Genomic DNA, 144,179 nt, shown 5'->3' on the forward strand with positions numbered 1-144,179 from the left:
ATTAAACTGTATGGGCAAGAGGAAGAAATCTAATTGAATGCTCTTTCAAGGAGCCAACAGTCACAGTGGGCCGAATTGTATCTTTTTGGTGCTGTACAATTTTATAACGGCAAACTACTATAAGGCAAGTTGCTTATTTCTTAATATAAAAACCACTTGTTTGTCCAACTGGCTAAAAAAAAAATAGTTGAGTTATCACACACATCATTGTAGTGTGCATTGACTAGATCCTCTCCTGTGGTTAGGGCAGATTTGCTGCAGTGACAGTTTGCAATACTTTGATGGCATTACAATACTTGAGCCACACTGCTCTTCAAGCTGTTCTGCTTACTAATGACCATCTCTGCTCACTGGGGAGCTGGATTGTGGCGATCCAAGCAGAACAACAAAACCCCACAAATCAATCACTTGCAGGAATGGTAGGCTTTAATCAACGCATGTGATTAATTTGCTCCTTCACCATGGAATAATGAAGCTGGATGTTTAGTAATATATCAAAGTACTGGGAATGAGGAGGCCAAGAGCAATGGCAAGAACCTTTTATCACCTGGTGATCTGCTAACATTTAAATATTTCACCACTCAAAGGAGGCCAGAATCCTGGGGAGTCCTACATCAACTATATATATCTTCAATTATAATACTGGCATTCTTGTAAGGCAGTGACATGTATTTGCTTTAATCAGTTAAATAAAGGCGAAGCTGAAGTGAACCAGTCCACAATTTATTTACTGGTATTAATGGATATTCATGGGGCACATTCAAATTCCCTCTCACGCATTGCATTGCTGAATGAAGGGAACCAATTCTGCTGTGCTCAAGGATAACTTACCACCTACAGCAGCCTTTTGATTTCTCTTGTTGGACAGGGAATGGAGACAAATTCTTCAATGTGTCTCATTGGGCTGGGACTGGCAGTGATGAAGGCAAGTAAGCCTTGGGCCATGGGTAGCTTGGTAGGTGATGTGACACTTGAGCACCATCCTGACCACTCACAGACTGTGCACAACAGGTAAAAGGTTCAGTACTCATGCTATATGGAAGTGCAGGTCCAGTGGTCTCTGATCTATGAGCTACAGACTGTGTAGCCACTGCAGAGGAGCTGGTGATGGTCAGCAAAAAAACATTACTTCCATTCATATGATGCTTTATCAAATATTTTACAATTTGCCTATGCAACAGCCATTTTGTGCATCACAAAATCCCACAAGCAGCAATGATTAATTAATTTCTAGGTGTTAGTTGGGAGGCTAATATTGGCCAGGATGCCAGCAAAATTCTTCATACTGTTTCCATCTTTAACTCATTGCCAAAATGTTTAAATATGGGGTAAAGACAAGGTCAAAACTGGGATGGGGGAACCTACTGCTATTAATTCCACTCTAGCTATTAAAACAAATGTATTAGGAACATAGAAAACCTACAGCACAATACAGGACCTTCAGCCCACAAAGCTGTGCCGAACATGCACTTACTTAGAAATTATCTAGGGTTACCCATAACCCTCTGTTTTCCTAAGCTCCATGTACCTGTCCAGGAGTCTCTTAAAAGACCCTTTCATATCCACCTTCACAACCATTGCCGGCAGCCCATCCCACACACTCACCACTCTCTGCGTAATAAAAAAAACTCACCCCTGACATCTCCTCTGTACCTGTTCCAAGCACCTTAAACTGTGTCCGCTTGTGTTAGCCATTTCAGCCCTGGCAAAAAGCCTCTGACTACCCACACGATCAATGCCCCTCGTTATCTTATACACCTCTATCAGGTCACCTCTCATCTTTCATCGCTCCGAGGAGAAAAGGCCGAGTACACTCAACATATTCTCATCAGGCATGCTCCCCAATCCAGCCAACATTCTTGTAAATCTCCTCTGCACCCTTTCTATAGTTTCCACATCCTTCCTGTAGTGAGGTGACCAGAACTGATCACAGTACTCCAAGTGGGGACTGACCAGGGTCTGATATAGCTGCAACATTACCTCTCGGCTCTTAAACTCAGTCCCACGATTGATGAAGGTCAATGCACCGTATGCTTTCTTAACAACAGAGTCAACCTATTCACTCTGATTCCTTTTCAACCTGTTACTTATTTTGCATATTACAATGGAAGCTCTAATATACAAAATAAAGTCTGACAAAATTTACCTTGGTGGGAACCATTTGGGTGAGATGTTTAAATAGTTTGACGTGTAAGATGGACTTGCACTGATTTAGCTCTTTATCAATTTTTCACCTGTCCTGTCCTTATATAACAGTCAATAAAATGTTATATTTTATTGACTCTTATATAAGCAACAGAGGCAGCCATTTTGCACACAGCAAGATCCCACAAAAAGCAACAAAATGATTCGCTAATTCTGCTGGTGTAATTTTTGCAAGAGATATCACTGGGGAAATTGCTTTTTCTTTGAAGAGCTCCAAAGCAAACTTTGTCATGTATTTGCACATCATCTTAGTTTAAAATCTTAGCTGAACAATAGCAGCTCTGACATCTCACCACTCCCTCAGTACTGCACTCGTGTGGGCAGCTTAGTGCTGGATTGCAATTTGTTTCCTCACATTTCTAACTTAAGGGTGAGTGCTGTCAATTGACCCAAACTAACAGTTGGGAAGAAGAGAGCACTCTCGATGGAGAAGGTAGCAATGTTGATGTAGATCGATGGGCATTCAATCCATTTGCCTTACATCTCAAATGGATATAGAGAATGTGTAAATCATGGATGTCTTCTGTACTTCTTCCATTTACACCCCTGCTGTATACAAACTATACTTTGCAGAGGTCTTGTGTAGTTCTTGGCCTATTATATTTTTAATTGTACTGTATAGCAATATGAAATTGGCATTAACATCACTGTGGGACTCTATATACCAAATGTCCCTGAGTGAGATTAGCTGACTTGAACCCTGCGGATCTGAGTGACTAAGTACTGCACCTTCCAATTGACCAATTGACTGAGTGGGGCATCCCTTCGTTTCCCTTCACAGCAGAGCCGTGTATCAGATACTGTGGTTAGCAGCACAGGGACACTCCAGGTGACTGTCCTGTTCACTGCCTACACCTCCGACTTCAGATATAACTCAGTCCTGCCACCTGCAGAAGTTTTTGGATGATTCAGCAGTTGTGGGCTGTATCAGCCAGAGTCAAGAGACTGAGTACAGAAGAGAGGTGGACAATTTTGTTGAGTGGTGTGGGCTGAATCACCTGTAGCTCAATATCACTGAGTCAAAGGAGTTGGCGGTGGACTTCAGGAAGGTGAAAACACCCCTGCATTCCCATCTCCATCAAGTGAACAGATGGGCAAGTCACCTGAAACTACAAAAACCTGGGAACTCACCTGGACAATAAACTGGACTGGACTAAAAGTACTGTGTCTCTGTACAAGAAGGGACAGAGCTGACTGTACTTCCTGAGGAGGCTCTGGTCATTCAACGTCTACAGTACTGTGCTGCAGATGTTCCATGACTCAGTGGTGGCCAGCATTCTACTCCACGGGGCCAGTCGGGCAGAGCAGCTGACACCAAGAAGATCAATAAGCCCGTCAGGAAGGCCGGTTCTGTTCTGGGGTGGAACTGGATTCCCCGGTGGTTGTGTCTGAGAGGAGGATGCTGCAGCGGCTATGGAGCATTATGGACAATCCCTCTCACCCCCTCCATGACATACTGGACAAACAGAGGAGCACCTTTAGAAAGAGACTGATTCTACCGAGATGCACCACTGAACCCCACAGGAGATCCTGTCTCCCTGGGGCTATAAGACTCTGCAACTCCTCCTCCTTAACTATATAAGTATATGGTTTCACTGCACGTCTGTATTGTGTTTTATTACTTTTAAATTCACATTTTGTAGTTTAAAGTATATATTTCTGATTGAGCAGCCCTGCAACACTAATTTCCTTCAGAATAAATTAAGTTTTGTCTTATTTTCAGTCAGTGTTGATATTCAGCACTCCCGAGCTAACAAAATAAGGAAAACTCAAGGAGAGGAAAAATCACTCTACTCATTCCTTAGGTAATTTGACACAGGTTAATGCACTTTGTACAGTGGATTATTCCAAACATACAGTATATTACTACTTTATTAAACTCCTTTCCCAGTCTAGAATTGTTTTAGCTCAGTCTTCTGTGTTTTAAATGGTCCTACTAGTTTGACTGTGTCCACCTTTTGTGTTACGTATAATAACTTATGTCACGATTACTTATTAACATTATTTTCTGCAGAATGTACAGGTTAATTTTCTTTAATCTTTCCTTATGGCTCATTCTCATTACATTCAGGGTCATTCCTGTTGACCATCTCTGCACTCTCTCCAATACACAGATATTCTCTGAGTGCGTGCTGACCAACACTGCAGTCAAAGCACACCTACCAGGTGCATGGAAAGCTTCTCTCTCGACCACGTTCTGGCTATGTAACCTAGTATTCCAATTGCTTTTTAAAATTGTTTTCCATATTTTCACACCATGTAAAGCTTTATGTATTTCTATTATCAACTAAGACCACCACACTTCCTCAGGAGCAGAAATTAGCCAGTGCTCACGCCAGGTATCATTATGGATAATCAATCTGACCAAGGTGCCCACATGCGCCAGTCCTATTAGACTGTGTTTGACCTCTATAAACCTCTCCTGTACCTGTCTTCATCCAAGTGTCTTTTAAACATTGTACCTGTCATTTTATTGAATACTGGAAAATGACCAACTTAGGGTGAACTAGTAGGTACTTGATGTTATAAAGTTGTGCCCATCAGGAACTCAATTGGGACTGCAATCTCAGTTCATTTGAGAGGAGAATCACACTCATCTCTTCAATCCAGATTCGATTGGTCCATTGTTCAGTCGTGACAGGATAATGTTTCAATTCTCTTCACCATCCAATCCATATTCAATATAGAGGAAAACAGTCTGAGAATTTTTACTGTTTCATCCATTCTTTTTCAGCTCTGATTTGTTTTAGCGTGAACACCAAAAATCAACCTCTTGCTTAGTCCCTACTGAGACTGAAGTTATTTGCTGCCACTATATTCCCTGACATCTTTGGAAGCCAATGTGATGAGATCAACACCAGAGGTGAATATCAACCACTGTGCTAGAGCAATACTGTACTGTGGTGAACGTTTTAAAAAGATCCAACCAGGAATCAATTCACTATTGCAGGTGGGAGGTGGGAAATACAGAAGATCTGTGGGGCAACCTCAAACTAATGCTGTTACACCATAGATCATTTTATCAGAAAAACTTGTTGGGATATCCTAGGTGAAAAAGTTATATATTTGTTCAAAGGAGTTACCTAGGTTGAGACTGTCTAAATGCATTTTGCTTTGAATCTAGGAGAAAGTTTAAATTCATCCCTGGTCTGACCAGGCACCACCAGCTCGTGTATGCGGTATTGCACTGGATTAAAGCTGACACTTAACAGGCTAACAGACATTGCACTTTTTCAGTACATCATCATCTCCTGAACCATGAAATAAAGAAGCTAAACTGAACAAGTAATAATACAAAAGATATATGATTTGAGAACAAGGCAATTGGTGAAGAACAAAGCAGGAATTTGAGTTTGCAAGATGGATAGAGAATCTTGTACAAAGAGTCTACGTTTTCTGCTGGAAAGGTTTCTAGGGGTTATGCATGATGTGTGCACAGTACATACCAGTCTTTACTCAGCATGCATGGAGAACTTGTTCCCTCTCAGTTCAATTACAAAGGCCCTATTTACATGAAGGTCTCAATTATTGGTCAAATAACTTTGACTCTTTGAATACATATTGAAAGAGTTTGCAAGGAGGAACACTTAAAATTCCATCTTATTTCATTCCAATGCTAAAAATAAGTAGTCCACTTTGTTAAAAGATGTTTGGTTTTTGATGTTTGAAATTCAGGTAAAGACCGACAGATGTCATTTGAGGTGTCAAATAATGATGTTCCTGCCCTCGTATATTTTTTACTCGATTTATTGTGAGCAACCTTGCACTCACAAGACGTAAGCTAAACAGTAGACAAAGTTTCTCAAGAATAAGTATCTTAATGAAGAATTCAATTGATGATATATGTAAATAGCAGAAACAGGAGCAAAATCAACTTTGCAAACATTAGTTAAGTTGAGCGCTCTTATCACCTTTGTATCTATAGCTCCAGGCAGTAACATTGCAGACTATTGAGTTAAGGCATAAAGGTAACAAGGATGACATATGTGTAATTGTTGCATTATGAGCAATGCCACACTGTCAGGAAACAGCTGTACGAGGAAGTCCAAGCAGAAAGAAGGAATACTAATGGATCATGTCATATCTTGCACTGACAGCGGGAGTTTTGGTATCATTTGTGGTTGCTAAATTCTACCTTCAGCCAGGTTTATGACTAGATTTCACTTGCTTCATTTTACAAATATTTCCATACAATGTACATGAAATTTCTGGTGTGCTTGGATTTAAAAAGTGCACAGAATTACTTGGGGCAAGCATGTTAAGTGATTGTATGGCATCACTGCTAGCCAGAACATACACCAGTAATTTTTTTCTTTCTGTTGGAACTTTTTCTTCCTTTATCTGTTCACTGATAAAGATTTTGATGACATCAAGGGGGAAATCAAATCAACTTAATGATGAACAGGAGCTGCCTTCTGCAATGAGACTTAACAACAACACCAAGAACTGAGTTGATGTGATGAACTGGAGAGGGGTTTTGCTATTACGAGAGATAAGTGTAAAACCAGTACTAGCAACGTGGCAGAAATGAATCCCCAATTTAACTACTGAGGACAAGTAGTTTCACTCTGGCAACTAGAAGACCCTTTTCTCTAAGTTGTATGTTAAGCGATGTTAACAAAGACAGGGATTTCTTAAATTTGACCTTGGTTGTCACTGAAAGCATAGTTAGACCTAAAAAAGTACAACATCTAGATCAGGCAAGGAAGGAAGAAAGGTGTATTCATATAGCGCCTTATCACAATCAGCTTCTTTGAAGTGCAGTGACTTGTTATGTAGGCAAATGCAGCAGCCATTTTGCGCACAGCAGGATTCCATAAAGAGCAATGAGATGATTGAGCGACGAATTGTTTTTGGTGATAGCTGGCTGAGGAAGGAAATAATGTCACAGTATTCACCTGAAATACTGGAAGAGATAGAAGGGGCTTTGAGTTTTTTTTAAGTATATTGCTGCCCACATTCTTAGTGGGCTAATCAACTGGTGATGCCTCAGGTTGATGAACAGCTATGCTCATTTCAATTGTGACATAAATGTGACATCATCCAGTGGAACATGATGCATAGAAGGCAGAAGCAACATTTAAGGTGCAGGATCAGGATATGAGATTTGAGTATACTTGAGGTATTTTACAAGTAACTACTTGTAAAAATGTATTAAGCACACTGCTTGATTATAAATTTGATTGGCAAGTGATAAATACACCATTGGCACATTAAAGTCAGATCGTTACATGCTAATTAATTGATATTCAATCATTATTTAACTCTCTAGATTTTTAACTACGTTGTTTTTAGCGCATTGTCTGCTTTTCTCAGTAATGTGGCTTACTTCTCTCACAGTCAATGGTCACAACTTGTTTAATGGTTCAAATGATAAACTGCTAGATAAAGTGCTAAACTTAATTTAAAAATCTACTGACTGTGAAGTTTAAAACAAAATTATAAAATAATTATTCATTTATCTATTGAAAATTTAGGGGTTGGTGGGTTGGGTTGCTAATTCTGTGCTCCATTCAACCTTCTGATTGATACTACACACATTCCTCCCTGGTTGGTCTGCAATAGGACACAAAGGCACCTTTGCTCAGTCTGGGTAGATGATGAAACCGGAAAAGGTGCTATACTTGTTGCTATTGCCACCATGAACTTTCCCTCCGTCAAGCTTCACGTAGACTTCATCTCCAACATCCAGATGCAAGATGACACTGTTGCTGGCGTAGTCATAGTTCTGATCAGCATCCTGGGCAATGGCGCTAGCTCGTACCTGGACCAAGACACAACATAACACATATCAATGACATTGAGCAACTCTCAGGTATTCTTCTTCCCGAGCTGTCCTTCAGCTCAGAAGACAACCAGATGACCCACATAACCAATGGTCAGGGTTTTGCCCATTGCATTCTGGAGACAGACATTTGAGACCTGCAAGGGAAATGAGTATGAACTCACCCCTTGACTTTTCCCTCATTCCCTTTGAAGAAGCACCTTCTTTAAATGCAATCTATTTAGTCAGCCAGTGCTTCAAAGAGCAAATCAGTCCAGATTTTTCTTCAGTCAGGCAGTCCTGGGAAATTGATTAATGAAATCTGACTGAGACTTTACCTAATTAGAGTAGAAATGGAGAAAGCTTTCCTGAGGAAAAGCCCAGGTTTTCTGCTTTCTCTCTTGGAAGATAATGAGACAGAAGAGCAGCAATGAAACAATTTGCATCCATTTGTCCCTGTGTCATTTCTTCACCCATTCACATGCAAAACACATGAAAACAAATCATGAACTAGACTCGTTCCCAATTGTGTTACTCATTTCTCTTGCTGAGGCATAGATTACAAATGGAGCACCAAATTCAGAATGAAACAAAGTGAAGCAGAATCCAAAGAGCTTTTATAAGTATATTAAGAGCAAAAGGATTGTAAGGGATAAAATTGGTCCTCTTGAAGATCAGTGTGGTCGGCTTTGTGCGGAACCAAAGGAAATGGGGGAGATCTTAAATAGGTTTTTTGCGTCTGTATTTACTAAGGAAGCTGGCATGAAATCTATGGAATTAAGGGAATCAAGTAGTGAGACCATGGAAACTGTACAGATTGAAAAGGAGGAGGTACTTGCTGTCTTGAGGAAAATTAAAGTGGATAAATCCCCGGGACCTGACAGAGTGTTCCCTCGGACCTTGAAGGAGACTAGTGTTGAAATTGCGGGGGCCCTGGCAGAAATATTTAAAATGTCACTGTCTACGGGTGAAGTGCCGGAGGATTGGAGAGTGGCTCATGTTGTTCCGTTGTTTAAAAAAGGATCAATAAGTAATCCGGGAAATTGTAGGCCGGTGAGTTTAACGTCAGTAGTAGGTAAGTTATTGGAGGGAGTACTAAGAGACAGAATCTACAAGCATTTGGATAGACAGGGGCTTATTAGGGAGGGTCAACATGGCTTTGTGCGCGGTAGGTCATGTTTGACCAATCTGTTGGAGTTTTTCGAGGAGGTTACCAGGAAAGTGGATGAAGGGAAGGCAGTGGATATTGTCTACATGGACTTCAGTAAGGCCTTTGACAAGGTCCCGCATGGGAGGTTAGTTAGGAAAATTCAGTCGCTAGGTATACATGGAGAAGTGGTAAATTGGATTAGACATTGGCTCGATGGAAGAAGCCAGCGAGTGGTGGTAGAGAATTGCTTCTCCGAGTGGAGGCCTGTGACTAGTGGTGTGCCACAGGGATCAGTGCCAGGTCCATTGTTATTTGTCATCTATATCAATGATCTGGATGATAATGTGGTAAATTGGATCAGCAAATTTGCTGATGATACAAAGATTGGAGGTGTAGTAGACAGTGAGGAAGGTTTTCAGAGCCTGCAGAGGGACTTGGACCAGCTGAAAAAATGGGCTGAAAAATGGCAGATGGAGTTTAATACTGACAAGTGTGAGGTATTGCACGTTGGAAGGACAAACCAACATAGAACATACAGGGTTAATGGTAAGGCACTGAGGAGTGCAGTGGAACAGAGGGATCTGGGAATACAGATACAAAATTCCCTAAAAGTGTCGTCACAGGTAGATAGGGTCGTAAAGAGAGCTTTTGATACATTGGCCTTTATTAATCAAAGTATTGAGTATAAGAGCTGGAATGTTATGATGAGGTTGTATAAGGCATTGGTGAGGCCGAATCTGGAGTATTGTGTTCAGTTTTGGTCACCAAATTACAGGAAGGATATAAATAAGGTTGAAAGAGTGCAGAGAAGGTTTACAAGGATGTTGCCGGGACTTGAGAAACTCGGTTACAGAGAAAGGTTGAATAGGTTAGGACTTTATTCCCTGGAGCGTAGAAGAATGAGGGGAGACTTGATAGAGGTATATAAAATTATGATGGGTATAGATAGAGTGAATGCAAGCAGGCTTTTTCCACTGAGGCAAGGGGAGAAAAAAACCAGAGGACATGGGTTAAGGGGGAGGGGGGAAAAGTTTAAAGGGAACATTAGGGGGGGCTTCTTCACACAGAGACTGGTGGGAGTATGGAATGAGCTGCCAGACGAGGTGGTAAATGCGGGTTCTTTTTTAACATTTAAGAATAAATTGGACAGATACATGGATGGGAGGTGTATGGAGGGATATGGTCCGTGTGCAGGTCAGTGGGACTAGGCAGAAAATGGTTCGGCACATCCAAGAAGGGCCAAAGGGCCTGTTTCTGTGCTGTAGTTTCTATGGTTTCTATGGTATGGTATGGACTAGGGCGTGCAACCAATTAACAGTCTGGGGCTGATGTTAATTCACAGTGGGCACTGAAATATGCTTAAGAGTAAGTTTTGGGCCAAAGCAGCATAAGGAAGAAATGTTCAACGTAAAACCAACCCTGACCAAAATATTACACCATGAGCCTATATGGTTGAGCCGGTATGGGATGAAGTTACATTTCATTGAGGCCTGTCTTTAGAAACTAATTTCTAAGAATTAGCCCATAATAAAATGCCCCTCTTCCACCAAATTCTTAAACCAACCATTCTTCACATTAAAATAGTCACGGAACTTTAAAATTCTTTGAGGATTTAGTGCAAATCTTATGGAATTTATAGAGGATCTAAGAAGGCTTCATAAGGCAGTCTTCACGAGCCAGTAAGACACATACAGGATCACACCAGCAAAACCACTAATCCTCAGATGGTCACACTGCTTCCTGCAGAACAGACCGAGCTACAATGAATCTGAGCATATCCGCATTAAATCTTTTAATATTTTAATTTAAAATAGAACTAATTTACTGTTTTGATAATTGTGAGAAAGGCATTTCTTCTGCACGAAGCAAATAGATGGCATTTTAACCAATGTTGTACTTTGCAGCTTTCTGTTACATGGTTCTCATGTCAAATCCCACAGCAACACTTACAATTCCTCCGTCTCCACCGCATCTGCTCTCAGGATGAGGCTTTTCATTCCAGGAGGAGGGAGATGTCCTCCTTTTTTAAAGAAAGGGGCTTCCCTTCCTCCACCAGCAAATCTGCTCTCAAACGCATCTCCCCCATTTCACGTACATCTGCTCTCACTCCATCCTCCCGCCACCCCACTAGGAATAGGGTTCCCCTGGTTTTCACCTACCACCCCACCAGTCTCCGGGTCCAACATATTATTCTCCGTAACTTCCGCCACCTCCAACGGGATCCCCCCACTAAGCATATCTTTCCCTCCCTCGCCTCTGCTTTCCGCAGGGATCGCTCCCTACGCGACTCCCTTGTTCATTTGTCCCCCCATCCCTCCCCACTGATCTCCCTCCTGGCACTTATCCGTGTAAGTGGAACAAGTGCTACACATGCCCTTACACTTCCTCCCTTACCACCATTCAGGGTCCCAGACAGTCCCTCCAGGTGAGGCGACACTTCACCTGTGAGTCGGCTGGGGTGATATACTGTGTCCAGTGCTCCCGATGTGGCCTTCTATATATTGGCGAGACCCGACGCAGACTGGGAAACCGCTTTGCTGAACACCTACATTCTGTCCGCCAGAGAAAGCAGGATCTCCCAGTGGCCACACATTTTAATTCCACATCCCATTCCCATTCTGATATGTCTATCCACGGCCTCCTCTACTGTAAAGATGAAGCCACACTCAGGTTGGAGGAACAACACCTTATATTCCGTCTGGGTAGCCTCCAACCTGATGGCATGAACATTGACTTCTCTAACTTCCACTAATGCCCCACCTCCCCCTCGTACCCCATCTGTTATTTATTTTTATACACACATTCTTTCTCTCATTCTCCTTTTTCTCCCTCTGTCCCTCTGATTATACCCCTTGCCCATCCTCTGGGTTTTCCCCCCGTCTTGTCTTTCTCCCTGGGCCTCCTGTCCCATGATCCTCTCATATCCCCTTTGCAAATCACCTGTCCAGCTCTTGGCTCCATCCCTCCTCCTCCTATCTTCTCCTATCATTTTGGATCTCCCCCTCCCCCTCCAACTTTCAAATCTCTTACTAACTCTTCCTTCAGTTAGTCCTGACGAAGGGTCTTGGCCTGAAACATCGACTGTAGGATTAATGGGATTGCTTTGCGAGCTGGCATAGACTCAATGGGCCGAATTACTTCCTTCCATGTCGTAGGTGAATATGAGAAAAAGAAATGAGGACCTCATTTTCACCCCATCCTTTAAGACCAGGTTCTCTAGACTAGGTTTCAGTTTAATGGTGATAAAGGGAAAATGTAAGGGACGAGGTGTCATGGTAGCCTAGTGATTAGCACGGCCCTATTACAGCTCAGGATGTCGGAGGTCAGAGTTCAATTCCAACACTGTCTGTAAGAAGTTTGGACGTCCTTCCTGTCAGTGCGTGCGTTTCCTCCGGATGCTCCAGTTTCCTCTCACTGTCCAAAGGTGTACTGGCTAGTAGGTTCATTGGTCATTGTAAATTATCGTGTGATTAGGCCAGGGTTGCTGGGTGGTGCAGCTCATTGGAACAGAGGGTCTGTTATGCGCTGTATGTCTAAGTAAATAAATAGAGTCAAATTGTATATAGGTTTGTCACTCTACTTTATGGGAGGTATCTATTCTGTAAGTAGCTGTACACTTCTCTACTTTCATTTATAAAAACTCTTTCCTGCAGTCTAGTATTGCTGCTCATTGCATGACAGGAGCATTCTGCACCACCAGGGACCACACTTCTGAATATGATGTGTCTCCGAGTCGACCCTTGACAGATCCACGGGCATTAACTGTCATTAACAATTGCTGTTTGCTCTCCTTTGCATTCCAAATACATGATAATCCTGCATCTTAAAAGAGGCTTTACTCTATTCCTCAGAGGCATATATGACAAAAACTATCCTCTGAGCTGCTTTGCTTGCTCTTGTTAAGGTGAAAGATGACTGGAAGGTGCGGTGATTTTCTTTTTCTGCATCCTAAAGTTTATCCTGAGTAACTTAACCGCACACCATGAGTCAGAGTACAGATCTTTGCATCCTCACTGGCCACAGGTGAAGAACCAGAAAATTGGAAAGTGGCAAATATTATTCCTTTGTTCAGAAAGGTAATTAGATAGTCCTGGGAATTATAGACCAGTGAGTCTTATGTGAGTGGTGGACAAACTACTGGAGAGGATTCTTAGAAACAGGATTTATGAGCATTTGGAGAAGCATAGTCTGATTAGGGATAGTCAACATGGCTTTGTGAGGGGTAGGTCGTGCCTCATGAGCCTGATAATTTTTTTGAGGAAGTGAATAAACAAATTGATGAATGTATAGCAGTGGATGTGGTGTATCTGGATTTCAGTAAGGTATTTGATAAGGTTCCCTATGGTAGGGTCATTCAGAAAGTCAGGGGCATGGGATCCGGGGAAACCCAGCTGTGTGGATTCAGAATTGGCTTGCCCATAGAAAGCAGAGGGTGGTTGTAGACGGAGTGTATTCTGCCTGGGGGTCGGTGACCAGTGATATTCTGCAGGGATCTGTTCTGTCACCCCAGCTTTTTGTGACTTTTATAAATGACTTGGATGATGAACTGTAAAGGTGGGTTAGTAAGTTTGCAGATGACAAAGATAGGTGGTTTTGCTGATAGTGTAGAAGATTGTCATAGGTTGCAAAAGGACATTGATAGGATTCAGAGCTGGGCTGAGAAATGGCAGATGGAGTTCAATCCAGAAAAGTATGAAGTGATGCAGTTTGGAAGGTCGAATTTGAAGTAGAGTGCAGGGTTAATGGAAGGATTCTTAGCAGAGCAGAGGAACAGAGAGACTCCGCTCTGCTAAGAATCCATCCATTGATCCCTCAAAGCTGCTGCTCAGGTTGACAGGGTAGTTATGAAGGCATACAGTGTTTTTGCCTTCATTAGCTGACGATTGCGTTCAACAGCCGCAAGGTGATGTTGCAGGTCTATAAAACTCTGATTAGACCACACTTGGAGTATTGTGTTCGCCTCGTTATAGTAAGGATGTGGAAGCTTTAGAGAGAGCGCAGAGAAGTTTTACCAGGATTTTGCCTAGATTAGAGACTATTTCTGATGATGAAAGACCGAGTGAGCTAGGGCTTTTCTCTTTGGAGTGAAGGAGGATGAGCCGTGATTTGATAGAGGTGTATAACGGGGGTCCCCAACCTTTTTCGCACCGCGGACCGGTTTAATATTGACAATATACTTGCGGACCGGCCAACCGAGGGGAGGTAGGGTTGCCAACAGACTAGGGTAGCAGTCAAATACGGGACACTTGTGTTTACCCCGAGAAAGACTACCATGACCATGAAGCCTTGCGCGGGCACCTGTGTGCACATGTGTTTGCGTGTACGTGCCGATTTTTTTCTACAAATCGTTTTTGGCGATTCTGTTAAGTGAAACTACACTGTACATACATTATTTCTACTTTATATAGGCTGTGTATTTATCATATCATTCCTGCTTTTACTATATGTTAGAGTTATTTTAGGTTTTATGTGTTATTTGGTATGATTTGGTAGGTTATTTTTTGGATCTGGGAAGGCTCAAAAATTTTTCCCATATAAATTAATGGTAATTGCTTCTTTGCTTTACGCCATTTCGGCACAAAAGGTTTCATAGGAACGCTCTACCTTAGCGGGGGAAATACGGGACAAGGGCAGTCCCGTATGGGACAAACCAATTTAGCCCAACATACGGGATGTCTTGGCTAATACAGGACAGTTGGCAACCCTGGGGGGGGGGTGGCGGGGGTGTTAATCACGAACGGAATATAGGTGATAAGTCAACTATACGTCACTTATAATAAGTGGCTAATACGTTCAATTTTGTTTCTAAAAGGGTTTATCTAACGAATTTAATATTAAACACACAGCGCATATTTTCCCCGTATGAACATATAAAATCATTGCAACACACCAATATCGCTGAATCAGTGGGAGCCCTGGGATTGTTTCCCTGCAACAAGACGGTCCTATCGAGGGGTGATGGGAGACAGCGATACTCGAACGGGGTTCCTTATGTCCAGTCTATTCCGCAAATTAGTTTTCGTTGCATTCATTGCAGAGATATGTTGGAAATGGAAGCAACGTTTTTAGTGCTTTCGTGGCTATCTCAGGATATTCAGCCTTGACTTTGATCCAGAATGCCGGCAGAGATGTTATGTCAAACATACTTTTCAGCCTGTCATCATTTGCAAGCTCGAGGAGTTGATCTTCTTCTCACGCTGAGATGGATGACACACGGGTAATGACCTCGCATACGTAATGGCTCAACAGTGGCCGTGACAGGGAATGAGGAAAGGTGCAGCTGACTCATATCGCCAAATCATATCGTTTCTTCGCGGCCCAGTAGCACATGTTTTGCGGCCTGGTACCAGTCCGTGGCCCGGTGGTTGGGGGCCACTGGTGTATACAATGATAAGGGACATAGATAGAGCGGATAGCCAGAGACTTCTTCCCAGGGTGGAAAATGCTAATATGAGAGGGCATAACTCTAAGGTGATCGGAGGAAAGTATAGGGGGAATGTCAGAGGTAGGTTTTATAACACAGAGTGGTGGGTGTGTGGACATTTAAGAGACTTAGATAGGCATGTGGATGAAAGAAAAATGGAAGGAGGGAAGTATAAGATCGATCTTGGAGTAGGTTAAAAGGTCAGTATAGCATCGTTGGCTGAAGTGCCTGTACTGTGCTGTACTGCTCTATGTTCTATGTACTTATCTGACTCCACCTTAGATACATCTAATGATTGGGCTTTTCACAATCTGTGTTGAAAATGAGCCTTTCATATTCACATATTTTCCCCTAATTTTGTAACTTTTTCAGGGAATCTGAGTGGGTGTTAGTGTTGCATAGCGTGAACTCTGGTCTCTGGGCAATCACATAATGCAGACTGGGTACACACAATGCAAGTTGTACTGAAAGTTTAGCAGTGTGGTTGATGGACTCTGATCACTGGAAAATGTTAATGGTATAGAAATGTTTTATAGTTTTATGCAGCTGATGAACTTTTGGATTGAAATGAGATAATAACCCTTTCCAGGTCATCTAATGTCTAAATTCTACCAGGCTCTTCTTGGAGTGAGTTAAACTGTGGCCTGTGACTTGTGCAGTGGGATGTATGTGATAATATCATTACTTATGCAATGTTCCTTTGGAAGTATTTCAGTGAAACTTGCATTAAATTGTCTTAGAAGTGGTAATCACTGACAATTTCCCAATGTTTAGATCTCCCTAGTGCGATGTTGGATTGAGGCCACATCAGTTAAGTCCCTTATCTTGTATTCTGTCCAGGAAGCCTACATGCTGATTCTTCAGCCCAGCACTAATCTCACTGTGACACCCTCCCCAAGTTATGCCCAGTTCTCTCCACCCTTCAGGCCCTCTGATCCTCCCATCAACACAGCAGTTCCCCGAATGGAACTCTATCTCCATTCCTCCTGACCCCAGCCCCTGCCTCCAGTCATTCACCTCATTGCTATTGCCAGATCCCAGTCACGTCCATCCTGGGCACTCCTCCTGATCCTCGGCCAAGATCTTTCTCCATCTGACCAAGGTACAGACCAATCCTGCATTCCTCTTGCACACCCTCACCTTCTTTGTGTCCTGATGCCATTTTCTTGCAACTGCTAGTGTTTCCCCCTTTATTAGACATTCGTCTAATTTATAAACTGCGAATGATGGAAGAGTCACGTGACCTACCACACATTCTGTTCGATATGAAAATAATAATCTTGTAACTTTCCTCTCAATGCTTTTAATATCAATTCCATGGATTAAGCAGGATGGGTGGCTCCTCAAATGAAGCAAGTCTGCTGCGTGTTCATAAATTCTTGGTGTACGGCTCCTTGTTTCTTGTGTGATGTCTTACAAGAAGTACGCGGCTGTGGGAAAGTTAGGAGGAGTAGCCTTTGCTTTCGAGTACACCTTTACCACATGCTATGAAAGAGTACGTACATTACGCCTTGCTTGATAGCAGTGTTGGAACAGAACTGGAATTGCCATCCATTAAACAAACAAACTGTAATTCCTCCCCTACATTTATCTGCCTTCAAGATGTTTCCTAAAAGCATTCTGTTTGATCAAGCTTCGATCTCCGGTTCTGGCATGTGGCATGGGATGTTTCACTGTGTTACTGGGCCTGCATAATGCAAGTCATTGTTTGTTGCAAGTGAAAACAGATCAAAACTGTAACGACAGCACCCCTCCACTGATACTTCCTGTACTGACAAAAACAGGGTTGAATTCTCCTGCACTCCAATGAGACATATGCAGATACAGATTGTGATTTCTCAGAAGATTGATGAATAAAATCAGGTTATGTCAATAAATATTTACAGTTCAATTTTAAAGCTTCTGTCCCCTTGGATCAATGCAAACACTTCAAACAGCTTCCCCGATGGCTTAGCTTCTTATATTTTTTTATAGGCATCCGTAAATCTCGTGAGGACGTGGATTTGCGCCTTGGAAGGTCTCCAGGGCACAAGCCTGGGCAAGGTTGTATGCAAGTCTTCCCTCTCCATGCCACCGATGTTGTCCAAGGGAAGGGCATTAGGACCCATCAAGCTTGGCACCGGTGTTGTCACAGAGCAATGTGTGGTTAAGTGCCTTGCTCAAGGACACAACATGCTGCCTTAGCCAAGGCTCAAACTAGTGACCTTCAGATCACTAGACTGACACCTTAACCACTTGGCCATGCGCCAACACAAGCTTGTGCTACATTTGCTGCCCAAAGGGATCTTTCATTGGGGAATTTATGCCAGCTTCTTGCTTCAGATTCCCACCCAGTGAAATATTTCAGTCTTTCGGTCTTTCTTTCAGTGTTCACGTTTGCCAGTGACGCAGATCTAAGTGGCAGTATGGACTGAGGCAGATGCAGAGAGGCTTCAGGCAGATACACACAATCTAAGTCAATAGGTTATGACATGGGGCAGATAATTTGGAAGAAAGGAGGTTCCTTAAGGTTATCTTAGCCAGGGAGGTAGTAGGGATAAGCTCCTACTATCTATTAAATGCTCCCAATGGTGTGCATCTCAAATAGCCTCTGACAACTACGTCCAGCTCTTATGGGTTAGCTACTAAACACAGCAGAATCATTCCTGCCGACAGGAGAAGGAGCAAAGGTGGGTTACTAATGCCTTAAAATGAGTCACTCCATGTAGATTGGGCTCATCAGCCATGGCTGGCAGCTCATCTAGAAAGGAAAATTCTGCTGTTATTAGTGAAATCGTGATGAGGCCATGTTACAACACTGTTCCCATGAGCCACTGGTCTCCCACAACCATTTTCCAGATGCACTAGGAAGTGCTTGGGAATAGTTTGGACCTGTGAACGATGAACTATGAGGAACATGTTAATAGACAGAGTTCACACTAATAAAGGTCTGGATTTCAACAGCGTCGTTCATAACCTGGCAAATCACTCTAAAGCAAGGAAGAGCTTTTGAAATGTGTTGGAGCATACAAACACCACAGGCTACGTGTGCTTCTGACATGTAACAGTGACCGCAAAATCTTCTTTAATGATTTTGGTTGAGGGGTAGCCAGGAAACTGTGGAGAACTCCCGTTTCGTTCATTGAAGTGGTGTTGTGAGATCATTTATACTCACCTGAGAGAGTAGACAGGGCACAAGTTTGGCATCTCATTCAAAAGAAAATGCAGCACTCCCTCAGTCCTGCACTAGAGCATCAGGCCTTTGAAACCAGGACCTCCACAGCAAGAGGTGACAGTACAAAAGCCACTGAGGTACAGCAAGTGCTAAAGTAAAAAGATACCCTCATATGTTCACTCTGTAAGTTTATTTTAGTAAAATGGTTAAAAGGGGAATGCCTAAAGAAGATTGTCTGAATCGACTTCTTACAACTGAACAGGAAAAATCCAATCTGGCTCAGACCAAATAGAACAGCCTCATATTGTTCAAATATTGACTGATGCTGAGGTAGCTCTGGTGAAAGATTGATCAGAGAACTTGAAGAACAATCAATATGGTCATATGGTCATCTAATGCCAAGAATTAAAGAACAGACATGTAGAGCAATGTTTGGACCCGTTGTTTTTAATCTCTGCATGTGGTTTAAAATAGAAACAATGCTTCAACCTATAAATGGATGCCTGTCCCTTTGATGCAATATTTTAATATAAAACCTCAAACTATAAACAGTCAGGATATGTGGGTGTAAATTGTTAGCTATGATTTATGTTTATTACCATATTCCTGACATCCCACAAGTGAATTTATTCAGATTGGTACACAAATAAAAAGCAGAAAACAAGAAAAAAAGCATCAAATCTGAACCAAGAGTGGAAAATGCAGCAAATATGTGGCAAGTTACTAGCATTTGAAACAGGAACATTTTTGCATTTCCTCTCACAGGTAGATCAGAGAATCCCCTTGAAAGCACTGACAAGAAAAACCGAAAGAACAGCAAGAAAACAGAGAGTCGTGCTTAATGTGCTTACCCTTCTCTCAAATGGATCTGCTCTGCTGTGCCTTTTGTTTTTTTAGAGTGAGCTTCCACACAACCTCAGAACATCACAAAATGTTTTCCAGCCAAAGCAACTGGCTTTTAAGTTTATTCACTGCGGTAAGGAAATCAGCAGCCGAGGGGATTCATTTTGTTTGTTACATGAAATTTCACGATTCATAAAGGCTAGGCAAAATGCATTCTGGGTATTTTGGTAAAACGTATTCCTACACGGAGAGCAGCATGCAATTCAATAAAACAAAAGCTAGATTTGCAAATTGAAGACACACTCCCTAAAGAGTCAATGGTGTCATTTGTAAATCGAAAATCTGCCGGCGTGTGAGTGTAAGTAGTACATGAGCTATATGGTTTGATATTCGAGACATTGTTGTACCAGTGCTGAGGGCCCTCAGTAAAGGATGGTCTCTCCTTATTACTTACCATGGTAAGCAGCAATATTGCACAGCTGACAGGCACGCTCTGACATTGGGTTGGGTCTTGCGTGAGTCTGTAATTAAGTCTGGGGTTAGTACAGAACAAGGTTCTCTAGGCAGAGAATGGTAAGCCATGGATATGGCAGGTATATAGACAAGCTTGAAAAATACAAATAGTCTCAGACATTGCCGCAGGGCAAGAAAATATCCTGGAGGACATGGGACTGGGGGCAAAGAATGTACCACTCGCAGAAAGAGGATGGAGATATTGTTGCTGACATAAGAGATACTGCTAAGTTTGCTAGTTCTCATACAAGGATTCATGCAAGGTCAGGGTCATTCTAAGAACACTGGACATTTTAATTAGTGCCTTCAGAGATGTGAAAGTTACAAGTTTGCCATTACAACCAGGAACCAGAGGAAAGGACTGGTGAATATGTGGTCAGCCTCAAGACACCATCAAGTGGGTGCAATTTTCAGATCCTTTCAGATTGGCTGCTGCAGGATTATTTTGTGTGCAGGCTGGTGAATGAGAGTATTTGAACACAACTACTTGATGAGAGGAAGCACACCCAGCATGGAGAGAACACAGGAGAACATAGAACAATTTCACTGAGGGCACAGTGCTGAGATGCAGGCAGGAAATAATCCATAGAAATGGCCATGGTGATATGGACATCCTCACACCCAAATCACATTGATTCTCCGGTGGGTTCAGTGGGAAGCCAGCAGACCACGGAGGGCTAAAGATAGGAAGACTGCACGTCATGTGTGCCAAAAGAGGAAGCACTGTGCCCAGCATTGCAGGTGTGCCCCCACTAACACTCTGTACAATTGGAACCAAACTTTCCTATTTATAAGCTCCAGCCCCTTTGCATTAAAGACCAACATGCCATTTGCTGCCTTAACTATTTGGACCTGCTTGCTAATTTTTTTGTGGTTCTTGCACTGGAAAACTTAGACCCCTTTGAATTTCATTTATTTGCTGTCTCTCTCCATTTAGATAATAACCTGCCTTTTGGCTCCTCTTACAAAGTGCATGACCTCGCACTTTACCACATTAAACTCCGTTTGCCATGTTTTCACCCAGTCATTCAATCTATTTGTACCCCATTGCAGAACCACAACGTTCTTGCCACAATGTGCTCTTCCACATATTATCGGCAAACTTGGAAACCCCGCGTTTTCCACTTTCTTTGGGTCATTAATGTAAATGGTAAACAATGGAGAAGCAAAAACCAATGTAGGATACTCCAATCTGGCCTGAAAAGGAACCATTTATTTGAACCTGTTTTTTCTGCGACAGCTAGTTTTCAATCCATTCCGCTTATACCTGGGCTATTAATTGAGGCATTAGCCTCTTCTGTGGCACCTTACCAAATGCCTCTGGAAATCTAAATATACTATATCTACAGGATCCCCCAGCATATCCTCAAAAATGTAAGCAAATTTATCAACCTGATATACCTTTCATAAAGCCACAATGATCGGGTGTAATTATATTGAGCTTTCTGAAGTGATTAGTTATTTCCTCTTTGCTTATTGACTATCGGCTGTGGGAGGGTGAGCAGAAAGCAACTACCTCTCTTCTAACAAAGTTCCCTTCCTCAAAACTCTATTGGTCAAGATTAGGAGGGATCACTTTACGCTTGGTAATTTATGAAATCAGGCAGTAATTAGACAGCACTGGCTATAGCAGTGCCTTTGAAAATACTCCTGATCCAACTTTCTTGTTGATCATTGATATCAGCCTATCTGTTCCATTCTTAATTGGTTACTAATTCACTGGTTCAGGTAGCCAATTTTCCAAGCAACCTTGCCGCACCAGTAGAAGATTCAACAAGACAGTTATACTAATCCTCTTGGGTATCATTGCCATGCTTCACATAACACAATAGAGCCTTTTAAGGATTAAATTATATTGTCCATTTGGCTAAGACAATTCACAAGTGAACAGCAAAGCTCATTCAGTCCACCATACTCTTTGAAAGAATTACTAACAAGTTCCAATCACATATGTTAATTACTTACCCTGGATCCTATCAGAACTCCTTTGCTCTGAACTAATTTTCATTCTGAAAAGGTTAGACCAGATCAGTGTCTCAAGCTGGGTGGCAAGAGAAAGTGGTTCAATTCCTTGGACCATCACTGAAGATTCCATTTCCTGTTCCACACAATCTTTGTAGGAGCCATGTATCTATTTTTCTGCCTGTATTGTATTTTATGTTGTGCATTAATATGGGTTACGGTAATTTGTCACGTGGGTCAGGGCCTGGTAGAAGCAAATGTCACGTATACTCTCTTTGTCCTAATTAGTTTAGTTTAGTTGAGAGGGAGTGAGCCGGGGTGGGGGGGGGATATTTTTTTGTTGACTGCTAATTACGCTCTGAATGCTAATTACTCTTATTCCACTATATTGATAATTTTAGTTTTGTTAGCTTTTATCACTATAAGATTGTTCGTCTTTGCTGGTTTTGTAATAAAGATTCGAATATACTTTGTTTGACTTGGAACTCAGTTCCTTGGAAGCGTGTCATACAGTGTCAATTCCCGTAATTCCCGGCGATTTTGGTTCATTTTCAAGGAACCATTAGAATCTTGTTTATGGAAAGTATAATGAGATTTAGCAGTTTAAGCTGGGAGCAGCAGAGACAGACCCTGTATGATGAGTATTATGTGAATTAGGTTCCCTGGCTGTTTTCCACTGAATGTATTAACCTGCAAAATAATCTCAAACAAATAAACTTATTAAATTAAAGCATACTGTAGTGGTACTTGCTCTCATTGTAGATAAATGACACACAGCAACATTACCATATGCTCCACTTCCCTATATTCCTGCTGTTACAGAGATGGTATTCAACGAATCAATTATAAACTCTTTTATTGAATGCAAATAGAAATGAGTTGATGGATTTACTGAATATACTTACAGCAAACAAAATCAGTAGCATATATCTTAATAATTAGTTCAAAGGGAAAGTTGAATTAGTTTATAAAGGTTCCAACTCCCACAAGCCAAAAGTAACCTGGAACGGTCACCATTCCTTTACCAACACTGGGTCAAAATCTTGGATTTCCCTTTGTGGGACTGCTACCACCACAAGGACAGCAGTGGTTCGAGAAAAGGTAGTAGACAAGCACCATCCCAAGCATGATTAAGGATGGCAATAACTTCTGGCTTTGCTAGCAGCTCCCTTTTTCCTTAAATGTACAAAAAACTAGCTGCAGAGGTGTTATTGGATTGGGTTTTAAAATTCAACATTTGGGGATGCGCTTTCTGTATAATTCAACAAAAAATATATTTTTAAATACTGATATGGAAAACAATTATTTCTTTCAAGTAATTATTTGAGAACAGCAAACAGACTGTATTCTATACTTGCATCAAGGCTTGAAACAAAAGTACTAATGTTCTTAAACTTGTCTCAGGTATATTGTATTGATAGTTCCACTGAATATTTGGAAATAGTGTGGGTTGGAGTACACATGTTTAGGAACTAATCAGCTCTTCCTGCCACTGAAACAATTGTTTATTTTGGGCGGGGGGTGCTGATTTGGATCAGCCAATGTTCCTACTGTCCAAACTAAGTTGTAGAGTCAGAGAACAGTACAGAACAGAAACAGGCTCTTTGGCCCATCTTCTCCGTGCAAAACCGTTAATCTGCCTAGTCACATCGACCTGCACTGGGACCATAGCCCTCCATACCCCTCCCATTCATGTACCTATCCAAACTTCTCTTAAACATTGAAATCAAACTCGCATCCACCATTCCACACTGAGTGAAGAAGTTTCCCCCTCATGTTCCCCTTAAACCTTTCACCTTTCACCCTTAACCTATGACCTCTGATTGTAGTCTCACCTAACCTCAGTGGAAAAAGCGTGCTTGCATTTACCCTATCTATACCCCTCATAACTTTGCATACCTCTATCAAATCTCCCCTCCATCTTCGAAGTCCTAACCTATTCAACTTTTCCCTGTAATTCAGGTCCTCAGGTCCTGGCATCATCCTTGTGAATTTTCTTTGTACTCTTTCAATCTCATTGACATCTTTCCTGTAGGTAGGTGACCAAAATTGCACACAATACTCCAAATTAGGCCTCACCAATGCCTTGTACAACTTCAATGTAACATCCAAATTACTGTACTCAGTAATTTGACTTATGAAGGGCAAAGTGGCAAAACCTTTCTTTATGACCCTATCTACCTGTGACACCACTTTCAATGATTTATGAACCTGTATTCCTAGATCCCTCTGTCCTACCGCACTCCTCAATGTCCTACTGCTCACAGTGTAAGACCTTCTTTGGTTTGTCCTCCCAGAGTGCAACACCTTGCACTTGTCTGCATTAATTTCCATCTGTCACTTTTCAGTTCATTTTTTCCAGCTGGTTCTGATAGTTCTGATAACCCTCCTTGCTATCCACTACATCCTCAATCTTGGTGTCATCTGCAAATTTGCTGATCCAGTTAACCACATTATCATCCAGATCATTGATGTAGATGACAAACAACAAAGGACCCAGGACTGATCCCTGTGGCACTCCACTAGTCACAGGCCTCCAGTCAGAGAGGCAACCATCTACTACCACTTTGGCTTCTCCCACAAAAGTCAATGTCAAATCCAATTTACTACCTCATCTTGAATGCTGAGCAACTGAAACTTCTTGACCAACCACCCATGCGGGACCTTGTCAAAGGTCTTGCTAAAGTCCATGTAGACAACATCCACTGCCTTGTCTTCATCAACCTTCTTGGTAACTTCCCTGAAAAAATCTATAAGATTGGGTAGACTACCTTCCACACACAAAACCATGTTGACTATCCCTAATCAATCCCTGTCTATCCAACTACCTATATATCTGGTCCATTGGAATATCTTCCAATAACTTTCCCACTACTGATGTCAGGCTCACTGGCCTATAATCTCCCGGCTTATTATTAGAGCCTTTCTTGAACAACAGAACAATATTAGCCATCCTCACTTGTAGCAAAAAATGTTTAAAATATCTTTACTGTGGCTCCTGCAGTTTCTGCACTTGCCTTCCACATGGTCTGAGGGGATACCTTGTCAGACCCGGGGGTCTTATCCTGTAGACTTAAGACAGAAAGCACCTCCTCTGTAATCTGCATATGTAACTGGACTGAAATCTCTGCAACTCGACCAAAATCTTGTCTGCAGCAGGACAGGACTGCACTAATAGTTATAGAATCGCGGAGGCAGGCAACACAGGCCTACCAGGAATGTAGGATCACATAAAATTATATGTAAAATACATTTAAGGATATAAGAACTTAAGAAATAGAAGCAGGCGAAAGCCTTCAGCTCCTTGTGCCTACCCTGCCATTCAATAGAATCATGGCCGATCATCTTCCTCTAGACCCCTTGTTAATTTAATATCCAAAAATCGATTGATATCTTGCTTTGAATATACTTAGTGTCTGAGCCTTTATGGCCTCCTTGGATAGAGAGTTTCAAAGACTTACAAGATGAAAAAAACATGGATGGCTGACCCCTTACCTTCAGACTGTGATCCCTGGTTCGAGACACAGGAAATATCCCTGCAGCTACCCTGTCAGGCTCCGTAATAATTTGGCATGTTTCAATGATAGCACATATTGTGCATCTATATTTATATATATACCTATAAGACTAATCTGCTTAATCTCTCCTTGTAGGACAATTCCCCATTCCAGGATTCAACCTGGTGAATCTTTGTTGCAATCCCTCTGTTGCAAGCATACCCTACCTTAGAAAGGAGCGTCAGACCTGGACATAGTATTCCAGATGCAACCTCACCAAGTTCCTTATAATTGGAGCAATATGCCTTTACTCTTGTACTCAAACCCACTTTTAATAAAAGCTATACGGTTTAGTTCTACTATTTCTTTCTGTGCTTGTATATTAACTGTCAGTGGAGGCATAGGAAAGACTGCAGATGCTGGAAATTGGGATTGACGCACACAAAATGCTGAAAGGAATTTAGCAGGTCAGGCACCATGGGCCTCCTGATGATGGGTCTTGGCCCAAAACTTCAACTGTTCATTATGCTCTCCTGTTGGTGTTGTTAATTGTCAGTGATTTGCATACCCAGGTCCCCCCAGCCTCTCATTATTTAAATAACACTTTGCTTTTCAACTTCCTTGTACAAAAGTGGACGACCTCACATTTTTTTCACATTAGGTTCCATGTCCTTGCCCATTCAATTAGGCTGTCAATATCCCATTGAGTCTCTGCTTCTTTTTTACAACTTAGCTTTGTATCATCAGAAAACTTGGAAATATTATCTTTGATCCATTCATCAAAATCATTGATATATTCTGTGAATATCTGTGGCCCAGCACTAAGTCCTGTGACGCCACACTTATCACAAATTCCCATCTCGAAAATGGCCTAACTCTTCCTGCTCTGCAAAAATCAAAATACACAGATAGTGAAAATGTAAGATAAACACAATGTAGGAGACACTCAGCAGGTCAGGTAACCCATGGGTAGAGAACCACAGTTAGTGATTCAGGCTGAAGTCCCTTCCAATAAATGATAAACTCTGTTAAGTCTGTTTCTCTTCTAACAGATGCTGCCCGTCTTGCTGCGTATTTCCAGCGTTTTCTGCTTTTATTTCTACTGTTTTCTGTCTGTTAAGGAATGCTTAGTCCAGTATCTCAATCCAAATACCATGTTAATGAATGTCTCATGTGGTACCCTAATGAAGGCCTTCTGAAACTCCAAATATCCCACATCCACAGGTCTTGCCTTATCTATTTTGCCAGTTATAACATTTAAACACTCTTAACAGATCTGTCAGGTATTACTTTCCTTTCATAACAGTGGCCAATGCTATTTTTATTCTCTATGTACCCTTTTACCATCTCCTTACTCTCAGTAGACACTTTAATAGGTAGCTCCTGTACCTGATAAAGTGGCCACTGAGTGTGTGTCTATGGTCTTCTGCTGCTGTAGCCTGTCCACTTCAAGGTTCAATGTGCTCAGAGATGCTCTCCTGCACATCGCTGTTATAACACGAGTTATTGTCACCTTCCTGGCAACTTGAACCAGTCTGGCATTTTCCACTGACCTCTCTCAGTAACAAGATATTTATTTAGGGATTCAGTGTGGAACAGGCACTACCGGCCCAACAAGCTACCTATTTAACTCTAGCCTGATCACAGGAGAATTTACAATGCAATGAACCTACTATCCAGTATGTCTTTAGAGAATGTGGGAGGAAACTGGATTACCTCGAGGAAACCCATGCATTCACAGGAAAGATGTATGAATTTCTAACAGACGGCATTTTCTGTAAACTCTAGAGAGTGTTGTGCGTGAAAATCCCAGGAGATCAAACCGCACCATCTGGCAACAATCATTCCATAGTCAAAGTCACTTGGATCACATTTCTTCCCTACTCTGAGGTTTGGTCTGAACAACAACTGAACCTCTTGACCATTATTTAAAGTCTGTCGTGAGCCTTGTGGCCCATCAGGCCGGTGCTTATGCCGGTTTCCGTGGCGAGAAGCGACTGAGAGTACTGCTTCATGTTAAATGCTGGTTAACCTCCAGCATTTTTGCCGGTACCCATTCTCATCTGGGTAGACTGGAGCATTGTGTGGTTAGGGACACACCTGCTGCCTCGGCCGAGGCTCGAACCCTCGACCTTCAGATCGCTAGTCCAACGCCCTAACCACTTGGCCACGCGCCACATACTCTTGACCATGTCTGCATGCTTTTATACATTGAGTTGCTGCCACATGATTGGCTAATTTGATTTAATGAGCAGGTGTACATAATGAAGTGGCGACTGAGTGTATATCACATCAAGAGGTCTTTAGTTACCCATCTAAGTAATGTTTTGATCTACAGAGATTAGATTATAGATATTACAACTAATTAGAAAGAAACAAGTGATGAGTGCTGAGATCAGACTCTGAAATACCATAGTGATGTATTTTTCGAGTCACTTACAGATGAGTGATACCTGGCTGCAATTTACACATGAACTGAGTAGGAGTGAGAACTCAGATTTTCTAAATTTAATCCAATCTCCAAAGTTAACTCAGTGCCACAAAAATATATATATTTTTTCAAATGCCGTTCCAATCACTTGCAACAAAGATTTCCATCAGAACAATCCTGGTAAACAGAAAGACACAGTTGATGTTCAAAGTTCAAAGTAAATTTATTATTAAAATACATATATGCCACCATATACAACCCTGAGATTCATTTTCCTGTGGGCATACTCAATAAATCCATAATAGAAAAATAACCATAATAAAATCACTGAAAGACCACACCAACTTGGGTCTTCAACCAATTTGCTGAAGACACAAACTGTGCAAATAGAAAATGAAAGAAATAATAAGTATTGAGAAAATTAGATGAAGGTTTTTTGAAAGTAAGTCAATAGGTTGTGTGAATATTTCAATGATGGGGCAAGTGAAGTTGAAGTTTGGTTCAAAACCCTGATGACTGAGGGGTAGTAACTGTTCCTGAACCTGGTGGTGTGAGTCCTGAGGCTCCTGTGCCACCTTCGTGATGGCAACAACAAGAAGAGAGCATGGCCTGGGTGGTGGGGGTCCCTGATAATGGAGGCAGCTTTCCTGTGACAGCGCTCTGTGTAGATGTGCTCAGTGGTGGAGAGGTCTTTACCAGTGATGGACTGGGCCGTATCCAGTACTTTCCGTAGGATTTTCCATTCAAAGGAATTGGTGTTTTCATACCAGGCTGTGATGCAGCCCGTCAATATACTCTCTACTACACGTCTATAGAAGTTTGTCAATGTTTTAGATGTCATGTCGAATCTTCACAAACTCCTAAGGAAGCAGAGGTGCTGCCGTGCTTTCTTCACAATTACACTTGTGTGCTGGGCCCCGGACAGGTCCTCCGAAATAATATCACCGAGGAGCTTAAAGTTGTTGATTCTCCACCTCCGATCCTCCGATGAGGAGCGGCTCATGGACTCTGGTTTCCTCCTCCTGAAGTCAATAATCAGCTACTTGGTCTTGCTGACATTGAGTAAGAGGTTGTTGGTGTGGCACCACTCAGCCAGATTTTCAATCTCCCTCCTCTATGCTGATTCATCATCATCTTTGATTTGACCAATGACAGTGGTGTTGTCAGCAAACAAATATGTCATTGGAGCTGTGCTTATCCTCACAGCCATAAGTATAAAGCGAGTAGAGCAGGGGGCTAAGCACACAGCCTTGTGGTGCACCTCTGCCGATGGAGATCATGGAGGAGATGTTGTTGCCAATCCGAACTGACTGGTGTCTGCAGGTGAGGAAATCGAGAATCCAATTACACAAGGAGGTATTGATGCTGAGGTCCTGAAGCTATTGTTTAGTTCTGGGTTGATGATGGTATTGAATGCCAAGCTGTAGTCGATAAAGAGCATCCTGATGTATGCATCTTTGCTGTCCAGATGCTCCAGGGTTGAGTGAAGAGCTACCGAGATGGTATCTGCTGTGGACCTGTTGCTCCAGTAGGCAAATTGGAGTGGATCCAAGTCACCTCTCAGGCAATTTGCTGAGGGCCAAATCAGAGATATTCAAGTCTGGTGACCAAGAAAGTTACAAGAGGTCCAGGTACGATCGCCTTCTCGAGTGAACTTGAGTTAAGTTATTCCCTCTCGTTCAAGAGCCTGATGGTTGAGGTGTAATAACCGTTCCTGAACCTGGTGGTGTGGGTCCTGAGGCTCCTAAACCTTCTGCCTGATGGCAGCAGCGAGAAGAGAACATGGCTTGAATTGTGATAGATTATCATGGATGCTGTTTTCCTGTGATAGCGCTGCTGTGTTTTCTTCATAATGGCACTTATGTGCTGGGCAGATCCTCTGAAATTATAACACCAAGTTGCTGACCCTCTCCACTTCTCATCTTCCGATGAGGAGCGGCTCATGGACTTCTGGTTTCCTCCTCCTGAAGTCATTAATCATCTCCTTGGTCTTGCTGACATTGTGTGAGAGGTTGTTGTTATGGCACCACTCAGCTAGATTTTTAATCTCCCAACTATATGCTGATTCATCTCCACCTTTGATTCGGCTAATGATAATGGCGTCATTAGCAAACTTAAATATGGTGTTGGAGCTGTGCTTAACCTCACAGTTATAAGTAAAAAGCAAGTAGAGCAGGGGACTAAGCACACAGCCTTGTGGTACATCTATGAGGAAATTGAGGATCCAATTGCACAAGAAGGTATTGAGACCAAGTTCTTGAAGCTTACTGATTAGTTTTGAGGGGATGATGGTATTGAAAGCCAAGCTGTAGTCAATGAAGAGTATCCTGATGTATGCATCTTTGCTGTCCAGATGTCCCAGGGTTGAGTGAAGAGCCACTGAGATGGTATCTGCTGTGGACCTGTTGCCCCAGTAGGCAAATTGGAGTGGATCCAAGTCACCTCTCAGGCAATTTGCTGAGGGCCAAATCAGAGATATTCAAGTCAGGTGACCAAGAAAGTTACAAGAGGTCCAGGTATAATCTCTGGAAAGTTGTTATGTTTCATCACCAACCTCTCAAAACACTTCATCACTATGGTTGTAGGTGCTACTGGACGATAGTCATTGAGGCAGGTCACCATGATCTTCTTAGGCACCAGTGTGATTGAAGTCTGCTTGAAGCAGGTGGATACCACACACTGCCGAAGCGAGAGGTTAAAGATCTCAGTGAACACTCCAGCCAGTTGATCAGCACAGGTTATTAATGCTTGGCCAAGAATCCTGTCTGGGCGAGAAGCTGCCTGTGGGTTCACCCTCCTGAAGGCTGCTCACATTGCCGCAGACCCTAAAATCATAGGACAATCAGGGGCTCTGGGAGTTTCTGATGGTTCCTCCATGCTTTCACAGTCAAAGCAAGTATAGAAGGCATTGAGCTCATCTGGAAGTGAAGCCCTGTTGTCGCCTATGTCACTTGATTTTACTTTATAAAAAATGATTCCATTCAAACCCTGCTACAACTGTCGAGCATCCTTCATTGCTTCAAGTTTAGTCCAGAATTGCCACTTCACCCGTGAGGTGGCTTTCTAGAGATCGTACCTGGACCTCTTGTAACTTTCTTGGTCAGAAGACTTGAATGCCTCTGATCTGGCCCTAAGCAGATTGCAGATCTTATGGTTCATCTTGGGCTTCTGGTTGGGGAAGACTCTGAATGCTTTTGTGGGGACAAACTTGTCTAGAACTGTTTTAATACATTCAGTGACAACTGTGGTGTATTTATTCAGATCCACAGATGAGTCCTTGAACATGGCCCAGTCCACCAATTGGAAGCAATCTCGTAGCCACTCCTCTGCCTCCCGTGACCATCTCTTTGTTGTCCCAATCTCTGGAATTTTGCCCTTTAGCCTCCGGCTGTATGCAGGTAGGAGAAGGCCAGCCAGGTGATCAGATTTACTGAAATACAGTCTGGGCATTCCTTATATATAGCAGTGGTCTAGTGTGTTGGAACCTTTGGTGCTACAGGTTATATGCTGATGGTAACTGGGCAGAGATTTCTTCAAACAAACTTGATTGAAATCCCTGACTATGATTTGAAATATGTCGGTGTGGGGACCGTAGCATGTAGTATCTCAAGTGCTTGATTATAGTCGGCCACTGGTGGTTTGTAAACTGTGGTCAGGATTATGGAGGAGAACTCCCTAAGTAAATAGAGTGGATGGCATGTGGATTTCACTGAAAATTTTAGGTGAGAGATAAGAACCCTACTTGCAATTCCCATGGACAAAATTAACAGCTTAACTAATTGGAGGCATGGTGCGTTAATGAAGTTTGTCTCCAGTATAAATCAAAATCAGTGGAAGCTATTAATTTTCATCTAATTTTGTAAGGTTTAAACAGATCTTTTGTTCCATTAAATGGCCCTTAGCCTTTAAAATAGATTATGTGACACAGATAATGTATGATCATATTAACCTTCTGGGGTTGAAAAGTCTGTAGCCTAGAAATTAGATCTATTTGCATCTGCTTTTTTTAGAAATCAGGGTTTTACCACACGAGAACATGCCAGCAATCATTCCAGGCACAATTAGAGAAATTGGCCCAGGCACTTCCACGTGTAATTCCCCATGTCAGTTGGACCCTAATTAGATTACAAGCCATGATGCACATGTAAATAGGAGCTTTTAGGTGTAACCCATGATCCTTGTTGAATGCTCACAAAAAAAACTTTGCTTTGAGGTTGATAATTATACCGTGCTGTTGATGTTTTGAACACAGCAGCTACCAGCCTTAGGTTTCAGTGTTCAGGAGAATGGAATTTGCACCAATGGTTGTACTTTCATTGGTTGCAGCCTCTTTGTGCAACTCACATTGGATCTGAGGCTTCAGTCTCTGCTCCCATCCACCTGTGCTTTGTAGTGTGTTGATGCCACTCAGGGTATGGAACTTGACCAGGGTAGGGGATCACATGGGGCTCCACACACCAGGAGGTTGCCATGTTCTCCCCCACCCATCATTTTCCATCATCTCCATTGGCAGCCTTTTACGCCTCAAGGTCCTTCATTGTCTGGCACATTGACCAGTGACCGACAATGTCAATGGCGTACCACCAGCAGGCCTTGTAAACAGCTTCCAATGGGAACTCTGCTGGTCCTATTTTAGCATGTGTGCAAACCACAATGGGCTGCGTTAACACTTGTTCACCTAATTTCAGGAATTTCTGATCAGGCAATACTTCTATATGTAGTATATCACAGTGGCCACTTTATTAGGTACGACTGTGCACCTGCTCGTTAAATCAAATATCTAATCAGCCAATCATGTGGCAGCAACTCAATGCATAAAAGCATGTAGACATGGTCAAGAGGTCAGTTGTTCCAGCCAACTATCAGAATGGGGGAAGAAACGTGATCTAAGTGACTTTGACTATGGAATGATTGTTGATGCCAAACTGGTGGTTTGTGCATGTTAGAAACTGCCGATCTCCTGGGATTTTTACACACAACTGTTTCCAGAGTTTACAGGGAATGGTGCAAAAAAAACAAAAAAAAAACCCAGTGAGCAACAGTTCTGTGGGTGAAAATGCCTTGTTAATGAGAAAGGTCAGAATAGAATGGCCTGACTGGTTCAAGCTGACAGGAAGATGACAGTAACTCAAATAACCACGTGTTACAACAGCGGTGTGCAGAAGAGCATCTCTGAACGCACAACACATTGAACCTTGAGGTGGATGGGCTACAGCAGCAGAAGACCATGAACATACACTCAGTGGCCACTTTATTAGGTACAGGAGGAACCTAATACAGTGGCCATTGAGTGTATGTTTAGTGTACCAAAAGAGTGTGAATACAATTTCTCAGCAGTTATTTCTTCCCACAACATCAATACACTAATTTTGCTTAAGTATCTATTGGTGGTTATTATAAATTAAAGTCAGTCTCTGATTTGTAGATATCTAAAAAAGTGAGTTTTGGGTAAGCTATTTTTAGCTGACAACTGCTCAAATGAAAAAAGATTTCCTCCAACAAACAGATCTCAAAAACATTTAATATACCCAACCTGTCCCATTCTTTAAAAACTAAGTCAGTCATGGAGGGTTTTAAAAAAATTAGAATAAGTGGGACTTGAAAGGGAAAATCTCAATAAATCAAAATGTTTTCTAGATTGTACCCAGATCCTCAGAGTATGTTTAACTATCAAATTATCAGTCAGTTTACTTACAAATAAAGGAAGTGAGGATTCAAGAAGAGAAATAATAGAAAATGTATTAACAGAGTTAGCTTCTAAAGAAACCCATACCGGACTGTCCACACGATTTATATAATACAGCCAAAACATAAGATATCGTATATTAACTGCCCAGTAATATGGGGTGTATGGGGTATCAGGGAGGGTAGCACCTCTGGTGGGGGAACATATCGCATCCTTTTCAAGGCGGTTAGTCCACCTTTGGTCCCCACCTGGCACTCAGCTCTCACCTGTGGCTCTCCGTAACTGTTTGCATGCAACAGCGGCCACACCCCGGGCAACGGCTTCGACAAGCCGGCTAAATCAGGTGAGGGTAGCCGACGGGTCTCAAACCCTCGGTGAGATAGGGAATTGTCTATCCCAGCATGTGAAGACAGACTCCGGCGGATTGAGCGGATGAGACCAGCGGTAGGTCCAACGGTCAAGAAGGTGGTCTCTGCAAGCGTCGTGGAACGTGTAGAGCAGGACAAGACACAGAAGACGTCCTGGTCACCCACTGCGCCTAGTCCCATCTCCAGCTGTCTCGACTCTGTCTTGCCACTGGATCCAGATGGGAATTGGGAAGAGAGAGTGAGGCTGACGCTGCGCAACTCTCCCTCACTTAAATCCAAGTCACGCACTAGTCTCGACACCATCATTATGGTGTCGAGGTCCTCATCGACGTACGATGGACGAACAACAACAACAACAATAAAACCTAAAGTTAGGTAAGGCTAAACCTCCAGACTCTTTAGAATTTTGAAGATGAACTTTATTTAAACAAGGACGTTTATTTTCCGTATATAGGAGGATAAAATAGATTCAAGAGAGTCAAAAAAGGATTTAGGAATAAAAACGGGTAAAGCCTGAAAAAGATATATAAATTTAGGTAGAGTATTCATCTTAATAGAATTAATTCGTCCAATCAACGATATTGAAAGAGGTGACCAATTTAATGATCTCAATTATGCACATTTCCTATAAGCTCAGATAAGAACTTACTAGACGTAATTTTTAGTTTGACAACTTTTCATAATGGTTCAATATCTGATATTTATGGTATGTTACTGGAGACGAGGAATGTTCCTTTAGACAAAATTAAGAATCTCTGGGAACAAGATTTACAGACATCAATATCTGAGGAAACTTGGAATGAAATTTTTAAACTGGTTAATACTTCATCACTATATGCTCGCTATGCCCTCATACAATTTAAGGTGGTACATAGAAAGATAAAGATAAGCTTTCACATTTTTATTCAGATATATCTCCCTACTGTGACAGATGTAATAATGGAGAAACTTCATTAATTCATATGTTTTGGACTTGGCCGAGTCTTGAAAAATATTGGAAGGAAGTTTTTCAAACTTTTTCTTTACTTTTCAAAGTCAATTTTAAGCCTGACGGCCCTATTTAGTGTTGTTGCAGGACAAGACGTCAAGCTGAAGACATCTGAATAACATATTTTGGCCTTTAGCTCTCTTATAGATAGGAAGGCACTTTTGTTTAAATGGAAAAATGTTTCTCCTCCTACTCATGCTCAATGGTTTTGCGACGTTATGTCATGCTTAGATTTAGAGAAGATTCATTGTTCAATTTCTGAATCTCGTCAAGACTTTCAGACATTGTGGGGACCTTTTCTGAATTATTTTCAAAACTTTCAAAACCTTCAATTCGTTGTTTAAATTCAGATGTTGGCTATTATTAATTTTTATTATTTGAGAAGGTATCTTACCTTTTTTCTCCTCCTTAATAAACAGCTTCGGTCTTGGTAGGGGTTAGACTCTTTTTTTTTGCAATAAATTAGTATATCTCAATATAACTAATGATTAACTTACATGAATACAGGGTAATGAGATTGTTATTATGAATAGATATAATGTAATTGGTAGTTTTTAAAAATCTTTTTTGACCTTTTATATATACTTTCTTGTACTCTGCATTCTTCTATGTAGAAACTAATAAAAGTATTGGAAAAGAGTAAATTAAAGTCAGACAAGATCCAAAGAACATTCTTTACTTTTGAGAATTCACCTAATAAAAAATGAGACTTGCACCTTAATGCTGATATTGAACATTACAGTACTTATATTTCCCTGTTAAAAATCAATATATTAACATGATTAGTTCTGCTTTGGGTTCAATATGCTGACATACCTGTTCGTCTGACCTTTAACCCTACTTTCAAGCTCAGTCCAAAAGTCATAGAGCTCAGAAACAAAGTGCACAATCATTTCATACTCTGGTAGTACTGTATTCGGAGATGTTTCAGGGATAAGTGATGAAACCAAGGTTATTTTATTATTTATTATCCTAAACAATAAAATGATTTGCAGGAGCTGTGGATTACAGAAATGCTGCATATCAATGACCAACGAATTTATCTACAAAATATTAATTGTAATATTACGCACTGTTACATGAACTTAAAACACTCATCCAATTTAGGGGCTCAGATGATGTCCAGTTTGTTCTCAACAAAACTGATTTTTTTTATTTCACTGATGGCTTACCATGGAAATATTTGAAATGCATTAATGACTCAGGCCATGGAGAATATCTCTTTTTAAATGACTACAAAATTATTCAGACTTGATGCATTTCAGAACTGAATCCCAATGTGATTGCAGTGTGCAATAGAATGAACCCTGACCACAGGTTCCACAGATCATATGTGCAGCAACTTAGAACATTTACAATACAATACATATTGCAAACAGCAAAATTCATTCTCCATAATGATACTAAGCACAAATAAAATCATTTCCAAGCTTTGTAGTCAAATTTCATTGTGGGAGTTCAAGACTATCCTCAAAATGAGGAAAGTAATATCACAAACATGCCACTACATTAGAAAGGGAGTCTTACACTGGAAATAGGCATTGATGATTCTAACAATCTGTTGCAGCCAATCAGCCCAACTCAGTTCTTCAGCGATCGGTAGGTAAATGACATGTGTTGATATTTTATATAATTTATATAAAGGGTAAAAAAAAATGTAAATTTTAATGATGCCTGTTTGCACCAAGGCCAGCATCTCCAGTACTGAGACAGCATAAATCAATAATCAACAAGATCTCAGCTCCCACTGTCAATCAGTGAAAGTGACAGTATCTCATTACCATTGATTTATTAGTCAATTTCAAGCCAATTTCCTAAAGTCAAAATGAACCATCCTGTTGTCGTTAGGTTCTGGCATTACATCAGAGATGAGGAGGCAAGTGCGTGGGGCTGGAAGGGGCAGTGGAAGTGATGGATGCTGGTAGACAGTGGGAAGAGAGGCAATAAAGCAGCCTAGGTATAGAAATGTTAAAAGCTTGCATGTTTCTTCATAGTGATACAAATACCAAATTTCTGTTAAGACCATAAGATATAGGAGCAGAATTAGGCCTATGCCTATGTATTTTGAACAGGCAGCCTTCTGATCTGGAGTCAGATGCGCTAGAAAGGAAAACATAAGAAATACTTCTTTTATTCCCATTTTCTCTATTGTGCACGCTGCGTGCATAGTTCCATGGACAACCGCACCTTTCGCAAGTAGCTACTTGTCACATGCGTGATTTAAACGTGCATCCCAGTGGACCCTTTGCCAAAGGAGTACATCACAATCAAACCCAGATGTAATCCTCACCATTGTGTATTTTCTAAGGAAAATAGAAGAAAGTCTAACTGGTTTACATTCTCAGTTACAGTGGGATACTCTCGGCAATGTTAAAGCCCTGTCCAAGATTAACTACTTCACTTTAGATCAGGGTCACAGGCCTGTGAAACCTTGTACCAAACCATACCATACATCCATTCATATTTCTAAGGGGGACTGACACTTGTTTGTGATTCTCTCAATATATTAATGTTGTGAGATTAAATTTAATCCCCAAAAGGCTGAAGACCTGTAATGCAATTTCATTGAAAGATACTAGTTCTTCAAAAGCCACTGAGTGATGAAAACAGGGTAACTGCAATTTCAGTTACTGCAGCAATATAATACTCTAGGGCATGAGTAAGTATTACTCTTAAAAAGAGTGAGGCAGTGATGAATGGCATTCATCATGTAAAGGCAGGCATTCCCTCTCTCCTTATCAAACTGTCTCAGCAGATGTCCTTCTGCGAGGTCTCCAAAGCACAGAGCATGCCTGTGTCTTCCCGACAGATGGAAACCTTGCAAGTTGTATGCAGTGTGTGTAATTGCTTATGAATTAAGGGAACACAATTAATGCAGAAGGGCATCAAGGTATTTACATGTTAAAGGTAACGACATTCTGATAAATTGTCAAATACACTCTAATATTACCACCGGATAGTGCCTTTGTAAAATATATCTTCACTCTATAAATTTCCTTTTTTTTCAGTTATTTCAATGACATTGATAATAAAATTTTTTAAAAAAACAGCTTTTCAATAATGAACAGAATACTTAGAGCAAATGTTATTTGACGGTATAATTTTACATCAACTTGTCCAAGTATTAAAGTTGAAAACAGTTGCGCTCACTTGCAAAAAAAAAATTCTATTGTGGTCTACTTTGCACATCTTAAGTTGAAAATTTCCAAAAGAATTCTGAACAGATCCAGAATGGAAAAAAAATGGTAGCACTGTGGATTAAACATTTTTCTCAGCTTTTTATTTCTAGGGAGAATTTATCTTGCTCAAAGTCAGGACCGGTATGGGTTAGATGCAGTTCAGAGATCTCTCTATGCTGCCCCAAACTGGCATAATCCTGAAGCTCAGAGGAGTGTCCCTTACTAAATCAAGGTGACATTTTCATTTCCAACACCAGCCAGGCTAATAGGCATCCTAAGTGAGATTGTCCTATTAGTGCCAATTAGGTTTGAATGATGGGCAGTTCTCAACTTTTGTCTACTAGGAACTGGTCTCAGCCTGCCCAGATTCCCCTCACTTGGAATTCTCTAGCAGCCATCAGCAGGATAAGACTTTCACCCTATCAGTCTGAATAGGGCTGTGTCCCAGGAATGAAGGGGAGCATTATTATCTATGGCATTTCCTAGTTCTCACTTTTTGAACTTTGACAGCTATAATAGGCTACTCATTTTATGCAATTTCTCTTCTCTGTTGAAACTCTGAATGTTAAGTAATCTATCAAAGATCACTGTAAAGCAGATAACAATACAGAAAGGACACAAGAGATTCCATAGATGCTGGAAATACAGAGTAACACACACAAAATGCTGGAGGAACTCAGCAGGTCAGGCAGCATCTATGGAGAGGAATAAAGAGTCAATATTTCAGGCCAAAAACCTTCATCTGTGTCTATGTGATATCATAAGACCATAAGACATAGGAACAGAATTAGGATTTGGCTCATCGAGTCTGCTCCGCCATTCCAGCATGGCTGCTTTATTATCCCTCTCAACCCCATTCTCCTGCCCTTCCCCCGTAACCTTGATGTCCTGATTAATATCAACCTATGTCTATCATGTCCTATTACATCCTATCAACCTATGCCTTAAATATACCCAATGACTTGGCTTGCACAACTGTCTGTGGCAAAGAATTCCACACATCCACCACCCTCTGGCTAAAGAAATTTTCCCTCATCTCTGTTTTAAATGGAAGTCCCTCAATTCTAAGGTTGTGGCCTCTGATCTTGGACTCCCTCACTATAGGAAACATCCTCTCCACTCTATCCAGACCTTTCAATATGGTATAGGTTCCAATGAGATCCCCCATCATTCTTCTAAACTCCAGGTACAGAGAGGACATTGTTATACACAGGTTGCTTCATACAGAACACCTTCATTAGTGAATCTGCTGGACATAAAATCAATTCCTATTATTTTGAAATGTTCCACTAGTGGATTTTCTGTAATTTCTTCAGTGGTACCTAAAGTAAAACATCTTTTATGGAAGAATATGGACCTTAAGGTGAGGAGTGTCAACGACTATAGGTAGAACACTTTCTTAATCTTAGTACTGCTGCCATGGTTTACAGTACCAGTGACCTGGGTTCAATTCCAGCCACATCTGTAAGGAGTTTTTGCATTCTCCCCATAGATTGCGCAGGTTTCCTCCGGGTGCTCCAGTTTCCTCCCACAGTCCTACTGGTTAGTAGGTTAATTGGTTATTGGAAATTGTCCCGTGATTAGGCTTGAGTTAAATCAGGGGTTGCTGGGCCTGCGGCTCGAAGGGCCGGAGGACCCATTCCATGCTGTATCTCAATCAATCAATCAATCAATCAATAAATAGACAAAGAAACAATTAAGAGTAGTTGTGTAAAAGGCCAGGACAAAGTCGTCACATGTCTCTACAGTGCAATGTTTTGGCACCAATATGACTATGCTAAGTGGATAAGGAGAGAACCAGCTGAACAAAACTGAGCAGCTACCTGATGTTAAGCAAATGCACAACATCGACACAGTCACGCCCCTGTTCTCCATGCCTTCCTACGAGACCAAACCTGGTTTGCCTGGTTTAATAGAGTATAGAGCTGCAGCTCAAGATTAGGAGAAGATATGAGCTGTGAATCTATTAGCTAGGAGGATCTGCACTCTAAACACCATCACCACAAGTACCAGATCACAGCAGAACTCTGTAGCCTCATTAAATCCAGTAAGAAATGATGATAGAAAACTACAAGGCAGAGGATGGCCCATGAACATCCGTACCCCAAACCAGTGAAGCATGCAGAACAGAATGAAAGGAAAAGGGTGAATTACCAGCAAGTAATTTACAGCAATGGTATCAGATGGGCAATATTTGGAAGTTCAAAAGTTTAAAGTTCAAGGTAAATTTATTATCGAAGTACATACATGTCACCATATACAACACTGAGATTCATTTTCTTACAGGCGTACTCAATAAATACAATAACCATAGTAGAATCATAAGACCATAAGATATAGGAGCAGATTTAGGTCTTTCACGGCTGATCCATTTCCCTCTCAACCCCATTTTCCTGCCCTGCCTTAAACACACCCCATGATTTGGCCTCCACAGTCGTCTGTGGCAATGAGTTTCACAGATTCTCCACCCTCTGGCTAAAGAAATTCCTCCTCATCTCTGTTCTAGATGGACAACCCTCTATTCTGAGACTGTGCCCTCTGGTCCTACACTCCCCCACTATAGGAAACATCCTCTCCACATCCACTCTATCTAGCCTTTTCAATATTTGACGGGTTTCCATAAAATTACTCCCTCATTCTTCTAAATTCCAGCAAGTACAGGCCCAGAGCCATCAAATGCTCCTCACATGATAAGCCTTTCAATCCTGGAATAATTTTTATGAACCTCTTTTGAATATTCTTCAATATCAGCACATCCTTTCTAAGATAAGGGGCTCAAAACTGCTCACAATACTCCGAGTGATGCCTAATCAGTGCCTTATAAAGCCTCAGCATTACATTCTTGTTTTTATATTCCAGTCCTTTTGAAATTAATGCTAACATTACATTTGCCTTCCCTACCATCCACTCAATCTGCAAGTTAACATTTAGGGAACCTTGCACGAGAACTCCAAAGTCCCTTTGCACCTCCAATTTTAGAATTTTCTCCTTGCTTAGAAAAAAGTCTGCACTTTAAATTCTCCTACCAAAGTGTATAACGATACACTCCCCAACATTGTATTCCATCTGCCATTCCTTTGCCCATTCTGCCAATCTAAGTCCTTCTGTGCCTCCCTGCTTCCTCAACGCTACCTGCCCCTCCACCTGTCTTCATATCATCTGCAAAATTTGCCACAAAGTCATCAATTCCATCATCCAAATCATTGACATACAGCATAAAAAGAAGCGGTCCCAGTCCTGATTCCTGCGGAACATCACTAGTCACTGGCAGCCAGCCAGAGATGGCCCCTTTCATTCCCACTCTTTGCCTCCCGTCAATTAGCCAATGCTCTATCCACGCTAGAATCTTTCCTGTAATACCATGGGCTTCTATCTTGCTAAGCGGCCTCGTGTGGCACCTTGTCAAAGGTTTTCTGAAAATTCAAGTATACAATATCCACCGATTCTCCTTTGTCTATCCTGCTTGTTAGTTCCTCAAAGAATTCCAACAGATTTGTCAGGCAAGATTTTCCCTTAAGGAAACCATGCTGACTTTGGCCTATTTTATCATGTTCCTCTAAGTACCCCAAAACATCACCCTTAACAATCAACTCCAACATCTTCTAAACCACTGAGGTCAGGCTAACTGGTCTTTCATTTCCTTTCTTCTATCTCCCTCCCTTCTTGAAGAGTGGAGTGACATTTGAAACTTTCTAGTCCTACAGAACAATGCCAGACTACACCATCAAGGTGGACAACCCTGCAGCAAACTGTGTAAGTACAAGAAAGAAAAAAAAACTATAAAAATACTAATAAAATAATAAATAAATAAGCAATAAATATTGGGAATATGAGATGAGGAGTCCTTGAAAGTGAGTCCAAAGGATGTGGGAATAGTTCACTGATGGGGGAAGTGAAGTTGAGTGAAGTTAACTCCTCTGGTTCAGGAGCCTGATGGTTGAGGGGTAATAACCGTTCCTGAACCTGGTGGTGTGAGTCTTGAGGTTCCTGTGTTTTCTTCCTGATGACAACAACAAGAAGACAGCATGACCTGGGTGGCGGGGGTCCCTGATAATGGAGGTAGCTGTCCTGTGACAACGCTCTGTGTAGATGTGCTCAATGGTGCTGAGGGCTTTACCCATGATGGACAGGACCGTATTAACTTAGTAGAATTTTCTGTTCAAGGGCATTGGTGTTTCCATACCAGGCTGTGATGCAGCCAGTCAATATACTCTCCACCACACAACTATAGAAGTCTGTCAAAGTTTTAGATGTCACGCAGAATCTTTGCAAACTACTCAGGAAGTAGAGCCACTGCCGTGCTTTCTTCATAATTGCACTTACATGCTGGGCTCAGGACCGGGTCTCTGAAATAATAGCACTGAGGAGTTTAAAGTTCCTGACGCTCTCCACCTTTGAATCTCCAATAAGGACTGGCTCACGGACCTCTGATTTCCTCCTCCTGAAGTCAATAATCAGCTCCTTGGTCTTGTTGACAATGAGTGAGAGGTTATAGTAGTGGGACCACTCAGCCAGATTTTTAATCTCCCTGCTGTATGCTGATTTGTCACCACCTACAATTCGGCCTGCGACTTAAATATGGTATTGGAACTGTGCTTAGCTGCACAGTCATAAGTGTAAAGTGAGTAGAGCTGGGCTAAGCACACAGCCTTGTGGTGCACCTGTACTGATGGAGACTGTGGAGGAGATGTTGTTGTCAATCTAGGGTGACTGAGGTCTGCAAGTGAGGAAATTGAGAATCTAATTGCTCAATAAGGTATTGATGTCAAGGGTTTGAAGCTTATTGATTAGTTTTGAGTGAATGATAGTGTTCAATGTTGAGCTGCAGTTGATAAAGAGCATCCTGATGTTTGCACCTTTGCTGTCCCGATGCTCCAGGGTTGAATGAAGAGCCAGTTAAATGGCATCTGCTGTGGATCTGTTGTGACAGTAGGCAAATTGGAGCAGATCCAAGTCGCTTCTCAGGCAGGAGTTGATGTGTTTCATCACCAACCTCTCAAAACACTTCATCATTGTGGTTGTAAGTGCTACTGGACAATAGTCATTGAGATGGGCTACCACATTCTTCTTAGGCACTGGTCTAACTGAAGCCTACTTAAAGCAGGTGGGTACCTCAGACTGTCAAAGCGAGAAGTTAAAGATCTCAGTGAACACTCCAGCCTGTTAATCAACACAGGTCTTTAGTACTCGGCCTGATACTCCATCTGGGCTCAATGCTTTCCGTGGGTTCACTCTACTGAAGGATGCTCTCACATCAGCTTCAGAACTGAAATAACAGATCATCTGGAAGCAAAGCTCTGTTGTTAGCTATGTCACTTGATTTCACTTTGTAGGAGGTGGTCGCATTCAAGCCCTGCCACAGCTACCGAGCATCCTTCAGTGATTCAAGTTTAGTCCGGAATTGCCTCTCCTGATTGTGGAAGGCCTGCCTTAGAGTGCCCCACTCCTGCCTCGCTTCCAGCCATTGCAATGAACCTTTGTCCACTTAAAGGTGCCATTCCTGTTTGCTAGAGAGTTAAGTCTGCCAAGCATTTCTGGAGATCATGAAATATGTAGTTCATTAAGTTGATTTAAAAGTATGTTGCTTTAGTCATAGTCATAGTCATACTTTATTGATCCCGAGGGAAATTGTTTTTTGTTACAGTTGCACCATAAATAATTAATTAGTAATAAAACCATAATAATTAAATAGTAATATGTAAATTATGCCAGGAAATAAGTCCAGAACCAGCCTATTGGCTCAGGGTGTCTGACCCTCCAAGGGAGGAGTTGTAAAGTTTGATGGCAACAGGCAGGAATGACTTCCTCTGATGCTCGGTGTTGCATCTCGGTGGAATTTAAGGGAAATTACGTGCTGCAGATTTCAGTGAGAGTAATTTGAAAGAGGTATATTTAGAGGTATTGTACGTAGCCTGCAGAATGTCGCCATGGTTCACTGGTGCCATCTTGGAACCTCAAGTTGCTGAGTGAGGTGGATATAGAAAAGGCATTGGCCCTTGACAATATCAGTCCTGATACTGAGATTCTGAGGCATGAGGTTGCCACAGGGCCATATTCACAGGATCCAGGTACTTAAAAAGCATTGCAAGTACTTGTAGCTTACGACTTGAAGTACTTCCCTGATAAGCAAGAATTGCCATAAAATGGGCACCCAGCTCACCTAAGCTCCCTGTCTGAATTCATTAATTTTGCCAAGATGATGCATGTCCATAATATATTGATGATGAAACAATGATGAAACAATATACAGGGAGGAGGTCAAACACCTAGAGAGCTGGTGCAGGGATAACAACTTGATGCTTAATGTCACCAAAACCAAGGAGATGATCGTCGATTTCAGACGGTCTCTGTCTGAGCACACACCCCTCAGCATCAGCGGCTCCACAGTGGAGAGAGTGGAAAACATCAAGTTCCTTGGGGTGCAGATCTCGGACAATCTCAGCTGGTCCAGGAACACCACTGGGATTGTGAAAAGGGCCCAGCAGAGATTGCACTTTCTGAGGAAGCTTAAACAAGCATCACTCCCCACTAATATCTTAACTACATTCTACAGAGGCGTGGTGGAGAGTGTGCTGACCTTTTGCATCACAACCTGGTACTCCAGCTGCAGTGCTGGCGACAAAAAAGCCTTGCAGAGGGTGGTTAGGGGAGCAGAGAAGGTTACTGGGGTCTCCCTATCTTCTGTCCAAGACCTCTTTCAGAGTCGATGCCTCCAGAAGACACGGTACATCATTAAAGACCCCTCACACCCTCTCCATGAACTGTTTGTTCTTCTGCCATCAGGCAAACGTTACAGGAGCATCAAAACTAAAACCACAAGGCTACTAAACAGCTTCCTCCCACAGGCAGTCAGACTGCTAAATAGCTGCTCCACCTGACTCTGCTTTGGACACTTTTATCTTGCACTGGACACTTATAACTGATTTTAACTGACATGTGGCTGTTTTGTTTTACTATTTATTGTTATGTTTATTATTTAGTGTTGCATTTGTTATGTTGTGATTGCACTGCTCCTGAGAAACGCTGTCTCATTCTGCCCTGCAGAGCTGATGTACGGTTAGAATGACAATAAAGTTTTTTGAATCTTAAATCTTGAATATTGTGAATTCTTCCTATATCAGAAGGCAGATCAAGAAGTTCAACTGAGAGGCTACTGCTTGTCAGGAGTTTGCATGTTCTCCCTGTGTCTGTTTCCTCCGGGAGCTCTGGTTTCCTCCCACAGTCCAAAGGCATACCGATTGGTAGGCTAATTGGGCATTGCAAATTGTCCCGCAGTTAGGCTAGGACTAAATCAGGGGTTGCTGGGCAGCGTTGCCCAAGCAAAAATAAAAATAAATAAATAATCTTGCGATAACATTAATAAATATCCACTGTGGATAAATAAGGATAGGTGGTTAGACTATGCCAGCAACATCATAAATCTTGAATGAATGAATAAATAAACACCATGGAACAGGAGACAGCAATAATGCTGATAGAATTGTGTGTTATTTCTCCCAATAATGAAATCCTTAACAATAAGCCTGTATTGCAACACAACTTCTAGATAGAGCTGCAATGATTAAAGCCTGATATCTAATTGGTCAGATTGGTCAGACTGCACTTGGAGTTTTTGGCCACTTATCTTGCAAAAGTTGTGCTGACATTGATGAAGGTCCAGAGGAAGTTCACAAGAATGATTTTGGGAAAGAAAGGGTTAATATATGAGGAGCATTTGATGGCTCTGGGCTTGTAGTTGCTGGATTTTAGAAGAATGAAGGGGGATTTCATTGAAACTTATCAAATATTGAAAGGTGTAGGTAGAGTGGATATGGAGAGGATGATTCCTCTAGTGAGAAAGTCCAGGACCAAAGGGCACAGCCTCAGAATAGGGGGACGCTCCTTTAGAACAGGGATGAGGAGGAATTTCTTTATCCAGAGGGTGCTGAATCTGTTGAATTCGTCGCCACAGACTGCTGTGGAGGCCAAGTCATTGGGTATATTTAAAGTGGAGATTGATAGGTACTTGATTAGTCAGGGAATCAAAGGTTACGGTGAGAAGGCAGGAGAATGAGGTTGCGAGGAATATAATCAGCTATGACGGAATGGCATAACAGACTCGATGGGCCAAATGGCCTAATTCTGCTCCAATGTCTTATGGTCTTATGGTCGAACTTACACATTCAAACACACCAGTGAAGTGTGCTCATTTATGGATGTACTTAAATCAAAATTTAAGCATATGTCCTTGTAATAACTCCACACTTCTAATTAGTATTAGAACAACATTGCAGGTCACATTAACACTGTGGCATCCACATAAGGATTGAAAACTTCAATTGCAAGCTTCACAGTACAGTTGTGAAGACCTCCCTGTGTAATATTGTGCTGAAACTGTCTGCCAGATTCAGCATAGTGTTACCAATTAATATATTTGAATTTCTCACAGTTTTGGTAAATATAACCTTAGGAGGATATACACCAATATAAGCAACACTCTTCCATTTACAGGGAAGTGCTGCTACTGAGTGAATGCATTCAGCAAGTATGGGAGAGTACTGAGAGGGTGCTCCCAAGGAGATCAAGGTGACCTGGTGAAGAACAGTGCTTATAAAAGGCATGTTCATTGTGTACCTGGGCCTCAGAGACCCTCCAAGACAACAGCCAGGTGCTGCCCTCAGTAAGTTGCCAGGTAGGTCTCTGCAGGGACATGAGTGTAGGTACTAAATACATGCACTCTATAAAACCCTTAAATGGATTTGTCAACTCTGGGTGGAGGAAATGCAGATGAAGTCTCCTTTTGTGAGTATGAAGATTGGGTGACTAATGCTGAAAACTGAGATGTGATAAGCCAGCAGTCTGGAATGGTCCTTGGCCTGGGATATTGAGTGTGCCCACATCCATGACCTCCACTGGCAAAGCATTCAAGGTACACATCTGATGTTATATCTGAGGTCACGGGATGTCACTGATTTCAATGAGGACAACAATTGCAGTTTCACTATTGGTCCTTTAAATAGTACAGTTTCAATATAGCTGTTCTCTGGGTAAATAAGAACTGTCATATTTCAGCCCAGTGAAATTGAAAAATGAATTTTGTATCATTTGGGAGAGTTTTACACTGCCGAAAAACTGTGAGGGATATCAAAAATCCAAACAATAAAAGAGGAGACAATTTTCCTGGGACACTAAGGGATAGTGCAACTTTGCTCTACTCTAGGTTAACGATATGTTTTAAAGCACCATTTTTCTGGAGTTATGCAAACCAATTTCTAGTATGGAGTACCTTATCAATACTTGCCCAAAGATCAAAACTTCAGGCAATTGCCCTCTATCAGAAATTTCTGCATTATTTTTGGATATAGTGAATAGAATCCAAATTCAAATTCATTCAGATTTTATATGTTTCAATCAAATCAACAGGGTTCAATTTCTTTCAGTTTAATTAGGAATTGGAAATCACAGAAGCAATTAACTGGAGTGAAACTTGGCAGAAATCCACACTGCAAAACATTAACACATGTTGATGTAACTTGCATTAAAACCATAAAGCACAGCCTTATTTATAACTGTTAAACTGATTTAATTTGCTGTTTAAAGATCACAAATATTTTCCAAGGAAAGACTAAATATTTATCCCATGAAGTTTAGATATATCAGAGTAAATTACCCAATTATTTTGCCTTATTTCCATTTAAATCAGTATATAAAGTTTAAATTTATCATAATAAACTTCCATTAGTAGCAACTTGCACTTGGAGAACTACACTACATTTTGTGTTGGTGACAGCTGGTCAGATACCAGTCTCTGGTAAGGCTGATGCTGAGCAACTGACAGGTTGCATCATGGCCTAGCACGGCAATTCCCACACAGGAATGCAAGAGGCCGCAGAGAGTAGTCTGGTCCATCATGGGTACAGCCCTCCCCACCATTGAAAACATCTATATGAGGCACTGCCTGAAGAAGGAGGCATCTATTATCGAGGATCCTCACCATGCTCGCCCCTCACTGCTACTGTCAGGCAGGAGGTACACAAACCTGAAGCCCTATCCCACCAGTTCAGGAGGAGTTACTTTCCAACATCCATCAAGCTCTTGTACAGAACTGCACAACCTTAACCTCACCTCTGCAACAGAACACTATGGACCACCTCTTGCACTACCACGGTCTTGTTTCTAACTGTGGTTTTATGAACTACTATCTTGTTTTGCATAATCTTTTTCATCACTGTCTTGAACAATGTGTGTTGCCTGAAACTACATGCCTGTAATGCTGACACAAGTGAGTTTTTCATTGTAGCTGTACCTCACCTTCCTTGTGCATGTGACGATAAACTCCACTTGACTTAACTGTACCTGCAGTGTTACATATCACTGTCAGTCAAAAATCTGGAGTTGGTTTCCAGTTCGACTAAAAGTACCATTGCCTTGAGGGGCTGCAGTTATACACATCTTTGTCTTCTTTAACACAATAGTATTGCTGGAAGTTTAGAGGAGTGCTGTGCAACTTCTGGATTACAGCAACAGCTAGGGAGTTTAAAAAATACAATGCTGTTAAACTGTGGAATGGGCCAGCAGGTGGAGGACACTGTGGATTGCACAGTTAAAGTTAGGTCCCATGGAAGAATAGGAAAGCAAACTCTGAAGGAACAGGGGCGTAAGAGACACAAGGAGGGCAGAGTGGAACCAAGAACAAACTTGAGATAGTTAACGGGGATACCTTGGAGATAGTCCACATCACAGCAAAGGACATACTGGATGTTTTAAAGCACATGAAGGTAGATAAATCTCCAGGGGCTGATCAGATATATTCAAGAACACTGTGAGGAACTAGAGAGGAACTTTGCCGGAGACCCAGCTAAGATGTATGTATCATTATTAGTGGCGGGTGTAGTGCTGGAAGACTGGAGGGTGGCTAATGTTGTATCTTTATTTAAGGATTGCAACGAAAAATCTGGGGACTATAGACCAGTAACTCTAGCATTGCGGTAAATAAACTAAAGATGGAATTCTGGTGGGTAAGGTACACATGCATTTGGAAAAACGGGTTGATTAGGGATTGCCAGCATGGCTTTGTGCGTGGGAAATCATGTCTCACAAATTTGATTGAATTTTACAAAAAAAGTAACCAAGAAGGTCAATGAGGGCAGGGTAGTAGACACGGTCTATATGGACTCTCATATGGCCTTTGACAAGGTTCTACATGGGAGACGGTTATTGGAAGTTAGGTTGCATAGGATCCAGGGGAAGATGGCTAATCAGATGCACAATTGGCTTGATGATAGGAAGCAGAGGGTGCTGATGGAAGGTTGTTTGTGGGTCTGGAGCCCATGACTAGCGGTGTTCCCCAGGGCTCAGTTCTGGGCCCTTTACTATTTGCCGTCAATATCAATGGTTTGAATGAGAATGTACAAGCATTGTTAGCAAGTTTGCAGATGTCACTAAAATAGGTCGTGTCATTGACAGTGAGAAGGCTACCAGGATATACAGAGGGATCTTAACCAGCTGGATAAGTGGGTTGAGGTATGGCAAAAGGAGTTTGAATATGTGTGAGGTATTGCATTTTGGGAAGGCAGATTAGGGTGCAGCATTCACATTCAACCCTGGGGAGTGTTGTAGAATAGAGGGACCTTGGAGTGCAGGGACATAGTTCCCTGAAAGTGGAGTCAGAGGTAGACAGGGTGGTGAAGGGGGCTTTTGGCATGCTGGCCTTCATTAGTCTGGGCTCTGAGTATAGAAGTTGGGACATTATGTTGCAGTTGGTCAAGATGATGGTGAGGCCATATTTGGAATATTATGTTCAGTTTGGGTCACCCTGCCATAGGACATTAAGCTGGAAAGAGTGCAGAGGATATTTACAAGGATGTTGCTGAACTTGAGGGTCTGAGTTATGGAGCGAGGTTGGAAATTTTTTCACTGGAATGTAGAAGACTGAGAGGTGATCTTATTGAGGTATATAAGATCAAGAAGAGTGTAGATAGGGCCAATGTGCACTGTCTTATTCCCAGAGTTAGGATATTAAGAACTAGACGGCACAGATTTCAGGCAAGAAAGAAGAGAGTTAATAGTGATCTGAGGGGTAACCTTTTTTCCCAGAGGGTGGTCAGTGTATGGAATGAGCTGCTACAAGAGGTAGCTGAGGCAGGTACGTTAATAAAGGCATCTGTTAGTCTTGCGAGACCACGGATCTGCGCCTGGAAAGTCTTCACTCTCCAGGGCGCAGGCCTGGGCAAGGTTGTATGTGTCACAAAGGCGGGGGCTTTGGGAGCAAGGGTGGACCCAAATGCAAGACACATCTTGTGAGGTTACTTGGATTGAGTTTATTGTTTGATACCAGGAGAGCAAGGCAGGAGCAGGAGTAGCAAACTGGACAAGGACTCAGGACTACGACTAGACTGGGACTAGGGTCTGGGCTTGGACTCAGAATTGGCTCCCAGAACTAGAGGAGACATGAAGAGGCTAGGGTATGGACTCCGAGCCAGAGACTGGGCAAGGACCCAGTAACTGGGTCTTGCCTCGGGCTCGGACCCCAGAACCAGGCATGGACATGACATGGGCGAGGGAGAGGAGGAACATGGAAAACAGAGCCTCGGTCTCGGGGAGCAGGTACATGGAACCATGGACACATACACAGAACACAGTCGGGACCCCTCCTTGGGTACAGGACATAGGGCCGGGACTCACACACAGAACAGAGAGCCGGGACCCCTCCTTGGGTACAGGACATAGGGCCGGGACTCATGACCGCCCACGGGGCAACGGCAAGACGGCCTGACTTACCCCATGGAGGCGAGGACAAGACGAGACAAGACATTACTCTCCGCGGGGCAACGGCAAGACGGCCGGACTTACCCCATGGAGGCAAGGACAGGTCAAGACCAACACAAAAGCACATCAGACAATACCTATCTAGCTCCGGTGACAGAACTGGACTGAAGGGCAGGCGAGGGCTGCAGATGAGGGCTAGAGGCGAGAGGGGCAGAGAAGGGATTCAGACAGGGGGGGTAGAACAGGAATCACAGACCACCAGGGCCAGGACTTGACTCAGAACTGGGAAGCCGCCAGGGACAGGACTTGACTTGGTGCTTGAATGCTGCCAGGACCAGGACTTGACTTGGTGCTTGAATGCTGCCAGGGCCAGAACATGGTACTTGGAACCTCTGGGTAGTGGTGAGCTCTCGACTCGACCCAGGAACAGTAGACAGCGGTTCTTGATTCCCTCCGGCGGGTTAACTGATGGACCCACCGTGATGAGGAAACTTTGCAGGCTCGCTTCGGCGAGGTAACTGGACAGGGTTGCTCCGATGAGGAAAGGCGAATTACCGGCACTCGCTTCAGGCAGAGACAAGGCTTGCTCCAGCCAGATGACATTGGCACGCCACGACTTTGTAGACGCTCCTGCGCCGAACGGCTGAAAGCCGGAGACTATAAATTACCGGTTCAGCCGAGTGTTAATTGCCTCTAATCACCAAAGTCGAGGACATGGGAAAACAGGGAATCAACAGTCCAGATCGTAACATAAACAAGGTAAACTTAAAGGGACCCTGATCCAGACCATGACAGTATGGAAGACCAGCAGTTGCCCATGCTGCAAGTCTCCCCTCTCCATGACACCAATGTTGTCCAAGGGAAGGGCATTAGGACTTGGCACCAGTGTCATCACAGAGCAATGTGTGATTAAGTGCCTTGCTCAAGGACACAACACATTGCCTCAGCTGGGGCTTGAACTCACAACCTTCAGGTCGCTAGTCCAATGCCTTAACCACTTGGCCACGTGCCCACTGGTACATTAATCCATTTAAAATATACATGGATAGGAAAGGTTTAGAGGGATAGGGCCAAATGTAGGCAAATGAGGCGAGCATAGATGGATACCTTGGTTGGCTTGGAGCATTTGGGCCAAAGGGCCTGTTTCTATGGTGTATGATCCAATGACTTTATAAACCACTTGCATAATTGAAACCAACTGTTTTATTTCTGGGTAGTAGCTAGACACTAAAAGGATATATCAGCTCCTTTCACTATTGAATGAGGTCAAACAAGACCAATCTATAGAAGATTTTAAATCTTTGTTGCTGGTTTCCACTCTTCCTTGAGTTTCATATGGTCCATCTCTGACACCCCTCTTCACTTCCTTGATTTCTCTGATTTCAACTCTTTGGGACATGGCAGTGACTGGTGTCCAACACAAGAGCACTGGGCCTTCAGCTGCCTTGATTGCTTTTTTTTTTCACCTGTTTCTCTAAAATTCCATTCTTTTTGCCCAGTATCACCAACATAGTCACAATGCTTCCAACACATCTTCTGCTCTCAACTGAGGATTCCTCTCTATCACAGTTATCACTGTGTCCATCCATTTCCTTTACTTCTGCTAACACCCTTTCCCTTCCCTCCCACAACCAGGTTGTGGATCCCCCTTGCGCTCGCTATCCATCCCACAAGCCTGCCTATTCCTCACATCATTTTCTACCACTACAGGCTCTTTCTAGCATCATGCCCTATCAAACATATCTTCCTTTCTCTCCACATTCCGAAGGTTCACTCCTCAGTTACTACCAACAACCACTTTCTTTCCCATAGTCACTTCCATGATAAACCTGCCCCTTTATCTCCTCCCTTATCACTATCAAAGACCCCAAATACAGTTTCTAGGTAAACAGTCATTTATTTCCATTCTGCTACTCATATTTACAGTTCTAGACTTATTTTTCTCTTTACTTACCATCACCTTTTGCCCTTTAACTCCATCCTGTCTTCAATTTTATCAGCAACTTTCTCTTGCATTCTTTCTTCCCGCCCCCTAATTTTCCAGTTTGCATCTTAAAATTTGTCTTAGCTCTAACTTTTCCCAGTCCTGATGAAGGTTCAACAACTTGAAATTGTTTTTTTCTTCGTAGATGCTACCTGATCTGCTGAGTATTTCCAGCATTTATTTATTTTATTCCTCAATAAAGTGTTTCAATAGCATCTTGAGCTTATTATTTGTATTGCAGAACCTAATTGTCAGTGGATAGGATTCCATCGGACCTATTAAATTTAGATATTTGCTCTAATGCTTACATCTACTGACTGCTGGTACATTGAATCCAACACAGTTCTAGCTCTGAAAAAGGTTGTTGACACAGTTACTGCTGGGAACTCACCACATAGCAAGACAACCATCAGCTGATGCCTTCCCATTCTGCCTCCTAATAAATACAGTTTTGTGTCATCACCTGAGCAACAGCAACCAGGCTTTCATCCCTCAAACTGAGGTTCACTTATTAAAATAGCAAACCCTCAAGGCAAAAAAAAAAGGTTCCTTTATTTTCCTTTGGCTACAGGTCAATTGATTATACCTGTCCAGACTGAATGCAACAAATCCCAACTATACAACAGAATAGATCAGGAGCTAATTGAGAAGACAGCATGTTTATGTGTAGAAAGGTCACCCTTCAATGCACAAGTAAATTTCTCCTCTTTGTCAGCTCCCTTGTCTACAGGCTAAATGTGAAGTTAGCCTCTCTTACATTCACCCAAGACAAGCACATCAATCAATTCATAAATAAAAGACAATTGCATTTTATTGTATAGAGGATGTCACAGACACCGATGAGGTATGATAAATTGCCACACAAGTGAGCCTGATGGGATAATTTGCAACTAACAAAGTCACAAATTAGTTATACTTGATGTCTTGAGGTGATATTCATCATCCCCTACCAGCTGCCTGTGATTTGTTTTAATTATTCAGTATGCTTCAAAATATAATTTTTAAAGAGTTTTTTTTCACTACAAAATAACACAGCTGCGGAGGTGTGATAAATATCCCCCAGGTCAGATCTTGCATCTGGAATTGGTAACTTTTGTTATGATTGTGTCAAGAGTAAAGGGCAGGGAGACAGGAAAGCTCATTTCTTGGAGGAGCAGGTGTAATCCACTTGAATATCTTCAATATTGTGCTGCAATATTGGCAGACGTGGCAACATTATGCTGCTGCAAATTTGCACAGCGCTGTTGTTTTACTCAAGTAGAGTTATACAATGAAGAGGATCTCATTCAGTCCATTGTGCTGGACAAGCTATGCTATAGTTTGACTTCAATAAGTAACAGTTTAATTTTATAAATATCTCTGACTCAACTAAAGCCCCATTTGCAATAGATTTCAAAGCACACACCTGAATTGCAAATTGTAATCTAAGATCCAACAAGGATGAACAGCTTATTCACTCATGAAATTAAAGGAAAGAGCAAGAATGACTTGCCACATAGATGTTAAAAATGGAGCTGCCTCTACACTTGCCAGTGTTCCTCATGTTATTTTATGCTTCACAGCTGCTTGTTACTGACAATCATTGGAGAGCTTTCCTTTAACATCATGGATAGGGGAATCAAATTTTCGTCGATTAATGCATGGCACAATCCATATTGAACATATTGTTTAATTTATATTTTTCTTGTGAATGTTGTGTCTCTAATGCTGCTTCCAGTGTTTTCATTGCAACTATGCATTCATGTTCTTGTGGAGATGACAATAATCATGACTCAACTCCATCCATTAAACTGTTGCACTGCAAACCAAAGAAAGGCTCAATAGAGTTTCTCCCCATCCCTCTATGAATTGATTCAAAATACAAAATGCCCAATCAAATTATATTACACATTTCCATCCAGTTGACTTTCTTGGCATGACATTACAGTGGTCATATCAGCTCAGGAACAGTGAAATTCACAAACAGTTCAATTATCCCCATTTGCACTAATGCTCAATTCCAATGCTAAACATATATCCATTCATCATTCGTTAGGAGATATTAACCAAGACAGCATCATCTGATGTGGCAATCCATCTGTAGTTTCAGTGATCTGCAGTTGTTACTTATTTGATGGAATTCTTTTAGCCAAATACTGAATCCCATCAGTTTATTGAGCAATAGCAGACTAGATTGTATATACTTTTGGCTTAACTATATTTAATTGAGTGGATACAGTCATTTGGTATATTGAATATTTTAAAATGGATTTCTTTTGAAAGTTTAATTAACAGAATTGCAAAAACTTAGTCTCTTAAAAATGGCAAAAAATTGTTGGTATATTGGTCTCATGCCTTTCGTCCAGAATGTAAATGTTTTCCTAATTGAGAGTCAAGCAATAGTTTAAGTTCATAATAAAACAGAAAATGTAGGGAATACTAAGTGTCAGTTAGCATCTGTGGGGAGAGAAATAAAGCTAATATTTCAGGATGATCACCTGTCATCAACAATCATGAAAACTCATCAACATTTTATTTTCTTTTAGATTTCCAGACTCTGTAGTATTCTGCTGTTGGGTAACATTGTAAACAATGCTGATTTCCTTTTCTTGCATGTACATAATATCCTTAAATGACCAATATCTCTAGATTGGGAACTAATTCAGAGCTGCCGTGTTTGTAGATAAAAACAGCAGTTGCAATTGAATCTGCAGTCAGTTAGCATGGGTCTCTTTCTCCTGTCTGGTGGGTTCAACTCCAGCCAAGACAGATGGGTTGCAATGATTGTCTCTATAAGGAGCCTACATAGAAGGTAGTTGGATGGTCATAACCTTGTTCCTTGTGGACATGGCTGCACAGTGCACACAGTGCACTAATTGCCTTCAAATTGACAATTTTACTTGGAGAGGTCATAAAGAGAGCTGTGGAGGGAAGTGGAAACATTACATAGCCTACTCTTCTCAGATTGAGGTTAATGTGTGCGGCTGAGCAGGGGACAGAGAGCTTTACTCTGTATCTAACCATACAGAGTATCTAGTATGCTGAATACTGGTAGCCTAAAGCAGAAAATAGTCCCATTTTCAATCAGTGATGACTTTGATATACAGTAATAAATGCAGCAAAAAGGTTGGGGGGGAAAAAGAATCTTTAACTTGCCTTGATTTATATAGTAGCGATGTCAGTTTTATGGGCAAGAACAAAACTAATCAAGTGGAACAAAGCAAAACAGGACCGAGGAGTAGATGAGGGCTAGAGACACATTGTGCACTCTGAATTCATGATTCAAGGAAAGGAAAGAGGATTGCTTGAGAGATTAAAGTTCATTTGCTGACCTTGAAAAGATGCTGCGAGCCCGGCAGTCGTAAGAAGGAACAAACATGAAGGGGAAAGTGTTTTTGGGGCATTTTGATCGTGCATTTTAAGAAATTTTTTTAAAAGTTACAATAGTTCAAAGTACAATGTTTCCAGTAAAATAGAAGCTATTCCATGAGAGAGTAAAAGTAAGAGAAGGAAAGAGACAAACCAGGGCTCCCATTACTATCCAAGTCTATGAGAAATGAATCAAGAATGGAAGACGTTGTACTATTAAATAATGCAATTAAGGAAAAATAATAGTCAATTTTATTTCTATACTCGCTAATCATAGAACAGGGCATGCTCTCCTGACTGTTCCATTACTACAGACTGTTGAAACCTTTGCATAAGTGAATTAAATAACTAGCTTATGTATATAACAGGATTTGATTCAGAGGCTATGGTCAATATAGAAAATAATAGGACTAAAATTCAGGGCATTTGATTTCATTCAGATAGTGATGTTTTAATTTTCTGTTTGTAGGCTGTTTCACCAAAATGTCACATTTAGTTGCATTTAAGATATTTTGAATGAGTTAAAATATCCAGAGGTTTACAGGGTGACTTAAACCAAAACACCAAATTGCTTTATATGTATGTGTTTTGGATAATATCACTGGCAAAGATGTCCTGTAGTTCCCTTTGCTTCTGGGTGAATTGTCTAAAGCACATAGTGGCTGCAATCTAAGTTCAGAAAAGGTAAATTAACTGTTCAAAGTGCCCTAAGGACCCCCCTCTCCAACTCAACCTCCAAGGGCCCACTTATTCCTGGTGATCCCAGTCAATCTTCATTTGTTAAATGCTAGCAGGTCCACCTTAGGATGAGTTGGGTGTTCACAGCCTCCAATTTTATACAGTACCAATTAGCAGAAAGTTTTAATGACACAAAGAGCATCTATTCTATATGATAAGACTGCTGAATGGATCCTGACCTGGATCTGGGCCGTACCCTCCAAATATCCGGATCTGCCTCTCAGTTTTTTTGCACTACCTTACTTTCCCTTTTCTATTTTCTATTTATAATTTATAATTTAAATTTTTAATATTTACTATTGATTTGTACTCCAGGGAGCACGAAGAGCAGAATCAAATATTGCTGTGATGATTGACGTTCTAGCATCAATTGTTTGGCAACAATAAAGTGTAAAGTATAAAATATTCAATATTTAGTAAACATGCAATTTTTCTGTGTTTTTAGGATGTAATTAGTTTTTGGCAGTATGTAGGTGGGAAAGTACATGGATATCTGCTTAAAACATACACACCAAGCTTTTTTTTATATATAGATCATCAGGATCTGAAGATTTGCATTCTTACCAACCCCTCCATTTGCAACACTGGGCAACCCTATAGTGCGGTTTGAAAGGTTTTAAGGTGGGCCATGTCTGGTCAGTTTACTTGAAAGTGTTAGAAGAATCCAAAATATTTTAAAATAAATTAGCACAGAAGGAATAAATATATGTGACCAGAAAACGGATTTCACCTCTTTCACTACTGGGTATGGAATTAATGCCCAATTGTACCCCTTGCAATTATTCAGCAAAAATACCTCAGGAACCTTCCTACCAAAATTTGTGCATAAAATCATGCACTGAAGTGGGATCTGTGTAACATGCATGAGGAGCTGCTTGAGAAGATATGCTGATCACAAAGCATCAGATCTTTTCGGTGCCCTCCCCATGGCAGACACATATCAGCTGCATAAATGAAAATGGGTGAGGGGACTGATGGGCAGATGGAGGTGGGTGAGTAGGGTGAGAGGCAGGTGGCAACAGCTGGGGGGGGGCAAATGGAGACAGAAGCCAGAAGGTGAAGAGGTATTAAGAATTACAGGTAGAGCCAAGACCATGGCCAAATTGGCAATGGTCTTATGGAATGTCGGAGCAGGCTCAATGGGCCAGATGGTCTGCTTCTGCTCCTATAACGTTCTTGTGTATGCCTGCTGTGGAGATGAGAGAAAAGGTGGGGGAACAGAAGATATGCTGATCGCCCCATATCTATGGGTACCTGAAAAATCTTCTATGCTATGAGTGGTCCCATACCAATGTAAGGTGTGGGATGAGCCGGGGCAGAGATCAACGTGTGTAATTCTGACGTCAATTAAATAAAGAGGCTGAGAACAAAGGACCGTGAGTGATGCAGTTTCCATTCCTCTGAGCTCTGAAAATTAGAGCTGGTGGATGGTGTGGACAAGACATGCCACAGTGTAGACCTTTTATCTGCCGTCTCACTGCTGATATCAGCCTAACGTGATCCCAGTTTTGTCTGTGAGTGTCCAACGATTTTCACACCATATGCCAGGTGATATTAAATCTGGATTTTGATTCTGATGGTCAGAGGTTTCACCCAACAGTTCCAGTTTATGTTAGCAATGGAGGAAAAGCGCAATGCGTAACTTGTGGTGTTATTTGGTGGTGATCAATGATAGATGCTGGGAAAATGTTAGCAGTGCCCGGGCAAATGACCACAATGTCACCTAGAGATGATTGACAGTGCAACCTGACCCAGGTAAAATCACTTTTGTGCTTGATTTTCATATGAAAAATGAATGCTAATGGATCAAATTTCTGGGATGTGAATTTGAAGCAACCCCCCCCACCTGGTGCACATGTTAATTTCCTAAAGCTGACTAGTGGCATGAATAGATCTTGGCTCATTATCTGAGATTTAAACAGGACAAATGGTATTCCCAGTCTATAAAATACGTACTGGTTAGGCAGGAGGTAAAGCTGAGCTGTGTGAGCTCTGATGGACGGATTGGAAGGTTTTACGACTTGATATGACCCGCTTGTTTGAACGCCCCAGGGGATCATCGGACATTGTCTAAAGTGATTGACGCCTAAACTAAAAACATCAAATATCCTGAAGATAACTGGGTCCAGCTCACCAAGTGGGAATTCTGCATGGTATCAGCAGTTCATGACATGGCCCAGCCCAGGCACACACTCCAGTACTGCAGAAGTATATCGCAGGCTGGCTCTCATTCTGTGCCAAGCTTTTCTTTTAAGTTTGTAGATCCATGTGATTTGCACATCTGGCAGCAAAACATGAAAGTAAAACCCAGCTAGTGCTAAAACCTCAGAAGGCTGCTTTAATTGGAATGGACGTGAGTTCTTTCAAGATTTCTCAAATCCAAAACATTTGCTTATATGCAATAATTGCAAAGGAAAAGGAAGGTGTCTCGTTCTCCACACAGGTCTGATGTACCACTTTAATGGAATTGTACTGAAAGTATTTGTTTCTGCACAACAATTATTTAGAATGCACAGCACACACAATATATCAATCTTCATGCACATGTTAAAAATAGTATTTGCACTATATAGGGGCATAATAAAGGAAGCTCTGGTAAATCATTACAAATCGCTGTTCAGATCCCAACTCACGTTTTGTGCCAAGTTTCAGGCACCACATTTCAGGAAGCACACCTGGGCCTTGCGGAAGGTCCATGGAAGACGCGGCACAGAGATACCAGGCATGAGGGAACTATATGGAGAGACTGGAGAAGCTGGGGTTATTCTCAACACAGCAAAGACGGCTAAGGAGGTGTCTTAATACCGAGGTAGAGGTGGCCGATAGAGAGAAACGGTTGTGACTGACAGGAAGACCCGTAACCAAAGGATTCGAGTTGAAGAGAATTTGCAAAAAAAAAAGCCAAAGGAAAACCAGATTTTGTTTTTGGAAAAAACTACTCGGCCATTTCTGATCTGGAGTACGTTGCTCGAGAACAACTTCATGAGGGGATTGAATGTGAAGGGGAAACATTACAGCCGAAGGGAGAGCAGCGAGTGAGATTAATTGGCAGCTCTTTCGGCGATCAGGGACAGGCACAATGGGCCGAATAGCCTCCCACGCCGCATCGTTCTCTGGACTTTTCATCCTCTTGAAGCCGCTGTCTCAACGCTCGAGCTCGGATTCTTTTCTACAGCCCAACAATGCTTCACACTTTGGAGAGGGGCGGTATCTGGGACCTTTAAATTCCAACTCACTGCTTCTAGCCGAAGAGACCGACAGAGCGTATAAATCCCCTCCACCCCACCCACCAACCTTCCCAATCGTCCTTCACTCTACCCCTAACTCAACATACCTGCAGACTTTCCCCGTAGTGAACAAAATTCACCAGAAATTGGCCGGCCAGAGACTTTCTCAGCCCTGTTGGCTCACGAATGCTTCTCGCTGAAGTTAGGCGGGTGCAACTGGCAGGTCAAACTTTACAAACTTTTGTATTGGGAGCACAACACTTACCTGGCCATTCTTGCACAGGTCAGCCCACATACTGGTACCGTCCCCTCCTCTCATCAGTACATGATAGGTAAAGAAGTAGATCCCGGGCACTGTGCAGGTGAACTTGCCCGTAGAAGCCTCGTAGTGGTTTCCAACGTTAGTCACCACGTCGTCAAATTTAAGAATTTCGTAGCCCTCGTGCGGTTTCTTGAGGCCGGCGTAAAAGGCGATCTTCGGGCTGTGGAAAGCTGCGCTGAATGTGCCTGCCCCAGATCCCGGTGGCCCGGGTGGACCCGGTTTGCCCAGATCTCCCCACTCTCCAGGTGGACCTCTTGGACCTGGGGGTCCGGGCTCTCCGGGAGGTCCCCTGGGTCCAGGTTTACCTCGGCGTCCCTGGTCGCCCTTGCTCCCGTGGATGAAGGGTGGCGGGGACATCACGGCCAGATCCTGGATGGCTTCTGCCGCCGTGGAGCTCGGCTTTGGGCTGTAAGGGTCACAGACCATTCTGCAGCTGCCTAGCATCTCGTAGTGGGCTGAAGCCTTGGAGCTTTGGACCAGCAAGGGGATGGCGATGAGCAGAATTAAGACCATGGCCACCCCAATGGCCGCTCCAATCACTCGCTTCCTTCGGCTGATTCTGGACGCAGCCAGCGTCAAAAAATCGTTTTCACTTTTGGAAGTAATGGTGAACGATTTACCAGAGGCCACCCCAACGGAGAAATCTATCTAGCTAGTTCAGAGAGGCAGAAGATGTTTCTGGGGGAAATCAGGATTTGCTAGAGAAAGTTTTGCTCTAAGGCTCGTTCTCCCCTGCCAGATCCAATGTCCATCAGTGAGGAAGGCAGCGCGAAGTGTCTGCTCCGACAGGCTGCTACAGAAGGTCTGACGAGGGAAAGGGGGATTTTGTGGACAATCTGAGCGACCCCTGCCTTCAGATCGCGTGAAATCACATCTTCCTGACGCCAACAGCCCTCGGCTGGGATTGCGAATCTTCGCAGAATTACGGACAGGTCTTCCAAACTACTTTAAAAAAATATTAGCACATATAAAACTCTTCGGATATTTCGGTTGGTGACAATAATGCAAGACACTTAGAAGTGATGTAACCGTATGGAGTTTGCATTCCAATAATCTCAGCAATAACTTATTTAAAACATATGATTTTTTAGGGACTATTAATTTTCACCGGCTGCAAAAATGAAGCACGGATCATAACAAGTTAATAGCAAGATAGAACTGCGGAACTTACCCCATGCAGATCTGTCTTAAATTCTCTTTCTCTCTCTCTCTCTCTCTCTCTCTCACACACACACACACACACACGCACGAACTTTGCAAGATATAAATAATCGGTTTAATTCTCCCTCGCCTCCGACGAGATTCTTCAGAAAACGCAGCTTTCGATATCAGCGCAATGCTTGAATTCATTCTGGCAAAGCGCTGTGTCCCGCCGCATTACTTTATTTGAATTTTAACAACCGCCGTTGATTACAGACACATCCCAGAGCTTGCAGGATTCTTTGATGATCGAATTTCCAAGACGAGACTCAGCGAAAAAAAAACCTAAAAATCTCATTTGGGACAAAAATCTCATTTGGGACGATGGTTGACAACGAAGCTAAATTCCCCTCCTCTCTATCATCCCGTGGCTTTTTAAAATGAAACATCGCAGACTGTCTTTTATTAGAACAAAAGTATAATCCTGATTTAGACTCGCAGGGGGACCTGTCAATTTACACGTTTAATTCGGTTTCAGGCACCAGTTGCAATGGTATGAATGAAAGAGGCTGCAACTTCTAATGCGGGAATAAACATCCCCTCCACCCCAAACAACCTCCCATTTTGAACGTAGAACTGAAAGAAACGTTCAACAAAATTAATTGAATGAATGATGTCTGAATGCCGGTATTGACTATGTTTTGTTCTGAATTTGCATATAAACGAACGAGCCCTTCATTCTTACATTTTCCTAAACGGACGCATATGGTCGTTTTCACCCCACCTGTTTAATATTTATCTGCTTCTGCAGATAAATATTATGGAACATATGTTTCATAAAACAAACAATTTCACCGCGGTTATTCCATGCTGTGATATCACTAAACAGACCTCTGGGACCGTGGTGAGATATAATTTCATAGTGTTCCAGTGTTAGTTGAGAGCTATATGCGGGGTTTCTGCTAAAAAAATGTTCTCTCCAAGCCCAGACTGTCATGTCTTGAGCTGTAGAAGATGTACCATGTTTATCAATTTTCCTCTTAACTTGATAAACACGTACAGGAGACCCACAGACCGCAATCAATATAATTTCTAACCATAATTTATCACTGCTATCCAAACTGCAACCGGTTTAACCATTCGAAAATATTCTCTCCATAAAAAAGTTTTATTTGCTAAATAAATATATTTGAAACGGCCAAGTTAACTGTAATTCACTTCCAATTGACCCTCAGTTAGACTATATGTTTTTTTGCTTATTATTGGGGGGGGGTGATGGAAGCAATAATAGTGGGCTTAATTAGAGGATAGATTTGAAAGTGTAAGCGCAGCGGTCAAGTGGTGCGATTGTTTAACAGTATGAAGAGACATGCAGGGCCAGTTAATTGGATATATTTGACCCCTGTTGTTTTTAAAGGACCATAGTGTCGAACTATCTGGGATCAGGATTTTGCAGAATGCAGGGAACGAGAAGACGAATGCTAAATCTGGCCACAGTGCCGCCAGGGGGGCTGTATAGGAGGGCTCCTTGTGTTGGGGTCGGCGGGCGGTAAGAAGTATCAGTTGCTTAACCAGTCAAAAACCAATGATAGACGCCAGAGTACCGGAACCGGATCTTTAATAACACTCTCGGAATACTCAAGAATATCAGAATCAGAATCAGGTTTATTATCACTAACATAATGTCGTGGCATTTGTTGTTTGTGGCAGTTTAGTGTAAGACATAAACATGTACTCTGTTACAATGAATAAATAAACAAATTGTGCAAAGGAGGAACAGCGAGGTAGTGATCATGGGCTCATTAACCGTTCAGAAATCTGATGGCAAGGGGAAGAAGCTGTTTCTAAAACATTGAGTATTGGTCTTCAGGCTCCTGTGCCTCCTCGCTGATATTACCTGCAACCTTTGTGTTAAATCGGAATAATGCCACACGCTATTAGATCGAAAATGCATTGAAGGTTTAAGGGGTTAGGGATTGGAACCCGCCATTTGATTAAAACATGGGTACGAGGTTATCATCTGGGTGTATGATTCTAGGTGGCAGACACGAGATGAGTCGGTGCAGAGTATGGTTCAGGGTGTGTATATCGACAGGGGCCATGGTTACAGGATGGTCCGCTGAGGACCTCATTTGAGCTTCGATTAAAAAAAAACTTCCAATTGCATTTGAACAGGGCTGGAGATTGCTCCTCCCATGGAATCGATCACTACAAAAGTCTTAAAATGATAATATATACTGTCAAATGTTATTGACCGGTGTCCAGACCTCATTCCCAACGAATTGCGATCTAGTGTTAGGGTCGGCCTGTCCGCTGCTGTTTCCGGCTCGGATTTATACTTAATTGCATTTTCTGATTCGGGTAACTTGTACTATTTGTGTGGATAACACATTATTGTGTTTTTTTTTTGTTCCGGGGGCTTCAAGTGGACAGATTCCAGGGATAGGGTAGTTTTTTTTGTGTCGGAGGGGTGTTGTGGTAAAAATATTATAGTTGGAAAGTTAATATTTATTTCTTCCGCCCTGTGTTGGTTGGTCAGACCGCAACCAGATCCTGGGTTAACTCGCTTATATTGTTTATTTTCATTGCGCCACTCTCCCTCATAAAGGTCAAGCAGATTTACTTTATACTTTTTTAAAAGTCAAAACGAAAAGGCGCAAACATTCTAAAAGTATCCCTGCAGCTCGTTACCTTATCCAGGACAGACATACAGAAAGGTGCCGAGAAAAGGCCAGCAATATCATGGAGGATCCCACCTACCTTGCTCATAGACTGCTTGTCCCACTTCCGTCACGGAGGAAGCTATGCAGCTTCCACGCCAGACTCAAAAACAGTTACTTTCCCCAGGTAGTAAGGCCGAACAACACCTCTACCCACTAACCCTACCTACTGCACAACACCTCTCCCATTACTTTATCACTTCCTGTCAGAGTCACCTTATGTCCAGACGCTCCTGAGCCGAGCGTCACTTTATGGAGATACACTCAATCTATGTATATACTTGTGTTTTATTATTGTGTTCTTTATTTTATTGTGTTTTTTTTTTGGTGCTGCATTGGGTCCGGAGTAACAATTATTTCGTTCTTCTTTACACTCACGTACTGGAAATGTCATTAAGCTATCTTGAATCTTGGTTCTTAAATCTTGAATCTCTCTCCTCCAGCCGCTTAAATCACTGCATATAAAGCACGGCTGAAACGATGATGTGATGCTATATAAATGCAAAATTCAGTTTATTTTAAAGACAAAGCCTCCCAGTGACAAGGTCCTATACCTGCTTCCATTAGCAAAATATTCACCATCAAGCTGATTAACAAGGACTTGGCTAATGTGGTTTGAATTGCGGAATCATGCAATTTTCTCCAACAGAGGGCTGTCTGGTGGAAGGGACAGACCTCAGTTATATTGCTGGTATCGGAACGAGGAGATTTATATTATTTTTGAAGCAGCATGAATTAAGTTATGCCTGCTCATACTGCTCCTTAATTGGCTAAACACGATGTCTGGGCCCCTGTTTAGCCAATTAAAGAGCAGGATGAAGGGGCAAAAGTGCTTAAACAGAGTCATAAAGTCATAGAAAAGTACAGCACAGAAATAGGCTCTATGGACCATTTAGTCTGTGCTGAACCATTTAAACTGCCCACTCCCATCAACATGAACCTGGACCATAGCCCTCCATACCTCTCCCATCCATATACCTATCCAAACTTCCCTGAAACGTTGAAATCGAGCTCGCATACATCACTTGTGCTGGAAGCTCATTCCACACTTGCCCCACCCTCTGACTGAAGATGTTTCCCCACATGTTCCCCTCTACATCCCAAGAAATAAAGTCCTAACCTATTCAGTCTTTCCTTATAACTTAGGTCCTCCGGTCCCGGCAACAAACATCCTTGTAAATTTTCTTTGTACTCTTCAAACCTTATTTACATTTTTCCTGTAGGTAGGTGACCAAAACTGCACACAATACTCCAAATTAGACTTCACCAATGGTCTTATACAACTTCAACATAACATCCCATCTCCTGTACTCAATACCTTGATTTATGAAGCCAACAGGCTAGAAGCTTTCTCTATGACCCTGTCTACATGTGATGGCACTTTCAATGAATTATGGACCTGTATTTTCAGATCCCTTTATTCTACTGCACTTCTCAGTGCCCTACCGTCCACTGTGTAAGATCTATCCTGGTTGGTCCTACCAAAGTGCAACACCTCACTCTTGTCTGCATTAAGTTCCATTTGCCATTTTTCAGTCCATTTTTCCAGCTGGTCCAGATCCTGCTGCAAGCTGATAGTCTCTCTCACTGTCCACTACACCCCCAAACTTGCTGTCATCTGCAAATCTGCTGATCCAGTTAAAGCTATTATCACACAGATAATTGATATAGATGACAAACAACAATGGACCCAGCACTGACCCCTGTGGCACAGACCTCCAGTCAGAGAGGCAACCTTCTCCCACAAAGCCAATCTCTAATCCAATTTACTACCTCATCTTCAATGCCAAAAGACTGAGCCTTCTTGACCAACCTCCCATGTGGGACCTTGTCAAATGTCTTGCTGAAGTCCATGTGGACAACCTCCACTGCCTTGCCCTCATCAACTTTCCTGGTGACTTTCTCAAAAAATTCCATGAGATTGGTTAGACACAACTTATCATGCAAGAAGCCATGCTGACTATCCCTAATCAGACCATTTCTATCCAAATTCTCATATATCCGGTCCCTTAGAATACCTTCCAGTAACTTTCCGGCGAATGATGGCAGGCTCATTGGCCTATAATTTCCTGGTTTATTTTTAGAGCCTTTCTTAAGTAGTGGAACAACATTGTCTATCCTCCAGTTCTCCAGTACCTCACTTTTCACTAAGAGCCCCTGCGATTTCTACACTTGCCTCCCACAGGGTCCAAGGGGACATCTTGTCAATCCCTGGGGATTTATCCACCCTGATTTGCTTCAAGACAGCAAACATTCCCTCCCTTGTAATCTGTATATTGCTTCTATAGACTGTGTCTGTCTCCCAAGTAAATACAGATGCAAAAAATCCATTTAAGATCTTCCCATCTCTTTTGCTTTTGGAATCCTTTTTCTCTCTTGTAATCCTTTGGCTCTTAACATATCTGTAGAATCCCTTGTCTGCTAGGGCAACCTCATGCCTTCTTTTAGCCCTCCTGATTTCTTTCTAAAGTGTTCTCTTGCATTTCTTATATTCAATAAGTACCTCATTTGTTCCTACCTGCCTATACCTGCTATACACCTTTCTTTCTTTCTTAACCAGGGCCTCACTATCTCTTGAAAACCAAGTTTCCCAAAACCTGTTATCTTTACCTTTTATTCTGACAGGCACATGCAAGCTCAAAATTTCACCTTTGAAGGCCTCCCACTTACCAAGTACACCTTTGCCAGGAAACAGCCTTTCCCAATACACACTTGCCAGATCATTTCTGATACCATCAAAGTTGGCCTTTCTCCAGTTTGGAACTCACGGGCCAGACCCATCTTTTCCATATTTGCTTTGAAACTAATGGCTTCAGGAATGTTTACATACATGTATTCTGTGTTAGCCTCTGCTTAGTGGCAATGTTTCTTAAGTTAATGAGCGATCGCTCAGCTATAATTCAAAGCCTATCTGAAATCTTTGCCACAGTTTTACGGCAGCTGATGCACTTGCCATGGTCACCATGTGGTCCTGCATTGTTTTAATAAACTAATATTGGGCAGGGTGCACTGGACATCAGGTGCCGACATGATGCCTCTCCAAGATGCAAGATCTGCAGTGTAACTGCATCGCAAGGGGTAGAGAGGAGATAACCATTGGCATGCACGGATCCCTCCACCAGGGAAAGAGATTAAATAACTGTATCAAATGATGCATTCCCTAATCTATCTGTCTCTACCACCACCCCTGGCAGGGCACTCCACGCACCCACCACTCTCTGCGTAAAAACTTGCCTCTGACATCACCCTTATACTTTCCTCCAGTCACTTTAAGGCTATGCCCCTTAGATTAGCTATTTCTACCCTGGGAAAAAGTCTCTGGATATCCACTCTATCTATGTCTCTTATCATCTTATACACCTCTATCAAATCACAGCTCATCCTCTTTCACTGCAAAGAGAAAAGCCCTAGCTCACTCAACCTATCCTCATAAGATATGCTTTCTAATCCAGACGTCATAATGGAAATCTCCTCTGCACCTTCTCTACAGCCTCACATCCTTCCTATATTGAGGCAACCAGAACTGACCACAGTTGGGAGTTTTCACTTTATTTATTCCATCAAAATGATCCTTAATATAAAATGTTTGTTGATGTAGTTCCTAACGTGTGGGGCCCTGAACAGGACACACTACTGGAACTAAGGCCTAATCAAGGATGGACGCTTAAGCAAGCTTCCTTACACTTGTGCTCTATGCCGATAACTAAAACTCATAATTCAATATTGCTTTCCTTAAAACAGTTCTACCAACCTGTCATGCAACCTTTAAAGAGCCGTGACTATGAATGCCCAGGTTTCTCTGTCCAGTCCCTCTCAAACTGCATTGTTTGGTTGATGCTCCTCTTCCTCATTTTCCGAGCTAAAATGCTTCAGTTCACATGTCCCTGCATCACATTTCATCTGCTCATTTCACCGGTCTGCCCTGCACCCCCCTCCTCATTCTCCACACTTCCAAGTTTTATGATCATTGATGAACTATAAAATCATTACTTTATACACAAGTCTAGATCATTAATACACATCAAAAAGAACAACAATCAGAGGCACAAAAGCCATATCCTAACCAGCACCAAAGCTATGCCTTGTAATTCACATGATTATGAAACTATTTTTCTCTGTAGATTCCAATAAAAAAAAGCTTGATTGATTTTCTTTTGGTAAGACCTATAGAATATGGATACTATTATGCAACCAAGCTTCATAAGGTCAGATACACTATATGGCAATAGCTGGAGATTGTTAAGCCCTGAGTGTATAGTATTACTTATTGTTTATATTGTGCTGCAGAATACCCAGAAGTGAAGAGAGCACTTTTGCAGACAACACATGGTACACCAGAGAGTTGCTCATACCTCTCTGACAAATAAAACACATGTCCTTCATATGAATGTTTCTGTTGAGAAAATCCCAGTTAAGACATCCCGGGTAGCAGTGATAGTTCTTGTCTTCCCAGGTTGAAGTTATTTGCCAAACATTAGCCAGCAGTGAACAATGGGTTCAAACTGGTCCATTGAGCCCTGCAGGGCTGATCATATTATCGATAATTAATTTGGAGTCATGATAGTTACAGTACTGTGTGAAAGTCTTACGCACATACATTATATATAGCTAGGGTGCCTCAGACTTTTGCACAGTACTGTAGTAATTTTATGCATTGCACTGTGCTGCAGCTGCAAAAAAAAGCAAAATTCATGACATATGTGAGTGATGATGAACCTGATTCTGATATGGGTCTCTGTTGTGGACTGACAGATTGGGAAGTGGGCAGGGAGAGAGGAACCATGGTTGGGAAAAGGGGGAGGGAGAGAGAAGCACCAAAGAGACGTTCTGTAATGATCAGTGAACCAATTGTTTGGAATCAGATGACCTTGTCTGGTGTCTCAGCATTGGGCGTGTCTGCACCTGGCCCTGGCACTCCTTCTCTGTCACCTGTCCCACACCCCTCCCGCGGCACTCCATCCTCGCCATTCACAACATCCTTTGCTCCCACCGGATTTACAAACTCACTCTCTGCTCCATGTTGACAAGTACAGTACTGTGCAAAAGTCTTACATACCCTAGCCAGATATATGTGCCTAAGAACTTTGCACAGTGCTGTATACTGCATGTTTTGTTTCAAAATGTTGGCTTCATACTTGCGGATGTGGAATGAAACAACCTAATACACGTGCCTGAAAACTGTGCTTGGTTTAATGTGTTCATGTAAAACAAGTTTTTTAAAAAATGTACATCAGATAAATATATCTTTGACCATGTATTTTCCTTCAACTAAGGATCCTCTTGAACAGGATGGTCATTAAGTGGTGTAGACAAAGCAATGTAAAGTCAAAATCACAATGTCAATTCGATATTCAAAAAGCTAACAAGGGATCAAAGATCATGAAATAATAATATAACATTACTGTCTCCAGAATTATCAACAAAGATCAAATGAATGAGAGTCAGTTAGATTGTTCTGTTTCATTGTTTACATGTTTTAAATACTTGCAACTAATGACTATTAAATCCATTTCTACAATTGAAACCAAAGAAAGAATGGACTGATTTTTGCTTGAGATATTTCCCAAGCAAATTGCCCTCTGGATATTGCAGCAATCCAGATCAACTTTATTGCATGTGTTTGCATGAAGGAAATTATTAAGGTAACTGACCATTCATGCACAAGAGAAATTCTGCAGATGCTGGAAATCCAAAGCAACAAACACAAAATGCTGGAGGAACTCAGCAGGCCACACAGCATCTATGGAAATGAATAAACAGTTGATGTTTCAGACCGAGACCCTTCTTCAGGTTTGGAAAGGAAGGAGGAAGACAACAGAATAAAAAGGTGGGAGGTGGGAGGTGGGAGGGGGTGTGCAGAAAGAGGCTAGTCGGAAGGTGCTCGGTGAAGCCAAGTGGGTGGGAAAGGTAAAGAGCTGGAGGAGCCTCCATCCCCTCCTCCCCGACACATTTTTATTCTGGCATCTTCTCCATTCTTTTCCAGTCCTGAAGAAGGGTCTCGGGCTGAAACATCGACTGTTTATTCTTCTCCATAGATGCTGCCTGATCTGCTGATTCCTCCAACATTTTATGTCTGTTGCAACTGACGATTCATTCAGCTCTGGATTATGTTATTCCAAGGTAGAATTGCTCACCTGTTTCAAACTAACCCCTTTCTTCAAGAGGAAAGCTGCATGTAAAAGGGATACTCCTGGTTAAGCCCAATTATGGACATATCCTAGATTATTTTATAAAGAAATAATCAATCAATAATGTTTCCAAAATCTATTCCACAGCAGCTGGTCTCCTAGCCAGAGGTACAACCTGGCCAGAGTCCAGATGAAGGATCTCAACCCAAAATGAAATTTGTCTATTTCCCTCCACAGATGCTGTCTGACCCACGAGTTCCTCCAGCAGTTTGTACTTTTTTTTGCAATCTATCATGTTTTGGAGACAAGGTTACAGAAATTTGATGTTTCTTTGTTTTGATTCTGCTCCCAGCTGCTCCAGACTGGTCTAAGCAATGTTATCTGTCAGACAGATTATGTAATTAAATTACATCCTTCCTCATCACATTCTTCACTAATCAAACAACACTATGTAATTAACAGTCAGATGTGTTAAGCAAGAGATGCTCATCTCACGATGCTCTCAAAGGCAATTCTCTCAGATCCCCGTCAAGCTTTGCTTATATTCTCGATGGTTTTGCATTACAACGAATAAGAGTTCAAGAAAAACAACAATTCAGCACAAAAACCAAAGGATTTAATTATCTTGATTGTTACTGTACTTTCCTGAGTTGCTTGCCTTGCTTAGATTTCAGTCTTTTTAATCCCCTCTCTGGTAATTTACCTGCTCTCTGCTCCGCACTTACTGGGTGGAAATGCCAAGAGGATCCACTTCCCAGAAGATTTTGAACAGTTTCACACAGAAGAATGAGAGCACATTGAATTCGAGTTGTTCTTTTCAGGTTGTTGGGAGACTGGTTAGCTGATTATTGACCACAGAAGGAGGAAACTGGAGGTCCATGAGCCAGTCCTCATTGGAGAATTAGAGGTGGAGACGATCAGCAACTTTATATTCTTCTGTTTTATTATTTCAGAGGATCTGTCGTGGGTCCAGCACATAAGTACAATTATAAACAATTACAAAGAAAGCATAGCAGCACCTCTACTTCATTAGGAGTTTGCAAAGGTTTGGCATGACATCTAAAACTTTGGCAAACTTCTATAGATGTGTGGTGGAGAGTCTTTTGACTGGCTGTATCAGCAATGCCCTTGAACAGAAAAACCTACAAGAAGTAGTGGATACAACCCAGTCCATCACAGGTAAAGCCCTCCCCACCATTGAGCACATCTACATGAAACGCTGTTACAGGAAAGCAGCAGCTATCTTCAGGGACCCCCACCACCCAGGACATGCTCTCTTTTTGCTGCTGCCATCAGGAAGGAGGTACAGGAGCCTCAGGACTCACACCGCCAGATTCAGGAACAGTTATTACCCCTCAACCATCAGGTTCTTGAACCAAAGGGGATGACTTCACTTAATTTTACTTGCACTTTTCATCTCACATTCTTGATATTTATTATTTGTTTATTTATTATTATTATTTTTCTTTTTTTGTATTTGCGCAGTTTGTTGTCTTCTGTATACCGGTTGAATGCCCAAGTTGGTGCGGTCTTTCATTGATTCTGTTATTGATTTACTGTGTATGCCCACAAGAAAATGAATCTCATGGTTGTATATGGCGACATGTATGTACTTTGATAATAAATTTAATTTGAACTATGAACTTTAAGAGAGAATGGTAAAAATGGTACTCCAATTGGTGGTATATCCCCTAGGAATCTTCTTTAATATCAGTTTTATAACTTTTTAATATCTTTTTAATAGCTATTAATTGCTTGGCTTAAACAATAGAAACCTGGATAAGAAATTTAAAGGTTACATGAACAATGGTTGGTACAGTACAGTGCAGATGGGAAAAAGAATATAGGCAGTAAGTAAGTGAGTAAACTGGAGTTGAATATAGATGATGTGATTACCCAAATAATATTAATATTAGAACTGGGCCTTGCAGGAAGTGTTATTTTATACAATGTGTCTGAAAAATATGGAGCATTCTCACCAAGATGGAGGTACAGTATGAGACCATTGGAGGTGTTTTTATGTTAGGATTAAAAAACATAACTATACCTTGTAGTGACAAATTCCACATTTTAAAAACTCTGGTAAGATGGATTGTGGTACCAATTTATTTGAATGATTGAATAGCTCCAGGGTCTAAGTGCCTACTGATGTTCCTGTGCTACAATAAGAAATAGCTGGAACATCATCAGTGAAATTCTATACACTGGGTACTTTTTACAGTGTTTACGGTATGTACAACATATTGAAAAATATGATGAGATAGCCCCTTTAAACATCGTAACAAGGAAAAATCTGGTGACATGAAACCGTGACATACTGATAGAGGAAATAATCCTCTGTAGAATTCTGTAAGCAGATTGCAAAGTTCTTAGAATGAAATGACTGTAACAGCTCAGTTTCAATGACTATGGAAGTAATCACTGATTAGTACATTATAAATCACATCCCTTGTCATATGTTGTGATGTGACATGGCATACTAATGGGTAAAATAAGTTACATTATATATCCTTGTTTCCTTAAAATTTTCTCAGTATCTTTTATTTCAGATAAATATACAAGTGCAGACAAAGGTAACATTGATTTGAAGTCATTTGTACTCCATATGGAGGATGCTGAAATGTTTGTTATGCCTGAAATATCGATAGCTTCAAGAGGTAAACATTGAGGTGTCTGTTCAGAAGATGAATGACCAGCTGGCAGTGTCATCACTGTGAAGGGTAGGATGGAACTTTTGATACAAAGTAGCAGCAAGTTGTCCACGTTCAAAGTCAGGAGGATGTCCACCGGAAACTCTCTTTTAAAAGTATTTAGCTTGAGAAAGTGAGAGGGGCATTTCTGCCATTAAGTTCAATAAGATCAGAAGTCATCAAGTGGCCATCCTATTGTGAATATAACAGAAATAATGGATACTGAGCAGTTTTTTTTTAATCAGACCAAAGCCCTTGCAAGAAGATTGTCAATAATAACAACAGATAGGGTCAGCTGAGGCAAAGAAACTATTGGCTACTGGCCATCAGGCAGTGACGAGGTACCCCATGCAACCACCCCTAATGCACTGAACAAATAGTTTGGCTCCAGTGTTTGATGGGACACCCTCCAGTGACATTGTGATTGCAACATGAGTTGTCACTGAGGCTGACCCTCTGGATGTTTCTGCCACTAAAATCTGCGCTGGCAGCTCGACTTTAAGAAACGAAGGTGTGATCTTGAGGTGTTGCAACAAATTACACACAATTTACAGCAGAGAAAGGCTCTTTGGCACAATATGTCTACTATTATAACTATGTGCCCCAAAGCCCTACACTCACCCTCATCATCAAACCCTATTATCAAATCCTTCTATTCTCTTCAACTTTCACCTGAAGTGCATCAATGCCCTCACTATCCCTTGCAGTGACAAATTCCACATTTTAACAACTCTCGGTAAATGTTTTCCTTGAATTCCTTCCTGGATTTATTAGTAACCGCGTTATATTTATGGCCCTTCTTTTGGTTTTGCATATAAATGGAAACATCTTCTCCACGTCTCCTCTATGAAACCCTTTCATAATTGTAAAGACCTCGATTAGGTCACTCCAGCCTTCCTTTTCTTGCAGTTAGCTGATTACTTTCTGACAGGTATAACCTCTCAATTCAGGTACAGTACTAGTAAATCTTTGTACCTTTCCCACTGCCTCTATATTCTATATATCACATGAAGACTGGAACTATAACCTCGCTTGTGATGTGTTGCACAAGGCCATCAATGGTATACTCCCCCCCCATATTAATAACATTCCCCTTTTAAAACCAAACTGAATGCCTGACTGGTACAACAAAATTGCGCTGCCTTTTCTAATTGAGGTCTTAAAGATTAAAGGTTAGCTTTATTTGTCACAGGTACATTGAAGCATGCAGCGAAATGCATTGTTTTGCACCAAATCAAATCAGTTAGGGTTGTACAGGGCAGCCCACAAGTGTTGCCATGCTTTCAAGCCTACACCTCGCTCACCCTAAGTGTACGTGTTTGGCATGCAGGGAGAACGTACAAACTCCTTACAAACAGTGGCGGGAATCGAACCCCGATCTTACAGCCAGTGCTGTAAAGTGCTGCACTATCAACTATGCTTCCTGGCATATGAGATGTTGCCGCCAATTTTTAGTTTACTATGTTCAGGGTGTAGTGTGCTGTCTGTTAATTTTACTAGCTTTAACAGATATTTAAAAGGGTTGCCAATGGCATTAAAGACACCAAGCAACATGGTAAAAATAACGATTAAACATTTTTCTTTAATCAACATATTTAATTCAAAAGTTGCCGACTGAGCCTAAAAGGATGTGGGCTTTGGCTGTCAGTTAAAGTAAAGATAACCCTTTAGACCATGACCAATGGTAATTTTCTCATCTTCCCTAAGTGTGCAGCTGCTCAGCATGAACAGCTTCAGTGCATTAGACAGCGTAATTATACTGGCCTAGCAGTGATAAAAGCAATCTGGAGTAGCAATTGAAAGCATTGTAACAGGGCAGTTTTACTTCTGTTCCACCACTTAATTAGGTTTAATTGGATCTTAATAACCTGGGCAATAAACAATTACGATGGTTGTTATGCCAATGAGAAATTGCACAGTGATGGGAATTCCCCCACCAGCCAATTTGCTCTCTCAAATCTTTTAGCCTGCTCATCATAGATAGGAAAACCTGAGAGTGAGTTATACCCTCTGAAAACCTTTACACATGCTTGATGTTACCTCCGCAGTGGATGAAAGAAGGAAGGAGGTGACAATGGGGAATAATAATTGACCCACACCTTTCGATGTGAAGAAGGTGATTTCATCATACATTTATTGTTTTCCTTCTTAGTAAGTGACTTTTGTCACTTGTTAAATGTGATCTAATCTGCAAACTTCACTTTATTTAAACAATCAAATCAATTATTAAACGTTCATTAGAATTCATTCACAAGTCAAATATTTTAGCAAACTCTGAATTTCAATGGGGAAATAAGTAGGTATATATATTTTTTTTGGAGCCAGGAGGGATACTCTTTTAAATGATGAGCATGGTTTGGACTTGAAGGACTTCTCTGTGCAAGAAGATATTAATGTTTCTGTTAAAAGGACAATATGACACTTTGCTTTGCTGGTTGAGTTTTGTCCATACATTAGGATTATAGTAGGAATGACATGGTTTAATTCAAGTGTTTCTAAGGAACCAACTAGCATAATGATTACGCAGGACATTGGATGCATTTGCACCATTAAGGCTACTGTCACAGATATCTTCAGAGTTGGACCTTACTTGAATATTAATTGACAGCCAAAGTGAGGTCTAGGCATTAGACAGCCACTGAGTACTTCATAGTTCTCCTTCTCTTACTGTAGGTAACGGATAGTTACACTGAGCAAGTAATGGGACTGTGGATATATAAAATAATTACCTAGCATTATCTCAAGAGAATTTTTACTTCCTGGAGGATCCAAAATGGGAAGATCTAAAATGATTGAATTTGCTATATTACTTCTTCTTCTGACTGTTTGAACATAATTTTTTTTGGTACCCTGCCTCGAGTGATCCTACAGAGTGCTGAGTTGTTACTGAACTCTTTGTCTTCGAGTCCCAAAAACCCCTCCTTACTAAAAAAAAGTTATCTGCCTGGGTTGTATGCTGCTGTGCTAGGAATTTGCCACAGACTATTGCCCTCCCCACTGCTGTCCTCTGCTGTGCTGGAAATTTGGCGCAGGTCCCTACTCTATGTTGATGCTCACCCTGCAACGAGCTGTCTACAGCTTGGTGTGGAGAAGCTGTGTCTGTGAACAGGGTGACTAATGCGGACACTCGGCACCATGTAGATAAAGTAAGTGCTGCCCCTGCTCTGGGTGCTGACAGACCGCCTGGATCTTACAGTCTCCCTCATCACCTCCTGTTGGAAGTGATTGAAGCTGCTGATGCCCCCTCTCAGTTGGGGATGTTACCACACAGACATCTCCGGCTGGGCCGCAGATGTGCAGGAAAACAGCAGTTTCCAGAGTGCAGTCCTGAGCCCCGAAGGGTTCAAAATGCATTTATTATCAGAGTATGTTTAAGTATACAATCTTCAGATTTGTCTGCTTTCAGACAGCCACAAAGCAAGAAACCCGAAAGAACTCAATTTTAAAAATAAAGGCCAACTCCCAATGCTCAGAGAAAAGAACAAAAAACATGCAAACAATAAAAGCAAGCAACAGCATTCTGAACCACATTGAGTCTGTAGAGCTGAATCCCCAGAGCAGCCAGAGTAGGCCCAAAGCCTCGGTCTCAGTTCATCATATAGCAGGGCAAATCGCCACGAAGCATGTAGCAGCTGGAGCAGTCTCACAGCCTCAGTGCCACAGAGAGAGGAGTGAACATCGCGGGAGAGTAAGTGGAATCAGCCCAGCCCCCACCTCTGGTCCTGACACCCTGCCTTTCCTGTCTATCTGGGCCAGCGTTTAAATTGTCCAAACACCAGTTCTGCCCTGCACTAGGACCCAGGCCCCAGTGCAGCGATAGGCTCTGGGCCTAGACCTCACCACCCAGCCTGAAGCCATTCTCGACCTCTCCAAATCGGCTCAGTGCTCAGAGCGACCTCACCTCGCACCCGCCCAGCCCAAAGCTGTCTCGAACATGTTACGCTCTGAATGTGCAATGCACCAGCATGGGTCATCCCTTTGCCTTTGCTCACCTCTTCATTGGTGACATGTCATTACCGAGTGACTGCATCACTTTCCCCCAGCTTCTACAGGGTGCCTCTCCACACCAGGCTGTGGGTGATTCACTGCTGAATTTGTACCAGGTTCCTGGCACAGCAGTGCTGTCAGTAATACTTCCCTCTCTCATGATATATATATATATTTATAGTGTCCGAAGTCCAAACACAAGGGATAAGCTTTGTGCTTCCTTTCTGTTCTGCACCCAGTACTTCATTTCTACCTTGAACGTCATGACCCAAACAAGATAGAACGTTGAGAAATGATTCAAGCTAAACATGGTGCAAGTTCAGTCAAGGCTTCTCTTCTGCTCTGCTGATGACTCTCAACATTCTGCTGGATTTGTTAATGTTGCTCTGCATCGGATCGAACTGTTAAATCTACTAAGACTCAACTAAGATTTCTTTCAACTGCGTGCAACTGTATTCAATAAGTAAATAGGCTACACAGGAAATAGTTTAATATAGCCTATATTAAATTTCAGCTGTCATGAAATTTGGAGATTAAGGGATTGTTATATATTCATTACAAGGCAATGATATTACTGCAATCATCAAAAAAAGGAAGGAGATTGAATTGATTTGATGGCGCCTACTCTTGGTCTACAATATGCATGATCACATTACGTTCACGTGTATCTTTTATTCAACAGCATCAGTTACAATTGCAAAGAGCAAGCATTTGGATTGTGTGTCATTATCCTGAAAGGAAAGCCCATTTGTCAAATGAGAAATGCTTCCATTAAAAATGTTGCTGAAGACAGGAGACCAGTGAATCCCTTGTATCTGGGATTTATCGTACAAGAGACGATAGGTTTTCATCTAATTCTTTGTCTTTTGCTTTTCAGTTGTGCAGCATTCAACGGAAACTCCCAGTGGCATACAAATCACTGCATTCGACTGGCCATCTATCTGCCACCCAACTCCTATCTATACATCCATCTGTTGCAAAATGTTTCATTGTTTATTTCTCTGTCTCATTTTATCCAACTACTTCTCTTTCCCAACTATATACAGATCTGTTTCACTGTCCTTCAATTGAGACTTAGCTGTCTATCTATCTAGCTATTTAATTTAGTTATCTGTCTGTATCTCAGGTTTACTATTTTTCACATGAATCTATCAAAAGATAGTGCAATTCTCTATTGTCAGACCATTGAATTGTACTTTTACATCTATCAGTTTATGTATCAGGTTTTGAGCTTTTCATTCTTGGATTGTAGCTTTTATGTATTAGTTTCAACAAATCCATAAACACAGGGGTTGTAAACACATTTGTTAGTTCATTGAAACTAATGCAGACAGAACTGTCAACCTCTTTTACACACACACACACACACACAACTTTGTGGTTCTTTGCTCGTTTAACCTAAATTCAAATCCTTCCAGGACGTATAGCAGCAGAAAGTTGTTTGGACAATTATCTCAATCTGAATTCCAGAGCTGACACTGAGTAATGGCTAGTGCCAGGGGAGGCGATATTCACCTCGTAAATATAAATTTTATTCACAGCTTGTTCACAATTTATCTTCAGCTAGAGCCTGCTTGCTCCTTTCAGATTCATGTGTGCATGTGTTATGTCTGTGCTTGTCTCCTGGGCATAGGAATGATGGATGGATAAGTGGTTTAGGAGCGAAAGGAAAAAGAAGAAAAGGTGGTCTCCCTACAACCCCAAGGTCGCTGTTAAAGAGACAGGAGAACCTTTTTCTTGTCCTTGTTCACAGGTAATGAGGACTACACCTCCAAAACAGCTTGCTTTGAGTGAAAACATTCAATCTTCAATTTTCTGTGGGCAGATGAATTCTCAGCAGTTTCTGAATGACATGATTTGTCTGCATTTTTAATGTAAGTGTTTACCCATCGAAAATAAACAGGTTCATGTCTCTGTGGAAATGATGGGCAAAGAAATTTGAGATAACATGCCAGGCAATAGGTAATTGTGAGGCAAAAATGATCAAAGTTCTCGAAAGTCTCTCTAACATAGGCTTTTAGTTCAGTTGAAACTTTGCAGATTGTTAGAAATAAATACGAGCAACAGGAAGGCCTTTATTAAGCATGGTCTTCTGGAAGGCAATATAGTACAACTAACCACCATATTATAGATTTTTATAATAAGGATTTGACCATATATTATCTTGATGTTCTGGTGCACACTTTTGGTGGGAGTCAAAGCGATATAGCATAGAATTGTTGTCTCTATTTCCATCTCTCGTGACCAGATTCTGATCTCTACAATTCCATGGAGATCAAAGGAGGTAATCAGGAAGCCCTGCCATTGGAGACCATAAGCCCATAAGATCATAAGACACAGGAGCAGAATTATACCATTCAACCCAGTGAGTCTGCTCCACCGTTACTCAGTTATTATTCCTCTCAACCTCATTCTCCTGCCTTCTCCCCATAACCTTTGACACCCATAGTAATCAAGAACGTATCAACCTCCACTTTAAATATACCCCATGACTTGGCCTCCACAGCCATCTGTGGTAATGAGTTCTACAGATTCTCCACCACCTAGTTAAAAAGATTACTCCTCATCTCCTTTCTAAATGGACCTCCTTCTATTCTGAGGCCATGCCCTCTGGTCCTAGACTCACCCACTATTGGAAACATCCTCTTCACATCCACTCTAACTTGCCTTTCAATATTTGGTCATTTTCAATGACAGCCTCCTTCATTCTTCTAAACTCCAGTGAGTGCAGGCCCAGAGCCATCAAACGCTCCGCATATTGGGCGCCATGGTAGTGTAGTGGTAAGAGTGACGCTATTACAGCTTGTGGCATCGGAGTTCAGAACTCTGGGGTGTAGTCCATCTGGTCCAGGTGACTTATCTACTTTCAGACCTTTCAGCTTCCCAAAGCACCTTCTCCTTGGTAATAGCAACTACACTCACTTCTGCCTCCTGACACTCTTGAATTTCCGTCATGCTGCTGGTGACCACAGTGAAGACTGATGCAAAATACTTATTCAGTTTGTCCACCATTTCTTTCTTCCCCATTACTACTTCTTCAGCATCATTTTCCGGTTGTCTGTTGTCCACCTTTGCCTCCATTTTACTCTTTATATATCTGAGAAAACGTTTAGTATCCTCTTGTATATTGTTGGCTAGCTTACCTTTATATTTCATCTTTTCTCCCCTTATTGTGTTTTTAGTTGCCTTCTGTTGGTTTTTAAAAGCTTCCCATTCTTCTAGCTTCCCATTAATTTTTGCTATATAATATGCCCTCTCTTTTGCTTTCATGCTGTCTGTGACTTCCCTTGTCACCCGTGGTTGTCTCATCCTCCGTTCAGAATGCTGCTTCTTCTTTGGGATGACCTGATCCTGCTTCTTCTGAATTGCTCCCAGAAACTCCAGCCACTGCTGTTCTGCTATCATCCCTGACAGTGTACCCTTCCAATCAACATTGACCAGCTCTTCTCTTATGCCCCTGTAATTAACTTTACTCAACTGTAATATTGATACATCCAAATTTACCTTCTTCCTCTCAAACTGCAGGACAAGGGGTCCATCATCCCCATTGTGTTAATAGTACTGAGTACTGAGATCATCAGATACACAGCAGAATTAGTCCAGGAAGGAAAGAGTTGAAAGAAAATGCAATCAATCCTTCCCTGAAACCAATGCTATTAGGGTAGGAGAAGTTTCAAAACTGGCTGGATACACATATTGTTCCATTAACCAAGGATTATCGGAGGCTTATTGTTGACAGTGGATCTACCTGTTTGTCTCAGGCTCAAATTTTCTTTTTAATATGTAAATCAGGTGCATTGTGCCATTCTGTTGATGGGAGAGGTCAAAGAGATTAGGGAAAGGAAAGCTTGAAATGATTACTAAGGCCCGCAGAGAAACTGCAGGTTTGCTCTGCATCTAAATTCACCACTCAGCTCTCACCCTTTGCCACCTTCCTCCCACCTGTGCCCACCTTTTCTCTACACTTTGATCACATTCCAAAACCCACTGTCCATCTTCCCCACATCCTGTGCCTCCATTTCCGAATTCACTGTGCCCACCTCCTCCCCACAGTCTACCCATCTTCCCCATCCCCATCTCCTCACTCCCTTTTCTCCATCTTCCAACCCTTACACTTTCCCTGATCTCCTGTCCATCTCACAACCCTCTCCCATCAGCCCTTCCTCGCCCTACCACTCCACCATCCCTCTCCATCCTCTCTCTCTCAGCCCATTGACCAACCCTTTGGCCACTCTCTCCCCAGACCTGATCAGATCCTTCACATTTTCCCACTGCTCCTCAGTCCTACCCTCCTTTTGGCCTTGCCCACCACCATCAACTAGATCTCATGACTGCCCTCCATGAACTACTTAATCTCCTCTTGCCCTGCTAGGATCTTTTACAACCTACCAGCCAATATCTCAAGGCCCTAAATCCATGAAGCCTGATGGCTGGCATGTAGCCACTAGTGAAAATTGGGTGTGCTGGGTGGTGGGCCTGTGGGTTGTTCTGGTCATGGCTGCCCTCAAATGAACTAACTCGAAGAAAAGATCCTTACTTCTCTATATTAAACCAGACTCATTTAATTGCAGTTGAGTGAGTGACACCAGATCCCAGGAGCAGATCAGATTGAAATCATTCCAAAGCCACTGTCCACTCAGATGCACATTTTGAATTCTTTCAGATTGCTGTGAAGCTGTCAGAACAATGCTTCATCTTCATTACCACACTGCAATCAGTGTCTCACACAGTTGCCGTCCATGATAAAAGGGGCCTCCAAAATGGCGACAATCCAATCTGATGCTCATTGCTCTGTCCCAACACAGATTTCCAACACAGTTTGGTTTTAAAAGTGAATCTAAGGTCTGTTCTTTCTTATGACAAATGGTAGTAATGGCTGTAAGAGTTCGGGCAAACTAAAAAGGATGCTCTTTATCGATTACAGCTCACCAATTAATATCATCATTCCCTCAAAACTAATCAATAAGCTCCAAGACCTAGGCCCCAATACTTCCTTGTGCAATTGAATGATGGATTTCCTCACTTGTAGACCCCAGTCAGTCTGGATTGGCAAAAACACCTCCTCCACAATCTCCTTCAGACAGGTGCGCTACAGGGTCATGTGCTTAGTCCCCTGCTCTACTCGCTTTATACCTGTGACTGTGTGGCTCCAACACCATACTCAAGTTTGCTGTGGGCTGTAACAAAGGTGGTGATGAATCAGCGTACAGGAGGCAGACTGAAAATTTGGCTGAGTGGTGTCATAATAACAACCTCTCTCTCAATTTCAGCAAGACCAAGGAACTGATTGCAGACTTCAGGAGAGGGAAACCAGAGTTACGTGAGGTACCAGCAATCATTGGAGGATCAGAGGTGGGGAGGGTCAGCAAGTTAAATTCTTGGGTGTTGCTATTTCAGAGGGCCTGTCCTGGACCCAGCATGCAAGTGCAATTGCAAAGAAAGCACGGTAACACCTCTACTTCCTTCTGCAGAGATTCAGCATGACATCTAAAACTTTGACAAACTTCTGTTGATGTGCAGTGGAGAGTGTATTGACTGGCTGCATCACAGCAAGCTTTTGGATGGAAAATCCTACCAAAGGTAGTGGATTTGGCTCAGTATATTATGGGTTAAGCCCTCCCAGCCATTGAGCACATCTACATTAAATGCTGTCGTAGGAAAGCAGCATCCATCATCAGAGATCCTCACCACCCAGCCCATGCTCTTTTCTTGCTGTTGCCATCAGGTAGAAGGTACAGGAGCCTCAGGACTCGCACCACCAGGTTCAAGAACGGTTACTACCCCTCAATCATCAGGCTCTTGAACAAAAGGGGATAACTACACTCACTTGCCCATCCATTAAGATGTTCCCAAACCAATGATCTCACTTTAAGGACTCTATGTAATTATCTCATGTTCTTGTTATTTATTGCTACTTATTTATATTTGCATTTGCACAGTTTGCTGTCTTCTGTACTCTGGTTGATCCTGCTATACTTACTATTCTCTGGATTTGCTGAGTATGACCGCAGGGAAGTGAATTTCAGGGTTGAATGTGGTGACATGTACAGTATGTAGTCTGATAATAAAACTTACTTTGAACTTTGAAATTAGCAGTAATAGTGTGGAAAAGAAACTCATGGTGTATAAGAGATGGTTTTCCAGATCAGTGTGTTGAGGAACCAAGTGCGAACATCTAGGTTTCAAATTACAAAGCAGACCACAAAGGTCTCTAGATTACTACCTGAACAAATTGATTTAGAGGAAGTAAACTCATAGAATTGAAGTTAAAGACTGGTGTGATAGAAAAGCGTTTCAATTCAAGGGGCACTGGCACTAGTACTGGGATAAGGAGGAGCTTTTCTGTTCTGTTGGGATGGCCTTCACTTCTATTATGGCCAGCCTCCAAAAAAAACGGAATAAATAAGTTTTTAAAGTCAATCGTGTTGGTTGGGTTCTAGTGAGGAGCAACTTAAAATGTTTAAGACAAAGAACAATGAGATGGTGCCAACATTCTCTTGTAACTCCTATTTCCAGTTGCTCCTGTATTCTGCATATTATACTTAGGTCCCTTTTTGTTTCTCTCTACACCTTTATCTGGCTCCCTCGATTTGCACTTACTGTAACTATTATTGAGCACAAACACGAGGAATTCTGCAGATGCTGGAAATTCAAGCAACACACATCAATGTTGCTGGTGAACACAGCAGGCCAGGCAGCATCTCTAGGAAGAGGTACAGTCGACGTTTCAGGCCGAGACCCTTCGTCAGGGCTAACTGAAAGAAGAGATAATAAGAGATTTGAAAGTGGGAGGGGGAGGGGGAGATCCAAAATGATAGGAGAAGACAGGAGGGGGAGGGATGGAGCCAAGAGCTGGACAGGTGATTGGCAAAGGGGATACGAGAGGATCATGGGACAGGAGGTCCGGGGAGAAAGACAAGGGGGGGGGAACCCAGAGGATGGGCAAGGGGTACAGTGAGAGGGACAGAGGGAGAAAAAGGAGAGTGAGAGAAAGAATGTGTGTATAAAAATAAATAACGGATGGGGTACAAGGGGGAGGTGGGGCATTAGCGGAAGTTAGAGAAGTCAATGTTCATGCCATCAGGTTGGAGGCTACCCAGACGGAATATAAGGTGTTGTTCCTCCAACCTGAGTGTGCCTGATGGCATGAACATTGACTTCTCTAACTTCCGCTAATTCCCCACCTCCCCCTCGTACCCCATCCGTTATTTATTTTTATACACACATTCTTTTTCTCTCTCTCCTTTTTCTCCCTCTGTCCCTCTGACTATACCCCTTGCCCATCCTCTGGGTTTCCCCCCTCCCCTTTTTCCTTCTCCCTGGGCCTCCTGTCCCATGATCCTCTCATATCCCTTTTGCCTATCACCTGTCCAGCTCTTGGCTCTATCCCTCCCCCTCCTGTCTTCTCCTATCATTTTGGATCTCCCCCTCCCCCTCCCACTTTCAAATCCCTTACTCACTCTTCCTTCAGTTAGTCCTGACGAAGGGTCTTGGCCTGAAACGTCGACTGCACCTCTTCCTATAGATGCTGCCTGGCCTGCTGCGTTCACCAGCAACTTTGATGTGTGTTGCTATTATTGAGCACTCTCACTTTGAAGGCACCAAAAACGTTTCGGTCTCCTGTGAAGTTTAACTCAGACAACCCCTTGTTCTCTCCATCTCATCCCATTTCTGCATCTTTAAACTCTCTTATTTTCTCTCTGTTCCACTTCTGATGCAAGGTTATCAACTCATGCCTCTGTGCAGGTGCCATGTAACCTGCTGAACATCTCCAGCATTTTCTGTTCCAATACTAGGGAGCAGGCTATTTTAGTTCCAGCATTACTTAATGAGAAAGGTTAATTGATGACTTTAGTAGTTAAGGTGCCTTCAGGGAACAGTGATTATAATAATAGCATTTTCTATAAAAAAATAAAATTGATTTAGTTCAATCTGAAACCAGGGTATAAAATCTGAATAAAACAAACTGTGAGGGCATGAGGCGTGATCTGGCCGAGCTACCCTATTAAAAGGCATGACAGTAAACAAGCAAGAGTTAACATTTAAACAATTGTTTACAAGTATAATACAGTACATCCAAAAAAACAGATAAAGTGCCAAAAGAAATTAAACATTGTATTAGATTAATGGGAAAGGTTCATAATATTGTTAAAAATGCAGTAAGTCTGAGGATTGGGAAAAAAAATCAGAATTCAGTAAAAGATGGCCAAGGCATTGATAAGGAAGGTGAAAGTAGAATTCAAGGTTAATCTAGCGAGAAACAAAGATAGATTGAAAAAGCTTCTATAGCTATGTAAAAAGGAAATGATTAGTAAAACTGACAGATTGAGACAGGATAAATTATACTAGGGAATAAGGAAGTGGCAGAGAAACTAAACAAATATCTTGTGTCTGTATTCATAGAGGCTGACATAAAAAGCCTGTCAGAAATAGTGGAAATTATTTGAATGTGAACATGAAGCAAAAATGTAAGCATTGATAACAAAAATAGTAATAGTGAAAAAAACATATTGGGTAATCCCCCAGTACCTGAGGACTTGCATTCTCAGCTTCTGAAGGTGGTGGCTATGAAGATAGTGAATGCACTAGCTGTCATCTTTCTTAGATTCTAGCATGGTTCTAGCAGAGGAAGATAGTAACTGTAGCCTTAAGTTAACAGGAAAAATACTAGACAGTGATGGCAGGGTGTTTAGAAAATTATAATGGAACTGGGCAGAGTTAACATGAATTTTTGAAAGAGAAATCAGATTTGACAATTCTGTTTGAATTTTTTGAAGTTGTAATGAACGGAACACAGAATGATACGGTGTCTCTTTAGAAGGAGTTTGAAAAATATCTGCATAGGATAATGATACAGATGAGGAGCATGTAGTATTGGGGATGATGTATTATATTACATGGATTGTGGATTAGACAATGGAAAGAAAATAGGGAATAGAAATAAATTATTATTTTTAGTTTGGGTGGCTGTAACTGGTGGGATGTTGCAGGGATCAGTATTGGTATCCTAGAAGTTCACAATCTATAATCAATAATCTGAATGAGGGGATTAAGGCTACTATATCTAAGGTAGCTGATGCTAAAAAGCTGAGTGGCTGCCTGGGGTGTAAGAAGAATGCAGAAAGGCTTCAGGGGGATATTGACAGGTTAGGCGAATGGGCAAAGACACGGCAGGTGGAATATAATGTGGAAAAAGATGACATCATCCAAGAAAGCAACGTGTACAAAACATATAGGTTATACCTGAACTCAAGGGGGCAGGTTTGCTAGATCTGTTGGCAGGGGGTTTAAATTATGTGAACCAGAATGTTAGGTCAGAGGATGGAGCAGTTGGTGTAAAGGTAGATGCAATGTGTTGAAAGACTGTGAGGAAGAATAGCCAGAGGATAAGAGCATAAATGCAGTCAGTTGGATGGATTAAAATGCATTTCCTTTAATGCAAAAAAAATTAAGAAGAAGGATGATAAACCTAGAGCGTGGAATTATAATGTAATGGCCATTACAGAGACCTGCTGTTGCAAGGGCAGGACTGGTTGAAGAGATTGCAGAGGCATTAGTAGTGATCTTTCAAGAATCACTAGATTTAGAAATGGTTCTGGAGGACTGGAAAATTGCAAATATCACTCCACTCTTTAAGAAGAGAGGGAGGCAAAAGGCAGGAAATTAAAGGCCAGTTAGCTTGACTTAAGTGGTTGGTAAGATGTTAGAGTCCAATATTAAGGATGAGGTTTCGGAATACGATAAAATAGGCCAGTCAGGATGGTTTTCTTAAGAGGAAATCTTGCCTGACAAATCTGTTGGAAATCATTGAGGAAATAAAAGGCAGGATAGACAAAGGAGAGTCAACGGACGTTGTTTACTTGGATTTTCTGAAGGTATTTGATAGATTAGGAGAATGGGCAAAGAAGTGGCAGATGGAATGGAACGAATGGAGGTGTATGGTCATGCTCTTTGGTAGAAGGAATGAAGGGGTATACTATTTTCTAAATGGGGACTTAGGAGTCCTTGTGCAGAATTCCATAAAGGTTAACTTGCAGGCTGAGTCAGTAGTAAGGAAAGCAAATGCAATGTTAGCATTCATTTTGAGAGGACTAGAATATAAAGGCAAGGATATAAATCTAAGGCTATTTAAACCATTGGTCAAACCAATTTGAAGTATTGTGAGCAGTTCTGGGCCCCATATCTAAGAAAGGATTTGCTGGATTGGAGCTTCCAGAGGAGGCCTATGAGGATGATCCCTGGAATGAAAGCATTAACATACGAGGCGCGTTTGATAGCTCTGGGCCTGTACTCACTGGAGTTCAGAAGAACGATGGCGGATTTCATTGCACCCCACTGAATATTGAAAGACCCAGACTGAGTGGACCTGGTAAGGATGTTTCCAATAGTGGAAGAGTCTGGAACCAGAGGACACAGCCTCAGAATAGAAGGATATCTCTTTAGAACAGAAATGAGGAAATTCTGCAGCTAGAGGGTAGTGAATCTGTGGAATCCATTGCCACAGATAGCTGTGGAGGCCAAGTCACTGGGTATATTTAAAGCGGAGGTAGATGGGTTCTTGATTAATAAGAGTGTCAAAGGTTACAGGGAGAATATAGGAGGATAGGATTGAGAGGGAATATAAATTAGCTATGATCAAATGGAAGAGCAGACTCGATGGGCTGAAGGGCCTAATGCTGGTCTTATGTCTTATGGTTTTATGGCCTTTTGGTTTTCCATGGCAGGGATTCCTGATTTCCTGAGAAGGAAAATGCAAACATTTCAGAGGCCCTGACAGAGGTATTTAAAACATCCTTAACCATGAGTGAGGTGGCAGAGGAATGGAGAATAGCTAACGTTGTTCCATAATGGAAGCAAGGTTCTAAGAATAAGCTGGGAAATTATAGACTGGTGAGCTTGATGTCAGTAGTGCATTAAGTATTAGGAAGTATTCAAAGGGACAGGATATATAAATATTTGGATAGACAGGTGTTGTGTATTTATTATATTAGTAATATTTGAGTAATGTTGTAAATATAATGTTTGATTAAGCATCCTTTGTTTGTTTGCATGATTCATTACAGGTTATATATAAAAGTATGTGAATGGCATACGTCATGATACCACCACGTCATAAGTGATTGCCTCACTAAAGTAAAAACTAAACATACACAAGTTATCCCCAGCTCTGTGTTTTCCTTTCAATTAGTTTATGTTTTGGAGTTACAGAACATAACAGTGGTTACAAGTGAGTTTTAAAATGAATCTGAGATGACCACTTACTTGTTGAAGCACAGCACAAGTTTTCTTCACAAGGAGAGAAAGAGAAATGCTTGAATTAACAAAAGTGCAGCACTTTTTTCCTTCAGAAACACAGTGAGACGTTCAACATTAAAAAAGGCAAACAATGGATGAAATTCACAGGTTCATAAACAGTGAGTTTGGTCGTTATGTGCTGTGTCGAATGACGTGGGCGATCATGGTCTTTCCATGACCATGATTGTTCTTGGCAAATTTTTCTACAGAAGTGGTTTGCCATTGCCTTCTTCTGGACAGTGTCTTTACAAGATGGATGACCCCAACCATTAGCAATACTCTTCAGAGATTGTCTGCCTGGCGTCAGTGGTCACATAACCAGGTCTTGTGGCCTGCACCAGCTGCTCTTACGACCATCCACCACCTGCTCCCATGACTTCACGTGACCCTGACTGGGGGGCTAAGCAGGTGCTACAGCTTGCCCAAGGGTGACCTGCAGGCTAGCAGAGGGAAGGAGGACGTTATGCCTCCTTTGGTAGAGATATACCTCCACTCCACGACCCAAACAGTGAGTACCTGGTGATAATAATCATAAATTTAAAAAGCAGAAATGGCTGACTACGTCAGAAAGATAGACACATTCAATGGTATAACAGTTAACTAGATATTCTACACAGAATGAATTGATCAGTTATTTTGAAGCAACTGAAATAGCAAATGCAACGTGAGTGCCAGTGTTGCTAAGTGTAATAGTTGAAAAGGCGTACAGTTTGCTTAGAAGTTTAACTGCTTCAACTATAGCAGCCAAAATGAGCTTTGCTGATATCATGAATGAAATGCAGGTACGTTTAGAACCAAAACTACTGTTGATTGTAGAACTCCTTAGATTTCATAAGTGGAATCAAAAGGAAGGGGAGTCCACTTTAGTGTATGTGGCTGAATTGAAGAGATTGTTTGAGCATTGTCAGTTCAGTGATGGGCTTAATGATGCACTGAGAGATCATTTAGTTTGTGGAATCTTACAAGAAAACATTCAAAAGTGGCTCCTAACTGAAGCAAAATGTAAATTTAAAAGAGCAGTTGAAATCACTGCATCAATGGAAACAGCAGCCAGAGACACAATTGAGTTGTAGTCAGAAATGAAAGTGAGCGCGAACAAAATTGCAACATCTAAACAGAAACCTGACTGGCTGAACAAATTGTGTTACCGTTTTGACAGAGGCTCACATACACCAGACCAATGCAAGTTTAAAGGCGAAACTTGCAGATGAAAACCTGCAGGAGTCGGCCACCTGGCCCATCGAGCCTGCCCCGCCATTCAATAAGATCACGGCTGATCTGGCCATGGACTCATCTCCACCTACCTGCCTTTTCCCCATAACCCTTAATTCCCCTACTATGCAAAAATCTATCCAACCTTGTCTTAAATATATTTACTGAGGTAGCCTCCACTGCTTCATTGGGCAGAGAATTCCACACATTCACCACTCTCTGGGCAAATCAGTCCCTCTTCATCTCCATCCTAAATCTATTCCCCCAAATCTTGAGGCTATGTCCTCTAGTTCTAGTCTCACCTACCAGTGGCAACAACTTTCCTGCTTCTATCTTATCTATCCCTTTCATAATTTTATATGTTTCTATAAAATCTCCTCTCATTCTTCTGAATTCCAGTAAGTACAGTCCCAGGCGACTCAATCTCTCTTCATAATCTAACCCCCTCATCTCTGGAATCAACCTGGTGAACCTCCTCTGCACCACCTCCAAAGCCAGGATATCTTTCTTCAAGTAAGGAGACTGGAACTGCACGCAGTACTCCAGATGCTGCCTCACCAGTACCCTGTACAGTTGCAGCATAGCTACCCTGCTCTTAAATTCAATCTCTCTAGTAATGAAGGCCAACATTCCATTTACCATCTTGATAGCCTGCTGCACCTGCAAACCAACCTTTTGTGAAAAATCTGATAACGATGAGAGTGACACTGGACTGAGTAGTATTGAGATTTACTACGTGAAAACCGACAAGAGACAAGCAATATGGATTATACCAGAAGTGAATGGCAAATTAATTAAAATGGAATTGGACACTGGCTCGGCTGTTTCACTCATTCCACACAATGAGTTTGAACGGTATTTCAAAGATATAAACAACTCCACACCATCCATCAGAAGCGGAACTTCCCAGTGGCTAAACATCTTAATTCCCATTCCCATTAAGCCAAGATGAGGCCACCCTCAGGGGTGGAGGAGCAATACCTTATATTCTGTCTGCTTTCCCCTGGGTCCCCACTGCCTTCCCTTTCTCCCATAGTCCACTCTTCTCTCCTATCAGACTCTTTCTTCTCCAGCCTTTGACCTTTCCCATGCACTTGCTTTACCTGTCACTTCCAGCTAGACTCTTTCCCCTCCCCCCACCTTTTTTATTCTGGCATCTTCCCCCTTCCTTTTCAGTTCTGATGAAGGGTCTTGGCTCAAAACATCAACTGTTTATTCTTTTCCATAGATGCTGTCTGACCTACTGCGTTCCTCCAGCATTTTGTGTGCGATAATAAACTGAAGCCTGCAGAAATCCAACTAAGAACTTCTACTGGAGATAAGATAACTCCTATGAGAAAGATATTCAGAACAGTGAAATACAATAACCGACAAGCTATATAGTGCTTGTATATGGTAAAAACAGGAGGGCCAGCCTTTTGGGGCCATGATTTGCTGAGACAACTACAACTTGATTTGAGATCCATCCACCATTTGCATGCCACATCCCCTGCAACAGAGTCAACTGAAAGCAAATTAAGAAAGATACTGGATGATGCCACAGCAGTGTTCAAAGATGGCATGGGAAACTCAAATATATCAACGGTGAAATAGTATTAAAGGAAAAAGCCAGACCAAAGTTTTACAAAGCCTGTCCAGTTCCTTATACCATCAGGGATAAAGTAGCCAGTGAGCTATATCACCTGGAGGTTGAAGGAATTAATTCCAAGGTTGAGTGGAGCCCATGGGCAACACTAGTAGTTCCAGTAGCCAGGAGGAAAACACTTCAGCAAAGTGGACTTAACTGAGGACTATTAACAGACGGAGATGGAAGAAGAGTCCAAAGTGTTTCTCACCATAAACACTCACAAAGGGCTTTATCACTATAATAGGCTTATTTTTGGAGTAACATCTGCACCTGCACTCTGGCAGAGAGCTATGGACCAGTGCTGCAAGCAGCCGCTCAGTGTTACCTGGATGTCATCATTATTACTGGTATGAATGACAAGGAACATCTCCAAAATTTCAAGACAATGTTAAAAAGATTAGCGGATTATGGGCCCAGAGAATGATGCAACACGTGTGGATTCTTTAAACCAAGCATCACTTACTGTGGTCACACCATTAACACACAAGAATTATGCAAGAGTGCTGAGAAAATCCAAGCAGTGGTGGATGGTCTAAGGCCAAAGGACATGTCACAGTTGTGGTTCTTTTTAGGATTTGTCAATTACTATAACAAGTTTCTGTTAAACCTGGCTACTGCGCTCCACCCCTTGAACTCATTACTACAGATTTACAAACTCGCATTCCACTCTACGTTGACAAATACAGTACTGTGCAAAAGTCTTAGGCACCCTAGCTCTATATATATAGCTAGGGTGCCTAAGTACTGTATATTGTGTTGGAGTTTATAGCTAAGCCGGGAGGATTGGAGGATTGTTGTGTACTTAGTATATCAGTAATATTTGAGTAATATTTTAAACATATTGCTTGATTCAGCATTCTTTGTATAGTTACGTAATTCCTTTACAGGGTATATGTAAAAGCACTATACGTCAATGGCATATATCATGACAGGTTACCAGGAAAATTGATGAATGAAATGCAGTGGATGTTGTCCACATGGATTTATCAAGTCCTTTGGCAAAGTCCTGCATGGGAGGTTGGCCAAGAAGGTTCAGTCGCTCGGCATTCAGGATGAAGTAGTCAGTTGGATTCAACATTGGCTTCATGGGAGAAGCCAGAGAGTGTAGTAGATGGTTGACTCTCTGACGGCAGGCCTGTAACTAGTGGTGTGCTATAGGTATCAGTGCTGGGTCTATTGCTATTTGTCATCTATATCAACGATCTGCAATTTTCCAGATGACACCAAAACTAGGGGTGTAGTAGTCAGTGAGGAAAGTTAGCAAAGCTTGCAGCAGGATCCGAACCAGTTGGGAAAATGGGCTGAAAATGGCAGATGGAATTTATTGCGGACAAGTGTGAGATGTAGCATTCTGGGAGGACCAACCAGGGTAGGGCAAGCACAGTGAATGGTAAGGCCCTGAGGAGAATGTAAGAACAAAGGTATCTGGAAATACAGAACCATAATCCCTTTAAATTATGAAATTGAGGTTCTCACTACCATAGTGAATATTCCTTGTTCTCTGGGGTTAGAGATCCCCAATAGAGTAGTGGAGATGTTGCATTTCCTCAAAAGGCTTTGAACACATTCTTGAATCTTTTCCCAAGTCTGCACGGTAATCTCCCCATAACAGAGTTTGGAAATACACAAAATGTATTGCAGTTACTTGTCAAGCTACGAGGAACATTTGCTGGCTCTGGGTCTGTACTCGCTGGAATTCAGAAGGATGAGGGGGGATCTCATTGAAACCTTTTGAATGTTGAAAGGCCGAGACAGAGTAGATGTGGAAAGGATGTTTCCCATGGTGGGAGAGTCTAGGACAAGAGGGCACAGCCTCAGGATAGAGGGGTGTCCTTTCAAAACAGAGATGCGAAGAAGTTTCTTTAGCCAGAGGGTGGTGAACTTATGGAATTTATTACCATAGGCAGCTGTGATGACCAGGTTGTTGGGTGTATTTAAGGCAGAGCTTGATAGATTCTTGATTGGACGCGGCATCAAAGGTTACAGCGAGAAGGCCAGGGAATGGGGCTGAGGAGGGGGAAAAAAGAATCAGCCATGATTGAAGGGCAGAACTGACTCGATGGGCCAAATGGCCTAATTCTGTTCCTATGTCATATGGTCTTATAGTCTGAGCTATTTTGACAGAACCTCCCAAACTCACCAGCTCTATCAGTAAGGAAGACAGTGATAGCAAGTGCATAATCACTGTCACTTGCGAGTTCTTTCCCAAGTCACAAAGCACCTTGACTTGATTCTTCTTCATTTCTGGGACTAAACCCTGGAAATCCAAACACCACCACAACTCAACAGCAGCGTGGAGATGCCTTCACCAGCGGTTCAAGAAGGTGATTTACTCCATCTTCTCGAAGGCAGTTAGTGATGGGTAATACACGCTGTCATTTTGCCCACATCCCACAGGTCACAAATACATAAGCAAAAGCTTCCAGTTTAGGACAGTGCACCCCATTTCCAACCGCCATTCCTCACCACAGCTCAGCAAGTGTTCACCTTGTAAAGTGGCAGAGTGATATTTTGCCCAAGACAAGGATAAAACTGCAAGAAACAGCTGAGACTGACAAAACTAGCTCTCCACCATTGTCCCACGGGTTCTGGCAGCACTCCCACATGACCTTTAGTCTCGGGTTGATAATTGAAGAGAATGGAGAGATTTGCAGGTTTCACCAGAGGTTTGAATGAGGGGGTAATACTGTAGGACCACCTCATGATGTTGGCGAGCGTGGACCTAAAGGAGCCAGGTGAGGTTTGAGGGCACAAGAGGGAATTGTGAGTTTGATGTGTGGTTATTACTGACAGGTGATAAAGGGACAATGAAGCCAGATGGATGATGAAAGGAGACAGATGAGCAATGAATGCAGGCAGACAAGGAAATCAGGGACAAAATCAGGCCAGAAAATGAAGGCAGACAAACAATATTGCTTGATAGCAACAGAATGTAAGAACTGTATTACTATGCAACATGTTTAGGTTTTAAGATATTTTACAAAGTTGAGACAAAATTAAAGCTTTAGTTTTCTGATTATGGTCAAGTGGATTTAAGTGGATGGAATGCACAAGTTCAACTGGATGACAATGGCCACCTTTGACTTAATTTTCCAGTGGGTGTGCTTATCCCTCACATTTCAATGCCTGCCCACAGCACAAACGGCTGAGCATTGGAGAGTTCAACATTGCTCACAAAAGGGCTGCAGACAATTTCATTTCCAGGCACATACTACAATTCCACTTTGGACAGATGGGAAATTGCATTATCCTATACCTGCATGCATTTAAATTCACCATGACCTTCTCACATACTCATGCAAGAGCAGCATGGCTGGCTGGAAGATCATACATGGGATCCAGTCAGAGGAATTTTCCTTAAGATTACTCATGGAATATCCCATGCCAAATGTTTCCATCCAAAGGTGCTCCATTTTTTGTACTTTTAGGAAATGAATGGGTATATGAATAGGATACAAAGATGAAGATAAGGTAGAAAATCAAACATGATCGCATTCAATAGCCCACTCTAACCATAATCTGTATTTGTTCGTTCTTGACGTTTTTTTTAAGATTATCAGAACACTCAGTCCTCTTTTATTGTCATTTAGAAATGCATACATGCATTAAGAAATGATACAATATTTCTCCGGAGTGATATCACAGAAAACAGGACAAACCAAAGACTAACACTGACAGAGCCACATAATTATAACATATAGTTACAGCAGTGCAAAACAATACCATAATTTGATGAAGAACAAACCATGGGCATGGTTAAAAAAAGTCTCAAAGTCCCCGAGTCCATCGACTCGAGTCCCCGATAGCAGGTGGCAAAAGGGAGAAACTCCCTGCCATAAACTTCCAGGCACCATCAACTTGCCGATGCCTTGGAAGCAGCCGACCATAGCCAACACTGAGTCCATCCGTCCAAAAACTTCGAGCCTCCGACCAGCCCCTCCGATACAGCCTCCCGAGCGCCATCCTCTGCCGAGCGCCTTCAACGTCGCCCTGGCCGCTGAAACAAGCAAAGCCGAGGATTCGGGGCCTTCAGCTCCAGAGATTCCCGTTACCACACAGTAGCAGCAGCAGCGAGGCGAGCATTTCAGAAGTTTTCCAGATGTTCCTCCGTACTCTCATATCCATCTCCATCAAATCAGAATTGTGCGCGGTCCCCTACTTGACAGATTACAGATATCATTCACCGGAGAGGCCGCGCGCACTGCCGTATTTGCCAGTATCCTTACACCAATAGACTCACGAATTGTCCATAACACTGAATGCTACCTGGGTGGCTTTGCAATCATAGCGGGCCATATTTTTACTGGTGGTGCATGAAGCCATGAAGAAAATTTGGCGTGCATCACTGGAAACAGTGTGGTATGGCGTCCAAACTGGATTTGGTGCTGCCCCCAGTGTTCACTTGGCAGAAGACAAGCCATATTGTGGTAGACTGCAGGTTTCTGCGACATTCATGGACTCAGAGAGTCTTGGTTTTTTATTTGTGTGACTGTATTTTATTGATATCTTATATGTGTTTGCTATCGTATATATGCTATATGTGCCTCGTGCTGTGTGTGACTGTTAGTCCTGTGCTTTGCTCCTTAACCCTGGAGTAATGCTGCTTCAATTTGGCTGTATTCATAGGGATTCATGTATGGTTGAATGACAGAACAGGCTGCCAATGGATTCCAGGCCATTACAAAGGCTTTCAGTAGTTCTCTATTTTGACACCACTCACTTGCCTGCCCACAACTTTATATATTTCCCTGCCTGCATTGCACTTTCTCTGCAAATATTAACACTTTCTTCTGAACTTTGTTATTGGTTTCCCTTGTAGTACCTCAATGCAGTGATGTGATAGAATGATCTATATGGAAGACATGTAAGCAAATGTTTTTCATTGAGTCTGTTACATGTAATAATAATGACCGCTACTATTATGCCCTATACAATAGAGTTGGATGGAAACAGCAAACATTTGACTTCCAAAAGCAGACTCTCCGAAAGATCATTGGCCAAAATGTTAGCTCTTCACAGACACTATGTGACCAGCCAAGTATTTCCATCAATTTCAGGTTTTTTTCAGACTTACTGTTCGAATTTGGCTAAAGCCTGTCATTAGTTATACTGTTCTAAACTGTTAGAACATCTGGGCCTGAGGGTCAAATTTATACCATGATATTTTCACACTAGTGTATACCTCCCCCAACCTTACATATTTTGCTTTTAAATTTATAAAATAAACTCTACAATTCAATACGATTATTCCTAATATGTAACTTACATTTTGCAGCAAGTCAGAATTGACTGTACTATAAAACTATACAATATGAAGGATACAGCCGGAATTCCACAGAGATCCCAGAACCTAACGCCCATTCCTGCATAGTATCTCCCCACCAATTATCATATCATGTTGCAGGTAAAAGACAAATTGCCTGTGTCACTGGCAGCAGAAGCGATTTGTAAAGAAAATTGTCCAAATTAATATAGATGGCGAGGAGCAGACTAGCTTGCATTTTTTTTCTCTCTGCCTGGGTGTTTGTATCGGTAAACAATGACTTGTCTAAATAAATGGGAGAAAAATGCCCTTGAATTGAATGAGACTGTGGTTAAGATTTCAAACAAGGTTCCAGCCAAGAAAGCTCACTCGAATGGGTGAGGATCTCTAAAGGTTTAGGTGGGTGTGGCGTTTGGTGTGTGGTGGTTGGGGTGGAGTGTTGGTGAGGAGAGATTTATGGTGAAGGGGGACATACATTGAATCTGTAACTGTAAGTACACAAGACTGTGCTTGTGTTGAAATGAAACTGGGAGGGAAGTAAGTGTAACACAAGCAGGCTGGCAGGAAGAAAATGTAACTCACGGTGAGAGCCACTTAGCAGGAGGTTGTCTTAAGGATGTTCAGTTTTAATGAGATGTTATTAAGAATTCAAGCCACTGTGGCCCAGCTAATATTTTTGCACACAATTTATCTACATGAACTATAAAGTGGGCTCATATTAAAATGTCTTGATCAAAATGAGTTACATTTCTGAAACCAATTTCAGCTAGTGTTGTTTTATGTTGTGGTCCACGCTTTTTTTTTAAAGCGGTATTTCTGAATGGGGTCCAAGGAAAAGGATAACATCTGAATCTCTGTAGCCGAGTTCCTTCCATCATTCTGGCTGGGCATGTAGTGGAGTAGGGTGATGCTGGTTTCACTTTGCTTAGATATATCTTATGTCCAATTTCACAAGAATCCTCCTCAAATAGTAATTTAAAATTTCCAACTCTGGCCATACTTTAAATGACTTGAAAAACCAGTATTTTTGTCACTGGACTAAGAGTGCTTCAAAATTATTGTAGGTTCCAAAAAGGTAGTTAAAGATTATTTCAACTGATTGATGAATTAGTAAAAAGGAGGAGAATAAACACAGGATTTTCACTAAAATAATAGTCCTGAAGAATTTTTCATCCACTGAGGAAGACCAGGGAATGTGATCTGCTTTGCTACAAGTGAGGACTGATTCAAAGCCATAACATAATGTGAAAGGGAATTGGATAAAATGACAAAAGGAAATGGAGAAAGGCCTAGAAATGTGAGCATACAAAAGTGTTCAGGTTGACAAAAAAGCATGATTATTGATATGGTCAATCTTATGTTCCAAACTCAAGAATGGTCAATTCCACCATTTTTTGTTTTGTGGAGATATAAGTATATCACAGCGAAGTAAATGTCTAATCAGAAGGGATCTGTAAGATTGCTGCATAATAGCTAAACAGAACATAAAATCATAAGAAATAAATCTAGGCTATTCAGCCCCTCCTGCCTGGTAAGATCATGGCTAATCTTTTACCTCAGCAGCACTTTCCCGTTCTACCCCATAACTCCTGATTTTCTGGATATCCAAAAACAGAACTATTGGTGTCTCTCTCTGAGATACTCAGTGACTGAGACTCCACGGTTCTTTTGGCTCGAGAATTCCAAAGATTCACTACTCTTTAGATAGTTTCTTCTCATCTCAGTCTTGACTGGCCAACCGACCCTTGAATTGGAACTGTGACCCCCCCCCCCGCCCCCACCGCCAGTTCTAGATGCACCAGTGATGGGAAACATCATGCTGTTGAACCTTGTGAGAATTCAATAATCATTTAATGTCATTATTCCAGCAAGGAATTGAATGTTATCTGTGTGTGCTTGACAGATATTTAGCAAGGCAAAAAAGGTTAATGCTGGGTGGGATGTAAACATATGCTCAATTAGTTCAGTCACCTCAGGGGTAATGCCAAAAGTGTGCTAATACTCCATTAGACCCTGTGTTAATGGAGCACTGGTGCATTTATTTCCATGCTCCCTCAACAATTATAGACCAATTCCTGCTCAGCCTATGTGCAAAAATAATGCAGATGCTGAAACTCTGAAATAAGCACGGAATATATTGAAAATACTCAGCAAGGCTCACAAGCATTTGATGCATTTCTGCTCTCAACATCGGGCAGGAAGTACAGAAGCCTGAAGTCCCACACCACCAGGTTCAGGAAGACCTACTTCCCTTCAGCCATTCAATTCTTGAATGAATCTGCACAACCCAAATCACTACCTCAGAAGAACACTCTGCAATTGTGCTCTTTGTATAAATTAGAATCATAAAGTCAAAGAGCAATGTAGCAATGTTTTTACAGGTCTTCCAGCCCAACAAGTCCATGCCAATCCTGGTGCCTACCAATCTTTTTCATGCTGTTCAATTTATATTGTTAATTTATATTTTTCTTGTGAATGTTGTCCATCTGATGCTGTGATGTTGCTGCAAGTTTTTCATTGCACCTGTGCCTACGTGTACTTGTGCATATGACAATAAATGTAACTTTGATTTTTATTCCCTATCATCCCACCCAAAGGAAAGATAGAGCTGTCTTTATCTTCCACACCTCAGCCTTCAACGTTCAACAAATTGTCCTCTATAGTTACTACAATGTGATGCCACCACCAGACACAACCTTCCCTCCCCTTTCAACATTTTCAAGGGATCATTCCTACTACATCTCCTTGCTTTACTCTTCCATCCCCACTCCCCTTCTCCTTGCACTTGCTTCTGCAAAATGAAAGAAACAGAAAATGCTGGAAATACTTTGCAGATCAGGGAACAACTGAGGAGAAGAGTGTATGTTTTAAGTCATACACTCCTTCCTAATGAAACAGTGAGATGGTCATGAGGTGGTCGCTTCTGCGTTAGAGAAACCAAATGTACTGTAGGTTCGGTGACTGCTTTGCAGAATATCTCCATTTGGTCTGCAAGGGTAGCCCTGAGCTTCAGTTTCCTGTCACTTCAATTCTCAATCCCATTCCCTCTTTGACCTCTCTATCTTCAGTCACTTGCACTGTTTGAATGGAGCCTGATTTAAGCTTAAGGAAGAGTACCTCCAGATAGACACACCACCAGGGTCAGGAACAGTCATCACCCCTCAACCATCAGGCTCTTGAAGCAGTGGGGATAATTTCACTTCCACAACTCTGAGCTGTTCCCACAGCCTTTGAGACTTTTTTTTTTACCATGCCCATGGTCTGTTCTTCATCAAATTACGGTATTGCTTCGCACTGTTGTAACTATATGTTATAATTATGTGGTTTTTGTCAGTTTTAGTCTTGGTCTGTCTTGTGTTTCTGTGATATCACACCGGAGGAACATTGTATCATTTCTTAATGCATGCATTACTAAATGACAATAAAAGAGGACTGGGTGTCCTCATTATCTAATCTAAACCTATGGACTCACTTTCAAGGATTCATCATCTCATGTTCTCGATATTTATTGCTAATTTATTATTATTTTTTCTCTTTTGTAGTTTCACAGCTTGTTGTCTTTTACACACTGACTGTTTTTCTGCCCTGTTGAGCTCGGTCTTTTACTGATTCTCTTATGGTTCTTGGGTTTACTGTGAATCCCCACAAGAAAACAAATCTCAGAGCTGTAGATGGTGACGTAAATGCATGTTGATAAATTAACTTTGAACTTTCCACCCCCCAAGTGCTCAAAGAGCAAACCTTTCAAGTTTGTCAGAACTGGCCAGAGTTATCATCAATCTGTAATATAATTTTATTATTCTTCCCACAGATGCTGCCTGACCTGTTAAGTGTTTCCAGCACTCCCTTTTATTTCAGGTTTCCAGAAGCAGCATTATTTGATATCTAACAGTCCTAGCATTGCTTTTTACTCTTCCATATTTCCTCAATTATCCTCTTCTACTTACATCTCCTCCAGATAGATAAGCTGTAATGTACGAGCCTTAACCACCTTCTCTAAGCCAGCACCACCATCATTGATGTCAACGTCAACCCTATCACACACATTCCCTTTGTTCATTCCATCCCTTGTCACGAACGGGGTAAAGTTTAAAGGATATGTGCGGGGCAAGTTTTTTCACACAGAGTGGTTCATTCATGATGTTCCATGTCTATGATGTGGGCAATCATGGTCTTTCCATGACCATGATTGTTCTTGGCAAATTTTTCTGCAGAAGTGCTTCTGGGCAGTGTCTTTACAAGACAGGTGACCCGAGACAGTATCAATACTCTTCAGAGATTGTCTGCCTGGCGTCAGTGGTCGCATAACCAGGATTTAGATATGTACCAGCTGCTCATACAACCATCTGCTCCCATGGTTTCATGTGACCCTGATCTGGAGGTGGAGAGGGGTGGGGGGGGGGCTAAGCAGGTGCTACACCTTGCCCAAGGGTGACCAGCAGGCTAACAGAGGGAAGGAGCACCTTACACCTCCTTTGGTAGAGACATATCGCCACTCCGCCACTCCGCCACTCCACATGGAGTGGTAGGTGCCTCAAATGTGCTGCCAGGGAAGGCAGTGGAAGCAGAAACAGTAGAGACATTTTTTAGAGGTATTTTGACAAATACATGAACATGCAGTGAGTGGAGAGATATGGATCATGTGCAGGCAGATGGCATTAGTTTCAATTGGCATTGTGACCAGTGCGGACATTGTGGGCCAAAGGAGCTGCTCCTCTTCTCTGCTCAACGTTAAGATCGTTTGCTCATCTTAACAATCCAATGCATAATGATCGTTCCAATGGTAGCACAACCAAAGGTTGTGATGTTTTTTACAAATTCTTTTGTAGTTTGAAATATTTATTATCCATTTCTAATGCCGTTGACAAGGCGGAGCTACCTTTTTTTATTTCAAATATTTTTATTGTTTTTTTTAAAATAGAGACCATAGTATAAAGAAGGTTTGTGCAGTTCATAACAAATGTATCAAATGTACAATTCACATCTATGAAAGAGATGCACCCATAGTACAGTCATGCTTTAGTTGCCTCCCTGCCCCGACCCACCCCGACCCACCCCGACCCACCCCTCCCAATCCCCATCTCCAAGCCAGCACTGCATTAGCAAAAAGGGTTAACAATATATATTTTGTATTTAATATATATGTATTTAAGTCATTAATATACATATATTAATGACTTAGACAAGGGAATTAAATGCAGCAGTTTACAATATATACCAATGACTTAAACAAGGGAATTAAATGCAGCATCTCCAAGTTTGCGGATGACACGAAGCTGGGTGGCAGTGTTAGCTGTGAGGAGGATGCAGGGTGACTTGGATAGGTTGGGTGAGTGGGCAAATTCATGGCTGATGCAATTTAATGTGGATAAATGTGAGGTTATCCACTTTGGTGGCAAGAACAAGAAAACAGATTATTATCTGAATGGTGGCCGATTAGGAAAAGGGGAGGTGCAATGAGACCTGGGTGTCATTGTACACCAGTCATTGAAAGTGGGCATGCAGGTACAGCAGGCGGTGAAAAAGGCGAATGGTATGCTGGCATTCATAGCAAGAGGATTCGAGTACAGGAGCAGGGAGGTTCTACTGCAGTTGTACAAGGCCTTGGTGAGACCACATCTGGAGTACTGTGTGCAGTTTTGGTCCCCTAATCTGAGGAAAGACATTCTTGCCATAGAGGGTTCACCAGATTGATTCCTGGGATGGCAGGACTTTCATATGATGAAAGACTGGATCGACTAGGCTTATACTCGCTGAAATTTAGAAGATTGAGGGGGGATCTGATTGAAACGTATAAAATTCTAAAGGGATTGGACAGGCTAGATGCAGGAAGATTGTTCTCGATGTTGGGGAAGTCCAGAATGAGGGGTCACAGTTTAAGGATAAAGGGGAAGCCTTTTAGGACTGAGATTAGGAAAAACTTCTTCACACAGAGAGTGGTGAATCTGTGGAATTCTCTGCCACAGGAAACAGTTGAGGCCAGTTCATTGGCTATATTTAAGAGGGAGTTAGATAGGGCCCTTGTGGCTAAAGGGATCAGGGGTATGGAGGGAAGGCTGGTACAGGGTTCTGAGTTGGATGATCAGCCATGATCATAATAAATGGCGGTGCAGGCTTGAAGGGCCGAATGGCCTACTCCTGCACCTATTTTCTATGTTTCTATGTTAAACAGAACCTTTGTCCCCACAGAGCTGCATTGGTATAGAGGTGGTGTATTTTCCTAATACCTAGACTGTTGTACGTTTACAAATCTGGGTCCATAGAATTTTACCAGGAAATGCTGGAAGTCAGGGATTTATGTGCAGAGGAAAGGAAGAAAGGATGGACCTTTAGTCTGGCTGGGAATTCTGAGAATATTCAAGAAAGAGTCCCCACACCTTTTAGAACTTTATGTCCGAGTTGAAAATTGAATACTGGATCTTCTCAAGGTTTAGACTGGACAGTGATGTCCCTGAGCCACTGAGCGTGGGTGGGCGGGGCAGCATCCCTCCACCTGAGCAAGACTGCGCACCTGGCCAAAAGAGAGGCAAAGGACAGTGTGCGACATCTGGTTGGACTTAGGTGCGTGTCCCCCTCACCGGAGGTGCCGAAAACAGCAATCAAAGGGCTAGGTTCCAAATTATAATTAAGTATTTGGGATAGAGTTTGGAAAACACCTTTCCAATATTTTTCCAAGCTAGGGCGTGTCCAGTGCATGTGAATAAGTGAAGCCTCGCCCCCTTTTGCATTTGTCGCAGCAGGGATGAACATCTGGGTAAATGCAGGATAATTTAGTTTTAGACATATGGGCCCTGTGTACGACCTTGAGCTGTAACAAGCAGTGGCGGGCACATAAAGAGGTTGAGTTAACTAACTTAAGAACTGAATCCCATATGTCATCTGACAGTGAGAAATTTAAATCTTGCTCCCAGGCAGTTTCAATTTTGTCGAGGGGGCTCGCCTCAGGACTGCCGCATCTGCTCTCAGGATGAGGCTTTTCATTCTAAAAACGCCATCCCCTTCTCGCAATTCCTCCGTCTCCGCCGCATCTGCTCTCAGGATGAGGCTTTTCATTCTAGGACGAGGGAGATGTCTTCATTTTTTAAAGAAAGGGGCTTCCCTTCCTCCACTATCAACTCTGCTCTTAAACGCATCTCCTCCATTTCACGTACATCTGCTCTCACTCCATCCTCCCACCACCCCACTAGGAATAGGGTTCCCCTGGTCCTCACCTACCACCCCACCAGCCTCCGGGTCCAACATATTATTCTCCGTAACTTCCGCCACCTCCAACGGGATCCCACCACTAAGCACATCTTTCCCTCCCCCCCCCCTGCATTCCGCAGGGATCGCTCCCTACACAACTCCCTTGTCCATTCGTCCCCCCCATCCCTCCCCACTAATCTCCCTCCTGGCACTTATCCGTGTAAGCGGAACAAGTGCTACACATGCCCTTACACTTCCTCCCTTACCACCATTCAGGGCCCCAAACAGTCCTTCCAGGTGAGGCATCACTTCACCTGTGAGTCGACTGGGGTGATATACTGCGTCCGGTGCTCCCGATGTGGCCTTTTATATATTGGCGAGACCCGACGCAGACTGGGAGACCGCTTTGCTGAACATCTACGCTCTATCCGCCAGAGAAAGCAGGATCTCCCAGTGGCCACACATTTTAATTCCACATCCCATTCCCATTCTGACATGTCTATCCACGGCCTCCTCTACTGTAAAGATGAAGCCACACTCAGGTTGGAGGAACAACACCTTATATTCCGTCTGGGTAGCCTCCAACCTGATGGCATGAACATCGACTTCTCTAACTTCCGCTAAGGCCCCACCTCCCCCTCGTACCCCATCCGTTACTCATTTTTATGCACACATTCTTTCTCTCACTCTCCTTTTTCTCCCTCTGTACCTCTGAATATACCTCTTGCCCATCCTCTGGGTCAACCCCCCCCCCGTCTTTCTTCCCGGACCTCCTGTCCCATGATCCTCTCATATCCCCTTTTGCCTATCACCTGTCCAGCTCTCGGCTCTCTCCCTCCCCCTCCTGTCTTCTCCTATCATTTTGGATCTCCCCCTCCAACTTTCAAATCCCTTACTCACTCTTCCTTCAGTTAGTCCTGACGAAGGGTCTCGGCCTGAAACGTCGACTGCACCTTTTCCTACAGATGCTGCTTGGCCTGCTGCGTTCACCAGCAACTTTGATGTATGTTGCTTGAATTTCCAGCATCTGCAGAATTCCTGTTGTTCTCGCCTCAGGACTGCTAGCTTGTTGCAAATAGTAGATATTAGACCTTTGCGCAATGGATTCATGCAGAGAAACATATCAATGACGTTTGTGTCGGGTGCCTCAGGGAAGATTGATATCAAAGGGCTGATAAAATGTCTAATTTGCAAATATCTGAAGAAATGAGTAAACACAAGGAATTCTGCAGATGCTGGAAATTCAAGCAACACACATCAAAGTTGCTGGTGAACGCAGCAGGCCAGGCAGCATCTCTAGGAAGAGGTACAGTCGACGTTTCGGGCTGAGACCCTTCGTCAGGACTAACTGAAAGAAGAGATAGTAAGAGATTTGGACTAACTGAAAGCAGAGCTAGTAAGAGATGTGTGACTAACTGAAAGACTAGCTCTTCTTTCAGTTAGTCCTGATGAAGGGTCTCAGCCCAAAATGTCGACTGTACCTCTTCCTAGAGATGCTGCCTGGCCTGCTGCATTCACCAGCAACTTTGATGAAGAAATGAGTGTTGGGTAGGTTAAACTTTGCAGACAGTTGTTCAAATGATGCAAAGCAGTTGTCCATAAAAAGATCTTTAAAGCACCTAATGCCCTTTCTATACCAGTCTTGAAATGTTGGATCATTATAGAAGGCTGGAAGAGATGATTATATAGAATAGGACCTGAAAGAGAGAAGCCATGGAGACCACTATGCTTTCTGAACTGAGCCCACACTCTCAGGGTGTGCCTGATAACAGGATTAACAATTGGTTTAGGCATAAGAAAAGGGAGTGCAGATCCAAGAAGTGCGGAGATGGAGAAATTCTGAATAGAGTTCAGCTCCATTGCCACCCATATTGGGCAGTCAGATTGGTTGTAAAAATGAGACGAGAAGATGAGAAAGCGTATATTAGCTACCCAGTAATAGAAGCGGAAATTGGGCAAAGCCATGCCCCCAACACTTTTAGATTTTTGAAGATGGACTTTATTCAGTTGGGGACGCCGGAGCTACCTTCTTTAAACGTTGCTATTCCTTAGTGCTGTTGGAAAGTGAGTTCCAGGATTTAGTTCAAGCAATGATGAAGGGACGGTGATATACTGTAATTCCAAGTGTACAACTCGGAGGAGAACCCGCAGGTGTGGTGTGTCCACGTGTTTGCTGCTCTTATCCTTGCAGGTAGAGACTATGGGTTTGGAGTGAGTTGTTGGAGTAGCCTTGGTGGATCACTGTGATGCTTTCTGTAGATGGTATTGGTTTGGCATGAACGCCACTTACCACATTAGTTCATGCAAGAATGTCTAAATTGGGATTCTGGCACTGTACTCTGAAACTGATATAGGAAGAATTGTTCTATGGACCCCTACTGATATCATACTCAGTTCCCTGAAGGACTATAGAGCTCACCATGATACCACAGTAATATTTACTTTCCTCAGGGTTGTATATGGTGACATATATATACTTTAATAATAAAGTTACTTTGAACTTTGACTTGATCGGTCCAGTGCGCTGTTGCTGTCATCTCACTGATACTGTTGAGACTTGTGAAGGACAGCTAAGCAGTGGGAGGCATTGGTGCTAAGTGTGCAACCTGAGCATTCTTACTTCAACTTAACAATAAAAGTTTTCCACAACCATAACTACCCCTTCCCCCTTTCTACCACAAACCCACCATTCCTAAATCAAGATAATGTTTGATACAAATGCTTGAATTGTTGCATTTATTGCACAAAAGCAGCCCCCACCCCATTCCTGCCCCGACCCCTTTATTTAAGTGTGGAATTTTTCCAATTGCATGCTTTATGGTTTTCTGGGGAGTTGGATGGTCCCTGAGCTGTCAGACAAACTCTTTGTATTGCAATGGTGCCGTTTAAATTGGACTCCAGCTCAGCTCCACACAAACCAATTTAAAGGGAGTCAGGTCACACATTGTGCATCGTGGCAAACAGCCAGATCCCTCCACTGGTTGATAAACGACAACCTCGTAACCACCAGGGTCGATAACAAGGAGACAGAAAGCTACAGCAGAATTTAACCTCGTTTATTCCACAGTTCAATTCCATCCCTGTTTTGCTTTCAAGGCAACACCTGTGGGAATTTACTGCTTGTTCTGCATTCTTATAATAACCAAGGCAGACAGTTATAATTCTTCAATGAAGAGGATGTAGTGTTTTAAAATATTATCCAATGCATTCAAAAGGCAATATTCAATACACAAGGGGTCTCGTAATAATGCAGTCAACTTCAAGTAACCATGCACCTGATCCAAGCACAGAATTCCTGTAAGATAAAATTGATTCACATTCTTCCTCAATTCCTAAACCACAAAAGCCATTTAAATGCATAAGCCTTCTCTGAGCAAAATACTTTCCCCATTTTTACTCATTAATTACTCAGCATGTTGAACATTGTCAAAAGCTATATTTAATCTATTCTAATTTAAACATAGATATAGCTATGAATCACAGAACCACAGAATGATGCAGCACAGAAGGAGGCTTCTTGGCCCATTGCATGGATGTCAATTCTTTGGTGGAGCTATCCAATTAATCCTGCTCTCCAGTTCGTTCCCCAGAGCCCAGTAAATTAAAGGACAAGTTCAGAAGTGGGGATGTTTGCTGATGATTGCATGGTATTCAGGATCCTCACAAATGAACCAGTGCGTGCCTACTTATGGTAAAACCTAGACAACATTAAGGCATAGGCTGATTAGTGACATAACATTCATACTGGAAAAGTTTCATGTAATGGCCATCTCCAACAAGAGAGAGCCTGGCCACCTACCCCTAACATTAGTGCCTCTCTAGCCATAGGCAAAGTCCTGGAGGACTGGTGAGTAGCTAATGCTGTTCCATTTATCAAGAAGGGAACCAGATAGAATCCTGGGAACTATAGACCGATGATTCTTACATCAATGGTAGGGAATTTACTGGAGAGAATTCTTAGTGATAGGATATATGAGCATTTGGAAGACCATGGTCTAATTAGGAGGAGCCATCATGGTTTTGTCTGGGGCCAGTTGTGTCTTACTAACTTGATTGAGTTTTTTGATGAGATGACAAGTTTGATTGATGAAGGTAGAGCTGTGGATGTTGTCTGCATGGATTTTAGTAAGGTGTTTGACAAGGTCCCTCATGGGAGGCTCATCCAGAAGATTAAAGTGCATGGGGTTCATGGTGAATTATGTATTTGGGTTGAGAACGGGTTTGCCCTAGAAGACAGAGGGTAGTGATCGAAGGAACTTATTCTAGTTGGAGGTCTGTAATTAGTGGTGCTCCTGCAGGGATTTGTACTGGGAACACTGCAGTTTTTGATGTATATAAATGACCTGGATAAAAATGTAGATGGGTGGGTCAGTAAGTTTGCAAATGATATGAAGATTGATAGTGCTGTGGATAGCACAGGTGGCTGGCAAGGAGTACAACATGATATAGATCAGTTGCAGATACGGGCAGAGAAGTGGCAAATGGAGTTTAACCTAGATAAATGTGAGGTGTTGCATCTTGGTAGGGCAAATGCAAGGAGACAGTGCACTGTCAAGGGCAAGATCCTTAACAGTATTACTGAGCATAGAGATCCTGGGATCCAAGTTCATAACCCCCTGAAAGTGGCTACACAGGTCAATAAGGTAGTTAGGAAGGTTTATCGAATGCTTGTCTTTATTAGTCAAGGCATTGAGTTCAAAAATCAGGCAGTTATGTTGCAACTTTATAAAACTCTGGTTAGGCCACACCTGGAGTATTGCATACAGTTCTGGTCACCCCATTAAAGGAATGACGTCAAAGCTTTGGAGAAGATGAAGAGGTGGTTTACCAGGATGCTGCCTGGATTAGAGGGCATGTGCTATAACAAGATGTTGGACAAACTTGGGTTGTTTTCTGTGGAGTGGTGGAGGGTGAGGGGCAACCTGATAGAGGTCTATAACATTGTGAGAGGCAGAGATAGAGTAGGCAGGGAGCATCTTTCTCCCAGGGTAGAAATGTCTAATACCAAAGGGCATGCATTTAATACTTGAGGGGGTCATTTCAAAGTAGATGTGAAGGACAAGTTTTTTCACACAGAGAGGGGCAGGTGCCTGGAATGTGCTGTCTGGGGTGGTGGTAGAGACAGATACATTAGGAATTTTGAAGAGATGTTTAGATAGGCACATGAATGTGGGGGAAATGGAAGGATATGGACATTGTCCAGGCAGAAGGGATTAGTTTAGTTGGCCATTTGATTACTAATTTAGTTGGCCCAGTACAACATTGTGGGCCAAAGGGCAGGTTCCTGTGCTGTACTGTTCTATGTTCTATTATTCAATGGTATTACCATTGCCAAGTTGCCTGCATCCACTGACTACAAACTCAGCTAGATCAGCTGCATAAATATCATGGATACCAGAGCAGGTCAGAGGTTGGGCATCTTGTGAAACTGATTCATGTCTTGACAGCCCCAAGCCTTTCCATCATTTACAAAGGCACAAGTCATGAATGTGATGGAATAGTCTCCATAATGTACCATAGTTTTTCATTGCAATATTTATGGGAGAGATTTCTGGTGTCACCCACTTGCCCACTCCTACCCTTCCACTGTGCTAGATTTGGGCCTAACTTCTTTAAATGAGGCCCGTGAGCTGATTAATCCTCAGTCTCACTTTGTGAGTGAGATTTTTAAAAAACTGCGATTCTAGTTAACTTCTGGTTCGATATAGTATCAACCTCCAAGTTTATTAGGGGAGCCTCTACAGATTTATTTTTTCAATGAGTCAGTAAACTGCTTCTTCAGCTTTGGGAGCTCAGATTAAATAAACCCAACTTGGAGGGAGAACCTCCTCATTCTGAAGGCCAAAATGAGTCCTTGTATGCAATGACTTCATGCTGTTTCATTGCAGGAAGCAAGAGAGAAGAATGTTAGCTCATAGCAAAGTACCAAACTGAAAAATAAATAATCAACAAAGAATTTTACAGAGAATGGTAGTAGTTATAAACTGGTCAAATAATGATTCAGAGACACAATGACAATGGGTCATTTACAATCAGTTAATCAAACAATCTGGAATTCATATCAGTAATGTTGACCATGAAATTACTGGATTGTTGTTCTTTTCTTGGTCTGGACTACGGTAGCTCCAAACTGCCCTCTGAATTGACCTGGCAAACCACTCAATTCAAGGGTAGTGAGGCTTGGGCAACAAATGCTGATCTTACCAGTGTTATCCATATCCCACGAAAGAACTACAAATAAGGTGGTTCCCTGCAACTTTCATGGACAATTTTGTTTGAACAACAAATGCAGATTATATAATTGGTACAGTTGACGTTTCAGGCCAAGACCCTTCGTCAGGACTAACTGAAGGAAGAGCTAGAAAGAGATTTGAAAGTGGGAGGGGGAGATCCAAAATGATAGGAGAAGACAGGAGGGGGAGGGATGGAGCCAAGAGCTGGACAGGTGATTGGCAAAAGGGATATGAGAGGATCATGGGACAGGAGGCCCAGGGAGAAGGAAAAAGGGGGAGGGAGAAGGAAAAACCCAGAGGATGGGCAAGGGGTATAGTCAGAGGGACAGAGGGAGAAAAAGGAGAGTGAGAGAAAGAATGTGTGTTTATAAATAAATAACGGATGGGGTACGAGGGGGAGGTGGGGCATTAGCGGAAGTTAGAGAAGTCAGTGTTCATGCCGTCAGGTTGGAAGCTACCCAGACGGAATATAAGGTGTTGTTCCTCCAACATGAGTGTGGCTTCATCCTTACAGTAGAGGAGGCCGTGGATAGACATGTCGGAATGGGAATGGGATGTGGAATTAAAATGTGTGGCCATTGGGAGATCCTGCTTTCTCTGGCGGACAGAGCGTAGGTGCACGATCTGAACACCTATGCTCTATCCGCCAGAGAAAGCAGGATCTCCCAATGGCCACACATTTTAATTCCACATCCCATTCCCATTCTGATACGTCTATTCACAGCCTCCTCTACTATAAAGATGAAGCCACACTCAGGTTGGAGGAACAACACCTTATATTCTATCTGGGTAGCCTCCAACCTGATGGCATGAACATTGACTTCTCTAACTTCCGCTAATGCCCCACCTCCCCCTCGAACCCCATCCGTTATTTGTATACACACATTCTTTCTCTCACTCTCCTTTTTCTCCCTCTGTCCCTCTGACTATACCCCTTGCCCATCCTCTGGGTTCCCCCCCTCCCCTTTTTCCTTCTCCCTGGGCCTCCTGTCCCATGATCCTCTCATATCCCTTTTGCCAATCACCTGTCCAGCTCTTGGCTCCATCCCTCCCCCTCCTGTCTTCGCGTTTCATTTTGGATCTCCCCCTCCCCCTCCCCCTCCCCCTCCCCCTCCCCCTTTCAAATCTCTTACTAGCTCTTCCTTCAGTTAGTCCTGACGAAGGGTCTCAGCCTGAAACGCCGATTGTACCTCTTCCTGGAGATGCTGCGTTCGCCAGCAACTTTGATGTGTGTTGCTTGAATTTCCAGCATCTGCAGAATTCCTCATGTTTGTGTTATATAATTGGTGATGACTGTGAAGAATTACCAAACCCAGCAGTATGGCTGACTTGAACCTCTAGCAGAAGAGATGTAGTCATTAAGATGGTTCACCAGTCTTGTTAGACCATAAGACACAGGAGCAGAATTAGGCCATTCATCCATTGAGTCCTCTCCACCACTGGATTATGGGTGATTTGTTTTCCCTCTTGACCCTATTTTCCTCATAACCTTGGACACCTTTAGTAGTTGCTTCAACTTCATACATGTTAACTCAATTCTGTCCTGTTGGCAAAGTTGTATATGTTGCCCTCTTACTAAGCAATATGATTTCATAGAAATCATAAAATACTACAAATAATAAGAATTCCTTATAATTACCTTATTGCCAAAGATGGCACTGCTGATAATATTGCATCTTTAAACTGAGCAAGGGACTAGTCATGGAGATGATCTATTGATAATTCTGGACTGCGATTAAAATTTTATCTGAAAATCAAACAGGTGTCCACCTACTTCAGCTACCACATAGCTCAATGGTTAACTGAAATGTACAGTGTGATAACGAGTTACATGGACCAGCATGTCTCGAATTCAATCTCTGTTGAGTTCATAGTACAGCAAAACTTTTTGTATCACTATGCGTGCATGTGTGTGTGTGTGTGTGTGTGTGTGTGTGTGCGCGCGCTTTATTTATTCAGCTTAAACAAGCATAATCTGCCTTTTATGTCATTACTAAATTTCTGGTCTTCGAGAAAGGAGGCATTTCTGCCTCCAAAAATCACGGAGGATCTCCCCGCTGTTTGCTTTGGAAAAGTCATGGCTAGGGTGATCAGAGCAGTTAAGAACTGGTCCCTGATTGGCAGTGAGGATTCCATCCACCGAGAGGCACAAAGGAAATGATTGCAACCATGTGATGACACCAAGAAAAATTCTAGTACAGAGTCACAGCTCTGCATTATCAGCAAACTTTGATACATTGCACCTTATCTCCCGTTTAAGTCATTAATATAGAATGTAAATAGCTGGGCCCCAGTAGATTCTATAGCTTCTGTAGCTCTCCCTCTCCTCTTTTATTCAGCTTGGTTCTCCACTGAATCTGATTGCAGATTAGCAATAATTGCAATAGGTTTATGTGTCCTTGGGCCAGTGAAGGAGGGAGTAAGTCAGCTCAAAATACAGCTTTCCATTGACACCTACTGGAAAATATAGATGAGTAAACATCTGGTGAGGTCAGCATGTTTTGATTAAATATGCCCCATCTGCATCATTACAAAGTAGCCTGCAGCCATCTCTTGTCTGGTCCCATACAAGAAGAGTAATGAAAAGCTTAAGGCATTTATGGTTCTGAATCAAATGATGGGTCTGACTGTCCAGGCCAATGTGGCAGTGAGTATATTCAAGGCACAGCTCAATAATCATCTGGTTATTATAGGCATCAAGGGCAACAGTGTCAGTGCTCTAAAGTGGCTAAAGTAAAAATATGAATGGCAGAATTGACAGGAAGGGCTGAATGGTCTACTCCTGCTTCTATTTTTTTTTGTTCGAGTACAAGAACCCAAGAATAGTGTAAAAGAATACAGAGAGATAGGCAATATTTAAACAAAATGGAAATGTGCTTTAAGATCCCAGTGAAGGCCCGAAAACAATTACTGGAGTAACAATTATACTTTGTCTGCTGAGGTGATTAGAAATGCAGTGGCTTCTTTGCAGCTGATGCAAACAACATTAAAGAAAGATGAGTTTTATTGAACCACAGTCCTCACCAAAGCAAGGTTTCATTATAAATAGGATACTGAAAACCTCCCACTGTAATATGGATGAGGCAGTCAAGGGAGAAATATGCTTTTTTTTTAAACATAGGAGGCATTTGGTATTTAACTTAGAAACTACGTTGCATTTCTGTCCCATAATCATATTTTATTTCTAAGAGGAATAGTGCTCAGTTGTATAAAGTGCTGGTGAGGAATAAGTTACTGGGGTAAGGGTACATATTTTGTAGATATATACATCTGTTCCTGTCATGATATGGAGAGTATTAGTATAACGGCTGTTGTAGCCCTTTCATCTATTCGAGTCACAAAAGAATTGTTAAACTAATAATTGTTGACTGGCGTGAAGAACCTTACATACCCAGAACTAGGAAAGTAAATCCATAAGGCAGCAAAAAGTTGACATTTGTAGGATAAAGTAAGATAATTTGCTCTAACTATATGCCTCAGGAAATACAAAAATAATCCATCCACTGCCTCACATTTTATTAAAAAAGCAAGGTGAAATAAGCTGCAGGACAATATTGGTTGCTTTTGTGATATTGTACCATGGATGAACGACAACTTTGTATCAAGAAAACCATTTTGTTGTCAATAGATTAATCAAATAGAGCAAAATTGAAAGGGAAGTTATAAGAATTAATGGCTCTCTGGCACTATGGAATATATCATTTGTTAGATCATAAAGTATTTTCTATCAATCCCACAAAGAGCTACAGCACTCTTACTTCCATTCCTAATAATGATCCAAATACTTTGAAAACCAAATATGGATTTATTGGACTCCATTCTACAGAATTTTACTCAAGGGATCTTTATTATTTAATACTACAAACTAGTTTGAATGGTTGAGCCACATTTTGAAATTTACAACACTTGAGAACATTCAATAGTAGTAATAAATTGCATTGATTGTGAGTAACATTATTTGATTTTCTAATAGTATGGCATTTTCATTATATTACATTTCAATCCATTTGGGAAGGAAATGATACAAACCAAGTTGAGATACATATATTACAGACCTGTTCTCCTCCATTTGTTGTTCATTCTAATCCTGTTAGCAACATTATTATGTTCCGAGCAGGAGATTATCTTTCTATCTAGCCTACAGTTCCACACTATTTATCAATTTTCTTAATGTTTCTGAAACCTACAATTTCAGATCTCCTTTCCCAGTCATTTAGTCTTTCTTTAAAAGTATCCATTGCTTTCTGGTCTACCAGCCCCAGAGGTAATTTAGCTTACAACTCATGCTCTTATGACAAAATTTCTTATTTTCTCTTGACATCCTTCAACCTTTTGCCCAATGTAAGAAAATACCCCGAGTTTGAACATTCCCTACCTCTGAAAAGTCCGCCATTAGTTTCAGGAATCAACCTTGTGGATCTGACATATTCCAAGATGAGCTCTCAGTTTCGCTAACATCCAGACTGCCTTTCATTGTTCAGGGTAGTATGCTTCGTAAAAACCCCAGAGCATTGAAATTTACTTGACTCTTCTCAACATCAGCTAATAATAATTATGCACCATTTCAGAAGTGACAAATTACAGTAGAGTGCTGTAAAGGCCTTCAAATATGTTGTTGTCAGTTGTCCCTGGTACAGAAGAGAAGCACTTTGTGGTGTTATAACTGAACTACAGATGGCAAAATGACAAATGGGTATTTGAGGTAGATGGCCAAGGTAACATGCAGTTATCAAGTCATGCAAGTCACTGGGGAAATGTGTAATGGTAACACAATCCATTCCTTAACATGAGGGACTAGACAGGTATCCAGCTCTTATATCCAAACAGATAAAAAGAGAGAAAAAGGAACTGAAGAAAAAAAGAGAAAGAAAGGTCAACACTGCATTGGTACAGCAACTTATTTTATCTGTCAGAAATGTCGTACAGCATTTTACTTAACATGAATTATTTCTGAAACACATTCACTATTATGTAGACGAGCTGAACCAGAGCTGTCCAGCCATGACTCGCCCTCTATATTCCCTTGGGTTCCTGTGAAGAACCTGACTTCCATTTGACACTTCTCTTAATTGCATGGTCAGCATTGGAAAGTTGTCATCCATTAGAACTAACCCTTGCAGAAATAAGGCCAAAGTCACTGGAGCAGTTAATGCTGAAGCATCACAAGACTTGCAGTTGCCACGGTAAATCAGAATCTTTTCCCAAATGGTGGATTTGGATTGTTTAGTGATTTCAAATATATTCATAAGCTTAAGTGATAAACATCGATTGTCACAAACTCTGGTCCTTTCAAATGTTATAGCTCTGCTGAATTCAGATTCAGTTTTGCTGTCTTGCTCCAATAAAACAATATGGGGACTGTACTCCATTGTACATCTCATACCAAAATACACTTACAAGTTGAACACAATAAGTTAGCCAAATATAAAGCACTGAAACATGGTCTATGCTCACTTACATTTTGACATAGTCCATTCCTACTATGTAGTTAGTTGTGTTTTGTTAGGCAGCCTTGCAGTAATGTTAATTTTTCACTATAATAACCACTAGGGGCTATGGAACAAGGATATACACATAATTTCAGACTAAAGTACAAGTTAAGTCACGTGTATGATAATATCATTCCATTGTTTACGCACATAACTTGGTTACATGTTTACCTCCAGAGATACCAGACAGCTTTCTATCTTTGAAAAACCAGTTCAGCCTGTTAACTGGCTTTCTCAGATGCTTGGCTTCTTCCCCTATGCATGATTTGCTCATTGGCATTGTAGTTATGGGTGGTCTAACAAATATGTGACACCTGACTCATCTCACTGTTGATTTATGCTTCCTTTTCAGTGGTTGGTTCTAGATCCACTATTGGAATAAATTCATCATTATACAGGCACAAGAGACTGCAGATGCTGAAATTCAGAGTAAAATAACATGAGCTGCAGGCATGAGGGGCTGAATGGCCTACTTCTCTTCTGCTTTGTATGTTTGAAGACAAGCTGCTGCTATTCAGAGCTGTATTTCTTTTATCTTTTCTTATATTTCTTATAAGAAAATACTTATTACATTAATTTTAGAAATATTCATTGTTAAACTCTGGTCATTTAGTCAAAACCTCGTTACTTCCTACCATTTCTATTCGTAGCTTAGAAGCTATACGATTTCAATTTTGCTCTTTTTGAATCAGCTTTGATTTAATGCAAACTCCATCTTTGCATTTACCCATTGGATTTTTTTTTTTTTTTATATAAACTGTGCAGGGTAATGTTGCCAGCACTGTTCTAATTAGTTATTTAGGTTTGGGATTTGAATAGCTTAGCTTTACCTCAGTTCTTTTGTCACACGTAACACACTTTGCCTCCTTCAAGGAATCTAGTGTAGTTAGTGGCTGTCATCAACTTTGTATACGTCACTTACACTCAGTTCCTTAAGGTTGTTATAGCCGGGGGTGATAATGGGGATAAGCTCCCCCTACCTATTAAATGCTCCTAATGGCGTAGGTCTCAAATAGCCTCTGACAACCAAGTCCAGCTCCTGGCCATCAGGTGTGGCTTAGCTACTAAACCCGGCAGAACCATCTCTACTGACAGGAGAAGGGGCAAAAGTGGGTTACTGGCCCCTTAAAACCAGTCACTTCTGGTAGATGGGGCTTGTCAGCCGTGGTTAGCAGCTCATCTAGAAGGAAAACTCTAATCTCAAACCTTGGCTGCCTTGCAGCTATACCCACTCATGGGGAAGGCTTCGGGAGCAAACCCAGAGGAAAATTCCGGAGCTGGAGTCTAAGGCAATCCAACATTGAGTTCAATGCTGACTGGCGCCAAACTGTATCGGTCTCTGCTGTTCCGTTGGGCTTATCAGATTCATGGAGAGGGGGAGCTTGCTATATAGACAACAGCTTGCTCTCCATATCGTATGGCCCAGGCTTGCATATCCAGACAGTTATGATGCAATAACCATGGTCAACCCTGACTGACTGAGGCCTCATCACTTACACTCATCTAGTGTTGACTTTGCTCGGAGGGAGGTGACAGGCAGGTGGGGAGAAAAGAAGGGGTGAGATGGTAACCAGAATGGAGATTTTACCCATTAAATTCAACTTTCCATTAGCCATTTCAATTTGACTTCCCATTCCCATTCTGACATGTCTGTCCATGGCCTCCTTTACTGCCATAATAAGGTTAAACTCCATTTCCATTCCATTTGGGAAACCTCCAACCTGATGGCATGAACATAGATTTCGCTAACTTTCAGCAATTTCTCCCCCCTCCCTCCTTTTAGTTTTCCATTCCACTTACATTCTCACCCCTTGTATCTCCTCAGCTGCCCATCACCTCCCTTTGGTTCCTCTCCTCCTTCCCTTTCTTCCATGGTCCACAATCCTCTCCTATCTAGCTCCTTCTTCTTCAGCCCTTTACATCTTCTACCTATCACCTCCCAGCTTATTACTTCATCCCCCTTCCCTTCCCCTCCCCACCTCCCTTCCCCCTCACCTGGTTTCACCTATATCACCTGCCAGCTTGCATTCCTCCCCTCCTCCAACCTTCTTGTTCTGGACTCTGGCCTTTCCTTTCCAGTCCTGATGAAGGGTCTCGTCTCAAAACATCAACTATTCATTCCCCTCCACAGATGCTGCTTGACTTGTTGAGTTCCTTCAGCATTTTGTGTGTGTTGCTCAAGATTTCCAGCGTCTACAAAATCTTTTGTGTGTATTGTAGTTAAAGGTTTCTTTTCCCCCCCCCAACTGAAAAATCCAGGAAAAATTAGCTTTTATCACAGCTTAAGTTCTGAGAGTGCTTTACTAAACCTTAAGCTTGGATTTTTAACCTAAAACATCTGCTAGTCACAGGCTGAGTTCAGGTCAAATTTTAATTTTTAACTCACCCATTTGTTCTCTCTCATCAGGAGAGATGTAAATAAGGCATCAGACTCAAACCCACCTGCTTCCTGCCAAGCAGGTTCATTTTAAATTGAGGCTTTAATAATAAATACCTCCACAGCAGAACATGAAAGTTGAAAATTAGAATTTTGCTTTGTAAAAAAAAGTATCAGACGTTTGGCTGCAGCTTAGAAATTTTCAGGTAATCCACTCAATAATCAAACCATCTTGTCCACACCAAAGGAGAAAGGACAGTGAGGTTAAACATTCAAAGATATTGAGATAGTGCCTTCTTTTCTAATTGCCACTGTAATTGGGTCAGCTGCACTTGATTTTCCAGTTAGACATCTTTCTTCAGCAATGACAAGTCTGAATGGGAAGTGGGGATTCATTGTGTAATGACTTTGCAATTTGAAAATAAGTTAAATTGTTCTGTGGTATAGCACACCAATGCATTAAAATAAGGCCCATTGCAGCACTGCATATTTATGTCTGTGCCTTATAAGACTATAAGAAATAGAAGCAGAATTAGGCCACTCAGCCCATCGAGTCTGCTGCACCATTTGATCATGGCTGATTTACATTTCCTCTCATCCCCATTCCCCTGCATTCTCCCCGTAACCTTTTACACCCTTACTAATCAAGAATCTATCAATCTCCGCTTTAAATATACCCATTGACAGCCTCCACAGATTCACCACACTCTAGCTAAAGAAATTCATCTTCATCTGTGTTCTAAAGGGACGTTCTTCTATTTTGAGGCTCTGGTTATAGACTCTTTCACAATTTGAGACATCCTCTCCATAACCGCTCTATCCAGGCCTTTCAATATTTGGTAAGCCTCGATGAGATCCTCTGTCATCCTCCTCAATTCCACTGAGTACAGGCCCAGAGCCATCAAATGCTTCTCACATTTTTACCCTTTCATACCTATAACACATGAATTTAAACATCTTCTAGACCCTCTCCAACACCAGCAGGTCCTTCCTTAGATAAGGGGCCCAAAACTGCTCACAATACTCCAAGTGAGGCTTCACCAGTGCTTTATAAAGCCTCAGCATTACATCCCCTTGCTTTTACAATCTAGTCCTCTTGAAATAAATGCTAACAATGCATTTACCTTCCTCACCACAGACTCAACCTGCAAATTAACCTTCAGGGAATCATGCACAAGGACTCCCAAGTCCCTTTGCAACTCTGATTTTTGGATTTTCTACCCATTAAGAAAATAACCTACACTTTTATTCCTTCTACCAAAGTGTATGACCATACACTTCCCCATATTGTATTCCATCTGCCACCTTTGTCTATTATCCAAATCTGTCTAAGTCCTTCTGTAGACCTCCTGCTTTCTCAACACTACCTGCCCCTTCACTTACCTTTGAATCATCTACACATTTGGCCACAAAGACATCAAATCTGTCATCCAGATAATTAACATACAAGGTGAAAAGAAGTGGGCTCACCATCACTGGCAGCCAACAAGGCCCCCTTTATTCCCAGTCTGCCTCCTGCCAGTCAGCCAATCTTCTATCCATGCTAGAACCTTTCCTGCAATACCACAAGCTCCTAATTTGTTTAGCAACCTCATATGCAACACCTTGTCAAAAGCCTCTGAAAATCCAAGTAAACAACATCCACTGACTCTTTGTATATCCTGACAGTTATTTCCTCAAAGAATTCTAACAGACTTGTCAGGCAAAATCTGTGCTACCTCAAAACCTCATCCTCAATAATGACTATAAAATCTTGTCAACCACTGAAGTCAGGCTAACTGACCTATAATTTGTCTTTTCCCTCCTCTTTTTTTTAAAAAAAGAGGAGTGACATTTGTGATTTTCCAGTCCTCCGGAACAATTCCAGAATTTAGTGATTCTTGAAAGACCACTAATGCCTTCACAAGCTCTTCAGCTACCTCTTTCAGAAACCTGGGGTGTAGCTCCCCCCCTCCCCCTTTTCCTTCTCCCTGGCCTCCTGTCCCATGATCCTCTCATATCCCCTTTGCCAATCACCTGTCCAGCTCTTGGCTCCATCCCTCCCCCTCCTGTCTTCTCCTATCATTTTGGATCTCCCCCTCCCCCTCCCACTTTCAAATCTCTTACTAGCTCTTCCTTCAGTGAGTCCTGACGAAGGGTCTCAGCCCGAAATGTCGACTATACCTCTTCCTAGAGATGCTGCCTGGCCTGCTGCATTCACCAGCAACTTCGATGTGTGTTGTGTGTAGTTCATCAGGTCCAGTTGATTTAACTACCTTTAAACCTTTCAGCTTCCTGAGCATCTTCTCTTTAGTATTAGCAACTACACTCACTTCTACTCTCTGACTACCTCAAATTTCTGGCATACTCCTGGTGTCTTCCATAGCGAAGACCGATGCAAAGTACTGTACATATTCAGTTTGTCTGCCAATTCTCTGTTCCCAATTACTACTTCTCTAGTGTCATTTTTCAGTGGTCCGATATCCACTATCACCTCTGTTTTACTCATTATACATTTGTAAAAACTTTGGTATCCACTTTTATATTATTGGCTAGCATAGCTTAATATTCCATTGTTTCTCCCCAGTTGCTTACCTCCTAGTTGCTTTCTGTTAGTTTTTAAAAGCTTCCCAATCCTCTAGCTCCACACTAAATTTTGCCCTCTCTTTTGCCTTTATGCTGCTTTAACTTTCCTTGGCAGCCACGTTTGCCTCATCCTCCCTTCAGAATGTTTCTTCTTCTTTGGGATGAACCAATCCTATGTCTTCTGAGTTGCTCCCAGAAACACCAGCCATTGCTGCTCTATTGTTATCCCTGTTAGGGTCCCCTTCCAAACAATTTTGGCCAGCTCCTCTCTCATGCCTCTGTAGTTCCCTTTACTCCACTATAATACTGATACATCCGACTTCAGCTTCTTCTTAAACTGAAAGGTGAATTCTATCATATTCTATCAAGCATTTGACAAGGTACCCCATGCAAGGCTTATTGAGAAAGTAAGGAGGCATGGGATCCAAGGGGACATTGCTTTGTGGATCCAGAACTGGCTTGCCCACAGAAGGAAAAGAGTGGTTGCAGACGGGTCATATTCTGCATGGAGATCAGTCACCAGTGGTGTGCCTCAGGGATCTGTTCTGGGACCCCTACTCTTCGTGATTTTTATAAATGACCTGGATGAGGAAGTGGAGGGATGGGTTAGTAAACTTGCTGATGACACAAAGGTTGGGGGTGTTGTGGATAGTGTGGAGGACTGTCAGAGGTTACAGCGGGACATCGATAGGATGCAAAACTGGATGAGAAGTGGTAGATGGAGTTCAGCCCAGATAATTGGGAGGTGGTTCATTTTGGTAGGTCAAATATGATGGCAGAATATAGTATTAATGGTAAGACTCTTGACAGTGTGGAGAATCAGAGGGATTTTGGGATTTTGCACAGGTTGACTGTGTGGTTAAGAAGGTGCATTCGCCTTCATCAACTGTGGGATTGAGTTCAAGAGCCGAGAGGTAATGTTACAGCTATATACGACCCTGATCAGACCCCACTTGGAGTACTGTGCCCAGTTCTGGTCACCTCACTACAGGAAGGATGTGGAAACTATAGAAAGGGTGCAGAGGAGATTTACAAGGATGTCGCCTGGATTGGGAGAACATGCCTTATGAGAATAGGTTGAGTGATTTTAGCCTTTTCTCCTTGGAGTGGCGGAGGATGAGAGGTGACCTGATAGAAGTATATAAGATGATGAGGTATTGATCGTGTGGATAGTCAGAGGTTTTTCCCCCCCAGGGCAGAAATGGGTAACACGAGAGGGCACAGTTTTAAGGTGCTTGGAAGTAGGTACAGAGAGGATGTCAGAGGCAAGTTTTCTTTTTAATTATTACACAGAGTGGTGAGTGTGTAGAATGGGCTGCTGGCGACAGTGGTGGAGGTGGATACAATAGGGTCTTTTAAGAGGCTCCTGGATAGGTACATGGAGCTTAGAAAAATAGAGGGCTATGGGTAACCCTAGGTAATTTCTAAAGTACATGCTGGGCACAGCATTGTGGGCTGAAGAGCCTGTATTGAGGTGTAGGTTTTCTATGTTTCTATATTATGATCACTCTCTCCTAAGGGTTCCTTTACCTTAAGCTTCCTAATCAAATCTCATTCATTACACAACACCCAATCCAGAATTGCCTTTTCCCTAGTGAGCTTGACCACAAGCTACTCTAAAAAGCCATCTCATAATCATTCTATAAATTCCTTCTCTTGGGATCTAGCACCAGCATGATTTTCCCCATCTACCTGCTTATTGTAATCCCCCATGACTATCATAACATTGCCCTTATTACATGCCTTTTCTATCTCCCTTTGTAATTCATATCCCACATTCTGGCTACTCTTCGATGCCTGTATATAACTCCCATCAGGGTCTTTTTATCCCTGCAGTTTCTTAACTCTACCTACAGAGACTCTACATCTTCCAATCCTATGTCATTTCTTTAAGGATTTGATTTCATTCTTTATCAACAGAGCCAGCCCACTCCACACCCTCTGTCTACCTGCCTGTCCTTTCGATACATGATCTTCTTTCAGCCACAGTTGTACCTGCATCTTTCTAGTATGAGCTCATCTAACTTGTTTTGTACACTGCATGTATTCAAGCACCTTCAGTCCTGTATTCACTACCCCTTTCTTAAATTTATCTCCATCTTGACTATATTCTGTAAAGTACGCCTATTGCTTTCAATCATGGATGATTAAAAGCAATAGAAGTTACAGACGAGGAAAAGATGGCCATATGTTATAAAGCGAGAAGCTCTAAAATTTGTTTTATGCAAAATATTCTATGTTTGCAATTTTAAAAAAAGGACAAGTCTCAGTAACGGTGACCATGAATACAGAATTGTTAAAGAAGTCCATCTGTTTCCTTAATATACATTAGGAAGAAATCTGCCATCCTTACCCAGTCTTGACCAGATGTGAATCCAGATTTACAAATATGGTTGAATATTAACTAGCTGCTCAGCTCAGGGGCAATTGGCAATGGACAATAAATGCTGCCATGAAAAAGTAAATGAGAAAGAATTTATTCATATTTGTGGACGCAACCTCTTCTTTTATTTATCGTCATCGTTTCCAAAGGAGATCCATCTAGGATTGTTCACAAGGCTGTTTCCAATGTTACACCAATAAGATATAAATGTCTCCACCTGGCAAAGCCAGTGGTATCTGAACATAATTGATGTTGTCCAGCAGGATGCTGAGTAATAGTATTTGACCCATGTATTGCATGCAAGTGCCAAGAACTGACAAGTACTACATGACCTTTTTCAATAAGCAAAGCCACGACTGTGTCATTAAGCTCATGATTTGTGACCAATAGCTGAAGATATGCAATATGATTTACCAGAGTGACATTTACAATGCCTGCATTAATAATGGAGCCTGCAACTGATCACTCCTGTGGGTCTCTGCTGGATCACAATTTCAAGAGGATTTGAGCACAAGGTGGAACTGTCTTGCTCCAATTATGTAGGATGCTGATGAGACTACACTTGGAACAAAATGCACAAGTCTTGTCTCCCTATATAACGAAGGGTAATCAAAATTGCAACAGACTGAGTACTGAAATAAGGGGGGGGGGTTGTCATATAAGGGAGAGATTAAGCAGACTAGACCCTAACTCACTAGAGTTTAGAAGAATATCAAGGTTGAGTTTATCAGTCAAGTTTACTGTTTTGTGTACAAGTACATATTGTGCCACACAAGTACAATAAAAAACTTACTCGCAGCAGCATCACGGATACTTGGCATCAGATAAACAGTATTCACAAGAGAAACAAATGAAAGATAAATTATACACAATTTTTACAAGAAAACACAATTAGAACAAAAAATGGGAGGTGGTTTCATCGAAATATAAAATTCCACAGGGCTGGATGAGATAGGTGTGAGGTGTAGATTACCCTAGCTGGCGTATTTCAAACCAGGGGTCACAGGCTCAGAATAAGGGGTCAAATAATCAGGACTTTTCCAGCACTTGTTTTTATTTCAGATGTAGTTTATTTTATTTTCACCTGCTATAACTCACCAGTGGTGTTTAAAACCAGCCCACTTCTCTTAAAGAGGTACATCGTGACCGAGAGGTATTCTAGAGCTGAAGCTGCCTGGGAGAGATTCAGGAGTGGGGCAGCACAGTTCTCTTCTGTTCCATTGGAAGGCTTGCTGCAAGAGATGGAGAAAAGGAGAGACATTTGATGTCCACAGGAGAACAAGAGATCTTCTAGACATGTTCAGCAGTGGGAGGAGGTAGATGTGCCTGCATTTTCTGGGGTCAATCCCTCACTATCTGGATGGAGTGCTGCAAAAAGTTCAATCACCTCACTGGAGTGGTCCAAGTCAGTGAATGCATCTTCAAATATCATATCCCATTAATTGCTTTGCTAGCCTCAGACACTTAATACATCACAACCTATCACCCATCAACAATTACTCACCTATCAACAATTTCTATCAATCAGACTCCTACCTAAAATTCATATGTTTCATAAACCCCTGAAATACTTGGCATTTTGGCAAAGCTTGAAACTACATTCCACAATAGCAGACGTTGAAGGCTGTTCAACCACGAAAGCCACATTAATGCCATTCCCTCAGTCCCCTTGTTGTTGCCTCTCAACCAGCCAGCCCAGACTGCTACCACTCATGTGAAGAAGGGGCAGTCTAAAGCTGTGCCATTCAAAGTTATGGCTGCCCAGTGTTGGCTTCCAAGGCTGTTCTGTGGTCTTCTTTGCTGAAAATTGGCAGCCTTCCTCCTACCACCCCACACCCAACAACATAAAATCCAGATAACATTCTACACTGCAGTGCTAATAATTGGGACATGTGGCCATTTTTCCTCTCATTTTCTTTGTGGACACTCAGTCGAGATGCAAGTGTAGGCACTAACTTAATGTAGACCAAATGCACTCTGTGGGGCCTTCCTGCTCTGAGTGGGTCTGCCAGTAACTGGGCCACTGGGGCAGACCATGTATTCATAATGACTATTACTTCCCTGTACCTCTGACATGGTACCAAGGCATCCACCAGCACTGCTGCAGTAGAATAAACCTTACGCATAATTTACAGGCCAGAACCTGGCTATTTTGCCAACCTGGTCTATGCTGCACAAGTGGCAGAAAGGATACATCAGTATCCAAAGGATACCTTCCAAGCCATATTACACTTCAGACATCCTCAAGAATCTAGAATTTCAAATTAATTATTAGGAAAGTGATTTCAAGTATGATTAAATTCAAGTAATCTGATAACACAGCAATAGTCTGAAATATGCAGCAATTAATTGAGACTAAATTAATTCATCTCAATGCATATTTCACCCTAATTATTTAATAGTAATTTCTGGGAATCATTTTGCAAAGATATTTAAAAATATTTAAAAAGCCAAAGTATTTAGATGTCTTTTTTAAAATTTTTTAAAAAACACATTTCATGATAAGGAATATTGGAACACCTCTCCATATATCATCATCAAGTATTTCCACCAGAGATGACAAATATTCACTGATCCCAGCTTTACCACAGTCTTGGAACAACACTTCCCGCTTCATTACATTCAGTCAAATGGTGCAATGTACATTCCAAAAAGTTCATTTGAACTGAATGGAATTTTGAGGTCTTGTTAAACCAAAATGCAAAGTACCCAGATTCAACTTGACCCACATAAAAACTTACATGTGAAGAGACAGCAATTTGCAACATGGACCTTTGTTATGGCATTCATTCACATAATGCCAATATTTATTGTCTGTCCCTAATTGCTCTTGAACTAAGATGATTGTTAAGAGTCAATCACATTACTGATTACAGATCCGGGTCTGATTACAGATCCAGGCCAGATTGAAGATGAATCTCAAAGCTGTATATAGAATACATAACTTGATAATAAATGTACTTTGAACTTTGATTGGAGAAGCTTTCTTCCCCTGAAGGACATCATTAAACCAAGTAATACAGTAATTTCAAGGCAGCCATTACTAAATACATACAGTATTTCACTTCTTTTACACACTACACATTGGTATAATAAATGTTCCAGTGAACCCAGTAAGTTTAAGAGGAGTGGAAAATATACAAGCACTCAGGACCCTGACTCTGATTGCAAACCCAGCCTCTCGCCGAACCCACAGCTCTGGCCGTACAGTCTGTTTGCACCCTGGACCCCCAGCTCACACCGGACTAATGAGTGAACCAGATACCAAATCATCAGAACGGGATGACAAATTATTGGAATTTTACTATAATTTGAAAATAATAATGATAACGTAATGCAGGGTCATATGTTAACTCTGGATATTTGACACACTCAAAGGAATTAAAAATGGGGAAGTTGTAGGTCTATGGAGATGGGTCATAAATCTGTCATGACTCTGCCAAATAGAGAAATAAAGTCAAGGGGCTAAATAGTCTCCTCTAGATCCTCTCTTCCAGTGTTGCTGATGATGAATATTACCAACACCAGTGTTTGATTGGAGAGAAGAATGGATTCAACCAGATCTAGAGAAGGTAAGCAGTGAAAAATTCCAAAGGTAACAAATAATTCTTTAATTTTATGCCTTGCCCGAGGTGAAAATGGCAGCATGTAGGCACAGAACTTGTACTGTAGTAACTATGCAGCTTATTAACATTTTTATGTTATTAGGTACAGTTGCATTGCTGCTAGATTGGGTCTGAGGCCGATGATGGGGCAACCAACAAGAGGGAAAAACCTACTTAATCTCTTCCTCACCAGTCTACCTGCCGCAGATGCATCTGTCCACAATAGTATTGGTAGAAGTGCCCACTGCACAGCCCTCGTGGAGAGGAATCCCCATCTTCATGGTGAAAATACACTTCATCGTGTTGTGTGGTACAACCTAAATGGGGGCAGACTATGAGTAGATCTAGCAGCTCAGGATTGGGTATCCATGAGGTGCCATCGGCCACCAGTTGTCATAAGGGGCGGCTGGGTGCGGACCCAAATGCAAGACACAGACACTGAAGTACTAGGAACAGGACAGGACTAGAGTTAGGGACGTGACTGGATGCAGACTAGGAGCTGGGACAAGAACACAGACTTGGGCTAGGACATTGGCTAGGCAAGCGGGACCAGGACTAGGAACTGGGAACTAGGAGCCTGGGCTTGGACTCCGAGCCAGAGACTGGTCAAGTCCCAGGTTCTGGGTCCTTGTCTCGGGCTCGGACCCCGGAACTAGGTGAGGATATGACATGGCTACCGGACTGGACATGGCTTGGATTCTTTGTGGCTTGGATATGGACTCCGAGCTAGAGACTGGGCAAGGACCCAGAATCTGGGTCTTGACTCTGGCTTGGACTCCAGAACTAGACGAAGATATGACATGGCTGCAGGACTGGACATGGAACTCCTGCCCAGGACAAGGCACGCAGACAGGATGAGGTTCTTGGACGTGGCTTGGACAGGACGAGGTTCTTTTGGACGTGCCTTGGACAGGACGACGGAACCCCAGCACAGGGCTGGGCGAGGCACATGGACAGGATGAGAATACGAAGCCTTGACTAGGTTGAGGGAGACAGGAACGCAGAGCCTTGGTCTTGGGAGACAGGAACGTAGAATCTTGGTTGAGGGAGGACAGGAACGCAGAGACATGGAACACAGAGCCAGGACCCATCCTTGGGAACAGGACTTGGGGCCAGGGCTCTACACAGAGTCAGGACCCCTCCTAGGGAGCAGAACGTAGGGCCAGCACTCGTACACAGAGAGACAGTTCCCAACACAAGGTAGCAGCAAACGGTCAGACCTACCTAGGAAGGCGTGGACACAGAAGGATCCCAACACAAGATAGCGGCAAACGGCCGGACCTACCTAGTGAAGGTGTGGACACAAAGACAGTTCAAAACAATGATGGACAGTTCCTCATCTTGCTCCAGCAGTTGAACTCGACAGTGGTGCAGGTGAAGATTGCAGGCAAGGCTCCAGGGCAAGGCAAGGCTCCAGACACAGGTTGCAGCTCAAGACTTCAGGAGGAAGGGGCAGAGAAGGAATTCAGACAAGGGGTCTGGACAGGAACAATCCAACAACTGAAGCTTCTTCTTGTGTTGTTTTATGGCGGTTGGGAAACCAGCTTTTAGGTGCATTACCACCACCTGCTACACTGGAGTGTGGATCATTGGATAAACAGGAGAAGGGAAAAGAATTGTATTCCCTATATTCTATATAATAAACCTGAGTCTTTCAGATACTTCATGATACGGATCTGTATTTCTCTTGAATTCCCACTTAAAATGTCTTCTATACCCACATCAGTTTATCTTAAGTGCTCCTAACATCTTCACTTTTTTTTTAATAATACTTCTTACATTTTATCAATACATGTTCAACTGTTTCTGGTTGATTACAGTATTCACACAACCCAGTTGGATGTTTCCCTATTTTGTGTAATGTAAAATTAAGACTAGTGTGTCCAATTCTCAAATGACTGATGATCACTTCTCTCTTTCTATATCCACTTGACAATCTTTTGTATCTGACTTGCCTCTGTATTTTGTACAGTTGTCTCCCTGTTTCACTCTCATCCCAGTGCTTCTGCCATGTCTCCTCAATACGTGTTTTTATAATGCCCTTGACTTCCACTTTGCTAAGAGGGATCTGGACCTCTATTATAGATGATTTGAGCGATTGTTTAGCCATATTATCCACCTTTTCATTACCCTCCACTCCACAATGAGCAGGAACCCAAAGAGAGCTTACTTCTACCCCATTTTTGGTCAGTGTATGTAACTTGCATAAAATCTCCAATAAAATATCCTGTCTACTTTCTGATTTCCTTGATTTGATCGAGGTTAATGCAGACAAACTGTCTGAACAGACCACAGCCTTTTTGGTATTATTTTCTTCTATCCAAGATAATGCTCTCAATATTGCCATCAATTCTGTTGTATGCACTGATAAATGGTTTGATGTCCTTTTCCTGATACTAGTTTTGCACTGAGGAATGTAGACTGCAATACCTATCTGGCCAGATCTAGGGTCTTTTGATCCATCCATAAATATTACAAGTTCATTTCTAAAATGCAAGTCTATATATTCTTGTACTATCTATTTGATTCCATAGTTAGACTTTTTTTAAAAAAGTTGTTGCAGTTTTTTTTATCTACTGTATGCATTGTAAAGAGCCATGGAGGAACATCAGATATTGGAACTGTAAGGTTATATTCCATTTTTGTGTTGCTGCATCCCCAATCCATCCAAAGCTATTATAACTTGACTTATTATGTTCCCAGCGGTCTTTTAATATAGCTTTAGCTGGATGTGAGTAGTTATGTCCTATGATATTAACCCAGTAATTTAGCATTAGCTTTACTCTTCCAAGTCTTAAAGGCATTTCCCCCATTTCGACCTGAGGAGCTGATATAGGTGATGTTCTGAATGCACCACTACATATCCTGAGGGCCTGGGCTTGCTCATCATCCAGCATTTTTAAATTACTTTCTGCAGCTGACATGTACGCTACACTTCCATAATCCAATGTAGCCCTCATTAAAGCTTGATAAATATTGAATAGCGATATCCTGCTCGCACCCCAGTCCTGTCCGGCAAGATCCCTCAATAAGTTATTTATTTTTTTACATTTCTTTGTAATTTTCTTGATTTGCTTTTTCCATGCAAGTTTCTCATCAAGTAACAAACCAAGGAACCAAATTACCTTTACCTGCTCTAATTTTTGTTCATATAATTTCACAGAAACTGGGTTGTGAATTCTTGAGCAACATATCACTTGTGACTTACTTGTAGACAATTTGAAACCCCATTTATTTGCCCACTCCTCCACTTTATTTATTGCATCTTGAATTTCCTTTGTATATAAATTAAATTTCTCCCCCTCACCCATAAAGCCCCATCATCTGCATACAAGGATTTCCCCTCACTATGTCCAACTTGCGCAAATATGTCATTTATCGCTATGGAAAATAGTAACGGACTGCAGACACTACCTTGTGGTGTTCCATTTTCAACCAAATAGGTCCTGGAGTACTGTTTCCACCTTGACTTGAATTGCTTGACCAAAAAGAAAGCCTGGAACCCAATTATATAATTTTCCTTCCACCCCTAGTTCTTTCAATTTAATTAACACTCCCTCTTTCCAGAGCATATCGTATGCCTTTTCTATGTCAAAAAATACTGCCAGGACCATTTCTTTATTTGTTTGAGCCTTCCTAATTTCAGATTCCAAGCTAAGTATTGAATCTACTGTAGTTCTTCCTTTACGAAAACCACTTTGGTAGGGAGAAATAAGATTTCTTTTTTCTAGAAAGTATGTAAGCCTATCAGTTATGATTCATTCCATAAGTTTACCTAGCTGTGAAGTTAGTGCAATTGGTCTATAATTTGTTGGGATGAATCTTTACTGGGTTTTAATACTGGAACAACAACAGAAGTGCACTTCTTGATAAATGCTTCAGTATTATACCCCATACTTGATCCTTCCCAGGAGAAGTTGGTCGCGCATTCGTAATGGCTCTTTCTATTTCTGTTATGCTAATGGGTGTATCCAGTACTTCTTCTGACGTTGCTCTTTTGTCCGTAATTCCTGAATTTTGCTTAAGCCTCTCCTCCCTTTGCTGTCTAGCCTCGACTGTCAAATTCTCCGAGCTATGTATGTTTACAAAAGTCTTTGCCAATATTGCTGTTTTTTTCTACCTTGTTAATTGCCATTTTGTCCTTACTTTTTAAGCACAGGAATCTCTTTACTACTTCTTATACCATTCATTTTCCTTATCATGCCCCATATTTCAGACAGTTGAGTTTCTCTTCCAATTTTGTTACAATACTGTCTCCAAAATGCTCGCTTTGCTTGTCTGATTGTTTTCCGAACTTCTGCTTGTGCCCTTTTATATTGTATTAATGTTTCTACTGAATGTTGTCTTTTTAACATTTTAAATGATTTATTTCTTGCTTTTACACTTCTACTACATTCACAATTCCACCATAGAACAGTTTTCCTCTTTCCTGTACCTTTACTTTTCGGAATTGTTTTTACTACCGAATTTATAATTGCTGTGACCAATTTATCATTCATTTCTTCTATATCTGATATATTTTCATTGAAAATCTTTGTGCATCTTACTTCACTTCTTTTTTGAAATATCTCCCACTCTGCCTTATTTAGTTTCCACCTTGACACTCTAGATCCTACATTTTGTTCTATTTTAACCTGAATCCTTGTGAGTATGGGATAGTGATCACTTCCTACTGTAGTTTGTTTCAATACGTTCCAAGTACTGATTCCTGCTAATTCTCTACTTGCAAATGTTAAATCTATTGCAGTTTATGTTTTGGGATATATTATATCTTGTACCTCCTCCATTATTTATACATATCAGTTTTTCATCACCTAGAAATTCTTCTATCACTAATCTGTTTTCATCCACATTTTTACATCCCCATCGTGTACTGTGTCCATTGAAATCCCCACACCATATTATTTTCCCTTTCATCCCACCACCCAATTTGTTTAATGTATCTTTGCTTAGTCTTCTACATGGATTACAATAGTTTATTATTACCAAACTTTCTCTGCCTATCCATATTCTGATTATTATTGATTCATACTTCTACCCTATGTTGACTATATTATATCTCATCCCACTGGCTATAAATATTGCTACTCCTCCACCATTGCCATTGCTTCTCTCCCTCCTAATTGCTGTATATCCTTGTAAAACAAAATCTAATTGTGGGTTCAACCATGTTTCTTGTATACATAGAATCCGAGGTTTTTCCTTAAGTTCTGATACACATTTCTTAAATTCTTGACCATTTGCGATGACTCCTTGCATTCCATTACAAAATATATATTGCTATTAAGATCCCACCTCCCCTGCCTGTGATCTGTTTGATCCTCCATTCAGCGTTTTTTCAACTGCTTCCCACCTAAGCCCTGTAATACCAAGATATTTTTCTGCAGACGACTATAATTTTAATTTTTTCTGTTCTTTTGTCTGTTTGCGCTGAACAGTTAATTGCATCTACCATAAACAGTACGAAATCTTTTCTATTCATTATTAGTGTGTCCCTATTTATCATATTACAGCCCTCACAGTTCACTGGTTTATTATTCCCTGTACTTGTTTGCTTAGTAGCTTTCTCCTTTTCAGCAAAACCTTTCACTGCCTCAGCGTAACTAATCCCTCGAGTTACTTTTACATATTGTATCTCAGCTGCCTTCTTGCTATAAATGCACCCTTGATAAGCTGCACTGTGTTCCTCGCCACAATTGCAACATTTCAGCCTAGCTCCCACCTCACATTTCCCATATTCATGTTCTCCAGTGCATCTTCCACATCTTTGTTTCCCTCTGCGGACCGCCGCAACGTGCCCGAATTTCTGACATTTAACACATCTTAAAGGCGGTGGTATATATATTCTGACCTCATAACACATATACCCTAAGTAAACTTTAGTCAGCAATCTCTCTTCATCAAAGTTAATCATCACCGATAAACTATCACACTTTTTCCCATCTCTTGTAACTTTCAAACGTTTGGCCTCAATAATCTTTGCTCCTTTTATGTTCTGTTTAATCTCATCCATAGTAACTTTTGTTGGTATCCCCAAAATAACTCCTCTAGTCCACTTTCTATTGTCGAGTATTGAGCATTGTACTTTTTTTTGCTGTCTATTTTATTTAATCTTATCACTTTGCCTTGTTGAGCACTATCCCGACATATCACTAATAGCGATCCATTTCGTAATACCTTGGCTCTTATGACTTCGCCTACAAGTTTGTTGATTACCTTCGTCAAATAAATTGGGTTCCAATCCCTGAAAGATGCCCCCTCTTCGCTCAGTTTTATAATTGCTTTAATCTCATCTTCTTTCCATTCTTTTGCTATCCTTTTTCGATTATCCCCTGACCCCTCAGAATTTTACTGCTCATACCTGTTTTCTTTTCTTACTCTTTACACTCCATTCCGCTTTCTTGCCATCTTCCATCTCTAACTCACTTTCCGAATTGTCACTTCCTCCTGCCATCCTCCATCTATTCACAGTCTAGATGTTTAGCTAACCGCCGTCGTCCTCCGAAAAACCAGCAAAAATCCAATGCAAAACACTGCAGGCAGAACTCCAGTCGTCTCTCCCCCCCAGCCCAGCTCAGCAACTGAAGCTGAAGCAAGGAGCTATTTACGTAGCCAGCCCAAAATGTGAATCAGCTGCCTCAATTAGAGCAGGGGTCCCCAACCTTTTTTGCACCGCGGACCAGTTTAATATTGACAATATTCTTGCAGACCGGCCGACCAGGGGTGGGGGTGGTGTTCAAGTAGGGTTAAACTCACCTCACCTCAACGTCTTTTACAGTTAGTGTTGTCAACTTTCTCACTCCCAAATAAGGGACAAAAGTAGCAGTGAAATCCCGGGACACTTCTGTTTACCCCAGGAAAGACTACCATGACCATGAAGCCTTGCGTGGGCACCTGTGTGCGCATGTGTGAGTGACATGTGCATATGTGATGTTCGCATGCGCGGATATGCCGATTTTTTTCCCCCCACAAATCGGTTTTGGTTTGATCTTCCCGACTACACTGTACATACATTATTTCTACTTTATATAGGCTGTGTATTTATCATATCATTCCTGCTTTTACTATATGTTACTGTTATTTTAGGTTTTATGTATTATTTGGTAGGTTATTTTTTGGGTCTGAGAATGCTCAAAAATTTTTTCCCATATAAATTAATGGTAATTGCTTCTTCGCTTTACGCCATTTCGGCACGAAAGGTTTCATAGGAACGCTCTACATTAGCAGGGGAAATACGGGACAAGGGCAGCCCTGTATGGGACAAGCCAATTTAGCCCAATATACAGGATGTCCCAGCAAATACAAAACAGTTGGCAACCCTATGTTCAAGTTCAACAGTGTGTGACAGGGAATGAGGAAAGGTGCAGCTGACCCATATCGTTTCCTCACGGCCTGGTAGCACATGCTCTGCAGCCCGGTGCCGGTCTGTGGCCCGGTGGTTGGGGAACACTGAATTAGAGAACCCAACAGAAAAAGGGAAAACCAGAAAACCTGGAATAAGGACCAGAATCCGGACTTTTACGGACCAGACCATGACAGTAACCCCCTCTATGGGAGCCTCCTGGCGACCCAAAAGGCTTCCCCAGATTATGGATGACACGGGCGGGTGGGGGGACATTCAACAGGAGAGAACCCAGGATAGCGAGAGATAAACAACAGTGTCTGTGTTGCTGGTTCCACGTCTAGCTGGACTGTTCTGTCATAAGGGGGCGGCTGGGAGCAGACCCAAATGCAAGACACGGACACTGAAGTACTAGGAACAGGTTAGGACTAGAGACTAGAGTTAGGGACGTGACTGGATGCAGACTAGGAGCTGAGACAAGAACACAGACTTGGGCTAGGACATTTACTAGGCAAGCAGGACCAGGACTAGGAACTGGGAACTAAAAGCCTGGGCTTGGACTCCGAGCCAGAGACTGGACAAAGACCCAGGACCTGGGTCTTGTCTCAGGCTCGGACCCCGGAACTAGGCGAGGACACAACATGGCTACCGGACTGGACATGGCTTGGGTTTCTTCGAGGCTTGGGTATGGACTCCGAGTTAGAGACTGGGCAAGGACCCAGAACCTGGGTCTTGACTTGGGCTCGGACCCCAGAACTAGACAAAGACATGACGTGGCTACAGGACTGGACGTGGAACTCCTGCACAGGACACGGTGCACGGACAGGACAACAGAACCCCAGCACAGGACTGGGCGTGGTACTCCTGGGCTGGGCAAGGCACATGGACAGGACAGGAACGCAGAGCCCTGGTCTAGAGGGCGACAGCAACACAGAGCCCTGGTCTGGTGGGCGACAGGACTAGAGGCCAGGGCTCTACAGAGTCAGGACCCCTCCTAGGGAGCAGGACATAGGGCCAGGACATACACAGAACACAGAGAGACAGTTCCAAACACAAGTTAGCAGCAAACAGCCAGACCTACCTAGCAAAGGCATGGACACAGATACAGTTCCCAACACTAGGTATCAGCAAACAGCCAGACCTACCTAGCAAAGGCATGGACACAGAGACAGTTCAAAACAACAATAGACAGTTCCTTATCTTGCTCCAGAAGTTGAACTTGACAGCAGTGCAGGCGAGGCGAGGCTTCAGACACTGGCTGCAGGGCAACACTTCAGGAAGAAGGGGCAGCATAGGGATTCAGACAGGGAGGTTTGGATAGGAACAATTCAGCAACTGAAGCTGAACCAAGGAGCTATTTATGTAGCCAGCCCAAAATGTGAATCAGCTGCCTCAATTAGAGCACCCAACAGAAAAAGGGAAAACCAGAAAACCTGGAATAAGGAACATGGACCAGACTGTGAACCGGAATCCTGATTTCATGGACCGGACCATAACACCAGTGGGCAACAGAATTTTACTTAACTACAGTCTGCGAGCTGATGGCGTGGCATACCTCCCACTCTTACCAATTTTTGTCAGTGTACCATAGAAAGCATTCCATCTGGATGCATAACGGCCTGCCTGTGACCACAAGAAACTGCAGAGAGATGTGGACACAGCTCAGCACGTTGCAGGAACCAGCCTCCCCTCTATAAACTCAGTCTGTACTACTCACTGTCTCAGTAAAGCAGCCAGCATAATCAAAGATCTCAAACACCCCAAACATTCTCTAGTCTCCCCTCCCCCACCAGGCACACGATACAAAAGCCTGAAAACATGTACCACCAGGCTCATGGGCAGCTTCCACCCCACTGTTATCAGACTCTTGAATAGACCTCTTGTACCATAAGATGGGCTCTTGGCCTCACTATCTACCTTACTATGATCTTGCAGTACTACACTTGCCCCTACACCTCCTCCCTCACCACCATTCAGGGCCCCAAACAGTCCTTCTAGGTGAGGAACATGTCACCTGAGAGTCTGTTGGGGTCATCTTACTGTATCTGGTACTCCTGGTGTGGTCACATCAGTGAGACCAGACCCACATTGGGGGGTCCACTTCATTGAGAACCTCTGGTCCATCTGCCACATTCCTCTGGCGACATCATCCAGGTAGCAAATCTCTCAAAATATTTCATCTTGTCCATGCCTTCTGCTTGTTCTTTTTTGTCTTGTTTGTGTTAAGGAAACTGTTGGAGCCTGTGACGTACAGTTTGGAACTCGATCGAAGGACCCAGCGTTGTGCTGTGTCCAGAGAGCTGCCTCATGGAGATTAGAGATGGGGGCTGAAAAGGATCAATAGCACGAGTTGACTGGTGGAAAAGATCAGAGAGATGAGGCACCGGGTCACGAGTCACTCCATCTCGGAGCGGCAAGGAAGATTGAAGCATTGAGGTGAATGCGGAGGGAGTCAGCGATGGCTCCTGACGGAGTTCACTGGGGTAACGATGATCAGCAGCCGGATCAGCGCGTTCAGACCGGGTCAGCGGTCACTCTTCACAGCAGAACGATGTTCATGCGGCTGCTTTCCTCATATGCAGATAAAAAGATGTTTCCCATATTCTGAGATTTATGAGAATATAGGACTGTACTTTATGTTGGTTTCCTTCAGTATTTCAGCATTTTCTTTCTTGTGAACAATTGGCGGGGGGGGGTGATCTGTTAATTTTTTGTATGTAGGGCGGTTGGGAGTTTTGGTGCTATTGTTGCTGTTTATTTCTGCGGGTGAGAGGGTCGGGGATTGCTACTGTTGCTGTTTTTTTCCCCTGAGTGTGAGGGGGTCGAGGTTGCTATTGTCGCTGTTTATTTCTGCGAGTGAGGGGGTCGGGGATTGTCACTGTCGTTTTTACTGTGGGGAAAAGTTGGGAGTTTTTGGCTCTGCGAGTTTTGTATCCTTTTTCTATCGTGCCGGCGGGGGGAGAATGGTGGAGTTGATGACAACTCCCATGGTCTGTATTTAATGACTATCTGGAGTGGACAAACATCACCGTTGTATTGTAAATACACACTCAGACAATAACATGTACTTTTGAACAAAATGCGGGATTTCCAGGTGTCCACCCATTTCAATTTGACTTCCCATTCTCATTCATACATGTCATTCCATGGCCTCCTCAGATTTGGAGGAACAACACCTCATATTCCATCTGGGTAGCCTCCAACCTGATTGCATGAACATCAATGTTTCCACTTCCCCCTTCTCTCGTGTTCCATTCCCCATTCTAGTTACTCTCTCACCTCTTCTCTTCTCTTCATCTGCCCATCATCTGTCCCTCTTCTTTCCCTTTCTTCCATGGTCATATCATTTTCCACTTATCACCTCCCAGCTTCCCCACCTATCACCTGCCATCTTGTACTCTTACACCTCCCCAAACTTCTCATTCTTGGTTCTGTCCCCTTCCTTTCCAGTCTGAAGAAGGGTCTCAGCCCAAAAAGTCGACTGTTTATTCCTGCTCATAGTTGCTGCCTGACTTGCCGAGTTCCTCAAACATTTAGTGTGTGTTGCTTAAGATTTCCAGCATCTGCAGAATCTCTTGTGTTTAAGAATGAGCTTGTTTGATTTGCATACTTGTTTCACTCACATAGCAAAATGTCAGTTTCATCCAGGCAATGTCACACATAAACGACTGTGACTCACCTATTGCTTCTCAAAAGGGTTTGGAGGTTCAGTGATGCAGATTCCAGATGACATTAGACTAGCAAGTCTATAATTGTTTTCTTAACACAATTTACAATTTATTACATAGTAGCGTACTCACTCAAGAGATTTGTGATGCTGGACTAAAACTGAAATAGGCTAAAAGTTTAATCTGTAAATTTCATTCCTCCCAGTCAGTAGTTTATGGCAATAATTTTATCTATTAAACTTATTTCAGGTGCCAACAAACATTTCACCAAAATACCTTTCTTTTAGAAAAAGTTTCTAATGGCTCTTTTCACAAGTAAAAATGCATTGACGTATCATGAATGTCACATTTGTGTTCCCTGAACATGGCAATTGTAATTTAATGAAGAAATATGCAAGACAACGTGGTCAAATGTATCAAAACCAATATAAAACAAATGGAAATACTTGTAGTTTGCCAGACTTTTCAGTGATGCTTAGTGTTGAGTAAAGTACTTTTTAATGAATTTGGTCAATATAAATCCTAACAATTCTGTAAAATCGGAAACATGAGAAAATCTGCGGATGCTGAAAATTCAAGCAACATACACAGAAAATGCTGGTGAACGCAGCAGGCCAGGCAGCATCTATAGGAAAAGGTACAGTCGACGTTTCGGGCCAAGACTCTTCATCAGGACTAACTGAAAGAAGAGATAGTAAGAGATTTGAAAGTGGGAGGGGGAGGGGGAGATCCGAAATGATAGGAGAAGACAGGAGGGGGAGGGATGGAGCTAAGAGCTGGAGAGGTGATTGGCAAAGGGGATACAAGGCTGGAGAAGGGAGAGGATCATGGAACGGGAGGCCTAGGGAGAAAGAAAGGGAGAGGGGAGCCCAGAGGATGGGCAAGGAGTTGTAGCAAAAGAGATAGAGGGAGAGAAAAAATAAAAGGGGGGAAATAAATAATAAATAATGGATGGGGTACGAAGGGGAGGTGGGGCATTAGCTGAAGTTAGAGCAGTCAATGTTCATGCCATCAGGTTGGAGGCTACCCAGATGGAATATAAGGTGTTGTTCCTCCAACCCGAGTGTGGCTTCATCTTGACAGTAGAGGAGGCCGTAGATAGACATATTAGAATGGGAATGGGACATGGAATTAAAATGTGTGGCCACTGGGAGATCCTGCTTTCTCTGGCGGACAGAGCGTAGGTGTTCAGCGAAATGGTCTCCCAGCCTGCATCGAGTCTCGCCAATATATAGAAGGCCACATCGGGAGCACCGGACGCAGTATATCACCCCAGCCGACTCACAGGTGAAGTGTCGCCTCACCTGGAAGGACTGTTTGGGGCCCTGAATGGTGGTGAGGGAGGAAGTGTAGGGGTATGTGTAGCACTTGTTCTGCTTATAAGGATAAGTGCTGGGAGGGAGATCGGTGGGAAGGGATGGGAGGGGACGAATGGACAAGGGAGTCGCGTAGGGAGCAATCCCAGCGGAAAGTAGAGGGGGGGGGAGGGAAAGATGTGCTTAGTGGTGGGATCCCGTTGGAGGTGGCGGAAGTTACGGAGAATTATATGTTGGACCTGGAGGCTGGTGGGGTGGTAGGTGAGCACAAGGGGAACCCTATTCCGAGTGGGGTGGTGGGAGGATGGGGTGAAACCAGATGTGCATAAAATGGGAGAGATGCGTTTGAGAGCAGAGTTGATGGTGGAGGAAGGGAAGCCCCTTTCTTTGAAAAAGGAGGACATCTCCCTCGTCCTGGAATGAAAAGCCTCATCCTGAGAGCAGATGTGGTGGAGACAGAGGAATTGCGAGAAGGCGATGGCATTTTTGCAAGAGACAGGGTGAGAAGAGGAATAGTCCAGGTAGCTGTGAGAGAACATTGACTTCTCTAACTTCCATTCATGCCCCACCTCCCCTTCATACCCCATCTCTTATTTATTATTTATTATTATTTTTTCTTTTCCCCTTTTTTCTCCCTCTGTCCCTCTCGCTACAACTCCTTGCCCATTCTTTGGGCTCCCCTCCCCCTTTCTTTCTCTCTAGGCCTCCCATCCCATGATCTTCTCTCTTCTCCAGCCTCGTATCCCTTTTGCCAATCAACTTTCCAGCTCTTGGCTCTATCCCTCCCCCTCCTGTCTTCTCCTATCATTTTGGATCTCCCCCTCCCACTTTCAAATCTCTTACTAACTCTTCCTTCAGTTAGTCCTGACGAAGGGTCTCGGCCCGAAACGTCGACTGTACCTCTTCCTATAGATGCTGCCTGGCCTGCTGCATTCACCAGCATTAATTCTGTAAAATATCCCTTTACAAAAGCAAAGCAGCTCTAGTTGGTGCAGAGATGAAAAGGTAATTGAAAAACATCAGAAACAATTACACAGAATTAATTATTCATGTCCAGAGATTCTGCTGCACATTGCTGTGCCCACACATTTTGGTGCTGATCCCTGCAACTTCAAACTCACAATCCTTGCCTGCTGCCCAACCTAATCCCACTTTAACCTGTTAATCTCCCGACCACCATGTCCTGATCACCTGAATCAACAGGGTTCTGATCACCTGATTCCCTTGCCCCAGTGATAAGACCTACCCTGACCAACCAAGGATGAAAGTGGACTGGCGATCAGAGCTTGGTTGGGCATGATCAGAATGTTGACCTGGGAGGTGACGTTGATTTGGAGGATTTTGTGGTAACTGAGCAGTACTTTGATGTGTTGGATGTGGGCTGTCCATGTCTCCAAAGGTCAGGGATTCCTAAGCTTAGTGCCAGGCTTGGTCTTTGAACTCTCTTTTCCTTCGTTGGCCAAAGTCTGTATTGGTCCCCAGGAGGTGGCGGTGAATCCTGTCATTGATATTTGCTTATTGTGGGCCCGGGGGGGGGGGGGGAAGAGCTTCTGAGAGATCCATATTTCCCAGGGTCAACCAACGATCTTAATTGTTGGTGAAGTGGGACATGGGGAGTTGATGGTGTTATACATTAACAGGAGATCTTTGTCTTACTGATGTTTAGTGTAAGGCCCATGCCTTCCTGCGTAATAGAACACAGAACAGTATAGTACAGGAATAGGCCCTTCGGTCCACAACGTCTGTGTCAAACAAAATCACAGAGTAAACTAATTCTCTTCTGCCTCTACATGATGCCCCGCACATCTCCTTTAAACTCCGCCCCCCCCATTTTAAATGCATGTCCTCTGGTCCTTGACATTTCTACCCTGAGAAAAAAAAAGAGATTCTGACTGTTTACCCTATCTATCTATGCCTGTCATTAACTTATAAACTTCTATCAGGTCTCCCCTCAGCCTCCGATGCTCCAGAGAAAACAACCCATGTTTGTCCTACCTCTTCTATAGCACGTGTCCTCTAATCCAGACAGCATCCTGATAAAGCTTTTCTGCACCCTCTCCAAAGCCTCCACATCATTCCTGTGATGGGGTGACCAGAACTGCACATGATAGTCCATGTTTAGCCAAACTAAATATTTATATAGCTACCACATGATTTCAGTGCCCCAACCAATGAAGGCAAACATACTATCTGCTTTCTTTAGCACCCTATCCACTTTCAGTGAGATATGGACTTGGACTCCAAGATCCTACTGTAAGCCAATGATGCTAAGACTTTTTCCATCAAATGGGTGCTTACCCCTTACATTAAACCTCCCAAAGTTTAACACCTCACATTTGTTCAGATTAAATTCCACTTGCCATTTCTCCACCACTAATATGTAACTGATCTATATTCTATTGTACTCAACACTATCCACATCTCTACCAATCTTTATGTCATCTGCAAACTTACTAACTCATCCATCTACATTTTCATCCAAGTCAAATAAGGGAATCAATGGGATTAGTGCAGGAAAGTTCTGCTGTGGGATCAGCCATGTATTACTGAATGGTGCAGTGGGCACAAGGGACTGAGTGGCCAACACGTACTCCTGCTTCTTATGTTTTATAACATTGAGCTCAACCTCCAAACGTCACATTCCACCTTTCTATTTCTTCAATGGCCATAGAATTTGCTGTTTAACTACAATTAATAATAAATTATTTTGGGGAAATTCTTGCAGAATTTAGATTGAATTATACCCAATAACATCAGGTCCAGTAATATCTTGGCCTACAGCCCCATTTTATGCATACGATCTTGATTGTTCCCCCATAATCCTCTATTCCTTCTGAAATACCACGTAGAGTCTCACATCAAATTCACAACTTTAAGCATTCAGCATAATGAGAAGTCGAACTGAAATGGGTAAATTCCCCTATTCTGGTTACCTCTTCACCCCTTCTCTTCTCCTCATCTGTCCACCACCTCCTGCTGGTTCCCCTCATCCTCCACTTTCTTCCTTGGCCCACTGTCCTCTCCTATCAGATTCTTTCTTCTTTAGCACTTTATCTCTTCTACCCATCACCTCCCAGCATCTCACTTCATCACTCACCTCCCCCTCACCTGGTCTCGTCTATCACCTGACATCTTGTACTATTTCCCCCCCCCCCAACCTTCTTATCCTGCCTTCTGCCCCCTTCCTTTCCAGTCCTGATGAACAGTCTTGGCCTGAAACATTGAAAACATTGACTGTTTATTCCCCACTACAGATGCTGTATCTGCAGAATCTCTTCTGTTTAAACATGTGTGTTTTTTTTCCCCCTTTGCTGCTTTTAGATTTTCAACACATTCTAAGTGAATCTCAACCCAATATTTTGGAATTCCAGGGCCCCAAGCTCTAATTAATGGTGGATGTCGACTAACTGGTGAATGGAGTTCTTGGAATTTTCCATTCATGTATTCTTAGTGGGGATTGAGATGAAATGTGGAGTCCTTTCCTAGATCTCACAAATCAGGTTGATAGGTTGAAAGTTTTATTTGTAGGCATAGTGACACTAGGCGTATTTTAGAAATTTATTTTAGTTCCTCAGTTTGTACACTAAATGAATTTGTGTATTTAACTTTTTTTGAGCCTCCTTTCAACTAGGAAGGAAATGGATTACCAAGGAGTCTTGAGAAGTTGTTAAGAATGCAGCAAACAGGAAGAAAGCAAGACAGAACTGGTTGATTTTGCTAGAGTCGTTACCTTTCACCTTGCAACTAATCCATTTAGTTCTAATTCAATCTAACTGTGCTGCATCTAGAAATGATTTGGAGTTTACAGTGGCACTGTGTACTCGGGAGGGAAGTTGATTCATTCTGTGGTGATAAGTAAAGGTGGAGTCTGTGTTTCATGATAAGCTCTTTGTGCTGCTCAGACATGGTGGTCTTGTCACACACATGCTCCCCTGACCTGGAACATCTAATGATTAAGTGCTGAACATTCTACTTACCAAGCGAGTCTCCCCCGATCCTGAGTGCAGTTTACATACCGTCAAAGACCAATGTATTGAGTGTAGTGATTAGCAAACAAGAAACAGCCTACACCAACACCTTTAAAATCTTTGTCAATCAGGCTTGTTTCAAGGAATCTCCGCCCAATTATCATCAACATATGACCTGCAGCACAAGGGGTCCCAACGCACTCGACCAATGTTTATTACGATTGGGAATGCCTACTGTTCCATCCCTAAACCTCACTTTGGGAAATCTGACCATCTGGCTGCCCTCCTTCTACCTGTATTCAGGCAAAGCCGAAAGAGCGAGATTCCAGAGGAAAAGACAACAAAGGGGTGGTTGCAGGAGTCAGAGGAGTGGCTATGGGATTGCTTCAAGTCGGTCAACTGGGCCATGTTCAAGACTTGTCAGAGGATCTAAACAAATACACCACAGATGTCACAGACTTTATAAAAACAGCCATAGATGAGTGTGTCCTTACAATATCATTCAGAGTTTTCCCCAACAAGAAGCCCTGGATGAACCAAGAGATCCGCCATCTGCTGAGGGCCAGATCAGTGGCATTCGGGTCTGGCAACCAAGTAAAATACAAGAGGTCCAGGTATGATCTCCAGACAGTCATCTCACATGCAAAGTGGCAATTCCAGACCAAACTTGCATCACTGAAGGATGCTCGACAGCTGTGGCAGGGCTTGAATGCTGTCACGTCCCACAAAATGAAAGCAAGCGACATAGGTGACAAGGCTTTGCTCCCAAACGAGCTCAATGCCTTCTATGCTCGGTTTGACTACCAAAACATGGAGGCACTTTCACGAACTCTCACAGCCCTCAGTGGTTTCAGTATCTGAGGCCAATGTGAGAGCATTCTTCAGGAGGGTGAACCCACGGAAAGCATTTAGCCCAGATGGCGTACCTGGCCGAGTACTAAAGACCTGGCTGGAGCATTCACTGAGATCTTTAACCTCTCACTTCAGCAGTCTGAGATGCCCACCTGCTTCAAGCAGGCTTCAATTATACCAGTGCCCAAGAAGAACAGGGTAACCTACCTCATTGACTATTGTCCAGTAGTACTTATAACCACAGAGGTGGAGTGTTTTGAGAGACTTGTTGAAGCAGATCAGCTCCTGTCTGAGTGGTGACTTGGATCTGCTCCAATTTGCCTACCAGAGCAACAGGTCCACAGCAGATGCCATCCCAGTGGCTCTTCACTCAACCCTGGGACATCTGGACAGCAAAGATGCATACATCAGGATGCTCTTTATCAACTACAGTTTGGCTTTCAATACCATCATCCCCTCAAAACTAATCAGTAAGCTTCAAGACCTAGATCTAAATACCTCCTTGTGCAATTGGATCCTTGATTTTCTCACCTGCAGACCCCAGTCAATTTGAATTGGCAACAACATCTCCTTCATGATCACCATTAGCACAGGTGCACCACAA

At 42.2% G+C, this 144,179-nt stretch overlaps 1 protein-coding gene across 1 annotated transcript; it reads right to left on the reverse strand.

Moving 5' to 3' along the window:
* Positions 1-7,756: 7,756 nt before the first annotated feature.
* LOC134340655 (complement C1q-like protein 2) lies at positions 7,757-61,049 on the reverse strand. The gene is made up of 2 exons (XM_063038110.1): positions 60,474-61,049; positions 7,757-7,969 (listed from the first exon to the last, which is right to left on the reverse strand). Exons 1-2 carry the CDS (start codon positions 61,041-61,043, stop codon positions 7,790-7,792), a joined length of 750 nt encoding a protein of 249 aa, XP_062894180.1. The 5' UTR covers positions 61,044-61,049; the 3' UTR covers positions 7,757-7,789.
* Between the last annotated feature and the right edge of the window lie 83,130 nt (positions 61,050-144,179).

Source organism: Mobula hypostoma, chromosome X1 (genome assembly GCF_963921235.1).
Source record: "Mobula hypostoma chromosome X1, sMobHyp1.1, whole genome shotgun sequence".
Taxonomy (NCBI): domain Eukaryota; kingdom Metazoa; phylum Chordata; class Chondrichthyes; order Myliobatiformes; family Myliobatidae; genus Mobula; species Mobula hypostoma.

Bases quoted from the DNA above. Each gene is read 5' to 3' on its own strand.
- LOC134340655 (XM_063038110.1), bottom strand. From the start codon at position 61,043: ATGGTCTTAATTCTGCTCATCGCCATCCCCTTGCTGGTCCAAAGCTCC. The intron at 7,970-60,473 runs GTAAGTGTTGTG...GTCTTGGTCCAG, and splicing joins ACCTGTGCAAGAATGGCCAG to GTACGAGCTAGCGCCATTGC.